General features: G+C 40.5%; 6 protein-coding genes across 6 annotated transcripts; 3 read left to right on the top strand and 3 right to left on the bottom strand.

Annotated features, from left to right (window-relative positions):
- Window positions 1–18,891: 18,891 nt before the first annotated feature.
- styxl1 (serine/threonine/tyrosine interacting-like 1) lies at window positions 18,892–24,210 on the bottom strand (the record flags this gene model as incomplete). Its single annotated transcript, XM_079214475.1, has 8 exons — window positions 18,892–19,023; window positions 20,838–20,950; window positions 21,579–21,676; window positions 21,767–21,912; window positions 23,265–23,398; window positions 23,577–23,676; window positions 23,919–23,980; window positions 24,108–24,210. The coding sequence occupies 8 exons, from the start codon at window positions 24,208–24,210 to the stop codon at window positions 18,892–18,894; spliced, it is 888 nt and encodes a 295-aa protein (XP_079070601.1).
- Window positions 24,211–24,733: 523 nt separating this feature from the next.
- LOC306753237 (hepatic and glial cell adhesion molecule-like) lies at window positions 24,734–32,050 on the top strand (the record flags this gene model as incomplete). Its single annotated transcript, XM_079237103.1, is given in 8 exon segments — window positions 24,734–24,761; window positions 24,764–24,859; window positions 26,601–26,942; window positions 29,837–30,118; window positions 30,647–30,740; window positions 30,876–30,940; window positions 31,023–31,096; window positions 31,901–32,050. Coding segments are annotated over 8 exon segments (1,131 nt in total).
- Window positions 32,051–36,837: 4,787 nt separating this feature from the next.
- Window positions 36,838–44,384, top strand: LOC306733202 (transmembrane protein 120A-A-like; the record flags this gene model as incomplete). The annotated part of the gene is made up of 12 exons (XM_079214408.1): window positions 36,838–36,915; window positions 37,991–38,109; window positions 38,508–38,639; window positions 38,842–38,901; window positions 38,985–39,080; window positions 39,221–39,310; window positions 41,687–41,752; window positions 41,910–41,971; window positions 42,381–42,473; window positions 43,172–43,236; window positions 43,464–43,532; window positions 44,027–44,384. The coding sequence occupies 12 exons, from the start codon at window positions 36,838–36,840 to the stop codon at window positions 44,138–44,140; spliced, it is 1,044 nt and encodes a 347-aa protein (XP_079070534.1). The 3' UTR covers window positions 44,141–44,384.
- Window positions 44,385–67,284: 22,900 nt separating this feature from the next.
- mcama (melanoma cell adhesion molecule a) lies at window positions 67,285–124,125 on the top strand (the record flags this gene model as incomplete). The annotated part of the gene is made up of 16 exons (XM_079237816.1): window positions 67,285–67,348; window positions 102,517–102,650; window positions 104,591–104,819; window positions 104,950–105,020; window positions 105,159–105,246; window positions 105,834–106,013; window positions 107,071–107,198; window positions 108,452–108,599; window positions 108,909–109,024; window positions 109,873–110,014; window positions 112,131–112,261; window positions 112,848–112,989; window positions 113,942–113,977; window positions 116,001–116,130; window positions 116,426–116,543; window positions 124,066–124,125. The coding sequence occupies 16 exons, from the start codon at window positions 67,285–67,287 to the stop codon at window positions 124,123–124,125; spliced, it is 1,917 nt and encodes a 638-aa protein (XP_079093942.1).
- Window positions 124,126–125,964: 1,839 nt separating this feature from the next.
- Window positions 125,965–140,458, bottom strand: LOC306749937 (E3 ubiquitin-protein ligase CBL-like; the record flags this gene model as incomplete). The annotated part of the gene is made up of 15 exons (XM_079233296.1): window positions 125,965–126,341; window positions 126,530–126,715; window positions 127,064–127,167; window positions 128,621–128,782; window positions 129,313–129,602; window positions 129,811–129,927; window positions 130,079–130,285; window positions 132,442–132,573; window positions 132,853–132,940; window positions 133,962–134,099; window positions 134,260–134,381; window positions 137,061–137,217; window positions 137,318–137,464; window positions 138,565–138,812; window positions 140,315–140,458. The coding sequence occupies 15 exons, from the start codon at window positions 140,456–140,458 to the stop codon at window positions 125,965–125,967; spliced, it is 2,619 nt and encodes an 872-aa protein (XP_079089422.1).
- A 1,183-nt stretch (window positions 140,459–141,641) lies between these two features.
- Window positions 141,642–143,032, bottom strand: alkbh4 (alkB homolog 4, lysine demthylase). The gene is made up of 2 exons (XM_079237675.1): window positions 142,878–143,032; window positions 141,642–142,484 (listed from the first exon to the last, which is right to left on the bottom strand). The coding sequence occupies exons 1-2, from the start codon at window positions 142,923–142,925 to the stop codon at window positions 141,963–141,965; spliced, it is 570 nt and encodes a 189-aa protein (XP_079093801.1). The 5' UTR covers window positions 142,926–143,032; the 3' UTR covers window positions 141,642–141,962.
- Window positions 143,033–144,179: the final 1,147 nt, after the last annotated feature.

Raw genomic sequence — 144,179 nt, 5'->3', positions numbered from 1 at the left:
AATTCACGGTCAAGTACAAGAAGTTCATCCTTCGAGCCGGATTTGAACCAGCGACCTAAGGATACCTGCATATTGTCCACAGGGAATATCAACCTACAGTCCTCCGCTCTACCAACTGAGCTATCGAAGGGAGCCAAAAGTCTGTCTTTTTTCAGCACGTACATCAGGGCTGTAACTGATACTGACCCAATGTGTGTTTCCAAAGACTCAACAATGCAAAGAGTCAAACATGGCAAACAGCCAACTGTTCTCTCTCCGTATCTGCTCTTTTAAAATCTAGCAAAGTTACTAAGTTGCCACTTACAACAGAATTCAGTAAAGTCCATTATGCCCGAATGATAGTTGCACAATTCACGGTCAAGTACAAGAAGTTCATCCTTCGAGCCGGATTTGAACCAGCGACCTAAGGATACCTGCATATTGTCCACAGGGAATATGAACCTACAGTCCTCCGCTCTACCAACTGAGCTATCGAAGGGAGCCAAAAGTCTGTCTTTTTTCAGCACGTACATCAGGGCTGAAACTGATACTGACCCAAAGTGTGTTTCCAAAGACTCAACAATGCAAAGAGTCAAACATGGCAAACATGGCAAACAGCCAACTGTTCTCTCTCCGTATCTGCGCTTTTAAAATCTAGCAAAGTTACTAAGTTGCCACTTACAACAAAATTCAGAAAAATGCCTGTTCATTATGCCTTAAATGATAGTTGCACAAATCACGGTCAAGTACAAGAAGTTCATCCTTCGAGCCGGATTTGAACCAGCGACCTAAGGATACCTGCATATTGTCCACAGGGAATATGAACCTACAGTCCTCCGCTCTACCAACTGAGCTATCGAAGGGAGCCAAAAGTCTGTCTTTTTTCAGCACGTACATCAGGGCTGAAACTGATACTGACCCAAAGTGTGTTTCCAAAGACTCAACAATGCAAAGAGTCAAACATGGCAAACAGCCAACTGTTCTCTCTCCGTATCTGCTCTTTTAAAATCTAGCAAAGTTACTAAGTTGCCACTTACAACAAAATTCAGAAAAATGCCTGTTCATTATGCCTTAAATGATAGTTGCACAAATCACGGTCAAGTACAAGAAGTTCATCCTTCGAGCCGGATTTGAACCAGCGATCTAAGGATACCTGCATATTGTCCACAGGGAATATCAACCTACAGTCCTCCGCTCTACCAACTGAGCTATCGAAGGGAGCCGAAATTCAGTCTTTTTTCAGCACGTACATCAGGGCTGAAACTGATACTGACCCAAAGTGTGTTTCCAAAGACTCAACAATGCAAAGAGTCAAACATGGCAAACATGGCAAACAGCCAACTGTTCTCTCTCCGTATCTGCTCTTTTAAAATCTAGCAAAGTTACTAAGTTGCCACTTACAACAAAATTCAGAAAAATGCCTGTTCATTATGCCTTAAATGATAGTTGCACAAATCACGGTCAAGTACAAGAAGTTCATCCTTCGAGCCGGATTTGAACCAGCGACCTAAGGATACCTGCATATTGTCCACAGGGAATATCAACCTACAGTCCTCCGCTCTACCAACTGAGCTATCGAAGGGAGCCGAAATTCTGTCTTTTTTCAGCTCATACATCAGGGCTGAAACTGATACTGACCCAAAGTGTGTTTCCAAAGACTCAACAATGCAAAGAGTCAAACATGGCAAACATGGCAAACAGCCAACTGTTCTCTCTCCGTATCTGCGCTTTTAAAATCTAGCAAAGTTACTAAGTTGCCACTTACAACAAAATTCAGAAAAATGCCTGTTCATTATGCCTTAAATGATAGTTGCACAATTCACGGTCAAGTACAAGAAGTTCATCCTTCGAGCCGGATTTGAACCAGCGACCTAAGGATACCTGCATATTGTCCACAAGGAATATCAACCTACAGTCCTCCGCTCTACCAACTGAGCTATCGAAGGGAGCCGAAATTCAGTCTTTTTTCAGCACGTACATCAGGGCTGAAACTGATACTGACCCAAAGTGTGTTTCCAAAGACTCAACAATGCAAAGAGTCAAACATGGCAAACAGCCAACTGTTCTCTCTCCGTATCTGCTCTTTTAAAATCTAGCAAAGTTACCACTTACAACAGAATTCAGTAAAGTCCATTATGCCCGAATGATAGTTGCACAATTCACGGTCAAGTACAAGAAGTTCATCCTTCGAGCCGGATTTGAACCAGCGACCTAAGGATACCTGCATATTGTCCACAGGGAATATCAACCTACAGTCCTCCGCTCTACCAACTGAGCTATCGAAGGGAGCCAAAAGTCTGTCTTTTTTCAGCACGTACATCAGGGCTGAAACTGATACTGACCCAATGTGTGTTTCCAAAGACTCAACAATGCAAAGAGTCAAACATGGCAAACAGCCAACTGTTCTCTCTCCGTATCTGCTCTTTTAAAATCTAGCAAAGTTACTAAGTTGCCACTTACAACAAAATTCAGAAAAATGCCTGTTCATTATGCCTTAAATGATAGTTGCACAAATCACGGTCAAGTACAAGAAGTTCATCCTTCGAGCCGGATTTGAACCAGCGACCTAAGGATCCCTGCATATTGTCCACAGGGAATATGAACCTACAGTCCTCCGCTCTACCAACTGAGCTATCGAAGGGAGCCAAAAGTCTGTCTTTTTTCAGCACATACATCAGGGCTGAAACTGATACTGACCCAAAGTGTGTTTCCAAAGACTCAACAATGCAAAGAGTCAAACATGGCAAACAGCCAACTGTTCTCTCTCCGTATCTGCTCTTTTAAAATCTAGCAAAGTTACTAAGTTGCCACTTACAACAAAATTCAGAAAAATGCCTGTTCATTATGCCTTAAATGATAGTTGCACAAATCACGGTCAAGTACAAGAAGTTCATCCTTCGAGCCGGATTTGAACCAGCGACCTAAGGATACCTGCATATTGTCCACAGGGAATATCAACTTACAGTCCTCCGCTCTACCCACTGAGCTATCGAAGGGAGCCGAAATTCTGTCTTTTTTCAGCATGTACATCAGGGCTGAAACTGATACTGACCCAAAGTGTGTTTCCAAAGACTCAACAATGCAAAGAGTCAAACATGGCAAACATGGCAAACAGCCAACTGTTCTCTCTCCGTATCTGCGCTTTTAAAATCTAGCAAAGTTACTAAGTTGCCACTTACAACAAAATTCAGAAAAATGCCTGTTCATTATGCCTTAAATGATAGTTGCACAATTCACGGTCAAGTACAAGAAGTTCATCCTTCGAGCCGGATTTGAACCAGCGACCTAAGGATACCTGCATATTGTCCACAGGGAATATCAACCTACAGTCCTCCGCTCTACCAACTGAGCTATCGAAGGGAGCCGAAATTCTGTCTTTTTTCAGCATGTACATCAGGGCTGAAACTGATACTGACCCAAAGTGTGTTTCCAAAGACTCAACAATGCAAAGAGTCAAACATGGCAAACATGGCAAACAGCCAACTGTTCTCTCTCCGTATCTGCGCTTTTAAAATCTAGCAAAGTTACTAAGTTGCCACTTACAACAAAATTCAGAAAAATGCCTGTTCATTATGCCTTAAATGATAGTTGCACAATTCACGGTCAAGTACAAGAAGTTCATCCTTCGAGCCGGATTTGAACCAGCGACCTAAGGATACCTGCATATTGTCCACAGGGAATATCAACCTACAGTCCTCCGCTCTACCAACTGAGCTATCGAAGGGAGCCGAAATTCTGTCTTTTTTCAGCATGTACATCAGGGCTGAAACTGATACTGACCCAAAGTGTGTTTCCAAAGACTCAACAATGCAAAGAGTCAAACATGGCAAACATGGCAAACAGCCAACTGTTCTCTCTCCGTATCTGCGCTTTTAAAATCTAGCAAAGTTACTAAGTTGCCACTTACAACAAAATTCAGAAAAATGCCTGTTCATTATGCCTTAAATGATAGTTGCACAATTCACGGTCAAGTACAAGAAGTTCATCCTTCGAGCCGGATTTGAACCAGCGACCTAAGGATACCTGCATATTGTCCACAGGGAATATCAACCTACAGTCCTCCGCTCTACCAACTGAGCTATCGAAGGGAGCCAAAAGTCTGTCTTTTTTCAGCACGTACATCAGGGCTGTAACTGATACTGACCCAATGTGTGTTTCCAAAGACTCAACAATGCAAAGAGTCAAACATGGCAAACAGCCAACTGTTCTCTCTCCGTATCTGCTCTTTTAAAATCTAGCAAAGTTACTAAGTTGCCACTTACAACAGAATTCAGTAAAGTCCATTATGCCCGAATGATAGTTGCACAATTCACGGTCAAGTACAAGAAGTTCATCCTTCGAGCCGGATTTGAACCAGCGACCTAAGGATACCTGCATATTGTCCACAGGGAATATGAACCTACAGTCCTCCGCTCTACCAACTGAGCTATCGAAGGGAGCCAAAAGTCTGTCTTTTTTCAGCACGTACATCAGGGCTGAAACTGATACTGACCCAAAGTGTGTTTCCAAAGACTCAACAATGCAAAGAGTCAAACATGGCAAACATGGCAAACAGCCAACTGTTCTCTCTCCGTATCTGCGCTTTTAAAATCTAGCAAAGTTACTAAGTTGCCACTTACAACAAAATTCAGAAAAATGCCTGTTCATTATGCCTTAAATGATAGTTGCACAAATCACGGTCAAGTACAAGAAGTTCATCCTTCGAGCCGGATTTGAACCAGCGACCTAAGGATACCTGCATATTGTCCACAGGGAATATGAACCTACAGTCCTCCGCTCTACCAACTGAGCTATCGAAGGGAGCCAAAAGTCTGTCTTTTTTCAGCACGTACATCAGGGCTGAAACTGATACTGACCCAAAGTGTGTTTCCAAAGACTCAACAATGCAAAGAGTCAAACATGGCAAACAGCCAACTGTTCTCTCTCCGTATCTGCTCTTTTAAAATCTAGCAAAGTTACTAAGTTGCCACTTACAACAAAATTCAGAAAAATGCCTGTTCATTATGCCTTAAATGATAGTTGCACAAATCACGGTCAAGTACAAGAAGTTCATCCTTCGAGCCGGATTTGAACCAGCGATCTAAGGATACCTGCATATTGTCCACAGGGAATATCAACCTACAGTCCTCCGCTCTACCAACTGAGCTATCGAAGGGAGCCGAAATTCTGTCTTTTTTCAGCATGTACATCAGGGCTGAAACTGATACTGACCCAAAGTGTGTTTCCAAAGACTCAACAATGCAAAGAGTCAAACATGGCAAACATGGCAAACAGCCAACTGTTCTCTCTCCGTATCTGCTCTTTTAAAATCTAGCAAAGTTACTAAGTTGCCACTTACAACAAAATTCAGAAAAATGCCTGTTCATTATGCCTTAAATGATAGTTGCACAAATCACGGTCAAGTACAAGAAGTTCATCCTTCGAGCCGGATTTGAACCAGCGACCTAAGGATACCTGCATATTGTCCACAGGGAATATCAACCTACAGTCCTCCGCTCTACCAACTGAGCTATCGAAGGGAGCCGAAATTCTGTCTTTTTTCAGCATGTACATCAGGGCTGAAACTGATACTGACCCAAAGTGTGTTTCCAAAGACTCAACAATGCAAAGAGTCAAACATGGCAAACATGGCAAACAGCCAACTGTTCTCTCTCCGTATCTGCGCTTTTAAAATCTAGCAAAGTTACTAAGTTGCCACTTACAACAAAATTCAGAAAAATGCCTGTTCATTATGCCTTAAATGATAGTTGCACAATTCACGGTCAAGTACAAGAAGTTCATCCTTCGAGCCGGATTTGAACCAGCGACCTAAGGATACCTGCATATTGTCCACAGGGAATATCAACCTACAGTCCTCCGCTCTACCAACTGAGCTATCGAAGGGAGCCGAAATTCTGTCTTTTTTCAGCATGTACATCAGGGCTGAAACTGATACTGACCCAAAGTGTGTTTCCAAAGACTCAACAATGCAAAGAGTCAAACATGGCAAACATGGCAAACAGCCAACTGTTCTCTCTCCGTATCTGCGCTTTTAAAATCTAGCAAAGTTACTAAGTTGCCACTTACAACAAAATTCAGAAAAATGCCTGTTCATTATGCCTTAAATGATAGTTGCACAATTCACGGTCAAGTACAAGAAGTTCATCCTTCGAGCCGGATTTGAACCAGCGACCTAAGGATACCTGCATATTGTCCACAGGGAATATCAACCTACAGTCCTCCGCTCTACCAACTGAGCTATCGAAGGGAGCCGAAATTCTGTCTTTTTTCAGCATGTACATCAGGGCTGAAACTGATACTGACCCAAAGTGTGTTTCCAAAGACTCAACAATGCAAAGAGTCAAACATGGCAAACATGGCAAACAGCCAACTGTTCTCTCTCCGTATCTGCGCTTTTAAAATCTAGCAAAGTTACTAAGTTGCCACTTACAACAAAATTCAGAAAAATGCCTGTTCATTATGCCTTAAATGATAGTTGCACAATTCACGGTCAAGTACAAGAAGTTCATCCTTCGAGCCGGATTTGAACCAGCGACCTAAGGATACCTGCATATTGTCCACAGGGAATATCAACCTACAGTCCTCCGCTCTACCAACTGAGCTATCGAAGGGAGCCGAAATTCTGTCTTTTTTCAGCATGTACATCAGGGCTGAAACTGATACTGACCCAAAGTGTGTTTCCAAAGACTCAACAATGCAAAGAGTCAAACATGGCAAACATGGCAAACAGCCAACTGTTCTCTCTCCGTATCTGCGCTTTTAAAATCTAGCAAAGTTACTAAGTTGCCACTTACAACAAAATTCAGAAAAATGCCTGTTCATTATGCCTTAAATGATAGTTGCACAATTCACGGTCAAGTACAAGAAGTTCATCCTTCGAGCCGGATTTGAACCAGCGACCTAAGGATACCTGCATATTGTCCACAGGGAATATCAACCTACAGTCCTCCGCTCTACCAACTGAGCTATCGAAGGGAGCCAAAAGTCTGTCTTTTTTCAGCACATACATCAGGGCTGTAACTGATACTGACCCAATGTGTGTTTCCAAAGACTCAACAATGCAAAGAGTCAAACATGGCAAACAGCCAACTGTTCTCTCTCCGTATCTGCTCTTTTAAAATCTAGCAAAGTTACTAAGTTGCCACTTACAACAGAATTCAGTAAAGTCCATTATGCCCGAATGATAGTTGCACAATTCACGGTCAAGTACAAGAAGTTCATCCTTCGAGCCGGATTTGAACCAGCGACCTAAGGATACCTGCATATTGTCCACAAGGAATATCAACCTACAGTCCTCCGCTCAACTGAGCTATCGAAGGGAGCTGAAATTCAGTCTTTTTTCAGCACGTACATCAGGGCTGAAACTGATACTGACCCAAAGTGTGTTTCCAAAGACTCAACAATGCAAAGAGTCAAACATGGCAAACAGCCAACTGTTCTCTCTCCGTATCTGCTCTTTTAAAATCTAGCAAAGTTACCACTTACAACAGAATTCAGTAAAGTCCATTATGCCCGAATGATAGTTGCACAATTCACGGTCAAGTACAAGAAGTTCATCCTTCGAGCCGGATTTGAACCAGCGACCTAAGGATACCTGCATATTGTCCACAGGGAATATCAACCTACAGTCCTCCGCTCTACCAACTGAGCTATCGAAGGGAGCCAAAAGTCTGTCTTTTTTCAGCACATACATCAGGGCTGAAACTGATACTGACCCAATGTGTGTTTCCAAAGACTCAACAATGCAAAGAGTCAAACATGGCAAACAGCCAACTGTTCTCTCTCCGTATCTGCTCTTTTAAAATCTAGCAAAGTTACTAAGTTGCCACTTACAACAAAATTCAGAAAAATGCCTGTTCATTATGCCTTAAATGATAGTTGCACAAATCACGGTCAAGTACAAGAAGTTCATCCTTCGAGCCGGATTTGAACCAGCGACCTAAGGATCCCTGCATATTGTCCACAGGGAATATGAACCTACAGTCCTCCGCTCTACCAACTGAGCTATCGAAGGGAGCCAAAAGTCTGTCTTTTTTCAGCACATACATCAGGGCTGAAACTGATACTGACCCAAAGTGTGTTTCCAAAGACTCAACAATGCAAAGAGTCAAACATGGCAAACAGCCAACTGTTCTCTCTCCGTATCTGCTCTTTTAAAATCTAGCAAAGTTACTAAGTTGCCACTTACAACAAAATTCAGAAAAATGCCTGTTCATTATGCCTTAAATGATAGTTGCACAAATCACGGTCAAGTACAAGAAGTTCATCCTTCGAGCCGGATTTGAACCAGCGACCTAAGGATACCTGCATATTGTCCACAGGGAATATCAACCTACAGTCCTCCGCTCTACCAACTGAGCTATCGAAGGGAGCCGAAATTCTGTCTTTTTTCAGCATGTACATCAGGGCTGAAACTGATACTGACCCAAAGTGTGTTTCCAAAGACTCAACAATGCAAAGAGTCAAACATGGCAAACATGGCAAACAGCCAACTGTTCTCTCTCCGTATCTGCGCTTTTAAAATCTAGCAAAGTTACTAAGTTGCCACTTACAACAAAATTCAGAAAAATGCCTGTTCATTATGCCTTAAATGATAGTTGCACAATTCACGGTCAAGTACAAGAAGTTCATCCTTCGAGCCGGATTTGAACCAGCGACCTAAGGATACCTGCATATTGTCCACAGGGAATATCAACCTACAGTCCTCCGCTCTACCAACTGAGCTATCGAAGGGAGCCGAAATTCTGTCTTTTTTCAGCATGTACATCAGGGCTGAAACTGATACTGACCCAAAGTGTGTTTCCAAAGACTCAACAATGCAAAGAGTCAAACATGGCAAACATGGCAAACAGCCAACTGTTCTCTCTCCGTATCTGCGCTTTTAAAATCTAGCAAAGTTACTAAGTTGCCACTTACAACAAAATTCAGAAAAATGCCTGTTCATTATGCCTTAAATGATAGTTGAACAATTCACGGTCAAGTACAAGAAGTTCATCCTTCGAGCCGGATTTGAACCAGCGACCTAAGGATACCTGCATATTGTCCACAGGGAATATCAACCTACAGTCCTCCGCTCTACCAACTGAGCTATCGAAGGGAGCCAAAAGTCTGTCTTTTTTCAGCACATACATCAGGGCTGTAACTGATACTGACCCAATGTGTGTTTCCAAAGACTCAACAATGCAAAGAGTCAAACATGGCAAACAGCCAACTGTTCTCTCTCCGTATCTGCTCTTTTAAAATCTAGCAAAGTTACTAAGTTGCCACTTACAACAAAATTCAGAAAAATGCCTGTTCATTATGCCTTAAATGATAGTTGCACAATTCACGGTCAAGTACAAGAAGTTCATCCTTCGAGCCGGATTTGAACCAGCGACCTAAGGATACCTGCATATTGTCCACAGGGAATATCAACCTACAGTCCTCCGCTCTACCAACTGAGCTATCAAAGGGAGCCAAAAGTCTGTCTTTTTTCAGCACGTACATCAGGGCTGAAACTGATACTGACCCAATGTGTGTTTCCAAAGACTCAACAATGCAAAGAGTCAAACATGGCAAACAGCCAACTGTTCTCTCTCCGTATCTGCTCTTTTAAAATCTAGCAAAGTTACTAAGTTGTCACTTACAACAAAATTCAGAAAAATGCCTGTTCATTATGCCTTAAATGATAGTTGCACAAATCACGGTCAAGTACAAGAAGTTCATCCTTCGAGCCGGATTTGAACCAGCGACCTAAGGACACCTGCATATTGTCCACAGGGAATATGAACCTACAGTCCTCCGCTCTACCAACTGAGCTATCGAAGGGAGCCAAAAGTCTGTCTTTTTTCAGCACGTACATCAGGGCTGAAACTGATACTGACCCAAAGTGTGTTTCCAAAGACTCAACAATGCAAAGAGTCAAACATGGCAAACATGGCAAACAGCCAACTGTTCTCTCTCCGTATCTGCACTTTTAAAATCTAGCAAAGTTACTAAGTTGCCACTTACAACAAAATTCAGAAAAATGCCTGTTCATTATGCCTTAAATGATAGTTGCACAATTCACGGTCAAGTACAAGAAGTTCATCCTTCGAGCCGGATTTGAACCAGCGACCTAAGGATACCTGCATATTGTCCACAGGGAATATCAACCTACAGTCCTCCGCTCTACCAACTGAGCTATCGAAGGGAGCCGAAATTCTGTCTTTTTTCAGCACGTACATCAGGGCTGAAACTGATACTGACCCAAAGTGTGTTTCCAAAGACTCAACAATGCAAAGAGTCAAACATGGCAAACATGGTGTAGTGTTATGTGTATAATAAGATAGGAGACCGTTGATTCTTCGGCTAACTTTATTAGCTCAACATTAGCACAACACCGAGACTGTGACTGACAGGTTCGTATGACTCCGACAGCGGACTGAACACCCCCCCCCTCCGATATCACACACCGATCACTCCGCTCTGTATGTCTATTAAATAGTACCATTACATTACATCACCCTTCCTTTGAGTCATTTAAGACATGCTGCAAAAGGGCACAATATCATCGGTCAACAACTTCTGCATGACTAACTGTTCTTTGTAAAACTCAGAACACATGTTATATTAGGTAACAGTTTCATAACAACATACATTTACTTTCAGGATTTAAACTTAACAGTGTTATATATTGTTATTATTAACTAAACAGTTATTCAACATAAACCTGAACTATTGGGACCTGGGTGGACTACCAGTCACCAACATAGCTGCAGTGGATTATTCTGCCACATGATGCAGGCTACGTCCTAACTACTGAACATACTCTCCGTATCGGTCTGGTGGTTTTACAACTCTGCCGCTGGAGGTTGTGCGTGTTGACGTCTGTGTCATAGCAACTGGAGATGTTGCTGGACATGTTTCTGCATATGTTTCTGCATCAGAACCAGATGAGTTCAAGTCTCCATCGTTCTCTATACATCCGTCCCTTCCCTCCTGGAAAGTCTCTGAAGGGCTGTGGAGAGGTCTTAGATGGCGACGGTTCCGGCGCAGTACTCCTTTATCCGTCTGGACTAGGTATGACCTTGGTGTGTCACCTTGCTTTAGGACCGAAGCAGACTTTGTCCAGCCTCTTTCATTATCCAGCTTTACAGCAACACTGGTTCCAGGCTGAAGGTCTGGTAGAGTTCTGACGTTATTCTTGTCGTTGTAGGCCCGTCTGTAGCTCTGTTTCATCCTCTCATCGCTCTGTCTCACTTTGTGGAGGTCTGGCCATCCCGGTTGTAGATTAGCCTCCAGTGTAGGTACTGTGGTACGGATTTGCCTTCCGAGCATCAGCTGAGCTGGGCTCACACCTGTGGCTTGAAGTGGGGTCGCTCTGTAGACCAAAAGAGCTAAGAACGGGTCAGTTTGTTTCAAGATTCGTTTGGCTGTCTGCACAGCTCTTTCTGCCTCACCGTTTGCTTGAGGGTAGTGAGGGCTGGAAGTGATATGTCTGAAATCATAGTCCTTAGAGAACTGCACGAAAGCTCCGCTTGAAAATTGGGGACCATTGTCTGTGACGAGTTCATTTGGGCATCCCCATCTAGCAAAGATGTTCTTCAGCTTAGCTCTCGTGGTTTCACCTGACATGTCATTGAGGTAGGCTATTTCTATATATCGTGAAAAATAGTCTACAACTACCAAGTAGTTCTGTTTATTCAGCTCACATATGTCGGCTGCTACTCTTTCCCATGGACGACTGGGTAGCGGGGTAGTGATCAGGGGTTCTTTCTTCTGGGTCGGCTTGGACTCCTGACAGTCCTTACATGTACTGACAGCATCCTGGATGTGCTTGCCTACTCCAGGCCACCACACACTACACCTAGCCCGCTCCCGGCACTTCACTATGCCTTGATGTCCATCATGTATGCGCTGTAATATCTCAGACCGCATCATTCGTGGCACTACAATTCTATCATTAAACAGCACCAGTCCTTCTGAAACTGTTAAGTGATGTCTGGAAGTGTAGTAGTCTTTTACCTTGTCGGGCACCTTAACAGCATACTTGGGCCATCCCGACGTCACGTAGTGTTGAACCATCTGCAGTTCTGCGTCCTGTAAGGTCTGCTGTTTGACCATGTCGAGCTTGGTGGGTGAAATGGGCCATGACTCGTGGATTGCTTTCTCATATGCTTCTATTTCACTGGTCAGCTCCGCGATTTCCTGTATGACAGCAGCCTGGGGATGTCTAGACAGTGTATCTGCTATGATAAGTTCTTTCCCCGGCACATATACGGCTGTAGGGTTGTAACGCATCATACGTAGTAAAAGTCTCTGACACCTCATAGGAACCGTGTCAAGGTCTTTACAGTTTATCAAGGGAATAAGTGGCTTGTGATCACTCTGTAGAGTAAAGGAATCTAATCCATAGAGGTACCTGGAAAACTTCTCACAGGCCCACACTGCAGCGAGACACTCTTTTTCAATTTGTGCATAGCGCTGCTCGGCATCAGTGAGTGTTCTCGAACAAAACGCTACTGGTTTTAACTGTTGTTGATGTTTCTGAAGTAGGACTCCACCTAAGCCATAGCTACTAGCATCTGCACTGATAATTGTAGGCTTATTCACATCGTAGAATGCTAGGACAGGTGACTCTGTGATGAGTTGTTTTACCTTCTCGAAGGCCTCCTCCTGCACTGCACTCCATGCCCATGTCACATCGTTTTTGAGTAGGTCGTTGAGGGGTTTGGTGACCTCAGACAGGTTTGGCAGGTACCTGCCTAGGTAGTGTATCATACCCAGGAGCCTTCTCAGATCAGTGACATTGTTTGGTGGCTCAAGCTGAGTGATAGCCTTGACCTTAGCCTCATCTGGCCGAATGCCATGCTCATCAATGTAGTGTCCAAGGTATTTGAGTTGTCGCTGACGCAGGACACATTTGTCGTGGTTTAGCTTCAAACCGGCCTTCTCCAGTGTGTCCAGAGTCTTTTGGAGTCTCACTTCATGGACTTCTTCTGAGTCTGCATAAATAAGGATGTCGTCCATGTAAACCGCCAGGCCTTCTTCATCCTTCAAGAGCTCAGTCATTTCACGTTGAAAGATTTCTGGTGCACTTGTGATTCCAAATGGCAGTCTATTAAAGAAATACCTTCCAAAGGGAGTTATGAAGGTAGTGAGTTTGGCACTCTCTTTGTCTAGCGGTATCTGCCAGAAACCACTTGCTGCATCTAAAAGGGAAAACACTTTTGCGCCTGTTAGTTTAGGTAGAATGTCATCTATTGTGGGCAAAATGAACTTCTCCCTCTTCACTGCTTTATTCAGGCGTTTTAGATCCACACAAATCCTTGGCTGCTCTTTGTTCTTCTTAGGTACAGCAACCATTGGAGCACACCACTCTGTGGGCTCCTTGATTGGCTCTATCACACCACTGGCTACCATGTGGTCCAGCTCTTTTTTTACTTTAGAGAGCATAGGCACTGACACACGCCTTGATGTAGTCACACTGTATGGTACAGCGTCCTCCTGCAGTCTGATTTTGATGGGCTTTATCTTCAGTCTGCCTATGTCTGCTGGGCTGGCATCACTTAAATGCTCTGTGCTTTTAATTTCTTCTATTCGCTTGACTAAACCCATGGCGATAGCTACATCACGGCTCAGCAAGTTGCTTCCATGTTGCCCCTTGATCACGTTTATTTTAAACCTAAACGTTTGCTTTTTCCACTCTGTGGTAGCTGTGAAGTAACCCTTGCAGTCCACTCTACCTCCTGGGCTGCCCAATTTGGTTACACCAGTTTTCAGTCGTGGCTTATTTCTCATCAGGTTAAAAGTCTTTTCTGAAATGACAGTTAAATCAGCCCCTGTGTCGATTTTAAATTCCATTTTAATATCTTGCACCGGCAGTTTTACCGTCCATGCCTTGTTTGAGTCGTCCACGTCTGTAATTTCCCCCAGGAAATGAACGTGTCTTCCGTCTCCTCCCTCGTAGGGTGCAGTGACCTCGTTGATCACGCGGGAACGGCATACTGCTGCAAAATGTCCTAGCTTCTTACACTTGTGGCATTCTGCATCACGTGCGGCACATGTATCTTCTTTAGCATGCACTCTGCCACATCTAGAACATTTGTGTCCCTTATTGTTAACACCTGGTTTCTCTCTGGTCCTTTTTGTCTGCCAGTTTCCGTTGATCCGTTTCCCATTATATTGCGCACGCTGCTTGTAAGCTACTTCACTCACTTGAGAACAGTTAGCATTAGCTCCCTGCTGGCTAATATGCCCTTTTACTTGCTCAGACTGCCTCACTAGCTCTACGGCTTTATTGAGCGTCAAGTCTGGCATTAGCTGTAGCTTCGCTGATAGCTCTTTATCTAATATCCCTATGACTAACCTGTCCCGAATATTTTCATCTTTCACGTCTGCAAATGCACAGGTATCAGCTAGCTCATACAGGCTTCTGATGTACTCCTCCGCGGTTTCTCCGTGCTTTTGAGTGCGCTGATGGAAACGTGCTCTTTCATGAATCGTATTCACCTTCGGTACGAAATAACTGTCCAGTTTCGCCATTACAGTCCCATAATCATCTTCATCTTCCTCGAGCTCTTCCATAAACGTAAACGTTTTGAAAACATTTTCGGCTTCCTTCCCCAACGAGTAGAGAAGCGTACAGACCTGTACTTCTCCCGGTTCTTTATTGAGTTTCGTTGCTATCCTGAAGCGATGAAACCTCTGGCGCCACTCCGGCCACTGATCCGGGCGAGAGAAGTCGAAGTTTTCTGGAGGTGGGAATTTTGCCATCTTCTGACACCATGTAGTGTTATGTGTATAATAAAGTTAGCCGAAGATTCAACGGTCTCCTATCTTATTATACACATAACACTACACATGGCAAACAGCCAACTGTTCTCTCTCCGTATCTGCGCTTTTAAAATCTAGCAAAGTTACTAAGTTGCCACTTACAACAAAATTCAGAAAAATGCCTGTTCATTATGCCTTAAATGATAGTTGCACAATTCACGGTCAAGTACAAGAAGTTCATCCTTCGAGCCGGATTTGAACCAGCGACCTAAGGATACCTGCATATTGTCCACAGGGAATATGAACCTACAGTCCTCCGCTCTACCAACTGAGCTATCGAAGGGAGCCAAAAGTCTGTCTTTTTTCAGCACGTACATCAGGGCTGAAACTGATACTGACCCAATGTGTGTTTCCAAAGACTCAACAATGCAAAGAGTCAAACATGGCAAACATGGCAAACAGCCAACTGTTCTCTCTCCGTATCTGCGCTTTTAAAATCTAGCAAAGTTACTAAGTTGCCACTTACAACAAAATTCAGTAAAGTCCATTATGCCCGAATGATAGTTGCACAATTCACGGTCAAGTACAAGAAGTTCATCCTTCGAGCCGGATTTGAACCAGCGACCTAAGGATACCTGCATATTGTCCACAGGGAATATCAACCTACAGTCCTCCGCTCTACCAACTGAGCTATCGAAGGGAGCCAAAAGTCTGTCTTTTTTCAGCACGTACATCAGGGCTGAAACTGATACTGACCCAATGTGTGTTTCCAAAGACTCAACAATGCAAAGAGTCAAACATGGCAAACAGCCAACTGTTCTCTCTCCGTATCTGCTCTTTTAAAATCTAGCAAAGTTACTAAGTTGCCACTTACAACAAAATTCAGAAAAATGCCTGTTCATTATGCCTTAAATGATAGTTGCACAAATCACGGTCAAGTACAAGAAGTTTATCCTTCGAGCCGGATTTGAACCAGCGACCTAAGGATACCTGCATATTGTCCACAGGGAATATCAACCTACAGTCCTCCGCTCTACCAACTGAGCTATCGAAGGGAGCCGAAAGTCTGTCTTTTTTCAGCACGTACATCAGGGCTGAAACTGATACTGACCCAAAGTGTGTTTCCAAAGACTCAACAATGCAAAGAGTCAAACATGGCAAACATGGCAAACAGCCAACTGTTCTCTCTCCGCATCTGCGCTTTTAAAATCTAGCAAAGTTACTAAGTTGCCACTTACAACAAAATTCAGAAAAATGCCTGTTCATTATGCCTTAAATGATAGTTGCACAATTCACGGTCAAGTACAAGAAGTTCATCCTTCGAGCCGGATTTGAACCAGCGACCTAAGGATACCTGCATATTGTCCACAGGGAATATCAACCTACAGTCCTCCGCTCTACCAACTGAGCTATCGAAGGGAGCCAAAAGTCTGTCTTTTTTCAGCACGTACATCAGGGCTGAAACTGATACTGACCCAATGTGTGTTTCCAAAGACTCAACAATGCAAAGAGTCAAACATGGCAAACAGCCAACTGTTCTCTCTCCGTATCTGCTCTTTTAAAATCTAGCAAAGTTACTAAGTTGCCACTTACAACAAAATTCAGAAAAATGCCTGTTCATTATGCCTTAAATGATAGTTGCACAAATCACGGTCAAGTACAAGAAGTTCATCCTTCGAGCCAGATTTGAACCAGCGACCTAAGGATCCCTGCATATTGTCCACAGGGAATATGAACCTACAGTCCTCCGCTCTACCAACTGAGCTATCGAAGGGAGCCAAAAGTCTGTCTTTTTTCAGCACATACATCAGGGCTGAAACTGATACTGACCCAAAGTGTGTTTCCAAAGACTCAACAATGCAAAGAGTCAAACATGGCAAACAGCCAACTGTTCTCTCTCCGTATCTGCTCTTTTAAAATCTAGCAAAGTTACTAAGTTGCCACTTACAACAAGATTCAGAAAAATGCCTGTTCATTATGCCTTAAATGATAGTTGCACAATTCACGGTCAAGTACAAGAAGTTCATCCTTCGAGCTGGATTTGAACCAGCGACCTAAGGATACCTGCATATTGTCCACAGGGAATGTCAACCTACAGTCCTCCACTCTACCAACTGAGCTATCGAAGGGAGGAGAAAGTCTGTCTTCTTTCAGCACATACATCAGGGCTGAAACTGATACTGACCCAAAGTGTGTTTCCAAAGACTCAACAATGCAAAGAGTCAAACATGACAAACATGGCAAACAGCCAACTGTTGTCTCTCCGTATCTGCTCTTTTAAAATCTAGCAAAGTTACTAAGTTGCCACTTATAACAGAATTCAGTAAAGTCCATGATACCCTGAATGATAGTTGCACAAATCACGGTCAAGTACAAGAAGTTCATCCTTCGAGCCAGATTTGAACCAGCGACCCAAAGACACATGCATTATTTCCACAGGGAATATCAACCTACAGTCCTCCGCTCTACCAACTAAGCTATTGTAGGGAGCCGAGAGTCTGTCTTCTTTCAGCATGTACATCAGGACTGACCCAAAGACTCAACAATGCAAAGAGTTAAACATGACAAACAGCCAACAGTTCTCTCTCCGTACCTGCTCTTCAAAACTCTTGCAAAGTTACTAAATTGCCACTTACAACAAAATCCCTATACATTATGCCCTGAATGATTGTAGCACAATTCACAGTCAACTACAACCTTCAAGCCAGATATGAACCAGCAACCTAAGGACACCTGCATATTGTCCACAGGGAATATCAACCTACAGTCCTCCGCTCTACCAACTGAGCTATCAAAGGGATGTGAAAGTGCACATTTTCTCAGCGTGTACATCAGGGCTGAAATTCGTGCTGAACCAAAGTGTTGCAACAAAATTCAGTAAAATCCCTGTTCATTATGCCTTGAATGATCGGACAATTCCCATCTTTACGGTCAAATACAATAAGGTCATCCTTCGATCCGGATTTGAACCAGCGACCTTAGGATACCTGCAATATTTCACGTGATGTGTTGCAGCAAAGTGCTGTTCGATTCATATTTACACCACAGTTCAAGCCCTCAGAGGCGCTCACACACAGCTACTTAGCAGGTGACGTCGGTAAATCCCTGAGGGTTCAGGGTTTGAGGGTTTATCGGGGAGATTGAGATTGGGCCTGTATAACACTCGGGCCCAATCCCAATGTCCACCCTAAACCATCAAACCCTGAACCCTCAAGGACTCACTGATCCACCAGTTAAACAACTGATCCATTGAATTGCCGGTAGAAAATCCACGCCCCACCACTGCAATTGAGGTGAATTAAATTTAGTTTGTGCTGATCGCAGTATTGAAACATTTAACAGCAACATGTATTTCCAAAAACAGGATTCTTTGGCTAATCTACAAGCCTCATTGTCATCATTGGACTAACCTCATACCAAAGTAATTGTCCCAAAGAAGCCACTGTTCTTGAATTTTAAAATGTTGATTGTTGATAATGTGTTCGGCAAAACTGTAATTCCTCGGGCGGGAAATCAAAAATCTCATACAAAGATCTTTAAAAAGACGGAAGTAAAATTGATCCAAACTATTTACATGAATAGATACCAGAGGGTATATGGAAATATGTTTTCTTTGTTATTTATGTGAACCGAAGTCTTTAAATCAATATAACACCTCAGTTGATGTACATTGCTGTAATAGATCTGAGCACGTTATTTTTCTGTCAAGGAAATACTTTGCTTTAGATTAAAGATAAGATAAGATAAGATTGGGTCAACCTCATCACACCACAGACACCACCGTTAAACTCTGCAGTAACGTACGCTGCGTAGTGTTAATAAATGATAATGTCAGTATTTATTGATGGACATAAAGAACATGAACGAAAAAAAGATCATCTTCACCATAAGAGCATTAATTCTCTAGAGTGGGAAGCTCTACCCAAAATTGTAAGCACCTCTAGAGCCATGTGAGAACTGAACTGCAGCTATCCATAGTTATCCATAACTAACTTTGTTTATGAATACAAAACAAGAAAAGACGTTTACAAAAGTTAAGTACAAAATAACCCCACTAGGTGTCACTGTCCAATCTTCTGTCTTTTATTTTGAGTTGATATTACCTTCTATCATAATGTTTTATTCATGGATTATCTGTACCAAATACACAACCTCTACCTATTACATCATCTTTTGTTAAAAATGAGGTCCAGAGATGTCTGTCACTTTCGTTCCCATGGTGTGAAGCTCCCAGTCAGACAGCTGCTGTAGAAACCCTGTGTTTGGTCTCACGTTGGGTTTACATTTGAGCACGTACTTCCAGGCCTCCTGAAAAAAAGTCATACCAATAATATGACAGACTGCAAATACATACGTTCTATTTAATATTTCATACGCACATGCTCCCTTTCTGTAATCAATAGCAGTCTCATCCCTGTGTGTTCAAAGAGTCTGTCCTTCTGAGAAGATTTATACTGATCTCTCTTCTGTCTGCTAAATTGGAGCCAGTAAAATCACAAGTCGTTGCTTTCACTTTATTTTTTGCATTGATTAAATAGACAAGCATGCTAAATAGTGACCACCGGAGGTGCTGGAAGGCAGCTTTTACTCTCTTGGACTGTGTCCCCCTATTTCCAGTCTTCATGCCATGCTAAGTGGCTGCTGGCTCCATCTTCAAATGTACTGTACAGACATGAGATTGGTATCAATAAATACATTTCCCAAAAATGTTTTACTATTTCTGTAAGCATTCTGCTTCTTATTCTGCTTTGGAACAAAAGCCCCCAAATGGATTTGAAGACACTCTTTGCAGAGTATAATAGCGTAGGTACTTGCTACCATCTCAGTATAACAGTGGAACCAGGGCCCTATTTCTCATATGTGGTTCAACAAAGTCGATCAAATGTCCTATTATACAGCTGAAATTAGCGAGATGATTGACATCAGGCTAACTCGGTATCTCCACGCCTAATCCGTGCTGAAACGGTCTCGTTAATTCTAACCAGATGTCAGTCATCTGGATAATTGCGCATGCCCGTTCCTCTTGAAAAGGGGAATAGTCGAATATAGATTCGATGATCTTCAAACGCTACAATAGCAAATAAGATCAGAGAAAGAGCGTCTTATTTCTCCGTGGAGGAGCAGGAGATTTAAAACCATAATCATGGCAAAGTCTAATGGTGCGTTCACATCCAAAGCGTAGCGAATATTCGCAACACTTCATGTTGTGCACACAGCTTAACGCCGCCTCCGCTGGCCGGGCTAGAGTCACATAAGCATTGCGAAATATCAAGTTAAATTGCGCAAGTGTTGGGAAAATGTATCGACTAATTTTAAGCGCCTCATCACCCAAATCAATCAGATTAGATTTATTTAAATGTGCCTGCTGGCAGTAGTATACAGATTAATATATACTTGTGAGGATATATGTACTGTATGCACGTATGTGCGTATGTATCATATATATGTATATATATGTATGGTGTACTAATAACACTGTCATATAATTATGAGTGCTTTAACACATACGTTTCTTAAGCGCTAAATAAACGTTACGAACAGCACGACATGCAGCGGATTTCCCGATGTTCTCCACATCGCCAACACTGTACAAACATGTACTAATTGCAAAAAAGCTCAAAACTGATCTAGTCTGTGAGACACTGTGATCCAGTCTGCATTACAGTATGTGAGACGGTCGATGCTCTGCTGCGCCTGTGGTATTCAATGTACGACTCGAGGAGATCTCGGCAGAATCGATAGCGCCGCGTACAGGAAGTCATCATAATGCGAGAACGGATCTTGACGATCTGGAAGAACTCTCTCCCTATAAAACTAATATAACTAATATCACTCCTTCATCAATGAGGAAGGGAGCTGCATTTTTTGTCCGGTGGGAGTGGCTAGCTTATCCAGTGAATTTCAGTTAGCCTGCGCAGTTCACATTTTTGGATGTGTTGCTATGGTGATTTTTCTAAACTTGCTTCGAGTAACCGAAAAGCCTGACCTACGTCATCTTATCCTGAAAATTATCCAGCTAACTCAGTAAGCCAGGTACGAAGAATAGGGCCCTGGACTAAAAGTTGCACAGCACTTTCTGCAATCTGCACACACTAATACCAAACTGAATGAACCCCACTTGCCTCCAGTGTGTATTTGAGGTGGAGCATGAGAAAGGCAATGGCGACAGCACTGCAGCGGCTTCTGCCGTGCTTAGAAACTATCAGGACCCGAGAACCCACGTTGATGTGCAAACCTGAAATCAAGAGGACAGATGGCTATTTATGGAAGCAAAAACCTTTGCAGTATCAAGCCAATCCATGTACAGTAATAACAACTGAATTATGACCAATCTAGCAAATAAATATTAGTTATTTAGTTATTTCCCTGCTCTGATTAAGTTGTGTTCATAAAGCACTTCAGAATGTTTAAATTGAGGTGCCACAATGCATTTTATTTTAAGTTCTTAGCACCCATACATTGTAGTCTGTTGTTTTTTAATCCTTGGGTCTGAGAGCAACATAATTCATTATATTGAGCTGTATTTGTTACGGTTGAAATGACAAACAAACTTAAGCTTGAACAATCTCATTTAATGTGGATATTAAATGGCTAAATCTAAAATAAGTTCCTCTTCCTAAATCCCTGAATCCCCCCACTTGATTAAAACAAATTTGCATTTCCAATAACAATTTGAGAAAGTGGGAATATAAAATACATGCAAGAGTTTAACCTGAACTGAAACCCCCTGCTGCATTTCACCTTCATGTTTGAATTCTTCGTCATTGCAGTTTATAGTAAGTAAACCTTGATTCAGATGTCCTGCTTTTATGGACAAGACCCTAAATCCTTGAAAGAATATATTTAAGTAAAGCACAACCTACCAATGAGGCTGCAAATCCTTTCAAGACTTGAAAATAAATCAGCCACCACTGAGTCAGCCACAGGGACGTGAGTGATGGTCTGGTTTCCCTGAATGGATCTAGTCCAAAAGGAAATTCAGAACAAATTTAACAGCCATGATATTCTGAGTTTTCTCTAATGATACTTCAAACATCCGATCCTGTCTTACTTTAGAGTGTCACTTTCCGAGATGTTCACGACAGCAATGACTTTCAGGTCTTTGAGGATGCTGGAGTCCATGCCGTGTTTCTCATCACCCATATACAGCAGTGTTGCTAGGATCTCCACTGGATAGGTCTTCAGGTTTTCCAGTTCCTGAGACCCGCCAGAAATATATTAAATTGTATCAAAATCAAACTGAATCAACTGCCTTATTGGAGAGAAAAAACAACTATTTCATATCGTATGGTATGCAAGCACGGCTGGATTACTAACAAAGCAATGCGCCCCAAATCACAGGTTATCTTTGTGTCTTTGGTAATTTTATTAATTGAAAATTTGCAGTTGGGAATTTTCCCCACTGAAGTTCAATATCAACAATCCTGAATTAGTGAAGAAAAAAATAGGGAGTGCTGCAAGAAACTGTGTTAGTTGAAGTAAAAAAGCAGGTGCTCTTTAATGCAAGTAAGTACAAATTACTGGACAGTAAAATAATTACTGTCCATCTGAAGAAAGTCCTTAGTACGAGTCAGCAGTCTGAGACATATCTAAGGCACTCGGATTTTAAGTTTAAAATCTTTTATAAATGCATGGAAGTATTCATCTCGGTATAAAATGTAATGATGACAGGTGTTCAGATTTAAAAACTCCTCAAGAGGTCATGTCATATGAGAGTACTGCCCATTTAAACACTAAAATCAAAATTAATGCAAACGTGTACTGTAGATGACTCGCACATACATAGCTAAAAGACAAGAAAAGATATTAAATCACAAATGAAGTTAAAAAACAGTGAAAATAACCGTGTAAAATGACAAAATATGTGTCAACATGAGCTGTAAAACTCACATAAAGGCCTACTTAACCAAAAGACTCAGCTGTCTTTGTGAGGTTCACAATGTTGTTGAGCTGATTGTCCACTTAAGTTAATTTCACAGGTTGCAGTTTTTGATGGTCTTGATATTCATTCGTTTATTTCTATTTTATTTTACTCAACTTCACCTGCTAACCCCTGCTCCCTACCCTCCCCTATAAGAGTCATTCCGTTGCAGCTTCTCCAGTTTTCTTTTTATCAACATTTTTCTGTTTGTTTGTTTTGTTTGCTCCATTGTCTTTCTATTTTTTGTTTTGTTCTGTTTGTCTCTGTCCTATGTAAAGCGTCTTTGAGCATTTTGAAAAGCGCTATATTTAATTAAATTATTATTAATATTATTATTATTATTTTATAGAAGTGTATGATATTATTGTATGGTATGCATCTAAACCATTAAGCCACCAGGATTCAACTTTTCATACTGTTGTGAGGTGTTAAAGCAACATTACTTTTTACTTCCCTGTGGGGTAAAAAAATAGCCTCTATATGGTATGTTAATCAAAGACAGAAAGAAAATCATCCAGATGTTAAATATACCACACATGACATCTAACCCCAAACTAGAATATGTAACAGTGTGAGGCCGTGTGAGAAAAGTTTCCTATTCTGTATATAGTCCACCATAAAATCTTACCATGATGGTGTAGATGATTTTCTCAGTCCTTAAAAAAGGGTACAGAGCCGAGAACCTCTGAAAGCCTCCTGTCACTATGTGAACTGAACAAAGGCTAGCTTTGGACAGTTCCTGGGCACATTTAATCGCTTTCTCTGCAATCACATGTCAGAAAGCAAACTGATGAACATCCATTTACACATGTGTGGCTGAAATGCACATTGGAAGCCCTGCCTGAAGATAACTACTAGCTTTCTTATGCCAGAGCAGTTTAGGGGGTTTACAGACGCCCCGGTGCTACTTTGAAGAAAAATGTCCTGTATAACCAGTTACCTTGTTCCTGTAAAACGCTTGTCTTGCTGTCATATACCACCACATGCTGCATACTGTCAACCTCCACAGCCTCTGGCAGGAAAAACTTATTATTTGAATCCTGGAAAGAGCCATACAAAAGGTTTTGATATATTTTACCCAAAATGAGAAGAAATTAAGCTGCTTTTAATTCAAATAGTGACATGGACAATGCTTGTTTGAACCATTTGTGAAGCAAAGATTTCTTTCAACATTTTACAGCAACCAACCTTCTGCCCAATTACGCCTATTTGTACCAATCAGACCCAGACTGTTTGAACAAAGGCATGAATCACAAAACTGTGGATACAATGACATACCTACCATTTTGGCATTTTTAGCTGTAATGATGTGACTCATTCTGTAGTCATAGGTTTCTCGAGCATCTAAAAAGGAGACATACAATACAATACAAGTACAAAACACCTAAGGGTAAATTGAATTAAAGCAGAGCAATCAAGCACAATCCAACTCATATCAAGTCTTCATACCGAGCTACAGTCCATTTCTCACCAATCAAACAGAGGTAGTTGATCTCTGCCAGCTTTGACACATGGCTGCACTGGTTGAGGAGATTGAAGAGCTCAAATGGCTCACACATTCTGATTTCAGCCATCGCAGGAAGGAACAATTATCCGAAAACAAATATCAATAATTAACATGAGTTAACATCTTTTATTTGAGAACATTAAGTTGTTTTCAAAGAGCATGGCTGCTGTGTTTGGGCTCGGTTGCTAAGCACCGAGTCTCTTCCCTCATTGGTGGCTGGTGATGATGTAGACTTCTTAAAGTCACAAGTACTCATTTCTCGACAATGTAAATAACTAATACATTTTTCAACCAAACATGTAGATAAACAAGTCCAGCTTCACCACTGGTGAGGCTGAAAGAAGAGCAAAATCAAGTGTGCTTCAATGGCAATGATACACTCATATAGAAAAGGTGATGAACACTGACTATTGTTCTGTTCATTACATATCAGTCATCGTTGCATTAATACATTAAGCAAACGAAACGGACATCCAGACACACACACTTTTGTCCTGCATCTACATTGGCGTTTGAGAACAACATGTACTCAGTCCCAGAAGAGCGTGAATGAATGACTGTGTTCTCTGTCCTGCTCAGAGTCGCAGATCATGCTGGTTGTCAGGGAGGAAAACAGAGCTTGAGACCCAAGATGAAGGCAGAGAAGGAGGCTCCTTCAAATGCTCAAATAATTTCACAGATTGTAATGCTCATGTGTCTCGGTTCCTTCAATTCAGGTATGTCACATTTTCTACTTTAGGATTTGCTTAAGGCTTGCCTAGCAATGATCACTTGCATTTTGGAAAGTTTGTCATAGTTTGCGTTGTAGCAAATAAGAAACAGCTGAATACTGAAGTCTGCTTTTTTATTGTAGTTTTTTAGTTTTTTTTTGTTGGTGTAAAAAATGTCAAATATAAGCAGATATAATTTTAGTAATGCAGTGTGAATCAACACCAACTTGCTGGATGAAACGATCAGAGGGTCCTTCTTATGCAATTTAACATTCAAATTATGTATTACTACTGTTCTTTCACAATATCAGGTGGATTCCTGAAGAAAATACCAAAAACAGGAGCAAACTGGATTTGGTTTTTAAAGTTTCATATTTATTATGAATATAAATGAAACATGTAGAGGGTTTGACGTAATATGTTTTGACCAGAGGTTTGTGGTTATTTTTGCAGTGCAATGCATAATATTGTATCATCTTAAATGTCAGTTAAATTGACGACTTTCTGAAACTGAAAACTGATCATTGTGGACATCACAAAGGTAGTATTTGTTGTTTGGGCTATTGGGTTGCATTAAACTGTGTGGGTGTTTTTACATTCTTGAGCCCACCCTTTGTAAGTAATACAGCAATTGTGCCTTCAGGCTGAACCAGTGTTTTCAGACATTCAGTAACTTTCAGCTGTGGCTGTGTCTCATCACTGCCCTGCTATTGTTGTGACTAGCAGCAGAGTCACTGAGTTGTTCTGTTTCTGCAAAGCTAGCATGGCATCTGGACTATTCCCAGTGTTCTTTTCATGAACTGCCAAGAAGGAAATTTGAACAAACAATCCCCACTTTTGTTGGCTCATGCGGGCCCATCCCAACAACTGACAGCTGTTCCCATGGTAATGTAGATCCGCCATTTAAACTGGATTCAGTATACAGCAGAGATGGGGCGTGATGCCCACACGAGCGTTCGGCTAACCACTGTATCGCTCACTGTAGTTGAAAAATACATCAACAATAAAACCGACATGTAGAGTGATAGATTGTTTCCATCTTGCTTGTGTGCAAGAACTGTTGAATGTTCATAAAGCTATTGCTTTCCAATAGATTCCCTAAAAATTACATTCAAATTCGATGATTGCACTGTACACAATGTACTTAGGTCCATCTAACATTCAGTGTCAATGCAGGAAGATGTGGACCCTTTATGTAGCAAGGCAGAATGCAAGAGGTCTAGGTGCTGGGCGGGTGTGTAACTCATCTGAACTTATAGCAGGAGATCAAACTTGCATCACACTGAGGACCGACAATTTATGTTTTGTTCTTTTTTACCATGTGCAGATATTACATAAATTAATTATTTTTTTAACGTAAAAAATGCAGAGGTTTGTTTACCTCATGTGTTTGAGAAACTAAACTTTGGCAATGAAATTACTTGAGGTTGAATATTGTATAACTGAACAGGCCACATAGTTTCTGCAGATGTATGATTCTCAGCAACATGATCTAAAGTTGACTATGTCAAATTGTAAATAGTTGTTGATATAACAGCTGTACACATCTCAGACAACTGTGGTTGGTAAATTACACTTGATGTCACTTCGTCTATTGTGAAATAACAATAAAATGACTATAAATAATGATTTATATACATATTAATAGGACTTGGACACATAAACACCTAGAAAATATAAATATATTAATTTCCTTTAAGCTGGACTGTAAATAATCAATTATTGACCTCTCTTTGTTTGTCTGCAGGTGGGGCACTGGCAGTGAATATGACCATCCCCAACACTCTCATTAGAGGTACCGTAGGGGGGGAGGCCCTGCTGTCTGTCAGCTATAGTAGCGTCAGCCTTGACCTGCCGGTCATCAAGTGGCAGCTCAAGAGAGAAAAGTCTGTCACTGTTGTCCAGTCGATTGGAACTGACATCATTGGGACCCTGAGGCCTGAGTATCGTGACCGCATCCTGGTATTTGAAAATGGGACTCTGCTTCTCCACAACCTCAGACTATCTGACGACGGAACTTATGACGTGGAGATCTCCATCACAGATGACACCTTTACAGGAGAGGGCAGCATCACGCTCACTGTGGATGGTTAGAAAACAAGCTCTATTGTGTGATTTGTGAAATTAATGTAACGGTAAAATCACACCAATTTCTTTTTAGTGAGAACCAGAAAACATACTTCTGTCTTTGACGAAGACTCAAGTCCAATTTAAGTCCCAGTTGAGTCAAGTATGGATGATGGCAGCTTCCAGAGATGCGTGCCTCTTAAAGTTCTGCCGTCCCGCGGGCGTCTTTTCCTGTACATTCTAGTGTACACTGTACCCCCTATTTATAGTTTGGTACGAGTATGTTTCTGGAAACCTACGATTCTTGTGATTCCAGCTGTGTAACCCGTTTCAAGATCAGACCACCACATCAGCTACAAACGAGACTTTTGTCAGACAACAACAAACAAACAAACGATAGCAAAATCCAGGCAACTCACCGATGACGCCTCATATTGATCCATAAATCCATAACATTTCAACAAAAACGGCGTTGTTACGTCGTAAAGGTCCAATAAAAATAAATCCCATAAAAGATTTAGTCCAAAACACGTGATTACATCCATAAATATCCACCAACTGGCGTTGCATCATTTCATATCAGCTGGAAGATATGAAAGAAAAACGGAAAAAAGCACGTTTGCATGAGAGCACAGCTACAAACTCGGCACCACTTGAACCACTAGGAGCTTCATGTCCTGACTGACAGGCTACATTACCCAACCAGAAGCCACGTTGAAGTTCAGGCTCAGCCTCTATTTTCTTACATGGCTCAAGCCTGTCACGTCGTACAGCTCAGATGACAGGCGTTTCGTACAGCCAATGAAATTGCCTAAAAAACGGGACTAAACAAGAGGGGGTGGAGATGATCCCAACAGGCTTCAGCTTCACCAGAACAGACTCCTGCTCATAGATCCATAAATTAGCATAAACATTTTCTCTGTGTCAGCAATAATGGTAGTACATATGAATAGTACCTCTATAAGTTTGCAAGACTATAAGCCTTTTTAATAGGTATATAGTGTATATATCAGGAATATTTTCAGTCTCAAAATGAAAAAACGCCTAGACATTTCATTAGAAAAACATGTGTAAAATATTCATTTTCTGTCTGCTTTTTACTTAGACTAGATAAGGCTTCAGGCTATTGTTCCATTGTGTTTTCCAGTCCATAAGTCCCATTTATAGTCATCTACAGGCATCTATTTACAAAGAAATGTTCAGGCGGAAATAAAAACCTTATACTTTAGTGTGTTCAAACTCATATAACTCAGTGTGAGCAGCACTTAAAGTGATTCTGACTATTGAGGGAAAAAGCTTCAGATTGTTACCTTTCAAAATAGACCAAGACCAAACTCCACATAGTTCAAGTACAGCTTCCAATTTACTTTGGGTATACCTGGATAGGCGTTTTTCGTCAAATTTTACAGGAATGTTAAGAGGTTAATGCCTTTCTCCTGAAAGTAAGACCCCAGATTACCTGGATGGATACTAAGTACTACATAATCACCATTTCGCCTTTGCTGAGTGTGAGTAAAGAGGGTAAGGACAAGTTTAGCTAAGACAGGATGCAGGGGAAAGCTGCAAAGTCAACATTGACTTTGTTTCAAATGGGACAATCTTGTGTTTATTTTGGAGCGCATCCATTAACAACAATAAAAGGTTCTAGGCAACAATAGCCGTTATGTGAGCAGCAGCACTAGCTGGCAGTACAGTAAGACTGAGGTGACCACAGTGATTTTGTGGAGGAGTGCAGACCTATCCTAACCAATAAGACTAGAGGGCCAGGGGAACTCAGACATTTTTAAATTTTGTATGAGTAAACTGATTAGAGGTTTTTTTACCGTGTGTACTGTCAGTAGTTATGGTAGAAAATGTAGTGCTGGTCCATTAACCTCCCTAAAGACACCTTATATCCTAATCCCCCCTTGTATTAGCTCATGCTCACCTCTAACCTCTCCAACTGCATTGTATGGTAGAAGAGAGGCATCCGTCCTGCTCACATAGAGGCCTGTGTGAAGGTCACCTGTATACTGAAGAAGAGTAGGAGGAAGTAACAATGTTGCACAAGAGACAATCGGTGTCAGGGAGAACTATTTCCTCCTACTCGACTGCTGAAAAAATGCAATCCTCAAGATTCCATGGCTCTTAAGAGCCATCTACAATACACTAATGTGCAATGTTTCTATAAGTCAACATTTTGAAAATGATATTACCCTTAAAGGAACAGTATGTAGCATTTAGATTGGCATACATGTTCACCTGAAAGGAAGAACTGTTGTGTTTTCAGGGCAATGAGGACAGATGTTCAAGCTAAACCTCATCAAGCGGTCATGTGTCATGGCATGTTAACAAAGAGGCTACTTACAAGAAATAAATAGTGAAAATGAGTGCAAACTTATACTGTAACAAACTCAGACACATACTCACAAATATTGATATTAAATCATTAAATAATGGTGAAAGGTAAAAAAATATGTTACCTAACATATACTGTAAAAACGCACACAGAGACATTGAATCAAAAATGAAAATACTTAAGTGCAATGTGATAATAATATGCAATGCTGTAAATAAACAATGTGATAATATTCATAATGGATCACCCTGAAAAGTACTTCTTTAAAGACAACAACTATAATAGATACTATGAGAAAGGTATAATGTTGGTATAAAAAGCCATAGTATAGTATAAATATCCCGACATAGAAACTAAATGTAGAAACAAGTTGACAAGTTATTGAAAGGGGGGGGGAGGGTCAATTTCCTTGTAAGGCCCGGAATAAAAGTTGGCCTGAGGGTGCTAAGCCAAAAAGTTTCCCATTTTAAGAGACGCTTGAGTCTATCAGCACACCTTGCATTTGACAGCATGTTTCCTGTTCTTTTGTGTCTATTTACATATTGAAAACTATTCAATCTACTGTTGCATTTATCCAGAGTCGATTTCCAGGCCCTATATCCACATGGAAGCTTCATCAGTACTGGAGCGCAGCGAAAACGTCATCCTCAACTGCTCCCATGAAAATGGAACCAGGACTGCATACAGGTGGTTCAAAGGTGGGAAGCCACTGACCAACGTGACGAGGTTCATCTTGTCACCTGACCAGAAGCTCTTGACCATTACACGGGTGTTGATGGTAGATGATGACATCTACAGCTGCACAGTGGAGAATCCTGTGGGCAATATGACAAGCCTGCCAATCAGACTGACTGTCTACAGTAAGTGATACTAGACAACAAGTGTTAAACACATCATGCTTGACACAGTGGAAAGCATGAAGCAAACATTTTGAAGTGTTACTGGAAGCCAATGTATCCAACAGTTAATTGTATTTCATGTTTGCATATTTTATCAACAATGTTATGCTGTCTGAAAGTCAAAATGATGGTTATCATTACATAAACAGAGAGGAAAAGTCATTGTATCCCCAAAGTCTGGGGACCATGAATCAAATAGATGTTGACATATTTAACAGGAGGGGATCACCAAAGGGATTCAGTCTATAGGCACCCTGGATATCTGTGCAAGATTTCATGAAAATATTTCCAAAGGTTGTATAGATATTTTAATCTGGACGAAAGTGGTGGACCGGCCATCCCTGGATCTATGCCACTAGCATGTTTAAAAGTAGCTTAATTCTCTGATTTTGTCAATATATAGTCAACAATAATATTCTGTAAAATATTTTTTGTATGTTTCCGTATTCTGTTTGTTTTCTGAAACTGTAATTTTGCATATCCTACCAGGAAGAAGTTCCCTCTATATCATCCTTTCCACTGGGGGCATATTCCTCCTCATCACTTTGGTGACAGTATGTGCATGCTGGACGCCTTCCAAAAAGTAGGAATTGCTAACAAGCTTTTAAATCAACCCTAAATTGCACAAGACAAATTTTAAGAAAGACAAGTCTGGAGTGCAAATAAACAAACATTATCACATAACATTAAAGCATTGAAACCCTTTTGTCTTTGTTAGGCGAAGACATCCAGCGCTTTCAAGCGCTTATGACCACTTTGATCGCTCACCAATCAATCAAACAGGTAGAGTATAGTTATACTGAATAGATTCTGAAATTAGGCGATGTGTGTAAATGACAGTCCAATGTTTTATGCTTTGCCACAGCTGATGTGCTTCCAAAAAGGACAGAGCATAATGGAGTACATGCTGTAACTTCACTTTACATCCTGCAGCAAAAGGTATCTCTCTTATAATCACTATGATCGTATCACATTCTGTGACTCAAAGACTGCAAGACACAACACTACACTCAACACTATTGAAAAAAAGACTGTAATATACTGAATTTAACTTATAACGTAAATTAGATTACAATCGCCTGATTTTGGAGTATACGGTTGACTGGACCAAGGAGTTCTAGCTGCTGTGTACATTAAAACGCAAGGATTCAAGAGCCATTTGAGCATTTATTGGGTGAGGGATGGAGGTGGAATGGATGTGTTTTTCTTTTTCTTGAACAATAAACAGACATAAATCAGTATATTGCCTTTCATACCATAACAGAATTGTACTTTTCTTGATTCTTGTTGTTCTGAGTTTGTACTCATGGTGGAATTGCACTTATTGTAAATCGCTTTGGATAAAAGCGTCAGCTAAATGAAATGTAAATAAGGACGGAAAGTACATAAATTAGCTTGCCCCATTAATGCATCATCTTTAGGAATAATTTCTTCATCAGGGTTTATAACAAACACCACTAAATACTGGATCTTAAAAAATACAAACCTCAAAATATGTTTACCTGGTTTACTGGATTCAAATGTATCTGAAAGGAAGGTATTCACACCAAAACCATAAATCATGATATATAAGGAAGTCAGATACACATATGAAATAAGGGTGTGGAGCATAGACATCACTCAAATATAAGTAAAACAAATTTCCAGGACTATACCCAATTGACTGTTGCTGATGAGGGATTATTAAAACTGGATAATTGTTTGCAGAGAATGGATTGGGGCTGAAGTTGTCCTGTTTTGCAGGATCCCTCAACGGATGACTCATCCAGCAACAGTATTGGATCTCCTTCTGAACTTGACAACCCTCCGTGCTACACCAGTTGCCCCAACTACACCGAATCTCTGTCCCAGTCTAATGGGTCCCCTGCCCGCTCGTCCCACAGGTATACCTGAAAGCCCATCAGCCTAAACACTCTACACGCAGGTGGGAGGTCAGTCCTACTGTATGCTGCTCATGACACTGGGTGGCAACATTCTGCACATCGGCCCGGAGTTCGGGAATGATTGCTTTCAGGACCTGAGGTTTTACAATAACGTAATTACTGCCTGTTGATATGATTTAATTAAAGTAAACTGTAATTTAAATATAGGTTGCTTTTAAAGTTAGAAGAACAGCCTTTAGAGTACTATAAAGGCAGTGGGACATCAGACAAATTGAAGTCTCTTTGGGATTACCACTAACCACCATTGTTGTTGTTGTTGGCAGAGGTGTCAAGTAACGAAGTACAAATGCTTCATTACCTTACTTAAGTAGAAATTTTGGGTATCTATACTTTACTGGAGTATTTATTTTTTAGACGACTTTTTACTTCTACGCCTTACATTTTCACGCAAATATCTGTACTTTCTACTCCCTACATTTTAAAAATAGCCTCGTTACTATTTCATTTTGGTTTGTTTTCATTCCGGCTTGTCATCGTTCAAAAACACACACAAAACCTCTCCGCCCCGTTACCCACAGATACGTGCGCGCGCACACAGGTGAGCGCTGAGCACACAGCAGCGGACAGAGAGCGTCGAAAAATATGTCGCGTGAAAAGCAGACCGCTATATCTGCGTTTTAAACGCTACCAGGGTGAAGATGCAACAGCAGCTCTCCTGTGAGGAGCAACCGGAGTTCTCCTCGCACCGGAGCAGCTCTCCTGCTCCAGGTGAAACGAGACAAAGTTCTCGTGTCTTCTACCAACAATGAGCTGCTGGCTTCACATATTACAAAAGTACAAAGTACACGGATATAAAACTAAGTCATTAATAATTACATGGACAAATGCCTGTACTTTCGGGTAAATGGTTACGGTACGTCGTTAACAGGTTACGCTTGCACATGCGCGATTTGACGCGACGCAGTGAGCTCCGTGAGCTCGTCTTTTCCTGCTGTTGCGTTTCTCAAAATAAAAAAACAGATCTAATCTCAATATTGAGCATGAATTGAGAGAGGCCGTATCAAATCTACAACTCCGTTTATAACATATGTGTAGAGGAAAGCAGGTGACTGCAGCCACTAATACTGATACAACGTGATGGCTCACATATCTGCACTCATTCTGTTTTGTTTGGCAAACATTTTTTATAGCTTATTGTTTTCCACAATGAGCTATTCAGTAGTAACTAAATATGAGTAATTTTTTGCACAGATAGAACTTACATAAAACATTGTCTGATGGGGCAATCTGATTTACTTGAAAGTGATTGCAATTTTCTTTATTCTGTTATTTATAAAAGCACAGATGAGTCACACAATTATGTTATTTACAGAAAAAGTTTGAGAACCACAGCTTTAAGTGTTTGTGTCGGAGTCGCCGTCGCCGCCTATTTTGCACTATTACAATACTTATAGGCAACTAGTTATCATGTCTTCCGCTCCATGAAACGCATGTTAATGCTCAGTAGTACACATATGGTACTTTAATGTATTTGCATTGTTATACAATGTGATCATTTTAAATGAGCATACATGCAGCTGAAACGGGTAGCGTAGTGCATCCCACATTTTTCAACAGAACATTTTAAAACATTATAGTCATTATGGCCTTTATAAAAATGATTGTTTTGGGGGGAGGTGGGGTAGTGCACTATAGGCCCCTGAAACGCAGCTTAAGAGCTTGTCCTTAATGGAAAAAAAACATTCCCCTTACATTTCTTTTACTTTTATACTTTTAAGTAGTTTTTAAACCAGTACTTTTACACTTTTTCTTAAGTAAAAAGCTTGAGTTGATACTTCAACTTTTACAGAAGTATTTTTAAACCCTAGTATCTATACTTCTACTTGAGTAATAAATATGAATACTTTTGACACCTCTGGTTGTTGGTTACTGGAACTACAAAATCAAACATTTTGGAACGGGCGCGGAGTCTGCATGAAGCTGAGGTGGGGTAAGAATGATGCAACTATACATTGATAATGATACTGGTCTTATGCTCAATTCAAAATCATTACCAAACAACATGGGGTTTGTTTTTTAGGATTAAGAAATTACAGATTAGGGGGTTTTAAGGAAGGAAATCATCCTCAGAAATGTTACTTTATTACTCTTTTACAGTGTTATGTGTGATATTGTCTCTTGTGTTGATGGAATAAAATTAAGCTGTTACCTTGTGACATTTTGTGAAATAATGTAAATTACAATTGTAGTTGTATTTGATGATTTAATATCATTTTTAGAGGGCAGACAGAGAAAAGCCCAGTTGATGGAGGGTATTTCAATTTTATACTTAAATAAAATGTGAAACATTTATTAGGTGTCTTGTAATATTTCCTCTGTGCTCTTTGAGTCTTTATGTAACGTTTTTCAAACCCCCGGACATGCAACTAGTCAGCATTTTGTTTCTTTACACCATGAACATAAATGTAAAAACAATAATTTGTGTTTCATGTGGAGTTATGTGTTGTAACTGTGAAACATTTATGAGAAACAGCATGTTTAATAAGAAGGCTTTAGAGGTGTGTGAACGGAGCCAGGCTCTCTCTTTCCGCTTGCTTCCAGTGTCTAAATTCAGCTTGGCTAATTATGTCTTGACTCCAGCTCCATACTTACAGAAATAGTGAAAACATTTGGGAAATGAGTTTATTGATACCAATCTCATGTATGTACAGTAAATGTGTTGATGGAGCCAGCAACCACTTAGCATTGCATGAAGACTGGAAATAGGGGGACACAGTCCAAGAGAGTAAAATCTGCCTTCCAGCACCTCCGGTGGTCACTATTTAGCATGCTTGTCTATTTAATCCATGCAAAAAATAAAGTGAAAGCAACGACTGTTTTACTGCTGGCTCCAGTTTAGCAGACAGATGTGAGAAGTGATAGCAGTATAAATCTTCTCAAAAGGATAAACTCTTTGCTATTGATCTCACAAAGGAAATAGAATGTATGTATTTGCACTATATCATTTTTTCTGGAGGCCTGGAAGTACGTGCTTAAATGTAAACCCAACGTGAGACCAAACACAGGGTTTCTACAGCAGCTGTCTGACTAGGAGCTTCACACCATGGGAACAAAAGTGGCAGACATCTCTGGACCAACAAAAGATGATGTAAAAGGTAGAGGCTGTGTATTTGGTACAGATAATCTATAAATAAACCCTTATGATGTAAGGTAATATTAGCTCAAAATAAAAGACAGAAGATTAGACAGTGATACCTAGTGTGTGTTTTTTTTCTTAACTTTTGTAAACGACTTTTCTTGTTTTGTGTTCATAAACAATGCTATTTATGGTTAAATCTATGGATAGCTGCAGTTAAGTCCTTGCATGGCTCTGCTAGAAGTGCTTAAAATATTGGGTAAAGGTTCCCCCTCTAGAGTTACACAACATCAGCTCTAAAAATACTGCCCACATGTCAATAAAAGAGAAATATATTGCGCTGAAATTAACCTTGCAAGGGAGAGAGAACCGATTATACAACCCATGTCACTGAAATGGCTTGTTTCCATAATGGAGTGCTGCAATCAGGGTCCGAGTTCGGAGTTACATGACTAAACTCTGCAAATAAAACGGGGTTTCCCATATAAGAGAAAATATTTCTGCATTCAAGGCAGCATGTTTTGAAATCACACAAGCCGGTGTTCAAAGGTCTTGGCAGTGATTGGCTGGAATGAGGAACCAAAATCTTAGAGCTCACCAACGTGCCATCTTATTGGACCAACAAGTTGCAAATATGCACGTACACGTGCACGCTGCATGCAGGAATGGCTGTGGAGTTTTGGAAAGGGTGTTATCGTTAGCCATGACAAAACCGGACATTTTTACGTGGCCTTAAAAAATAAAAGCACAAAAATGATATTTAAAATGTTTTTTGTAGAGTAAACCTGTTATATATATATATATATATATATATATATATATATATATATATATATATATATATATATATATATATTTAATCCTTCTCATATATATATGAGAAGGATTTAAAGCATTCTTTACGCTTAATTTATATACTGCTGTGTGGTTTATTAATCCAGTCATTCCCAAAGACTGGGTTGGGACCCACAAGTCGGTCAAAGGATATTTTATTCGGGTGGCCAAAAATATTTGCAGAATTTCTACAATAGTCTTTTATTCAACATTTACATCTGCAGTACACGTTTTGAGCCATACGAGGGACCCTGTGTGTACATTTTGTTCTGTTAATGGCAACCTACCTAATACATTGGGTTGCAATGGTTGGTCTTGTTTTGTTTAAAGGTTTCCCAGACAAAGAAATTGGATCATGATGTACTTGTTGATAGTATTTCGTATAAATAATCTGAATTTCTAAAGTAACTAATAACACATTGTTTAAAGTAAATCTAGTGGAGTTAAAAGCACAATATTACCCTCTAAATTGTAGTGGAGTAGAGAAGTAGCAGAACATAAAATAACTTGATTAAAGTACAAGTACTTAAATGTAAATGTTACCTTCCACTGCTGCCAACAACAACTTTCACGCGTTTAAAACACAAGTAAGCTAAAAGAACAGTCTCCTAAAATAGTAACATACATATTTCCCAGGAAACATAATGAAGAAGTACAGTAATCAAAAGTGCTCCAACTGTGGACACATCTCAGGCTTTTATCGTGAAGTGCACCACCGGAACCACACTTCTTCGTTGGTTTTGACACTGACAGCAGCACAACTGTCGCACAGCGGAGGTTGAACGTAACCCATAAACAAGAGGGTTTTTCTAGCGACAGAGTGGAAGATGTTGTTCAGTCCAACGGGTTACACTGAATGCTTACGCGAATGGGAGGATTTAGAGAAGAACTACCAACAGATTCAGGTGGGTCAAACAGCGGCGACACTTGCCTCGGCTACACTCACGGGAGGGCGCCCTGCCGCGGGGAGGCAAACAGTGGCGGTGGGGTCGGTGGGTGGCGATCAGCTGAGCGGATTACAAAAAAAAAAAAGGCAGTTTCAATTAAAGTAGGCTTAGATTACTATGTGGTGAACTGCTTCCGATGGTACATTGTTGTTCCGCTAGTAAGCCACCAAAGAACATTTAAAGTACATAATGCTACTGGTATACTTATACAACTCCACCAACGTTACATTTCAGAGGGCGATAATGTACTTTTTGTACTCCACCTGTAACGTTCACTGGCCTTTATTCGGGTCCAGCCCTCCACATGATCACTATGACCATACAGCTAAATGTGCAACAGCTGTCATTGAAAGTCACATGCTTAGTGGAAAAACAATGAGCCTTTTCCTTCTTCTTTTTTTAATCACATTGTAGATATGCATTCAAATTCAACAAGTTACATTATATTATGATATAATTACATAAATTGTTGGATTTAGCTTAAAGCCCTTGACCAGGATACAGAAGTGTTTTCTTTAGCACCATGTATTCTAGCTGATGTTCACAACAATAAGCCTTTTTCTATGAATATAACAAAAACAGTCCTACCATTTATAATTAACACACCCTGATAGGATTACATCAGTGGGGAGATTTAATTAGTGTTGTCACTATCATGAAAAATATCAATAGAATTAAAGACAAACAATAACAACAAAAGATGATCAAGCTGCATCCTTATCATGGTGCATTGATCATATTCACTCATGTGGGGCTGTTATAAGAACAGGAATGAGAAAGTAATTAAGTTTTGTTGATTTCCAAAAGGCTTTTTATTGGATTAAAATTAAATAAATAAATTAAAAACATTCTGGTATTTTGCACGTTACCCCGATAACAATTCTGACTTCTTTATGTGACAACCCGTTTCAAAACAGTATTTTAAATATAAATGTACTGTCATCAACGGCCTCTCTATTTTGCAGATCTTTTAAATAAATACAAAAATTGAAACAATACACAACTTTGTATTTCTGTTTTTTCCACCTCCCAGGACACCCATCGTTTATACAAACAGAAACTCGAGGAAGTGACGAAACTGCAGGACAGCTGCTCTGGTGCCATAGCACGTCAGAGGAAGAAACTGAAAGAGCTCACTGCCTCACTAGAAGAGTTGGTATTGATCAGCGATTCATTAAAAGTGGATGAATTTCAATTTCCGGGTCCATCGCATTATGATGCCATGGGGCCCAGAAAGACTTTTCCATTGACTTACATTGTCTGTAACTCAGCGGATTATTGTTTTGTGGTGAATCAACTTGCCAGTAAGAAAATGTAATTAAAGTGGTGTTAATTTGTGCAGATTGTTTTGCTGAACATAACTTGTGAGTACCATAAATCGTGTGTTTGCCACAGAGTTTATTTTCGGCAATTGTTTTTTCTTTTCCGATTACTCTGGTACACTGCCCACTGTATCAAGTGCAAACCAAAATGTAACAATGGATCGTGATTTTGTATGCAAGTCTGTGCTGTGTTACAACCATGTCATAATGTTTTTCTTCCACTTTTAGATGCAAAGCAATTCATCCAACAGCCAAATTGAATACAGAGGACATGGAAGCCATCGCTGAAATGGCAAACTCCATCAAAGATAGAACAGATGCTTTCTCTGAAATGGAAGGTTTTCTGCCAAAGAAGAACGGGTATGATTTTTGTCATGTGATTTACTGCGTTTACTTGAATGACAGGACATTCATGTTACTTGTCAGTATTTTTTTCTCTCCGGCAGAATCATTCATAGTAGTGGTAGTTAGTAGCAGCTAATGAAGAAACATTGAATTGGAATATATTCAAAATATTTAGGACGTCTTGCACTGTGATTGACTGGCATCTATTCCTGTTTAGGTTATACCTCAATCTTGTTTTAGGAAACGTCAATGTAACACTCCTCAACAAACAGTCAAAGTAAGTCCTGCTCACGTTCGTCTTCTTACAACCCTAAAAAATATGTTATGTCATGTCATCACATTATCATCTCATCATTTCAGATTTGCCTACAAAGAGGAATACGAGAAATTTAAACTGGTCTTTACGGTCCTCCTCTTCGTGTTCTCCTTCACGTGCCGCGTTTTGTTTAGCTCCAGGTAAGATTTCTATTTGCAGAACATTACAGCAGGACAGTTTGTGAGTTAAGTCTTCACAAATGGATGAATGAGTTTGTTAAATGACTTCCTGTTATGTGTGGCTTTGGTTATTTAACTTCTTTATGTGCCTTTTGTTTCAGAACCCTAGATGCCCTGTTTAACTTCCTGTTGGTGTGGTACTACTGCACACTCACCATCCGGGAGAGCGTCCTCATCAGCAATGGCTCAAGGTCTGCGACAAATTTACTCTTCCCAGTTTTAATTATAATAACTAGAAAAGTGTCAGCAACACCCACGGCTGTAATGTTGAATAAATAGAAACTACAATTGTCACCTTGTCCCGACCGCAAAAGGTATGTGTTACAATCCGGCTCAGACTGTAACATGGATGGGAAACCAGACGAGTTAAAAGTGATAAATGGACATTTAAAAAAACACCACAACTTAAAACAAATAAGCTGCAGTGTCGAACAGAGAGCAGTCAGCCAGGCAAAGGGAGAAAACCCTCCATCTTCAGGTGTTTTTATAGCAGCCCCTTGCTCAGGTGTGGCTCATCAGCTGATTAACTTTTGCCTGAAAGACAACACAAAGGAAACAGGACCCCCAGCGGAAATGAAGGGGTCGTCACACCCCCTCCATAGAAACAGTGTTCCCACCAAGAATACTGACTTCAATGCGAACTACATAGATTTCATATTTACAGATTTTTTTAGTGCATCTTCCAGTCCGCCAATCATTTTCCACACTGCCACCCAGCAACTCCAACATGTGGAGAACCATCTAATAGTGAGCGCTGAGAAGGAAGGTCAGAGAGATTACACTGCAATATGAAATGGCACAGAATTGAACATCGAGGTTTCTCAGGAGCGCCAGTTCATGCATCGAGATACAGGAACGAGTGGTGAACAATCAGAACTGGAATTTCCATAATTACCAGCCAATAGACAGAACTACCATAAGCGCCAATCCGAAGTAGCATCCAGAAGGTTCCTTTGACATAACGGCTCCCTAGCCAACCAAGTCGTCCACAGACGCACAGCACAAAGAGGCAGCCCAACTACAACACAGCTCACACCAACCAAGCCATGAACTGTAGCGTTTATGGTCACAGTAACAGTTCACCACATCCCTTCTTTAACTACCAACTTGCGTACCATGTGAACCATTGCATACTGTGCAACAGGAGTCTTCCGGTTCTCAAGGTTAACACCTGCAAGGTAACTCGGTCCAACAATCTGGTTTTAACATCCCAGCTCATTTGCCTCATTGGTTCAAATCTACGGCATGCGATTGGCTAAAAGTCCCACAGGGGCGGAGTCTCTCTTTGGCGCAGGTTTGGAAAATGGCTCCATAACATTCATGTTTTCCGGTACCTGAAGTCCTCACTCCGCCCTCCTGTGTTTACTAACAAAATATTTGACCTAGAAGGAATTGTTATTCAGTTCTATATGTTACAACTGATGAGAATCTTACTACAGCTTACAGTCATCCTCCCACAGACCCTCTTCACCTTTGCTGGCTGAAAATGCAAATCGAATCCCCCCACTGTGCCTGATAAGAACAGTAGGGAGATTCCCCAGACCACAGGTGGTCCAGTTCCCTTTGTTCTTAAAACCAAATGTTCCTTTGTAAAACCCTCAACCACTGTCTGTGTGTAAATGACCTCTGCACTCTCCAGTACAGAGTCCATGTGACCCTCAGCTAACCAGTGACTCTGTGACCTGATAAACAATAATTCATCTTAACCCTTTAAGACCTAGCCCTAACCCTAATAACCCTAACCCTAACCCCTAATCCTATTTATTGTTTGAGGTGTGTTTAGAGGTTGTACATCGGGATTATATATTATTGTAGCCCTGATTTTTATGTTTAATTTGATACCTAACATGTTTGTTTTTTTGGGGGGGAGGGATTTATACCATGATTTCTTTCTTGATTTTCTTGATATAAAAGGGTCCCCCAATTGGGGGACGCTAGGGCTTAACAGGCGACGCATTGCAATGTACACATGGACATCATTACACAGTAATAAAAATGACCTTAATATGCATACAATTACAAATCCTTCACAATAATATCCCTTATTAATTATCATATTTCATGCATTGTAATTTACACATAAACAATTCATTTTACATAGATGTGCAAGTCCAAATGTGACAAACTAAGCTTAAAAAACACTACAGTCTTTATAGCAGCCACCAGCTCAGGTGTGGCTCATTAATGAACAGCCTGAAAGACAAAACACAAAGCAAACAGGACCCCTAGTGGAAGGGAGGGGTTGTCACAATCGGTCATGTGTTTCACCCACGTAACAGATGCTCACTGTGTAACACTTGTGGACTGTTTAATGCTTCTTCTGATCACAAACCGTCAGCCCTGCTGTGTGTTTACTTCCTTTTCACCAAATAATCTTATAACAGCTAGCTCTCCTCCGAAAAGCATAAGGAGACGCCATCCATGAATGAGCACAAATTATGTCGGCTCATGGGTCCAGCGGTATGCAAGACTAGCCGTTGACAGACACTACTTGAAGCATAACATCCTGCTGGTCTGGCAGTTCTACGTACAGTCCTGTTCAGTTTCAGTCCTCCATGTTGTTTCAGGATCAAAGGTTGGTGGGTTTTCCATCACTACGTGTCAACCTTCCAGTCAGGAGTCATGCTAACCTGGTGAGTTATGTTTTTTGAGGACGGGCTTTACGATCTCAGCATACCTGCATGAAATTATATAATATAATGATATATTGACTTTTATGACTTTCAACCTAATAAAGGTCATAAAGGTTTGGGTTTGTGCTCCATCCTAACCAATTGTGTTTGTTGGCAGGCCTGACGGCGCTCTCTACCAGATGTTTAGGAATCAGTTCCTAACATACTGTCTATACCAAAGTAAGAGAATTAAACTGTGTCATTTTTTTATTTATTTTTTCAAACCCTTGATACAAAATAACCTCTTTGTATAAAGAGGGCATTTTATCCCCTAAAAGCCTGAAAGACCATTCAGAATGATAGAGTCGTCCTCCCAGACATCTGACGTTTGAACAGTGTAAGTGCACAAGGCACCAAAGGACAAGAAAGCTACGACCAGTTTAAAAAGGAAAGCAGATGTTCTCTGAATATTCTTCCTTATATTGAAACATTCCCAGTGTCTGGTCAAGTTTGTGGTATCAAGTGTGGACAGTCCTCCACATGAATCTGTCTGTTTCTCTGAGACAAATTACACACAGTATTCTGTATTTATAAGTGATATATTGGCCGACAACTTCCTTTTTTGTTCTCCGTTCTGTTTGCAATGTAGGCTTTGTCCAGTTCCTCCAGTACTACTACCAGAGTGGCTGTTTGTACAGACTCAGAGCTCTGGGAGAAAAACATAACATGGATATTACAGTCGGTGAGTGCACTCTAAACCGCTGTCGGACATTAGTTTGTTGAATGGCTGAAATAATTCAAGGAGAAGAGGCCCACAGGTTCCAGCTCTGAAATGTGACACAGACATCCTCAGATGATGAATCCTAACGACCTTGGTGATTCCCTGACTTTTCATCAAGCGTCACCAACAGGTTCACATTTGTGGTTTTAAGTGAAATATCACCCAAAATGTGTTTCAGATGTCCCCCTCAGGATGAATTGAAATAACTTTGTGATATACTGACTTTTCATTTATTACCATCATCGGGTCAAGATTTTAATTAGTCCAATACTTTGGTTTATTCACCAAATACCTGAAAAAATAACTTGTGATTAGCGCTAATCTAAGATGGTTAACATGGTAAACTGTGTGCCAAGTATAGCCTCGCGGAGCCGGCAGCATGGCCGTAGACGCTTGTTCAACTGTACAATGTTTCGCTCACTCCACATGTTCGTCACCATTGTTTTTATTTATTTCAAAGGGATCCCCGTCAAAAAATTGAATTATGTGTATATGTAATATCGTAAGTTTATTGGATGTCAATGATCTTAATGATAATAATGATTTAAATTCTCAAGTATCTACTTCACATATGGGTCATGATCACCCTCTATTGATAATGATAGATATGATTCATATTAGGTCAGTGACTCTCTCCTCTCCTCTGCTGGTGTTTTCAGAGGGTTTCCAGTCCTGGATGTGGAGAGGATTGACCTTCCTACTTCCTTTCTTGTTCTTTGGTCATGTGAGTAGCTTCTCTCTTAGTAGTGCTAATTACACATAGGGCTCATTAATCAGCATTTTATAATCAAAACATAAGTAGATATTAATCATTGCTTGTTCTGAAGATTGCAAAAAAATATGTGGGAAAATCTCAGTTTAGAAATGCCAAACTAGAAACTATGGACTTTTCTTACTCCAATGTTGGCTTTTGAAAGTGTTCATGACTGTTGACTGTTCCTCCTCCTCCAGTTCTTGCAGCTCTACAACAGCATAACACTGTTCCAGATGTTTCAGCTCCCGGAGTGTAAAGAGTGGCAGGTTTGTACACCGGAGAGCTTTGACGTTCTCTCGTTTATTTACTTGCAAAACTGTCATACCAGTTCTTCATATATCATATCATATCATATATATATATCATATATATAGTTCAGTCATATATCTCATTTGTGTCAGTAGTGGAAGAATCGCTCCCCCAGCTCCTTTTTTAATCACATGCACTTATGACCAACTTAACAAAAACACACAACCTGCATTTAAAAGTAAAAAATAATTCTGGCTTGTATTTTCTGCCTACCGTTTCTTATATTTCCACTATTCCTTAACATCAGGACCAGTAACAAGCACCTAGCTTTTATTTAGACTCAGTGGAGACTGAACAACTTCTGGTATAAATCCCGTATACAGATATGAATACAGATATTTTGGTGAAATAAACAAATACAGATAGTTGCTTTTATAACACCATATATTTTTTAAATAAAAAAAAAATGGTCTGCCTCTGAGTTTCTCTTTTTTTTATTGCTGTGGTGTAGGTTGTGATGTGCGGCTGCTCTTACATGGTGCTCTTCATGGGAAACGTCTTCACCACACTGGAAGTGGTTTACCAGAAGTACATGAACAACCAGGACAAGTCCAAGAGCTTTTAAGGAAGAGAACAACCAAAATAAAATCCGGTTTGTGGAACGTGCAAAGTTGCCATTGTCTCAAATATTCTCTTTAGAGCTCTTAATCGATGGTGTGATTGTTGTCCTTGTGGTCCATTTACATGTACTGCTACTTTTAGCAATATCCTTTTTAATTAATTTTTGTGTGAATGAGCAATCTGTTTTACGAGTAGGTCATAGACATTATCCTATTGACCTGTCAATAAAATACACCGTAAGGATGTTTCAGCAGGATTCTCTGTTTTAGAATTATACACCTCCGATGAAGAAATGTTACTGAATATGCAAATAACTAAGTTATCCTGATCACTTGGGGAAATCTATAGTTTGTTTCTCAGCAGCTGCACCGTATTTTAGCCTTTCAGAAAGTGCCAATAAAACACTCTAAACCCCAATGTGTTTTTGTTTTTACTGCCACTATTTAAGGTTACAAGATCTTCTAATCCACATTTGTAATAATATAATGTGCCTTTAGTATAGCCTCATCCTAACTCACTGAGGTTAGACCATAGCTATATCGTGCGACTCACGGTACGAATCCAACGTGTTTTACTCTAACTTATTAAATGCGGCCCCCGAATTACTTTCATCAAGAATGTTTTAATTTTTTCACCATGGAGGCCTGTGAGAAAAACTATATTGTCTTTACGGATTCAAGGAAACACCAAGGGATTAGTGTAGTATTCCCTAAAGCCTGGCCTAAAACAAAAGTCTGGTGTTTTTATCAACGTTTACACAGGTTTACACAGGCTACTTGTTGCATTAAGTGATCGTGGACAAAATCTACAATCCTTGTTCCATCAAAAAAAAAATTGGAAAACTGTATTATTTATATTATTTAAACTGTTTATTATTGCATTACATCAAAATGACCACAAGGTGGAGACATTGAATCTCATTAGCTGACAGTGAACACAAACCGGGTTCTGCTGTTAATGTAAACACACACTAAGTACACAGTCTTTATTTTTGGACAAACATCACACTTTTCTTTATCTAAGGTCACGTTTTTAAGTATTCAGTGACAGAATCTCCTGAGGGTGATCACAGTCCGCCATCTGGTGCTGCGGGAAGATGCTCTGAGGAAGATGAGGAGGTGTTGAACGGTAGTACTTATTGTTCGCATGCCAACACGATCAATCATCAATTTCACTAAGTGAATATTACTAATCAGTGAGTGGTTCTGCTGTTGTTTGGACAAAGCAATTAGAAGGCCTCAGTGGGAAGGCTGGACTTACGGCTGAAGGGCCGTATCTAGAGTCAGTACCCCCCCTCTTTAATGTCAATCTGGCCTCTTTTCTTACTACTCGTAAACATGTTTATAGTTCGTAAGAAGGTTTGTGGTCCCACTGTGGTGGCAGAACCCCTTGGGGTTTCTGTGGTTGAGAGGGATTATGAAACATGAGTGACTAATTGTAACGTTTAGTGGCCTGACATTACCAGCTGCGACAGCGATGCTGGTTATGTTTTTACCTTTTAATAAGTCAGAGTGTGTGTGTGTCATCATGACAGAATGTGGTCCTGGAAAAGACTACTGTTTATAAGTCTAGCCCTGGACAGATTGTGTCACCATGATAACACCTTTACAGTAGAGATCAAAATGAAGGTCGATGTCGAAGATGGGTGTGTCCGGGAGAAGGCGTCGGCAGTAGCGTGGTGTGGAAGTGGGGAAGGGGCCATTGGCCCTCCTGCACTTTACAGCCCTGATCCAAATTGCCGTAACGGCTGGTGTGATCCAATCGCTAGATGGTCTCTATTGTCCCATGTCTCGAGTCATTGTGGCCAATACGCTTGTTATTTCATTCGTCTTCTTTGCTTTTTGTGATTGGGATCTATGTGGGTTTTTTGCATGTTTGCTTTTAAAATATTTGGTAAGTCAAAAGCACAGGAATCTATGAATATAAAACCCAATTCTAATAATATATTAAAGTTTCTGTTATGTAAATTTACATTCGAGAGAGAGGAGGGGGGCGTAGGAAGAGAGAAGGGGAGTACATGCAACAAAGGTTCCCAGCTATAACATAGCCAGGTATTTTGAAGTAATATTGGATATGAACCTTTCTGCCAACAGTCGCCCTGGTGTGTATTAGTTTAATGAAAAATTGTAAAATAATAAAACAGGAACCTCTGTTTTTGTCTAATACAGCACATGAAATATCTGATAAATCAAAGCACCTCATCACATTGGCACAACAATCCTATATTACAAAGATATGACCATAAATCAGTCCTGCTTGAATATTTGCAGAAGTGTAGAGGCATTTAAGGGATTGAAACTACCGTATAGTATAAGACAACATTTATTGCAAATGTATATCGTCTCACAGTATCATCATACTGCCCATCGTCACATGTATCGTCACCCTGATGATGTGTGGCGTGTCATCACAGTTCACACATGTGCTCACACCCTCACCTTTAATTTTTATTCTGCATGAAGAATATTAGAAGAATTGGTCACAAGAAATAAGGCGGAGGGAATCTTTTTACATATCTTCATGCATAAAGTAGTTAACCACCTTTTTTATCCTGTCATCGAGCTTCACGGCATTAAATCTAGAATATACTGTAATTAACGTAGTTGTCACCAATAAAACAGCCAAGAAATACAAAAAAAAATTGCTTCTAAGTTTTAATGTATTGCTTTGTCTCAAAAGCCTGGAATAAAGGGATAGGTGATCAATTAAATGAATCACATGTGGTGATATATACACATGACACAATAATAAAATTGATACTGTTATCGATGTAGCTTATAAGAAAATGAAACATGAAAAAAGCTTGTTCTTTATGATGCTTTATGATTTAAATATCTACAGTAGAAGACAAAGAAATGGAAAGAAATTTGTGCATAGGATTAGAGTGAATAATACCTGAAAAATGTGAAAAGGAAACCACCCTCACTCCCAGTTTATCACGGTAGAACTTCCCCCACCCGGCAAAAAGTCTTGGATGAGTTAGTGCTGGAGGGCCAGGGAGAGTGAGGCAGGGCTGAACAAACGGGACGAAGAGCAAAGTGAATGGGGTGGTAGAGGAGGAGGAGGAGGAGAGCTGGGTATTCTCCCAGCCTGCACCTCTTTCATCTTTCTCATTAAAGCATGGAGCAGTGGGGGCTGTCAAGAATGAGCCCAAGGACATGGGGATCGGGGACTGAGTCTGAGCCTCGCATCAGGAGGTGGAGAAGGGAAGGAGGGAACAGCCACAGCACGCAGCCCGGGCCGCTATTGTCAAACCTTCACCTTAAACTTAACCCACCTTCCCTCTGGGACCCAGATAAAGACCTCTTATCTGTACTCACCTTCTCTCTCTGCCTGGGAAAGACTCTGAGCGGCAGTAGGGAGGGCGAAGGGGGGGTTTCTTTGCTTGAGTAGGGCCGAAATACACAAGCTTTGTCTCAGAAAGCATGCATGAAAGAGAAAAGGCAGCTTCCATCTGGGACAGACTGATTAAAAGAGAGGCGAGGAGAGGAAGTATCTCGTGATAGAAGAGATGTGATTCTGACGAAATAGGCTGATCCAGGAGTGGAAAACTTTGTTGATGTTTGGATTTATGTGGTCATTATTTTGTGGTGTTTTTGCTCTAACATTCAGGTGTATTGTTCAAGATCATCAAAGCTTGCTTTATTGCACATTGTTTAGGTTTCAGTACAGTTTTCTCAAAAAATGGAGAAATTGTTTAGGGTTGAATTTGGCTTTCGCCACAACATGCGGAAACCACTTGTAGCTTTTCACTTGACACATGAACAAAGTAGATGGACATTTTAGGAAACAGTTGTATTCATTGTCTTACTGAGGATTGCAAGAGAAGATCAATACCACTCTAATGTCTGAACAATAAATATGAAGCTACAGATCGCAGTCAGTTAGATTGGTTTAGCTCAAAGACAGCAAAAACAGCAAAAACATTATTTGGTTGTATGTGGGGTTATAAGGCTGAGAAACTGGTTCTGGTCAAGAAACAGACTGTAATTTAACCCATAAAGCTGATAATGTGTCAATGTTGTGTTTACATTTTGTTTCTACTGCCCCCAAGTGGCAAACAAACCTGTTAATGCAGGTGTAAAATAAATGAGAAAACTGGACGTTAAATTCAGTAGATCTCAGTTGAAGCAAATAATATACCATATTTGGTTGTTTATGGTCAGCTGACATATATTAGTTGTTTGGGTAGTTTTTTTTAGCTTATTCTATGATTTCTGCCGTCAGGTGCCTGTTCCAGGTATAATACAAGTTTGCCCTATGCTTTAAAATAAGTCACATGCATGTACTGACAGAGAAGTCAGTCAGTGGACACATCAGTCGCTTGTCATCCTGAAACACGGAGATCCTGTTTGCACAGGACATCAAAGTTTATTTTAGTGACAGATGTTCAAATGAGTTTATTCTTCACCAAGGCACAGTTCAATATTTAAACATAGACCATACTGCTGCTATTTCGGTGTGTGCTGGACCTTGAATGACAGAGTCCTCATCTGCCCAAATGATGAAAACTTAAGGCGTACATCCTGAGAGGTTTGGATGGATCCAAGCAAGTCTGGACAGGTCTTAAGCTCGATGAGGGCATCGTGTAACAGAAATCTGGCCCATCAACCTTTACATATCCTGCAGTCTCTCTATAGTGGAGAGTGAGAGCCGGAATCCAGACCGACAGCAGCCAACAGTGTATCTCGCCAATCAGCACAGAGGAAGCAAAATAAATGCATGCAATTGAAGTAAATGATTCAACAAAATAAGAGTCAAAAAGAAAACATAGCTCTGTGCTCTCACTGCTGTGATGTTGAGATCTTTCCCCTCCTCATTAGCAAAGTGAGTCCCACGACAGCCACTCCTTCACCTCTTTGGAAATATGAACCGAGTGGCAAATTAAATATGCATATTTAATAAGAGGGGAACGTGATTACATCCACTTGTTAAATGAGAGCATGTGGAATGAGGGAATCTGAGAGAGAGAGAGAGAAAGAGATCTTCATGGCCTGCAGAGTTTGAAAGAAAAAAGGGAATTCATCTTTATTTTAACACAGCTCTTTGGGAGTACCGCTAGCAGGACTTCCCCCCACTATGTAGAGCTGATTACACACATTCTGGCTTTCTGGGGGTTTGGACTACGGGTTCCTATAGCAACCACAAAAAGCAGACTGTAAGGAATAGACTTGCTTGCCATGCGCCTCAACAGTTTTACCTTCTTCTTCAACCATCAAACAGCATTTTGGAACAGTCTATGCACTGCCATGTGTCTTCTTCTGCTCCTCAAAGTATTTCTTTGTCAGATTCAAGTCAAACCATGAAATCCAACCAGTGCAGTGCTGATGAAAAGAGGACAGCGTATAGAGATACAGTTCTCCTTTTATGAATGCATGATCTTTTATTCTGTGTAATAAATAACTCTCTGATCTTTATTTTTATATTATAACATTTAAAGAAGTATTTGATGATGGTGATACAAAGCTGGAGGAAAACCTGCAATGCATCTCTTTACACGAAAATGATGAAATAGGATGACAACCCATGTGTTGTGCATATGTATCAATTCAAAGCATGTCCAATTTTTTATAGACTGGGCAGTATAAAGCCATGCTAGCAGCTTTGCGAGGCTGTAATTATAGGCACAGCCGTGATTTGAGCTGAACGCTGATGTCAGCATGCTCACAATGACAATGCTAACATGCTGATGTTTTTAGCATGATAACATTTGCTAATTAGCAATAAACACAAATTAAATGTTATGCTACTATTAATACAACTAATACCTTAATGGTGATAGCACTTTCTAGAAAAAAGGTTACAATTTGCCAAAGAGTAAAAGTAAGAATGCTTTAAAGCATTGACTAAACAATAACACAGTATATGTTTGAACAGTGAAACTGACTTTTAAAGGTTGGCTCACCCACATTACCAACGGCCAGACAACCCTATTTTCTCACTTCCCCTTATTGGCATCCAGTTAGTTTTATTCGTCCAGAATGTAAGATTTCTGCCTCTGCAAGCATTTAGTGTGTGGTTTGCATTTGTGCTTAATTTGCTCAAAGCATTGAAGAATTACATTTAAATATTCAGAGGCAACATATTTTTCCAGAAACAGTGTCTTACTCTGCATAATCCACAGAGCACATTCAAAACTGTTTTCATTGGAACCTTTTTTTAAATATTATTTTTACTGAAATATGGCCCCTATGCTGAGGACTCACTGTGGAGTATCCAGAGTAACAGACTCTGAGAAGTATGAATCCCAAAGCTTCGGGACCCTTAAAGTAAACAGCTGATGCCCGCAGGTAGACTCTGTACCTGTGACCAGCAAGAACAGACTGTCCTGAGGCCACATTTATGTTCACAAGGAAATAGAAGATCTATCAGTTGTGTTTTGGACAAGCTGGTAGAAGTTGTGTCTGATTTACGCAGGAAGAAATAAAGCTGCAGTTTTCTACTACAACATTTTCAGTTCTGCACTGTCTTTTAAAAACACAGACCAACAGCTAATTCCTTAATATAGCCCTTCTGGGCAACTTCTCCGGCTACAGTTACGACCGATGAGAGCAGGTTTTGGTTTTGGTCTCTGGACAAGCACGATGGTGTCAAACCTGGCATTTATGTACAGATGAAATAAACAATATACAACATGTTAATTAGTGAGCTTCAAAGGGGTTGATTGACTGTCTGTGTCCCCTGCTTCTAGAGTCAACAAGTGCCGACTCCAGCTCTCCAGCTCTTTTCTTTATATATGTTTTAGAAGTGCATGTTGGACAATGGGGTTATGAGTGGATTTGGGGTTACGAAGGGTTTGCAAAAATGCCAAAACTCGTGAAAGAAGTTGCGTGAACATTTTAGATTTAAGGTAATACAAAGATCATTGAACACTTTTTATGTCCTCTTCGGCGTGACCACAAGCTGTCCAAATCATATTGCATTTTTGAGATCAAAGTGGACTAATTTATTTCAGGCAGGCAACAAAGAAAAATATATATCCCACAGCAACAATTAAAAACATTGCAGTCCCATATATCCATATATGCACATCTACATTTACATACACAACCATAAACAACTGCATCCTACAGAGTCCTTGACCCACATATAGGTAATGTGTCTCCCTGAGGAGCCAAACCATGAACAATGAAGTGGGTCAGTAGGCCCACTCCCACACACACTGTGTGCTCTTGTAAGCCAGATGGCCAATTTAGCCTGAGCCAAGAGAAAATTAATCACAACACATTTTGTCCTCCATCTGATTGAATACAATCACCCTGGGCCGTGCAGAATAAACACCCTGCAGCCTCCTGCAGAGCACAGGCAGCATGTCAGGTGCAGCATTGAACACGAACATACATGGTGGTCCATAGTAGATCACAGGAGGAAACTGTCAAGTGTTGTAATTTATTTTTTTACAGCACTTCAGTGTGTACAAAATGTCCATAAACATGGCACATATGTGACTTTATTTCCTTTTTAAAGGCAGCTTATGCCAAAATTTGTTGTGACAATCAACATTTTACATGAAAAGCAGTAGCACTGGAGGAGCACCAGGCTGGCTATGAGGCAATGTCTGGCCCAAAAAAGACATCCAATATGAAATAATTGGATGTAAAACTGAAAACTTTATCTTTTAATTAACCCAATTTGCCCTACCATGAGCCTCCAGTACAGCTTCAGTGCTCTTTGGCAAAGATTCCTAATCTGCATTTATTCATTTAACTGTTCAATTATGTTTTCTGTAAATGTTATTTCCCTCATGAAGGTCTAAATTATTGTTCAAAGTCGCCTCTACACCATTAGGAATATAAATGTGGAGGAGAGACACTTTATCCAACTATATTTGAATCTAATAGCCTTAAGACAGCAAAATCTGATGATATGTAGGCTAAAAGAAATCAGGGGGGTATATCATGTAACCCCCAACTTCCCAGAAACAACACAGAGGACATGACATTAAGGGGTTACAGTGGGAACCAGTACATCATACATCTGTAATGAGGATGGATTGGTAGTTTTTCAATGCGCTGAAGCTGAGAAGCTTATACGTTGGTCATGCACTTGCTCTAGAAACTACATTTGAGCAGGTACTTACAATACCGAGGACTCTAAGAGAACAAGCAGCTGCAGGGCATTGCACATATAGTTCATGCACAAGCCCCCCACTGTTAAAATATCACATCCCTGCTTGTGTTGCCTTGAGGAAAAGCCTTTCTTCCCAACATCCTGTTTATTGCCTTTGTTTCCATCTTCTCAGCACAAAACAAAAAAAGTTAAAAAAAAAGGCTTCTTGCGCCTCCATTTGCCCATGCTGTCATTGTTACTTTCACTGCAGCATTGTTGGTGAATGATGGTCACTGCTATTTTCAGTTTACCTTGGTTGCCATTTCCCTTTTAAATGATCATGTGCCCCCACACTGAGGTGAGTCATAAACAAGCACGCAAAACAAAGCTGCAGTGAGTACACACAGATGACGGTTCATGTTCTAATCCTACTTTACAGAGCTTCTACCTGAGTTCACTCGGGAGATGAGGTGGAAACAGGGGTTGTTGAATCTCAATTAACTGCCAACATAATCAAGAGAGTTGTTTAGTTAGTACACAGCAGATCAGCTGTCAAGTTGTATAGTCAAGCAAATAATTCAACATACAGTATATGAAGAATGACCTTTCACTTCATAAATATATTAATTCATATTCACTACAGTTTAGATGTAAATGTTCTGAAAAATAAATAAAAAATTGGACTAATTTGCGCCAAATTAAATCTTTCTTGGAAACATCCTTGGAAATGTTTAGAAAATGTAATGGCAACCTACACGTTACATTAAGAGATAACTTGCATGCACAGTTGACCTTTTGACCTAAGGATGTGATCACAGGAAAGAGTGTCCAAATTGGAAACAATGGAGGGGTGTGGGGGGACATACATTTGTGCCAGTTACTCTCATGGCAATATGCCCATTAGAAGCAAGTTAATATTTATTGTACAAGTGGATTCTTACAGGTCACAAACGGCCAGCAGGTCACCAGAAACATCAGGATTTATCCTCTCGGGAAGATATATGATCACCACAGCAAATTTAAAGACAGTGTTATCAGTATTTGCTTAGTTGTCTTGCTCTGGATTAAGGTATGAACAGACAGCAAGTTTATTTTAGGACAAGAACATCAGTATTGGACAATTCTGCAAAAACCCTACATCACATGAGACAACTTTTCTCTCTGTCAAGGGCCAATCTTTTTCAAAATTCTCACATTCTTCAACATCTGCTCGTGAAGACTACAGTATTATTTAGGTAAGGGAAAGACTATTGTTACAATACGGTTTAGTTAAGGTCAGGCAACTCAAACACTTGGTTAAGGTTCAGGAAAGGTTGTGGCGGTCAATAAAAAGGCAAACTGCAGGTTTTGCGATGCAAAACAAACTCTGTTTGAAAGTCAGACGACCTCCACACCTTTTTGCCTCGCTGCATAAAGGATACACGACTTCTCGCATTGGCACTTAACGTTGATTCTGGTCGTAAATCGTGAGGTGCAGGGATGCGATTCCCAGGGATTTGTCTGCCACTATGTTTTAAGGTCAACTGCCAGCAAAATATTAGGAAATCTAACATATCATAATATTAAATGACACAATGCCGCTAAAGCATCGCTCACTCCCCATAACTTAAACACGTAACGCAACAAAACTGTGGAGAAAAAAAGAGAAAGCTGGCAGCTGCAAGATGTGGTGCACTATAAAAACCACAATGGACAATGCACCCATAGGGCCACTGCGGTGTCCCGGCTGTCTGTGGGGCACAGGAGGGGTAACAAAAAAGTGCTGCAACACTGAACCGATAGTTTAACAGTTGAACAATAAAACATCACAAAACAATGGTTTCACTTGTAATAAAAGTCAAGAATAAAAGCTTATTTCAGCGAACTCAATAAGAGGCTAAATAAATAGTTTTCTTGATGCAGGAATATACAGAATAGCGTGGTGGAATGTGTTTAATACAGTTTTGTTGTGCTATTTGAGAGGAACCCTGTTATACCCTGACATTGACCCCCTCCTCCCCTTTAAAAGGCTGCAAGTGTGTACACAGCAAATAGTTAGCACCATTGGGAATACCTCACACTTGACTTTTTTATGTGATTGGATGATTGACTGTGTTAAGGTTAATAGTGTTAGCCACTGCACTTGGAGTTGTCAGTCAAGTTACAGGGGGCCAGTTTCAAGGGGCCAATCTCGACCCTCTATGACATACCTTCCAATGCATAACCAAGAAACAGTATCTCACATTAGTATGTAGGAAGTTAAAAGGTCTGTCACCAGGCCTGTTGATGACGTTGCTAACATTTTGTAAACTCTAATTTTAAGTGTCATTATGTGGCTGAGGAGGGGGAGTTTAAAGCTGCCTTATCAGAGCTGCCTGAAGGCTCTGTCTTTTTTCGGAATCAAATTTCAGCGGGATTACTGAACACACGTAAACATTCAAGAGCCACATCAGTAAAGTGCTCTGTTTATTGTTAGAGAGAAATGGTCAGGAATATTTGAATTATAACTGATGTTTATGTATGTACTTTTGAAACCTGTGTTAAATAAAATGTGTTACACCTTCACAAAGTTATATCTTTGATAACGATATTTAAACAAATGACAGCTGTAGTGCTAAACCCACTGAGAATTAACGTCCAACTCTGTTGCTAATGCTGTTTCTAGCCTCACCCATGAAGGTACAAACATATGTAAAACAATGTAAATCCCTTCCCACTGGTCTGTCGCACTATCTTGAGGTTACACTTTAGGACCCCATTTCCACCGGGATAATAACATGTGATCTGTATCTATGTTATCTGAAAGGCCTTTGCATTTACACTCTGTATTAAGAAGCTTTTTCGTGTTATCTTAATTCTACCAGCTTTGTTGTTGTATCTCAGTATGCAAATGTAGATAGGTGGAGGTAGCTAAGGGGTGGAGTAATTCTTTGCGGCTTCTCGAGCTATCATGTGGGTTACCAGATGCAGGATATGTCTCAGGCTTGATGGTACCAAAACTGTAACGCTTGCTGTGATGAAAATACTTCAGGATACACAGTCACTGCACCTGGCAGCCAATAAATAGTTCCCATAAAAAACACAAATTCTCATTTATACAGATTAAATTAATTGATGAATAGAAAGTTAATGGGCTCTAATGATGTTGAAAGGCATTTTCTTTTTACTTTTAACAGAACCAAGCTAGCTGCTTAACTCTGCTTTCAGACTTTATGCTAAGCTAGGCTAACCACAACCTAAGACAAGAGAGCGGTATTGATCCTTTCATCTTACTCTCAGAAAGAAAGCAAACAAGCTTATTTCCCAAAATGTTTAACTATTTTCTTAATTGTTGGATATAAGATCTCTTAAAAGTCAAGGAAGATTTCCACATACCGCAGCGCAGAACACACAAAGGTGGTTTACAGTCTCTCCATTAAGCGAGTAGAAAATAGATAGCACAGTCCTAGACATCTTGTTAATGTAATCAGAGAGGAATGGATGTGAAGTGTGCTGTCTGCTGGTGATTAAGAGCCACCCTGACCAAATTTGGATTCACTACGTTTGGGAACAATTGGCCACCTGGGTCCCTTCGACTGCTTTAAACCAAACCCTGCTTTGTGTCTATATGGAGCCCTGACCCCGCCCTGTCCCTCCCTCCTTCTCTGCCCTCAACGAGACACTGATGTGTCTGAGTCGAGGTGTGCCAGAGTGATTCATTAGTTCATTAATGCGTCTTGTAGCCATAGCAACAATCTTTCCAAAGGGTCAATGGTAACATGACAGTCCCCTTCAGGGCAAACCCTGTCACCGGATCTGAGCGATGGCAGGAGGTTCAATCAGTTACCCCTCCCCCAAAACATCGAGAGGTCCCATAACCCATTTACGCCCTCTGCCTTACAAAAACACACACAGTTGTACACACAAACACAAACAAACACACACACACACACACGCACACACACACACACACAACCCACAATGCACCTATAAACTATAATCTAATCAGAAAATTCTGGGTAGTATATCTAATGATTCTTGTTCCAGTAAGCCTCCAGCTCAGCAAATTTCACCTCTGCTAACGAGAGGTGAAGGCACATGGTTTCTTTTTTTGTATTCAGCAGGATCAATTCTGACTCTATGCTCAATGGATTCAGCATCTGCTGCTTAAACTGCTCGGTGCAGTATAAGAGTTCATTCAGTTATGTTAGTTTAAGTGAAAAAGCAATGCCAGCCTTAAAAAAAAAATGTTTTCTTTGAATAATGAACATTAGTTGGTTTTACCAAAACAAACAAATCATACATTTCATATTCAAGTTGTTGCATTATTAAGGCAGTTGCAAATTCTCATTTTATATTGACTTTTTTTGCTCAATTCTGTTAATGCAACCACCCAATGTCAACAAAATAATACAAATACAGAGCCTGAGAGGTGTTACGGTTGAGTTATTTATCATGATATCTAACAAGGTAATAATTTCTACCTTGCATTTCTTAACTTGTGCATTCAAATTGTGCTTCCATTGGTTGTTGTGGCAGAATTCCTAACGTAAAAAAATGGATATTGTTAAATTAGTTAATTGATTCTTCCTTTTGTGTTCTCGCTGTGCGGCTAATAAACTGTGAAAAAGAAAAGAAATGCTCGTCCCATTACAAGCTTTTCTGAAGGGGATTACTCTTTGCATGCGGCCACTGTTAAATAATGCACAACTTCAGTGGGGTTCGTCTTAAAGTTTAATTGGATTTTCCATCTAGAGTCATGGCCAATTTTCAGCAATAAAAATATAATTTAACAGTGTGGTAATACAACAGTGATGAGACCATCACATCACAGGGTCTTTTTACTTTGCCATAATCACTGCAGCAGTAAATGGGATGGTAATATACTGTATAATCAAAGGCCCAGTCAGGCAGCTCTGTGCTGCAACAAGATGAGCTTTGCTTGCACGATTTGGAAATGTGGCATCAGCAAAACATTGTCAACCTGATAAGGGAGAGTTTAATTTAAAGGTTTCAATTGAGCTGTTCGTGCTGTGGTAAAAGGCATATGGCTGCAGTGAGTACACCTTTTGACTCATATGACTGCAATAAAGTTTATAAATATTACGCTGACCGAATCACTGCATCTTAAAATGCACTTATATTGCCACTGTCCTGTCAACAGTGTTACAGAAGGCATAACTCAGGGTTCTTTGATCTCAGGGTTCTATGCTCTGACCTCAGTGTTCTCTGATCTCAGGGTTCTATGCTCTGACCTCAGTGTTCTCTGATCTCAGGGTTCTATGCTCTGACCTCAGGGTTCTCTGACCTCAGGGTTCTATGCTCTGATCTCAGGGTTCTGTGCTCTGATCTCAAGGTTCTATGTTTTAACCTCAGGGTTCTATGCTCTGACCTCAGCGTTCTATCAGGGTTCTATGCTCTGATCTCAGGGTTCTATGCTCTGACCTCAGTGTTCTCTGATCTCAGGGTTCTATGCTCTGACCTCAGGGTTCTCTGACCTCAGGGTTCTATGCTCTGACCTCAGGGTTCTCTGATCTCAGGGATCTATGCTCTGATTTCAGGGTCCTATGCTCTGACCTCAGGGTGCTATGCTCTGACCTCAGGGTTCTCTGACCTCAGGGTTCTATGCTCTGATCTCAGGGTTCTGTGCTCTGATCTCAAGGTTCTATGTTTTAACCTCAGGGTTCTATGCTCTGACCTCAGCGTTCTATCAGGGTTCTATGCTCTGACCTCAGGGTACTCTGATCTCAGGGTTATCTGCTCTGACTTCAAGGTTCTATGCTCTGACCTCAGGGTTCTATGGCCTCAGGGTTCTCTGATCTCAAGGTTCTATCCTCTGACCTCAGGGTTTTATGCTCTGATCTCAGGGTTCTATGCTCTGACCTCAGGGTTCTATGCTCTGACCTCAGGGTTCTATGCTCTGATCTCAAGGTTCTATGTTCTGACCTCAGGGTTCTATGCTCTGATCTCAAGGTTCTATGTTTTGACATCAGGGTTCTCTGATCTCAGGGTTCTATGCTCTGATCTTAGGTCTCCAGCTCTCCTCAGACCTCCTTGAAACTCATGGAGCTACAACTAAAATTGGACCACTGCAACTTCCGGCTTTTTCCTTTTTGTCCAATGCTAATTTCAATCTGAATAACCATTCTAGCAGTAAATGCACACACAATAATCTATCAAATGAGTGAGTTTCTGGCAGATAAATCCTCCTGTTTACATTTAGAGGCGTGTTAGTGTGATCGTTGTAATTTTGTGAAATCTTTTTGTCTTGATCAGAATAAACAAGTTATTCAAATTCAGAGCATACCTCTTTAAAGCCCCTGGTATTTTAAATTTGTTTTTGTAAATGGCGTCCCTTCTTACATTCCCACCCCGTCCTCTGACAGAGTCTGCTCAAACCATTGGTCCTTGACTTTGTCTGGCATCCCTGTGGTGAAACACTCTGCCCCCAATCTGTGTGAGCAGAGCAGCCGGTGTGGGCTCATGTCAGGCTACAAAGACATGGATGATGATGATGATGATGATGATGATGATAAAGATAAAGATGACGAGCTTAAGTACAATGTCCTACAACTATACTTCAAAGATGTCTTTATATTATGATGGATGATCATCCCAATGTCGGCCAACACGAGGGCAAAGTTTTCGTTCCTTTTTCTTCTTTGAACTGCACAAATCTCTGCTACAATGACAGATGTGTAGAATGTATGTTCACGATGCCCCTCATATATATGAAATCCTGTCCTCAGGAGTGTCTTACAAAAGGCTCATGTTTGATTTTCACCTTTGCAGTGGTCTAAAGTAAGAACAAATGTTTTGAAATGATAGAAGTGAGGTTAACAGAAGCCCTCGATTTGACACATATAGGTCAGGCATGGAGGGTCTATCATGGGAAATGTATCGTCTCATTTATTTATTTTGTGCCTGCTCTTCTCCTCCTGTGACCCTGAAATCAAACTCAGTGCGAGGAGGCTTGCTGGAGGAGCTATAGGCGAGGAATGCAATCGTGGTTCCTTTAAGAAAGTCTTTTTACTACCTGTGATATATAAAAGATGCGCGACACATTGTTGTTGTTGTTGGTTATGCTCATCTGTCAGTTATAGTTAAATGCAGCCATAAAAAAATGCACAGATGATGCAGCCATATTTGCACACGCCATATTTAATTAACGCTGCTTTAAAATGACAGCTTCCGAGCACGGATGTCTCATTTAGTTAAATGCCTCTTGACGCCACTCTCTGCGAGTCTCTTCCTTCTTGCCCCCATTGCTTACATCTCAGGTGGGAAGGCGTGAAGAAAGGAGACGAAGAAAGGAAATAAGGATGCACAAACTGAGAAATGAAAAGAGCCCAGTGTCTCCAGACACTTTTTACTTCCCCTCAGGGCCTCTGCATTGTTGTTCTCCATCCATCCACCAGATGCCCTCAGACTTTGTCCTCCGATCTCATTCACCTGCTCACCTGTTTCCACTTTCCCTAATCAGCTGCCAGATTGTCAAAGCTGCTTCCAGCCTTCCGTTCTAGACCTGTACCTCCTGCAATAATGAATCTAATCCAGTCTGTGTACCTGCCTGACAGATCTAGTGCTTCTGGAGTGTGATCCAGGTCTAAAAGTCAGGATGTCTCTGCTGCATCAATTTGCCTACTCTTTCTTTTCTGTTTGAATTGTCTCCAGCAATAAGAAACTCTTGGAATAGCCCCTTTAGGATTACATGTAGTCCTACTTATTTTCTCTTTCGTCCTTCAGTTACAGGGAGAAATGATGAAAGACTTGTACGATAAAGGACAGACACTTCCTGTCTCATAAGTATCAAGATTCAAAGTGTTATAATCCTTACAAATTCAATCCAAGTGTCACCTAGGGTTACTAGTGGTAACCAGAAGTATGGCTTAATAATACATTTCCCACAATTATTGGAGAGGCAATGATTCCTTGAGCAGCAACTTTGTCAGAAATTCAACAGAAGAGCAACTCGAGGAAACCTTTTTTTCTTCTTTTTTTTGATAGTGCAGCAAAACAAACCCACATTATTTTTTAATGAAATAAGTAATTTTTTCCGTAATGCCACACAGAGCGCAGTAAAATGAGTTTGTTTTCTTGCTGTTTGAAGTATGGAGGTGTGCATCGTCGGCAGCGCGTCATCTAAACTTTTTGTTCCATTTCTCCCTGCAATATTTAAATCTGATCTGCTGTCAAACAATTGGCAGCAGTGAGCATGTCCTGCTTCGTAGATGCGTTGTTAATGAGGGATTGCTGTCAGGGATGAACAAATACATTACGTTTCCAAGGAATCATATTTAAACTGGGGATAGATTTCATGAACATTTTGAGGATTTAAACTTTAAGTCAAGATTACAAATTAGATTGCATCATTAGATTCTTAGCTGTTATATACAAGCTGAAAACTAAATAAATGATTATAAGCACCGTTAGGCATCTTGGTATAACAACAAAGCTTTGTCTCCTAACAGGTTAATCTGTGCATGGCAGAAAGTCACATTAAGTAAAGAAATATATATATATATATATATATATATATATATATATATATATATATATATATATATAAAAACTGTGTATACAACAATTTCATTTTGTTTGTGGAAATGTTACTTTATTAAATTGACAGGATAGTAAGTATCATCTCTACTGACACCTGTCTTCTGTCAGGTCTGATCACATTTCACAACATGCATGCTTTTGGATTGAGTCTGACCATTACATCTTCAGTTATTTCTCTCAACCATCTCTCTCTCTTGTTTGCTTTCAAGCAGCACAAAAGCACGAGAAATGGCTGGAATGAGGAGAAATAAAATGCAATAAAAAGAAAGTGAGGGATGGGATTTAACAAAGAGGCACAGCTGATATAGAAATACAGTTGAATAAAGATTTGGCAGAAGGGAATTATCTTTTTTCCCCTGACTCTCCTCTCCATTACAGGGTAAAAGAGAGATTTCAGATGGGGTCTGGGATTTCTGCCCACTTCAAAGACTTTTTTTCACCCAAGCTTCTTAGGTTCTTTCCACTCACATAAGACAGACTTCATTTCCAAAAGCCTGAGATATTTTTGTGGCCCAATTTTCACATCTCTGAGCCAAGAATTATATAGTTTATAATATTCTAATTTTCAACATAGGTGCATTCATTTGTCTGTACCTGCAATAATAATATTGATAATAATGATACTAATACTGATACTTATGCTACTAGGACCAATGGTGCAAAGTAAGTAAGTAGGTTAAATTTGCTCAAATACTGTACTTACATTGAGCCTTTTTATTATACTTCACACACTATATTTCAAATGCAAGTATTGTACTTTTTTCTCCCCTATATTTATGACAGCTTCAGTTGCGTGTTACTCTGCAAATTTAGATTAATACAAAAGATAAATAAACTAATCAGTTGTGTGATAGATGAAGCTGCCATTACTATATACCGTAATTTAAAGTAACCCCACCTTTACCATGGATGTACACATTATTAAATCATATTTTTACCTTTGGTACTTTATGTTGTCGTGCATTTACTTTTGTGCTTTTCCTGACGTACGATTGGGAATATAAAACTTTTACTTGTATTTTATGTACTTGCTGTTTATTTAAGTTAATGTCTGAATATTTACACCACTAACTCTGACTGTATGACTAATAATAATGATTTTGGTTGGACGATGGTATAATATATGTTAGAAAAGTGAAAAAAGATAATATGAAACATTAGCTCAATAAATAAAAAGATGTACTAAATTGTTTCAAAGCAATTTAAGAAATAGATCAGAGATAGTTTTTTTTAGAGGAAATAGGGTTGATTTTCTGGTTCCAAAGTTTAAGTGCTCTGACTGAAGAAGTCCAGTCAAGGTTGAGTTATGTCAGGGCGCCTGCACAGATGGGGGGGGTCGTGAGATTTGGGGGGGGCGTAGCATACATTTCCGGCATGTTATGTCGTCCTGGTGAAGCCCCTCTCCTACTGCATGTGGCAGGTGAAGAGTAGAAGAGTCTGGTCGTACCATCTGTCATGGACGTAGCACATGCCTGTCCACACCCTCCCCAGGACAGCAGTAGAGTTGGCAGGGAAATAACTGTGTTGAGGGGGGAAACTGTGTTTTTAGAGCTATCCACTCTGGATTCTTTAGTAACGGGGTAACTAAAGCCTTCTTCAGGCTGAGGTGGAAGGCAAGGCAAGTTTATTTGTATAGCACATTTCAACAACAAGGTGATTTAAAGTGCTTCACATAAAACCATTAAAAGCATCAAAACATAATGCAGAGAAAACAGGATTTTAAACAGTTAAGAAAACGTTAAAACAGTCAAAAAGCTAAATAAAAAATAAAAATTGAATAAAGGTTGCAGTGCAGTTTAAGAAATAAAATGCACTAGTGAGATGCAGCAATTGAATCTGAATCAATTAAAGGCAACAGCAAACAGAAAAGTCTTCAATCTGGACTTAAAGGAGCTGAGGATCTCAGCAGACCTGCAACTTTCAGGAACCTTGTTCCAGATATGTGGAGCAGAAAAGCTGAACGCTGCTTCTCCATGTTTAGTTCTGACTCTTGGAACAGAAACTAGACTCGTCCCAGACGACCTGAGGGGCCGGGATGGTTCTAAGGTAGCAGCAGATCACAAACATACTTAGGCCCTAAACCATTCAGTGCTTTATAAACCAGCAGCAGGACTTTAAAGTAAATTCTTTGTTTGACAGGAAGCCAGTGCAAAGACCTCAGAACTGGAGTGATGTGATCCACTTTCCTGGTCTTAGTGAGGACTCGAGCTGCAGCGTTCTGAATCAGCTGCAGCTTTCTGATTGACTTTTTACAGAGGCCTGTGAACACACCATTACAGTAGTCAAGTCTACTGAAGATAAATGCATGGACAAGTTTCACCAAATCCTGTTGAGACATAAGTCCTCAAACCCTTGATAATTGTCTTCATATGGCTGTTCAGGTTGAGGTCTGAATCCATAAAACTACACCTAGATTTCTGACTGTGGCTTGTAGGAGAAGCCTGGTTAGAATCACGTCTAATGACTAAGAGGTAGATAGATTTCACGTGAGAGATGGTTTCCTCTTGAGTGGAGAGAGAATTTGGCTCAAATCCAAACCAAATATTCCCAGATATGAGGTGCAAGATACACTTTTACACATGTGTGCAGCTGTTGCTGTAGTCCTTTCAGCATTAAGCTCTTATTAGGTTTATTTTGAGTTGACAAAGGCAGATTGTTTCATTTTCATTCAGGTGTATTCAATCAAGAAACATGGGTCAGATTGGATGTTTAGTGCTCAGTCACAAAATGATGTGCCTTTCTTTTTATGTTTCTTTAATCTTTGTCTTTTTTGTTTTGAAATACTGGATCCTTTAACCTCTTCAATCCTCAAAAAAATCCTTCACCCAAGTACAGATTTTGAATTTAGAGTGTCACACTTTAGAGTGGCCACAAAGGTTATATATATTACATGTCTGTCCATCCAGCGAGAGGCATCCCTCATCAGTTACTTTTTCTGAGGTTTCTTCTATTTTCCACCATTAGTTTTTTTAGGGAGTTTTTACTGATCCGAATTGATCCAAGGACAGAGGTTAAATCCCATTAGAGAGATTTGTGATTCGGGTCATGTAAATAAAATGTACTTGACATGAGAGGTTTGGAAGCACAGGGTTAATGAATGGCCTATTTCAGATATAATTATTGAATCCTTCATGTGTTCATCACTTTAATGTTGCAGCTGGTGAAGGTGAATTTCATTATTTGTGGTAGCTTAATGTATAATAACGCATAATTATTTATTAGTTAATTTATATTCTGTATTCAAAATCTGTATTTGTAACTATTATCATTAAATAAATGAGGTGGAGGTAAAAGTAAATAATTTCCTTCTGAAATAGAGGTATACTTAACCAAATACTTAAGTAAACTACAAGTATCTCAAGGTTGTTCTTAAGTGCAGCACTTGAGTAAACATATTTTCTGTACCAGATTTTCAATTAAAATCCTATTCAAGATGGTTTTCAATCACAGCTCTCCTCGATATAATGTAATGTCCAATAAACATGTTTATCTCTTTTATGATTCCAATAAATTAATTTAGTATTGATTCAAGGCGTTGTTGCTTTACCTTGAGTAATGATAATGTGTAAAGTGATCGTACAAGATATTATAGTTTGTTGCAGCATCTAACGTATCTAGTTTTGTTTCGGAAAATGAATACAGTCTATCAGAGTGTCACAATATACGCTATGTTTGAAAGCGCTCTCTGATAAAATTATAGTAGGCTCTAAGTGTTGTGAAAGCACAAGACGTCCATCTCCATGTCTAATACCTGTGCTGTGTCCACAGCTGTAGGCTCGTGTATGATGGGGCTGGACAGCTGGGTGACCGACTGCAGGAAGCTTTTCTGCTGCAGCTGTTAGCCAAGGTGACTCCACAGTCGGAGACGAAAACACGAGGAGCCGGCTCCCTTTACTGAAGGAAGTCCAGTGTATGTAACCTTTGCTCAACCCTCACTCTGAACACTCTGTGTGTGCATCATGACACTTTATTTTGTATCTTATTTATGCCTGTGTTGAAAGATATGCTAATAATAATACTATCCTGGTTGCTGCGTGAGAATAAGAATATTCATTAGACCATATTTTTCAAGGAGAACATGTGTGGGCAAGCTAGAAACATCTGGAAGTATTACGCATTAAAACCCCATTTAGATGGTTCCTATAAGGTGTTTATCACTGGTAGATGATCCAATGTGGTGGCTTGCTGATTTATAACTTATACCGTATGAGTTCTCAGATAACTTGTATATAGTTTGTGGTAGAGCTAAATCAAAACATTTAATGAAAGAGTGACACATAAAATAAAAAATAAAAAATAAATAAAAAAAGCATGTCCGCAAGGTCCACAGATCTATAGTCCAAAGGGTTAGAGCTCCAGACGTGTAGAAGACAACTGCTGATGCAAGTCTGCAGTAGTTGCAATGCACTGTTGGGATTTTTAGGAATACATTTATATGATTATCATAATCATACTTTTATTCTGATCATAAATTTGGAAGTAAATCTTAATCTGCATGTAACGATAGATGTAAAACAATGTCGATAACAAAAAAAAGTGATATGTTTGGGGGGGACTTATTTCCTTATCTGGCACGAGCTCAACAACATGAGAAGATTGATATTACACATTTTTGCAGGATTATGATGCCACAGGTAGTTATAGCACAAAGAGGGGGACGCACCAATCTGGCTCTGTCTGAAAGTAACACAATCTGCCAGCAGCACCTCCAAATCCCCGTTAATTAACAAGTTATACTTCCTATTTCATGATTTTTGTCTTTCATTATGCAGAGCCAGGCTAGCCATTTACCCCGGTTCCCAGTCTTTATGCTAAGCTACATTGGTGAAACATCACTCAGTCAATTTAGTCAAGTACTGTCCTTAAAGTCACAGTACACCCCAAAATCAAAACTACACATTTTTCTATCGTATCTGTTCGTATCTGCTATTCATTAATCTAGATTATTTTTGTGTAAATTGCCTAGTTTTGGAGATATCGGACATAGAGATGTCTGACTTCTCTCCAATATAATGGGACTGTGTGGCACTTGGCTTGTGGTGCTCAAAGCACCTGCAACCAAATCCAATTTTTGCTCTTCTAGGGACCGAGAATTTGGGTGCGTGAAATATTGATCCATCCAAGTTGTTCTTCTCATGGAAAACCCTGTTCAATCTCCACTCACAATCAAGAGCAACATAGCGTCCCAGCGCTTGATGGAGTGTCTCCTACTTCTCTAAAATCTAGTGTTCATATACCTCTCTAACTATTCCTATTTGGACGTCCTGCGTTAGCTCACCAAGAGGCATGAAGCAGATCAGGTGACATGATCACCTTTGCAAACACAAATAAGCCACTTGACCTCGACATCAACCCCAGTTCTCATAACTTCTTGCCTTAGGTCAGCCCCTTAGGATGACCTCGGTCATGAACCAATGTGCTGCTGATTTGTTGAATGGGTTGCTGATCTATTAATCCAAACAACTAAATTAATTCAGCCACCTGCTTCCGCTTGGTCTTCTCGGTACTTTCCATTCATTCCATTTCTTATCCTGGTTCTGTTTTCTCAGGGCCTTTTATCAAGACTATTGTTTGACCTTCTCTTACAGGAGCGCCAAGGCCCTCAAAATCTATAGCATCAACGTTTGTGTAATCTGGGCTGTTTAACAGTTGTTAGCAAGCTGTCTGCAACTTTTTACTTTTGCTTCGCTACATATATCTGACAACCACTGTGAAGGTGCCACTTTTGGCACTGGGTAATTGTGATGACATGTCTTACTATTTTTTTTTTCAAACCAAACAATTAATTAATTAATTGAGAAAATAATAAACAGATTAATCCATAATGAAAATAATCACAATGAGCTTCACCTCAACCATCGAAAACAGTAAAATCCTGTGTTTACATGTATGCATGTGTAATAATCTAATGACGCAATATGATAGTATAACAGTCACATAAGGGCATTTTTTCTGCTTTTAATTCTTAATGTATATTTTCCTGATTATTTTTAATTTGTTGTTATTTGTGTGGTACTAAAGTGCATTGTAAGCGCATTTCCCCAAAATGTAGTGCATTACTTTGCAATTGAATTGTAAATGGATTTATCACTTACTTACAACCACTGTGGAAATGCAAATAACGTGTCCCAGTTGAGCTGAATTCAGCCGTGTGATTTAGGCTAAAAGGTGTGCAGGAGTGATAAGGTATGCTTGTTATTGTGACCTTGAGGACTTTCTAACCCAAGAAAAAGAAAAGAAAAAAACGTCTGTGTGAATTAGGAGTTAGAAGTAGCAGAAGAAAACACCGATAAGCTGCTTCCTCCACACACACACACACACACACACACACACACACACACACACACACACACACACACACACACGCACACACACGCACACACACGCACACGCACACGACGCCTCCACAATAGGAGGACCCCGCCAGACTGAGACTTTAATTGAGCTCCCTCCCCTCCCCTCCTCCTCCTCTTCCCCCTCAGTCTCCTCTCTCCCGGGCTGCTGCTGGCTTCAACTTCTCGTCGACACACCACTTCAGATTATTTCGGGCTGGATACGACAAGCAGCTTTTACAAGAACATGGCTCTCCTGCGCAGAACATTCCCAACCTTGTTTCTTCACTTCTGCCTCCTCAACTGGAGTGGTGAGTTAAAACACTGAAATTAAACACGACATTTTTCTTCTTTTTTTAAAGCGGACAAGTTTTGAGTGAAGGTGGACAGCCGTCGAGTTTGAATGAAACCACAGCGTGTGCCTTTTTCTTGGATGATCCTATCAAATGTTTCTGACATTTTTAAAATATTTTAAGTTGAATAACTAACCTAGAGCACCGTTTTCTCTATTTAAAAGTGTTTTTTTTACTGTGGTTAATTAGCCGTTCTCCTATTAGTGGGTCCTTGCTTCGTCGGTCTTAATCACACACAACGTTAGTGGAATAAGCACATGTTCAATTTGTGTGGGTTTCCACTTAATTTGAGACTTTGCCCCACATCTTAGTCCTCATTTTCGGTTGTTTTCCGTCGAAAGTCTAATAAAGTAGATAAAGGTGTAATTAATTACTGCGTAATTAACGGACCAATTAACCCACCAACACGTAGTTGCGCTGTACGTTTGAGCATACGTGCTCAAACGTGACGGGTGTTTTCTTTATTTTAAACGTTTGTGTCATAAACTATTATGCGACAGAGACTGTGTAAGTTATTAAAGGTTTAACAAGACTGCTGTAAAAACATCTGAAGAACCACAGACCGCAAGACCAAACTTAGTTCTCTCTGCAGGACACGGTTAGGGTTGAGTCTTTGTTGTTCATCAGCCAGTAATGGCAATGTGATGTGAGGAGATAGGTTTTTAGACACAGGACAGAGCAGTGGGATAATAAGAACCAGTCTGAGTTAATTTTAAGATTGTAAATGTGTGTTTCCCCTCAAAGACTTTTTAGGGTCAGGAGACCCTAGTTTCTTAAATCATTTGAAGACGCTTGCTTGATTTAAAGGGCCAGTGTGAAGCCATTAACTTTTCATCAGTGAATAATAAGAATATTTTTGTCATGGTGCACAGACATGGTTCTGCAGCAGCCCAGAACAGACAAAACCAAACAATGGTTCTAGCGAGCGCCTTCTGTGTTTTCACAGTACCTGAAGGACACCGTAGTTGTCCGATACGCTTGTGAAGCTGAGGTAACGTGAACCACAGAGTGGAACACTGTGGGTATCATCAGCCGCCACCTGCCCTCTGTTGCACCTAAAGTGAGCGAGACGAATGGCTTTCCCAACATTTTGCATTTGGCGGCAGAGCAGAGCAGAGCGGTGTTCAGTTGGTTGCAATCTGCAACCACCCCACTAGATGCCACCAAATCCTACACACTGTCTCTTTAACAGTGACAACTGTGAGAGCCCAAGGTCACATCCTCAAATGACTTGTTTTGTCAGACATACACTCGCAAAATTCAAACAAATACAAATTACAAAGATGTAAAGCAGAGAAAGCGGTAAGTCTTCACAGTTGAGTAGCTGGAACCGTGCTGATTGATTGAACTGATTAATCAACTAATTGTGTTTAGGCTATTACGTATTACTGAAAGCTAATTGGAACTGAAACAATTAGTCAAACAACAGATTAGTGGGTTAACAGGAAATGAATTGGACATACAAAAATAGAATCTTTTTTATCAATTTTGAGAATAATAAAATTTAAAAATTCTTCTGTGAATCTGTTTCTGCCCCACTGCTACTCTTAAAGGCGGACATCATGTTCACCGATAGATTACCTACATGTAGCATCTCGCAACAGGACAACACTCACTGTGTCCCGACCTTAAACCTCTTTTTCTCCTAAATCCCTGTTTTTGTACTCTATCAGCCTTGTCTTAATTGGGTTACCGCTATTTAATCCTCATCTCCCCTGGACCTCCTCTGGAGACGGAGTAAAGCTGTCTGTTTTTGGATTAGGTCGTTGGTTAGTGATAGAGACCCCAGCCCTCTAAAGACCTTCCAAACTAGGCTCTGTCAAAACTGACCTCGCTAATGGACCTTGAAGGGCACTTACTCAAATACAATTTGTGGCTAAAAGCATCTCTCCTGCATGGAAATGAACCCCTCTTGCGTATGACATAAACCATAACATGTCCCATAGCTGATGCATTGTACACCCACCTCCTTATTGATCTCGCAGACCAGTGTTCATCAGTATGATGGGCATGTTGTGTTACAGGAATGGGCAAGTGATCCGGGCATTGTGGTTCTGCAGTAAATCAGAGCAGGGGCAGAGCTTTTACGAGGTCATTCACAGAACAGAAAGTAGATTCACGCTTGCTTGCTTAGTTTATTCCCCTTTGGAATACACAAGGTGTTATCCTTCAGTGCATTTCAAAGCTCTGAGGGATCCTTGAACAGTTTGTTGTGTAAAATATCCTTTTATGCGTTCCCAAAATGGTCCGATAAAAGTGAAACTTCTGGATCTATCTCATACTTTTTAATAAATATGTAGACACATGATTCTCAATCCGATGCACGAATGATGCAGATATTGTTTGTGAGATGTTATTTTCAAATTGCCCTCCTTATTGTCAGTAAATCCCATTAAAAGCCCAAAATCAGCTTTGAATTGGCTCTATTAACAAGTGTTGTCTATGTAAAGCCTGATCTAAGCCCTTTGTGCCATAGAGCTCCATCTAACTATCAAAAACACATCACTAAGCCACACTGTTGCACTGGGGGACATGTTCCTTAATTACCATGAACTAGTGGTAACTAATTATCACGAGACCAGAAAAAGTTGTTGATTCTAATATCGGTGAAATTACATGATTCTCAATACCCAATTTGATACCAAGGTTAAGAACAAAATCAAAACGATATACACTAGTATTAGTGCTAGTGTTGCAGGTTACAGGCCTTATATCTATTTCATATTGCAAACGTCTCCTTTAAACAACTTTTACAAATGTTACAGCATTACTTTCGTACACATCATGATACCATTTATAGTTCACCTTCGCCTAATACTAATCTTTACCGAATAGAGCTTGAAAGTCAATGAAAACTCTCTACAATGACTACAATGAGGTAGCCAGGGATATTGCTAGGGATCTTCCTATGGGGAATTGGACGTGCCTGCTCTGGTTGTCAGTTAGGAATGCGCCTTGAAAACCCGTTGTGTGGTGTAATCTTTGAGACGGCCAGAGGGAACTGTGTTGAAGAGTCAAGGTTGCAGTCCTCAGTTCCAAAGTCAAACTGTATTGTAATAGATGGATCTAATAATTTCTAAAATTCACAACATGCTTTTATCTGAGGAGATATTCTGATTCAACCTATAATTGTTGCCGTTTAGCCTTCCAAAAACTGCATTTTCATTGCAGTTAAAAAACAATTTACTTTTCCACATGTACCTGTATTAACGGGGTAACTTAGCAATACCATATATAGTATTCATACAAGCGAAATAAAAACATTTTTCATATAATGTAACTTAACATCATAGAATTTGATGACATTTAAAGGTGCTTTCAAAAACGTATTTCTTCGTGTGTTGGCTTCTCACCATTACAAGCTAATTCCACTGTAATACTTTACCAGTCTTTATTTCCTTTGTCTATGCAATATGTATTTTGTAAGTCAAACCAGCCGAGGGGAAAAAAACCTGTACTGCGAAACGCAAGAGGATTTGAATTCGGTTTGGAAAGACTTTTGGCATCAACTTGGTACCGACGTATTTATTTTTGTAACATCCCTACTGTGACCACACACTGTAGATAATTATGGATTATCAACTGCTGAAAATATCCCCGAACAAATGCACTATTTACTCCAGTTTAAGTAACGTTTGCTGCCCAGCTGTTTTAGGAAATGACTTAACTTATAGTACCTTTCTCAAATGAATTTAGCCAGCTACCTCAGGCACTGACTAATTGTGAGATAAAATCAGGACAGATTGACATTTTAACGGCGTTTGGACTGACACCTTTTAACGCAGCTTTGGCATCAGTCATAAACAAAAGCATTGTGTGTCTTATGTGAAGACATTTCAACAGCTTTCCTTAATGGATGACCACATGTTTTTTTTCTTGGAGCCAAGGGATCTGGTGGCTTACCACTATTGTTCAGTGAAGCCTCCAAGAGACAACTCACTTCCTTCTTGATGGAGAGCTCTCTGATTCTAACTGAAGTTGTGTTTAGGTTTTTCTTGCCAAGTCTGTGGAGTTCTTCACTGTGGAACTTGTGGAAAAATATGTGACCTTGTTAATTACTGATTTACAAAACATGAATCCTCAACAATTGTGATAATAACGCAAAAAAGCAAAATCTATATCTTGTTTCAGATGTTAGAATTTGGTGCTTTTATTATTCATTTCATCATATATCATCTGTTAAATATCTTATGTTCGTCAAATATACCAACCAATTTTACATGGTTTTGACATTTGATTAATTTGAAATAATGGTCAAATTAGCATGGCAAACATTTTGGTCCTTCTTAAGCAATTAGTCAACCACGCGTCCCACCAATCTGCTGTTGATGCTCAGACCTGCCATCACTTTGCATGATACAGGAACTCTTAGATCAAATTAATAAACCATGAGAATAAACACTAAAATGAAATATTTTAGCTTTACAAAATATGCTATGGGAGCAAGTCATTTAATTATTGGGATTTACTTAGGCCTATTGATATTCTTGAATTATATGCTGAATAATACATTTAATTAAATGAATACCCTCAAACTACCACTCTTATAATTGAGATATATAAATTGTTTTTGACCACAAGGTCGGACTGCATGAAGACCAAACTACACTTCAATATGCAAATACATTTGGAAACTAAGTTTGCATAGTCAATCTATGACAATTTGGTCAAATTATTTTGCCTCCTTCACTCATTCTATAATCAGATTATTTATTCATGCATTATATTAAGGAAGACTCCCTGCTGGGCTGTGAGTGTTAAGACCTCATCAATCATTCAATATTACCCAGATAAGGAATGTGTTTTTGTATTAAGTAAAGTAGTGAAGTAACCAAACATGAGTCATACGGTATCCCAGGGAGCCGATCTCCTCGTGTAAATAATGGCTGGTCTCCTTGACCTCTTCTTCATCCTTCTCTGAGCGCCTAAGAATACCTTCACTCTGTTGCGGGGCTCGTCTGGATGTAAGCAGGAAGTGTGCAGCTGTTGGCTGCAGTTGTTCATGTGGGATTAGTGCATTTGCCTGAGTGATAGCCAGGCATGACAGCCATATAATCTAATGTATTGGCTCATTGTTTTCATTAAAGAGAGTGTGCTGTTTGATCCTTGTGGCATTATATTGGTGCCTTGCTGTAGAATCAGGCATATGTAAGCTAATTCAACTAACATGTATGTCAGCACGGTGAACAATCAAATAGCGTGCATCCTATTGAGTTGACTCTTTTCAGTACTTTCGCTGATTATTCAAGCTATTGATCTTGAATAATCAGTGAAAGTAGAAGTAGTTTCCCTATTTTGTTGATAACACATTTAAATTGATCTGCATTCTATTTTTTGCCAAACAATGCATCAAATAAGCACATCTGTTGTTCATCAATATGATTTTTAAGAGACTGGGTACGTTGAGGTGTGCACAACAGGTTTAATTTAGTCATAAAACTGCGACAGGATTCAAAGCAGACATTGATATTATCTGAATAAGAGTTGTTAGTCATTCTTTGATACAAAACCTGTGCATGTTCTGAAGATCCAAGACATGTTGTCGAAAATGTAGCTGTAGCTGTTTAGCTGGCAGGAGCAGAGCTGACATCCTCCCTCAAGCCCGAATTGAAGGGTTTTTAGGAGCCTTGTCTTGCATGTGTAGTGTAACTCTGAAGTGAGTAGATGGTTGATGTTTGAGAGGGATTTTATATCCAACAGCTGCCTCTGTAGTCTGATCCTTGGCCTTCTGGGAGGGGATTTCTCCCTTATCGAGTACCTCTCTGGTACTGAAGAACTGCCCAAGACATCCATGACTGCTGTGCTATTCAAAGCACATCATTCAACTGAGTGAAAAATCTATACAGTGAACAGTCCGCCTTAGAGAAGATGGGACATGTCTCAAGAGCTGGAGACGGTTGTTTTAGGCATACTCAATCAAGAAGAGGCATGTAGGAAATTACTCATGTTAGGGAGATACATCCATGTGTATTCGGTAGTGCCAGAGCGCTGAACTTTTATCTGCAGCTGGAACAATGTATCCAGAACCAAACATACCTTTTTTTTCTTTTGTATTTATTTTTAAAAAGCGTTGAAGGTGCTGCAGGCTTTCACATCAGAGTATTTTCTCGTTGCGCTGGGAGAGTGCTGAGAGGGTTGTTTCTTAAAAGCCTCTTTAAATCCCAAATATTGGATTTGGCTGCACAGCTTGCACTGGATTGATTATTTGTATTCAGCATTGTAAAAGCAGTAAGATGAATGTAGAGACATGTTTTTGCTCTGGTTGAAAAGCCCACAATGTATCATTGGGCCATAATATCTATACTGGACAACCAGCCTGTCTAGGTTGCCTAAATTGTTCCTAAAATGTAATATTGATGTAGAAATGGGTCTGCATTTTTTGGAAGTAAAAAGTATACATTAACATACAATTGAAATCCTAAATGAATGTGGAAGTACCTCATAATTTCTCTTCAGTAAATGTAATTAGTAACTTTAGTAACCACGGACACCAGGCAGGCATCTGGGGGTTTTGCACCATAAAAAGCCTCACACCTAGTTGCAATTTGAATGAATAATATCCACACTAAAAGCATGCAACTGATTAACTGCCATCAGGCAACTGTATGATGTCACTCAGTCATTGCCACCTCAGCTACATCAAATAGATCCTGAGATGTTTCACCTCTGCTCTTCTTCTCAAGGTTTTTAGACAACAATACATTTCTTGGTGTGTAAAAAAAACTATAAAAGATAATAAGTACACAGTGTTTCCCCTAGATTTACAGCATCAGGGGTGTGGGGGGCAAGGACGGACAGACAGACAGACAGACAGACAGACAGACAGACAGACAGACAGACAGACAGACAGACAGACGGACGGACAGACAGACGGACAGACGAACACACTACACCGTGGTACCTCAGTATTACAAAGTAATACCTCACAGTACTACTAGTGACTCCATCTGTGCTTTTATAAATAATAGAATAAAGAACATTGCAATCACTTTAAAGTAAACCAGATCGCTCCATCAGACAAAAAATAAATAAAAGTGCTATCACTGTGTTAGAAAAATGAAAATAATGTTCTATCCGTGCAAAAAAATAACTAATATTGAGTTACTACTAAATATCTCATTGTGGAAAACAATTAGCTATTTTTTGCAAAACAAAACAGAATGAGTGCAGATATGTGAGCATCACGTTGTACCAGTATTAGTGGCTGCAGTGAGCTGCTTTCCTCTACACATCTTTTTAAAACGGGGTTGTAGATTTGATACAGCCATTCTCAATTCATGCTTAATGATGAGCTTAGATCTGGATTCTGATGAGAGACGTAACAGCAGAAAAAACGACCTCACAGAGATCTCATAAATCGGCTTTTGGCAAAATGCCAAGAATCTGCAAATCGCGCATGCGCAACCTATTGACGGCATACGGTGAACATTTAAAGCCAGCATTTTGCTCTTGTGCCCCACCTGTAATAAAAACGCCCCAGTTTGATAAATCCTGACTTAAAGGAAACATGGTGTTAATTTATTTTAATGACAATCACAAAGTGTGCAGGCTTTGTCACTGCAGTGTATTTTTCGGGCTTTTGGAAGAATATTTCCAGAGCCTCTCGATATGCGAAGTCAGAAACGTCCATTTAATCGAGCTCTCTGTCTGCTGTGTCTCACCTGTGTGCAGCGCATCAGGGCGAAACTCCGCCGTGCACAATACAGAGAGCAAAGAAGAGTTGTAACGCGACCATGAGACAGAAATGATATGCTGTCGTGTAGATACGATCAATAACATACGGCCGTTTAGTTTGTTTAATAAAAGAACAAGGTGTAGACCTGTTCTATAGGAAAGAGAACCTTAAATAATTTCTGTGATCTGGCGCTATAGGAAAGATTACAGGGGGCGGCGTTTTTTTTCAGGGGGGCGCCCTAATATAACGGTAGGGGAAACACTGAGTACATAACAGGATTGAGTAAAAACATATAAACAGAGAAGCAATCTGGTGGCTAAATTATTATTTATAAGATGAGTGTTGTTATATTTAGTTTGTTTCTGCTGTAGCAATAGCGCCACCAAGTGAGCCTCTTTTGTGGCTCATTCCTCTTTTGTTGCTCATTATGAGGCTTAATATACTCAATTTAAATGCACACATGCAGTATGTTAAACAATGCACATATTTATGAACAAGACCGTCCTGCTTTATTTGTCGTAAAATAAGACATTCATTGGTACTATTTCAGTCTTGAGCAGTTTTGGCCATTTGTCCCTAAACTCTTCTCAAGCGAAATTGGCCATCTGTACATGACAACCCTTCATTTTCAGAAGGCCCATCTGTGGGACACATGGCACTCTCCTGGGCCACAATCCAAGTCTTGGCAGCAGTCTCATCAGTGCCAGAGGGAGAGACAAAAAAAAACTCCAGTATTGAGAAGCCTTTCCTTCCTTCTTTTCCCATTTGTCTGCCTCTTTGGCCTGCAAACAGAGCTTAACCAGCAGCTGCACACACCTGACGCCCAATCCATCGGACATTCTTCTGTGGGGGCAACAAGCAGGGGCTCACGTTACAGAGAAATCGTACACCACAATGGTCTTTGCGTCCTTCCCGCCTTTTCTGAGCCGTGCCCCCCCCCCCCCCCCCCCCCCCCGTCCATCCTGTGTCTCCTCTCACACCTCTCTCATGCCCTTTATTGTTTTTTTCTATTTGAGTGCAGTGGACGGAGCCTGGGAATATTTACTTTGCTCTTGTTGGTGTCAACAGTTCTGAGTGAGAGAGCAGGAGCAAAAAGGAAAGAGATGCACTTAAATAAACAGTTGGAGCGTCAGATCACCATCCTAAATCTGTTTATTTTTCAAACACTGTAATCTTTTTGAGTATTGGTGAGATTCTTTGCGTAAAAATTAAGTTAATATCTTCTCAGCTTTCTGTAAGTTAATAAAGCGTGGCATAAGACTTGAATTAGTCTTCCACTTCCATGCTGAGCAGCAGAACCCAGGTCATCGCTGTGAGCTACACATTTGTAATTTTCATTAGTTTCAACCGTATTTTTCATAAAATGTACAGTTTGAAATAGCGATAAATATTAGGATAATGGCTTTTGGAGGCTGCTACTTGATATTTATATGTGTTTTTAACATGGTGGTCTATGGGGATTGACTTTGGGGGACAGCCTCAAGTGGCCATCTGGGGATCTGCAGTTTTTGGCTCTTCGAATTTGGCTTCATTTTTGCCGCTGGTTATTTTAGCTTTCACTTTAAAGTTAGTTTAGAGGATATTCCCAAAATATTGAACTAGAATTGTAAAGAAAATATGTAGTGAGTCGACATTTGACATTCAAAAGTAACTGAATCTACTGTGGCTGAAGTCTAATTGACTTAGAACACATACTTCTTATTTCTACTGCAGTTTCTTGTAGCCTGTCAGGTGAAATATAAGCAATTACTCATTGCTTATGCGTAATTGCTGCAAATAATATAGCTGCTGCCAATAATATCTTTCCGTCCAATTTATTTCGATTTATCTTCTAATTTTGACAAGCATGGTCCAAATGGGGCTGGAATAGACAGAAATAAAAATAACTTTTAGGAAATGTATTTATAAAAAGGGTTTCAACAAAACATCATTAGCAGAATATTTCAGCGTGGAGTCGGTAAAGTTACCCATTAATCAGGGAGGCTGTTGAGTTATATTTTGGTGTCAAAGGATCCATAGTGCGTGGAAAGCACAGATTCCCCTTTTAAATCCTAAGGGGTTTAGGCGTGTGTGAAATGTGACCACAGCACTATGTCACTGGTTAGAGATTTCCCTTGTATCTCTCAGTCTGTTCACTTGAAATAGATACGAGATATGTTTCTTTCTGGAACAATGCAGAAGCCACAAACTTGTCAGTATTTGCTCAAGGCTTCCCCTAAAACCCAGTCATTGTCCTGAGGAATTCCAAGTCTTCTGATTTCTTTTGCTCTTAAGGTTTTATGTCAAACTGCCAAACCGATGTGTCAGTGTCACCTCGAGAATGCCTGAAGAGCCTGCAAAAATCTAATTAGCGTCGCAACCAGCTCGTCACCAGGATTAAGTTCTAAAATTATATCATGAGTGTATATATGACGGAGTAACACAACGGGGACACGCAACAGCTAATGTTTGTCAATATCCTGACATTCAAGTAGCAAATAGCACAAAGGCATGTTAACACTTGATGCTAAAAGTGATTTATTATGACAGCTACCAAAAACATATTGACCAACCAAACACAACTTGAGACTGGATTAGCTCATACAACCACACTTTAAGATTCAAGCATCTGGGAACTTTGAATATCTGCAGAGTGGTGGACCAACATATAGTATCCTCCTTGGAGCCAAACTGCAAGCATGGCAACTGAAAATTAACTTTTTATTTCATGGAATGCATTTACTATCACATCACATTACTATAGACAATATCTCAAGATGTCTGGCCAGTCAGTTTCCTGTCAAATGAGCTTGCATTCACATCTGTCCTCAAATTAAAATGAAGTCTGTTTAAATCCAGACCGACTTTGATGGTGAAAAGACATCTCGGTACATGTGCATATGAATATTCATGACAACCTCGGGTCTAACCAGAGCGGCTTTCATGGTGTTTGCCTCTTGTGCTAATGGGGTGTACCATGGCGTGGATATGGCATGCATCTGGCACTGTTTTTTTCTTTCTGATTAGTCTGTTCATTACTATAAACTAATCAAGTAGCTATAGGTTTTAATTAGCTGTCTTCAGTCTCAAATAGGCTGGTTGTAAATTAAACTTTTCACATTTTCAGGTTTTCTTAGTGAATTTTAGCATAAAATCTGTACAGCGAAAAATTCTCAATACCCAGTTCCTTTAGTTTAAACGCTCAACCAAATGTGCTTTTTAAATAATCTTTGTATGAAGGTAATGGAGGGCATGTCTGTGTATGATATCATGCACAGAGCAGGATTAGAGAGTCTTGTGTCAGTGCTGTCTGTAAATGTTATTCCAACCCCTGAGGCTTAACCATCAGTTCTATGGTAGAGGGCCAGATTTTACTCAGATTTCATGCTTTGTGTGGGACTCCCCTTCTCAGCTGATTCATAGTGCAGGCCTAATTATTTTTTGTCTTTTACTGTTGTTCAGTTAGTGGTTGCGGGGCATTTGTTTGGCAGTTTCCCCAGAGCTCGTCTCTTTGTTTAAGTGTCCCAGGAGAAGCAAGAGAGGCAGAAAATAAGCTGGTGTAGCAAAACCAGCAGCAACTGTTGATCGGACAGTGGAATTTGTCTAGAATATCTGCAGTTTGTTCTCTTAGTTCTCTCCGGCGCATCCAGCTCGAATGATGCAACTATGCAGACTGTAATACAAGCAGTTCAGTTTGTCAGGTGCAACATTTATGAAAGTGTTGGTCAGTTTGTCCCATTTTCTGCAATAAAAATGATTGAAGTGAGAAGAACAGACTGAAAGCTTTATCTTTCAGTCCTTCATTTGGGGACAATTTGCGGTTGAAAAAAGGTACTAAATCGCAATATATCACAATACTCAATATATCGCAATACTCAATGTATCGCCGTATCGTGATAATATCGCAATATCATGATAATATCGCAGTATCATGATAATATCGTATCGGGACTTAAGTATTGTGATAATATCGTATCGTGGTACCTCTGGTGATTCCCACCCCTAGCAGATTATGATATAATAAACTGAAATATGTTGCTTGCTCCATAGATCAGTCTACAGGATGTTAGAAAATGGTGTTAAATAACAATTTTACAGTGCCCAAGGTAACAAAACCCAAAGATATTTTAGTTCATTATCATAACGGACAAAAAAACACCAAATATACAATTGTAAAGATGGAACCAGCGAATTTGGGTGTTTCTTCTTAAAAACGACTTGAAAGATCAATCTTATTGTCTAAATTGTTTACAATTAATAATAATAATAATAGTAGTAATAATGCATTTAATTTATATAGCGCTTTTCATGGTACTCAAAGACACTTTACACAACATTACAATGTCCTAAAAATTAAGTAAAAAAACAAGTATAATAATAAAACAGATACACAATAAATAAATAAAAACAATAAGAGCACACAGTCATACATTAAAAGCAGTTCTGAAGAGGTGGGTTTTGATTTGTGTTTTGAATGTGGAGAGGACAGTGCAGTGCAGTCAAATTAAGTTTGTCAATCAACTGATTGATTAATTGACTAATTTTGTTCAGCCCTTAACGCAAGTATAAAAGATCTAAATCTGTAGTGTGTGATATGGTTATTAAAAGGGCTGGATTTCATTTTTTTTAACAAATACCAAAATAATACATGTAATTTGACATATACGTAAATAATACAAAATACTTACTTAACCCTTACCCTAAACACAAGCAGCATACAATAACTGTCTTTTGCCAACTACAATATTTTATAACTGCCAAAATCTTAATTTAAATCTCAATCTATGAAATCAAAGAATACATAAACAAGATAACTGATCTGTCCAGATACAGCTGTCACCAAGTGCTGACAGATCGAAAAGGATCTTTTAAACAAGAATAAGGAACTTGTATTTTTAGAATCTGTATGCATTTTGTCTCACTCACCCAGCTAGCCGACGTGCGGAAGATATTTTAGCCTGGCAGTCTGAAGTGGGATGAGCTGAATTTGAATTAAGTTAAGATCAAACAAATGAGTTCCTTTCGAACTGTGAAAGTCTTTAATATGGATTGCACAGTATGCAGATGGAATAAAAAGAGATTTTCTTTCAATAGCTGTTTGGTGATAGAGTTTGCATGGTGAATTGTTTGCCCTGAGTTTAGAAATGTCACAGATCTTGATGTGGGATGTGATAACAGGCTTTGTTCACAGATAAGAATCAGACACTGAAGAGTGATGTCCAAGTCACAGACAGGATTTATTAAAAAGCCATGGTGCCGAGTTGACTTTTGGGGCAATTTAGTGGCTGCCAGACACTGCCTGTGTCTGTTGAAGAAGTGTCTGATGAAAGCTGTAATGTGATCTACCTCTGCAGCTCAGCTTTAAGGTCCGGAATCTGCCCTGTGGGGCTTCTTCTACAACTGAAATGTCAGAATAAAGACGTGTCAAGGCTCCAAACTAACTCTAACTCATACACTTAAAACAGCTGGGTTGAACACTCAACCCTCGCTCATTGTTTAAGTGTATTTCCAGCATGTAAGCTGTTTTTTTGTGGTCTATAGATCTTTACAAACACAAAACATATAGTATCAAACTTCCCCGGAAGTTCTCTGCTGACAATTTAAAAACCATAATGTGATAAAGCTGGACCAAAACCTTGTTTGTTAGGAATTGGCCTATTTTGTTGCTGGAAAACACTCAATAAAAAACTTGAAACGCAACCAGATGAAGATATCGTGCTCACCGCAATGGATTATCTAGCTATGTGGCAGCCAGCATTATGCTCCAAACCAATTATAATTATTGTGTGTGTGTGTGTGTGTGTGTGTGTGTGTGTGTGTGTGTGTGTGTGTGTGTGTGTGTGTGTGTGTGTGTGTGTGTGACATTTAGATTTTATTAAGAGCTGCAACAATTCATGACTAATGTTTAAGTCGAACTATTTTGTTAATCGATTAATTGTTACTATAACCGTTTGTCCGTCCGTTTTTCTGTCCATTTTTCTGTCCATTTTTCTGTCCATGCTTATGCAAATATGTGATGATTAATAATTGTTTGACTACGACTGAATGATTAATTAAAATCAAAACTATGATGCAATGGAAAAGAAGGCAAATCGTAAAAGATACGATTAAAGAAACAGTTTTTCCAGAGGGTCGGAAACACCCGTCACTGTGTGCATCACGTGCACACACTCTGTGCTATGTCTCGCTAATGGCCAGATAGCCCTGAAGTGTGCCGTGTATATTTAAGGATAGCCGTTTTTCATTTTGGATACCAAGCTTTTCATGTCACCTTAAAGCATATCATAAAGCAGTGAGCATGACTTGCATGGGGCTGTTGTTCTGCTGAACTATTGCATGAATTATGCTTCAAACGCACACTTAGTAACTGCCAAAGTGAGAAATCTCTGCAGGTTAGCTAGAGTGACTTTAACCTCAACAAAAATGTGGAGTTTTTGGATGTGGATGTTAAAGGAGCAACCTGTTTGTGCTTTCTGAACATGTTTTGCACTGTGAATTTGCACTGTCACTTCTGTTTTTGAACAAAGGGTTGGACATTAATGTTTTTTTGCTTTTTTATCCGATTCATCAATTAATCGAAAAAATAATCAACCGATTAATCGATTATTAAAATAATCGTTAGTTGCAGCCCTAGAGTAAACCATAATAGTTTTTGTGTCTCGGTAAGTGATTTATGACTGTCCTAAATGCACCTCTCAGCTGTGACAGCAGCAAAACCTCCCAGCATCCCTCAAGGCGAAGACGAGAACACAAATCTTATCTTAGACAAAGTCTCGCTGTAGTTCTTCTGACATCATCAGTGGGTGACAGAAGCAGACCCCGGTGTCAGATTGGATTCGTTCAAGGTGGTTTGGCATCTGGCATGGAAACCACCCATGTAGAGACTGGATGGAGAAACAGACGTCTGGGTTGCTCTGCATGCCCTGTTGTGAAAGTGACTGGTCTAGCTAAATGACTAACAACGTTGTGTATTTACAGTGCTACACTGTCAATATATTGAATGGGAAATTGGTCTGTAGTGTGTTTTAACCAAATTACTTTATTGCAGTAAGTCTACATTTCATGCTTATTACACCACGCTGTAGTACAAAATAACAATTTCAATACCATAATGTTGCCTTTTTATGTTATAGGTTTTAGTGGAAGCACAAAATACCTCTTAAAGTTAAATTGGCTCTATTATGAATTAGCAGTAATTGCTGTATTCATTTCTCTCTTGTTTACTCTTTCTGGACGTATGCATGAGATGTCTCAAAGATCGCAGTAACTGCTACATGAAGTGTGTTTGTACACCTTTAATCAAAGGAATACTTTACCCCCTAAATCAGGGGTCTCAAACTCAATTTGGCTTGGGGCCACCGCTGGTATTGTGATCTCATCGGAGGGCCACACAGAAAGCGCAATTTTTTTTTTTACATTCATAACATTTTCGTCATAACAAAGGCAACCAGCAGTTTCTATACATTTTTATAATAGTTTTTAACAGTGCAAATATTTATATATTTTTAAATAACTTATTGAAACTGCACCGAATCAACAAATGCATTACATTTGTACTTTATTCTATTTCTTGCCAGACACCTGGCAGCGCTTCTGCTCACACAACTGAGCCACATTGACCCTGATCCAGGTCACAGTGGAAACTCTGATCCAGGTCACAGTGAAACCCTGATCCAGGTCACAGTGGAAACTCTGATCCAGGTCACAGTGAAACCCTGATCCAGGTCACAGTATAAAAACCCTGATCCAAGTCACAGTGAAACCCTGATCCAGGTCACAGTGAAACCCTGATCCAGGTCACAGTATAGAAACCCTGATCCAAGTCACAGTGAAACCCTGAGTACAGCTTCACGATGGGCATCACTACTTGTACTTGCATTTATTAAAGTTCATAGTGGAGAACGGTTTCTCACAGATGTGCTTCCAAAAAGGTACATTACCCGATTGATCACTTTTGTCAGCTCAGGGAAGGATGGAGGCAATTCTCTCATAAATGGTCCAGTCATGTCTGGTTTTCCTTGTGCCTTTAGCTTTTAGATCACTGCTGCAAGTCAATAAGTTCCATTTGCAACAGACTCTGGACTGAGAAATGACTTCATACTACAGATCAAGCTTCATGGGGTGTGTGCACATGAAACATTAATATTACAACAGTTTTTCTTTTCAAACAAAATATTTACTATATATTTGAGTCAAAATATGTTCTATACTATATACTATATACAAACTATTTACAATGTTTACATAATGTGCATGTTTCAGTTTCGTTTTTTCAAGAACAGTTTTCAGAACAAGAACAACATATGTACTCTGTATGTATGTGTGTGTGTACTGTGTACTCTTTACCAACGCATGGTCGTGTGTCGAGTAGCGCAGAGTAAAACAGCTGAGCAGAGCAGAGCTGCCGTCTCTCTGTGGCCAGTGTTGATTTTTTACTACACTGCAAGGTTGTTTTTTTCTCAGGTGGTAGTGTGTTGTCTGTCTGAATAAAAACCAGTGCATCTTTGCAGCGTATGTGGGTGGGTGGGTCCTTAAGGATTTCCAGAGTGTTCATTGGGTAGTTTCACACAAAATGTCGACTGACACCTGAATCAACAAATCAGGTGAAAGGTGGAGCTCGACACAGACGCCTCAGGCTGTGTGCTCCTATGAGAGGCAAGTATGATCACACAGAGAAGTGGGGCGGAACCTCCAGACTTTGGTGCATCTAGCAGCGTCTGAATCTTTTTTCTACTCCGTTTTTTCACGGAGCTATTAATAGAAACGTCCAGTAAACGTTATCTTACGGGGTTAGAATCTCAGAACGGCCCTCAGAAAAACGCGCGGGCCCCACTAACACTAAACTTTGATGTCAAGTAGGTGGCCACAAAATATCGGCTAGCGGGCCGCAATTGGCCCGCGGGCCGCTAGTCTGAGACCCCTGCCCTAAATGATCATTTGTAAATCAGTCACTTACCCAGTGCTACCTTGATTGAACAGCAAAACCATGTCAAAACATCCGTTCTCACAACTCGTTCAGCATAATCTAATCTATCAAGATTTTCCTCCATTTTTGTATTCTTTGTTGACCGTGGATGCAGGCTAGATAATTATTATATTAACACTGCGTGACTAACCGATATACAAATGATAATTTTGGAGGTGAAGTATTCCTTTAAGACTGCGGCGGAGGAGGGATTAGCCTGTTGTTTAAATTTCACTATATGTCCTACTTATCTAATATGCACTCCTATTGATACAACAGACCCCACCCGGAGTACCATTTAATAAGTGATGGCTCCTGTGGTGCTGCATAGGCATCATCTGTTTGACTGTGTCTGTTACTGTATACCTGTTAGCTACATACATTAAGTCAAAAAAAGCTATGTAAATAAAATTTTATTTAGATTTTTTGGAGACTACGTCCAGAAATACCCAAGTGTGGTTGTCGGGCAACAAACCTGGGGAATAGATCTGTGATACTGCAAAGCCCCCCGTGGGGTGGAGGAGTCACGTCGCCATGGGCTTCCTCCACCTCCAGCCAGGTTGGCATCTGCTGCCCAGCAGATGCCAGGAACAGTGATATTAACAGGCCTGGAAAAAAAACACGCTTGTGCTTGTTAAAGGAGCATAACACAAAGCAAGTAATAGTGGAGGAGCAAGAAATACAGTAATGTTATGTAGAGTATAAGTCTGATCACCAGTTCTTTATATCTCGCCCCCTACTGGGATTGTCATTTAGATCAGTGATTCTTAATGACTTGGACACATGCAAGCAGCACTTGTTACCCAGCGGCAAAGATATTGTGACAACAGCATTCATCTCCTACACCACCTCGCTGCCCTCTTCTGCTAGCACTTTGTACATGATGTATATTGTGAGTTTGTTTCTGACAGATTTTGAGTGCTACATTGGAAAGATAATTCTAACCCGGAGCTGGAGAAGAGTGAGAGAGATTAGCTGTCAGCTAACAGAACAAAATCACGTTTCAAATTGCACTATGTTGCCTCTTACATTAAAGCAGTAATTCAACCCAAAACATTGAATATCGTGATCAGTTCCCTAGGCTCTCGATGGAAGGAAAAATATCACTGTAAACAGACTTTGATGGAAGCAGAACAAAAACAAAAGCAAAAATGGTTATAAAACGCCTGAAAACATTTCATAAAATTCCTTCACGGGAGGATAATCCGAAATAGCAAAAATAAAATAAAGTAGTTGTTATGGGATATCCATTAGCCCACAAATAGATAAAAGACTTATTTGTACTGATGTGCTTACTTTTTTCGGGCGCTCTGCTCCCTTCAATGACCATAGAGAGCCCAGTGAGGTGAGTACAATAAACAATTCATATTGTTTTTGGGTGGTACAACAGTAACATGTCTCAAGACTTGTGGGCTCTAAGGTGTTTTTGTTATCTGTAAATCTCATGAAAAGACTTAACTATCCTATTCCAACTTCTCAACCCTGAAGTAAAACAAGAGTAAATAGTGCAGAGAATATCTTCAGCTGTGGATAAATGCAAAATGAACACTAGTGAGTATTTTCTGCTGTATGTGAAATTGCTGGAGGCATTATGTTGTTGGGTTGTAATTCCCATTTTTTGCAATATCTCATCATGATGTGGATGTAAACTAAACTTGACTGGTTGGCGGATACAACCGGGTGTTTTATTATTTTAATTTATTTTGTAATACATTTTATAATACGGGTAGATCAAATCAAGCATTCTGATTGGTTGAGTGAGTCACGAGGTGTAGTTTATTCAGCCATAAAGTACTGTACAGCCTGTTTACATTTGGAGCGTTTCATATCAGTGCACACTTAAAAACAACAGGTAGATTTAAATTGCGCGACCGTTAGTTGTCATTTCAAGCTTGACAGTTACCAAACATGTTCGTGTAAACTTTGATATTGTAACGTCCGCAGTAACGACCTGCAGACGTTGGTTTCCATTGCTTGAGTGTTCACAGTATTGCAACGGGGCTCTTCGCTAACAGTAGCGTTAGCTCAAACGGAACAGCTAACAAGCTCACTTAGCATCCCCCACACTAGCATAACAACCGACAACACAACGTCACTTCCTCCCTAAAATGAGATGAGGAATGAAAAGGGTTTGACCACAAAATCGTGATAATTTCTAGGGAGAGATAATTACGTCGGTCATTTCCCGACGCGAGGCAAGTTCTCTAAACATCATGGAGGAGAAAAATGACGGAGAAAAGACGGACAGAAGCAGCGAGAGCACTTCTTTACATCGGTGGCTGCGTGTCATCCTCCACCTGCTTCCAACCGGCCGTTTTATAGTCCCGTATGTGCGTCCCGTACGTGTATGCCGGTTGCATAGCAACCGCCATACACGTACGGGACTATTTTCTCTGTTGCTGAAATGTGATACACAAGGTTTGGTGGCTACAACTATTTTGTGCTGAAAGGGAGCTTACTATTACTATTTATAAAGTCGCAGGTACCCGTATTATAAAAGCAATAAGGTACTCGAGGCAGTACTGTGTCTACAATAATGTACAGTTCAAGGGTTTGCCGGCCCTCCGCTGCGCGTCGGGCCTAACAACTCCCTTGAACAGTACATTATTGCATGACACAGTACTGCCTCTCGTACCTTATTGCTTAATTATGAACACGTGGGGATTAGGACTGGGTAATTACAACACAATCAGTGAAATCAAAAGAAAACTAAGCAAAAAGAAAGGCACAGGTGCTGTGTAGTTCACAATGCACATAAAAGGGTTCAAACTAAAATAAAATAAATTAGTCTTTTTGAAGTTGAAGAGTGAGTAATTTTCTCTATTGAGCGAATAGAGTTGATTATGTTAGCCATTAGAGAGTGAATTCCTTTGAAGCCGACATTTAACATTATTTTTTTATTACTTTTCATAGTTTTTAGGCCTCTATGAGACAGAAGAATGAGCCATATTAGGATTTAATGACATATAAAATAGGATCACCAGGATCTTCATCGTTGGGTTTAGTCTTTTAATGACAATGATTGGAAAGTAAGAAAAGTACTAATATTTGTCTGTCTTTTACCTCTATATTTAACCATATTAAATTGGGTTCCAGTGAAGTTAGGGGACCTGCAAGAGACTGATTTCAAAAGGTATGGTAAGAATCGAAGCAGGAGAGGACGAAATATCCTGACTTATAAACCCTGGAACTCCCCATGATGCCCCCCAGACTGATCTTTAAACATGGTCTCTAAACTCAAGCTGAGAACCACAAAAGACATTGTACAACTGCTTCCACAGGCTGAGTAGTTCTCTCCACAGTGAGAAAACTGATCCTCATGTGTAAAATTAGAAGAGTGCCCCTTTAATGAGAGGCAGTCATGCTGTCAAAGGTGCTGACGTGTTCGTAGTGACGATGAAGACCCCCAAAAAATTTGCTCATACTTTGAAACTTAACTTTAAACTACTTCACAACTGTTTAAACTTCAGTGAATAAACTTAATTTTTCAACTTTATTCAGCTCTGATATTTTTAGGCTCATATTGCCTCCATGTTCTCTGGTCTATCCCCTTGTGTGTTCCTATATATGCAATCCACATCCTTCAGTGGACTCAATCTGCCATAAGCATTTCCTGTAAGCTTTTGATCACCATATCATCTAAATGTTAACTGATGGGTCCTGTAGTGTCTCACTGAGCTAAATCAATTCTCAATCTTGTGGGAGGGAAGCAGTCTTATCTTGTGCTTGAAGCTCCATAAGTAGTTTGGTATCAAAAGTATTCATAGCTGTAAAATAACACAAAATAAATGAAATGAAGATTTCTAAACAATTATAACGCACTATAATGTTGTGGTATGGACCATTAAAAACATTTAAAAGTTTTAATTAATGTTGAGTATTTATCAACAATGAAGAGCTATTTTACAATATTACAACTTTGTTTTACTATATCATCAGGCATGCAAAGGCAAATAACGGAATTGCTAAAACAGTCTGGTAAATTTAGAAAAGGACATCACTTTATTGTAATCCAGCCTTTAAAACTCAGATGGTATCCAGTCTTATCATGATCATTGATATTTAATCAATATATTGTGGAGTCATACCTCAACCTGTGTAGTTTGATAAATTAAGAAAACCCTCATATCCAGGGCTCCAGACTAACTTTTTTTACTAGGAGCACAGTGGCCCCTAACTTAAAATTTTAGGGGCGCAAGCTGAAAATTTAGGGGCGCACACTATAAATCGACTTGCAAAGTTTTCTTATAATTTTCACTGTATTACTGATAAATACTTTGACAATAAATGCATAAACTACAATCTTATAAACTTGTGCAATAGTTTTAATAACATACACCAGTTATACACCTTAAAAATACAAAATTAATATTTATGCTCTACTGACAACAACAGAACAAGTTGTAGACATAACTTGTGCATTAACACTACAAAAGATCGCCCCTTGGTGGGGGAAAAGATGCCTGTGTTGGACAGCCCTTGCAATTAGCTACTGGGAGTGGAGCTGCACTTTCATTGACAGGTCGCGGCACATTTTATGTTTCTGACTGGCGTTGTGTTTGATCAGCGTGTCGTGTTTTAATTGTGTAGTGCCAGTCTTATCAGCAAATTTCGTGTTCCCCGCATGTTGTAGGTATCGACAGCAGAATTTGCAGTTCATTTAATTCGTCTCCCTGAAACACCTCAGCCAGGTGAACTCGCGCAGCCACTCATCGCGAAAGCTGAATTTCTTGCCTTTTTTCGCCACGACCATTTCCTCACAATCTGAGTCAGACTCAATCTCGGGATTTGTCTTCTCTAGATCATTATGTTTAGGAAGAAAGTATGAACTGATAGTCCGCTTCACCATTGTTTACAGGAGACACCGCTATGTGAAATCTGTGGATTCGCGGGATAACCCCCAAGACCCGCCTCTTTCCACACATTAGCCTATCACAGTGGTCATTCGCTCTCACACATTGGCCAGCCTTCTTCTTCTTCTTCTGTTTTCGTCTCCTTTCTTCTTCTTCTGGAGTTAATGTTGGTTGGCAAACAAGTCAGTCAGGCATTACCGCTAACTATAGTGGGCTGAAGTGTAGAACAAGTTTGTCAGCAACAAAAATATTTAAAAAGAAAAGGTAATTTACTGGTCGCGCATGCGCGAGTAGATGAAACATTTAGTCGCACTGTGTCTAATTTTAGGCACAAAATGCGACCATTTGGTCGCAGTCTGGAGCCCTGATATCGGCTTACAACTACAGTAAAGGTGAAACATATAATAATGGCACTCATCTATGTTTGGCTTATTAGTGTTATTTTCGGTGCATTGCCATGTTTGGCTCCTGTTCAGTGGGACATCAGGCTCTGTTTGGCTCTAAATTAATTGGCAGTGTGTCATTCACTGACACTGGCACGCTACTCAGAATCGTGGAGCAGCACTTCCCTTCATTATAGACATCAAAACCTTTTCATATTTGTCTGTAAAAATCTGACAAATGGAAACGACTAAACACACTGCGGTGGTATGAGAGACTGCTTGGGAAAGTGTCCTAATTTAATAAATTCAATTCAATCTGAAAGAGCTCAAACACACAATGAGCATTTTATTAAAGTGAAAACACCGCTCCATTAAGCAGGTCTGACCGGAGCACGAGGAACACACATCAAAAGCCTGTTTACAGATTTTAATATAATCACGTTTAATAACACTCCATGTGTACCATCCTGGGACTCGTCGGAAAGCTGTAGTTGTCTCTGCCGTGTGACGGCGTTTAGCAGTTGCCGGGTAATTCTCTGGGTCGTCTTAGCTCACAGATCAAGGCCGCTGGTCTGGATCTTTGAACTTGACATTTCAAAAGGGAGAGGATAAAGAGATGCTTAAATATCAAATCCTCCCCCACTCCCTCAGCCCTGATATTGGCTGCTGTTAAAAGATCAACCGTCTAATCAAAGAGGAGTCTTCTGAGCAGAGGATTTTCCCGGTGTGCCTGTCTGTGGAAGTTAATTTATACATGTTTCAGCATAAAACTGGGTTATCTTCACTTCTGTCTCATGAGCGCTTGTTTGTACAGATTCTTGTTATATATCAAACTGTTTTCTCCGCCACAAGTGTTGACTAATACTGTGCCTTTTTAGTCTGTGTGGTAGATGTTTAGTGAGGATATCGTTAAAATCACTCCACCAGGGACACCGTGGTCCCTCTACTGTACTCAACAAGTTCCTTCCTAAATTCTGGGAACACTGCGACATACCCAGAAAGAAGTCAGATTGCTTTGTTTACAAACTCTCATGTTTTTTGTCCCTTCTGACTTTTTTTTGTCCTCAGATCTCACAATATTATCATAACCGATAAAAATGATGATATTGCTATGACATATGTACTTTTTTTTTTAAACGATGGAAAAACTGCAAAAAAAAAAGGGCGATATACTTTTTTTCCAATTGCCAATAGATGCGTATGCGTTTCTTTTTTTCTTTTCTTTTTCTCTGTCACAGCCGACGTGAGCCGTCTGTGCAGTCTGGTTGGAAGCACAAGTTTTTTATACTGAAACAATATACTACTTCTCTGGCAGCATTTAAGCATGGCATGAGTTGGAGATAATGTTTTTTTTATATTTTTTATAGATGCACAGGTGTGTTTGGAGGGAAATCCACAGTCATTTAATTGTGTGTGGTCCCGAGATAATACTCTTTTAAGTTACCCCTCCACACCCACCCACCCCTATGGGGTTTCTCTCTGCTTCTACACTTCAACCCATTTGTCAAGTGATTTGTGGGAAGCTCACAGGTGTTGATGAAGCACTCCCCTCCCCAGCTGCCCCTGTCCTCCCCAGCATGGGTATAGGGGGGCGAGTTACTATTGTCCACAGCTGCTTATGGCAACGTGAACCCCACCTCCTCCGTCCTCCCCAGCCCAGCAGGACACAGTGCCACCCGACGACTGGGAATCCAGTCATAACCACAACCCTGGCTCAAGGTCTTGGCACGTTGTGGCCGAGCGAATAAAACAAGTGGCGGATATTGTCTGCTGAGCCCTGAGAACTGGAGTCTCCCAGTCTAGAGATCAAGATAAAGTAGTTGAGCTGCTCGCTACTCTCATATCAAACAATGTAGCTGATTATGAGCTCTGACTACAAATATATCATTGTGTTTGACATTGTGTCTGACCAACGGCAGGCATGTGACTCCCATTGGAGTAAAAGGAGAAAGTGTTTATTACTTCCTTGGGGAGAGCACTGTGTTTTGACGTGAAATACAGACCAAGTTTGTTGTGAAAATACACGCGTTTTAGATCTGAGAGACGTGTCAATAATGCTGCTGTGAAGGTGAACATGTTTTGAACCTTTAACTCTCACAGACTGTGTTTACATGCACACAACAACCCTAGGTTATTGGGCGTGAACACAATCTGAAGTGCTGAAAATATTGTTTAAGAATAGCTATGTAATAAGTGGAGATGAAATAATGTATTGATTGATTTGTGCTGCAACACAATACAAAATCATCCGCTGATGCACCATGTTGGCGACTCAAAAACGAGCGCTGTGTAATTGCTGTTTACCTGCCGATCATAGAGACGGAGAATCAAATGATGCCATGATAACTTCCCAGACTTGTAAAATCCTGTCAAGCTAAAGCCCACACGTGCTTTGTTCGCTCCCCCATCCCTCCTCCACTAGTTTCCCTCCCCCACCCGGCAATGCCTTCCACTCTCTGGGCCGCACTCTCCTTAACCTGCGTGTAGTTGCCCTTCAGCCAGCCTCAAAACATCTTCAAAGAAAACAAATAATTGACTCATCAAGTAGACAAAACATTGACTTGCAAAAGTCTAATCTGATCCTAAAATCTCCTCCTGTGTTTCCTGTGTATTTGCTGCAGAGTGATTTTGCCGATAAAAATCCAGTACAGGATTACATTCAGTGACCCACACACACATATCAGTGCTTTTCATCTTCCTACCAGAACAGCTGTGTGCACGCACACTCAAACACAGCTTCAAACATGAGTTTGTCCTCGCAAGTGAAAACGCCTTTTTAGCAAGAATTTTGCATTGATGGTAGCGGGATCAAAGCATAGTGACACCATATTGTTAGTGCATTGTGTATCTTGGCATACAACTGAATGCATTCAACTGTATTCAAGTAACCAAATTACCGACTTCTTAAATCTCATGTGAAACAGAAACGCTGTGTAAGATTCATGGGGAAATGGAATATGATATTAATAAGTGTGTGTGTTTTTTTTAAAGTGTATAATCACTGGAATTGAGCAGCTTGTATCTGTATGCGGAGCTCCAAAAGTCCCTAAATCTAGCGAGAAAGTCTGCAACCCTGACAGTCTACAGTGTTGCATCAAGGTTCTCAGAGGCCTCCCTCCAAAGCCAATCCCCCAAAACTGTTCATTATGAACGTAAACAACGAACGAACATGGCTTTTTTTGTGTCCTCGCAGCTGTCAAGCTAGCAGCTTGTAGAGGACTCTGGGTGAGTGGGCGCAGGCAGGTAGTATTCGGGCAACATTAAATGATTGAATGGGCTTATTACAGTCCTGCAACAGCAACAGATAGCATTTTCTTTGCTTCGCTTTTTTTTCCTAGGATGGAAAGATAATTTCAACAAATATTACAAAAAAAGTTTGGTGGGGTTTAGAGTTCAAACGTAAGTCGATCAACAGTAAGCGGATTTGACACCAATGATGATCGATTACTCAAGTTTTCAAGCAAATCGTCTCAAATTTACTGGTTTTATTCTTCCAAATGTGTGCTTTTGTGGCCTTTCTCTGTCTAATGTAATACTACATGGAATATCTTTGACCTGTTTGTTAGACAAGATTCCACCGTGGGTTTCCAAGATCTTGTGAAAGAATTTTAGGATTAACGATAAATCATGAAACTAATCGGCAGGTTGATTGTCGGTTGAAATTATCGTTAGTTGTAGCCTTAGACAGGATCACAGTCTAATTCCAAGTTGCTGTACTCGGGGTTGATTATTCTCCCTGAATATTTTTCACGTCCAGCTGGATCTGATCCAGATTTCTGTCACACCGTCTCTCATCACTGTCAACACGGTTGGGATCATATGGGTCTGTTATAGAAACAGGAATGTGGAGACAACAGTTTGTGAGGTGATTGGAGCTCTGCCCATTTTCACACCTGGCTAGTCGCTGTGGAAAGCAGGTGTGGTTATTGGACTGTGGGTTTCAGATGGGTTTTGATGAGGGGAGTCTGCCATTAGAATTGACATTATTATTCAATAATATACAACACTGCTTTAGAATCATGTAGTTTGTGTGTGCTTGGGAGGGTTAGTAGGACTGGCCTGTGCACAGGGAGTAGCCTCTCCTCCTCATTAACACAGCAGTGCACCTGTGATCACTCCGATATTCTCTTTGAGAGCATTAAGGTTCTCAGCAGGGGATTTGGGGAGGGGGCTGGGGTTCGCCATTTCGATCCCGGTGAATTAGGTGTGGCATGTTCGCCTCATGTCTGGTAGATGGGATAAAAGGAGAGGGAGTGCACAAATAGGCCTTTGTTGTGGGACAGGCGCAGCTCAAATGCTAATACGTTCACATACAGAAAGACACAGACCCACAAAACAAATGTGAATGCACACGTTTAAAACAATGGAGGCATTTGATTTGTGTGTGTGTGTGTGTGTGTGTATGTGTGTGTCTGTGTGTGTGAGAGTGTGAGTGAGTGAGAGAGAGAGAGAGAGAGAGAGGCTCACCATTAAAGCTAATCGTGTATATTATTTTTATGTAAAAACCCAGCCAGCTCATTAAGCACAATGTGAGGCTGTATCAGAGAACATTCTCAATAAATAGATTAAGCTTTTTTGCATAAATAATTGTGGTTGTGTTCGAAGACCAGAGGAATAAATCATCCATCTTATTGTTTTTGTAGACTTTCTTGCTTGCTTTCTGATACAGTTTCAGTGATGCATCCCTTTGACATTTTTAACCAATTCATTTTTTTACTGAATTTTAAACTTTTTTTTATTGTGTTTGTTAACAAAGAGTTTGGCCATTAGACTCCATTGACGTGAAGTATATTCATTAAGTTTAGGCCCATATAAAGATAAGGGATTGGACTGGATCCCCCAGAATGACTAAAGCCTGCAGCTAGAAGATGCAAACTCTCAGTTAAATGTCCTGGAGCATCCTAAATGTAATGGTGGTGATGACAGAATCGCAATGATCCAAGGACTGATTGGCTCAAGGTATGCCGGCATGACGATGATTGGTCAGATATAGTGATGTCAGAGTTGTGAATGTAAGAACGTTGATGCCAGAGCGTCATTACATTCAACAAGAGTAGATCAGTGCGACTTTCTTGAAATAACTTAAACACCTGAAAATGAATGAATGAATGAATATATACTTTATTAATCCCCAAGGGGAAATTTGGTGTTGAGTAGCAATTTATAGACAGAAATTTAAAGACAGAAAATAAGATATTAAAACAGCAGGAATGAAAGATATATACAATAATAATATTAATAATAATACAAGAAAAGAAAAGAAAAATATATGGGATGAAAGAAAAGCACAGTATTAATTTAGGAATTAAATTAAACTTAAACAGTAGAAGTGCAAGTATGTATGTATGTGTATATTAAGTGTGTGAGGTGTAATAAACAGTCAATAACAAACAATAGGAGCGTGCAAAAATGCAGTTATGTATGTAATATGTGAAGTGTGGATAAACATATACAGTGATTAATCAGTCAGAGGATCTGGCAAGCGGTGACTTATTATAAAGCCGTATTGCCGTAGGCAGGAATGTTCTCCTGTAGCTGTCCTTGTTGCAGCGCAGCGTGATGAATCTCTTGGAGAAAGTGCTCCGCTGGCCCTGCAGCAGGTGGTGGAGAGGGTGGTCCAGGTTGTCCAATATGGACAAAAGTTTCTTCAGCGTCCTCCTCTCCACCACCTGCTCCAGAAACTCCTGCTTGCAGCCGATGATGGAGCCGGCCTTCTTAACTAGCTTGTTAAGTCTGTTGGTATCACCGGCTCCAATGCTGCTCCCCCAGCAGACAATGGCGAAGTACAGGGCGCTGGCCACAACCGACTGGTAGAATATCTCCACCATGTCCACGTCCTCTCCAAGAACACTCAGAGGACTCGGAGCCGTCGCCTTCCTCCCGAAGTCCACCATCATCTCTCTGGTCTTGGCATGTTGCACTTTTTCACAAGGCAAGATGAAATAAACCCTCGGTGAGAGATTGTGTCAAGTTACAGAAGCGAGTGGAACAGCATCTTACCCAGATGTGATGTCAGGAGTTTAGCTGTCTATAAATCATGAACATTTTCATGTATCAGCCAGATACAGTAATTGTTGCCCTGCGTCCTATAGGTCATGATTAGTCAGTTACAGGCCAATCAGTTTCCTATAGTAGTGAGTGAATAGTTTCAAGACTGCTGTAGGTCTGTCAGGAGCACTATGTAGCTTTATATGCATTATGTACATTTGATTATTTTGCATGGAACAAAATACGGGCAAATACAGTTCATTAATGTGGTTTGGTGGTTATTAGAAAAATGGAACCAATTTAATGGACTAGACCTTTAAGACGCATATCGTATAACATAGTTTGATTCTGGCCAGCTATCTTTGTTTCATGTCACAACCTTCACTCTCTGTTTTCTACAACACATTCTCACTCCCAACTCGTCAAATAGCGTCGCTCGGATAGTTGCATTTTGTTTTTTAAGAAATATACTTCTGTCTTCACAAGAAGTTAGGTTTAGGCAACAAAATTACCATGACTAACGATACTGATGAGTCCAAGTCCAAGACCAACGACTCAAGTTACAAAATGTAAATGTTAGCTTTGAATTTCACATGAACAGCCGTTTCCTGGACAAAAGTGCTGTGTTTGTTGGACCCATCCACTCGCCCTAAGCAGACTATTGTGGATTTACGCTGAGTCAGTTGCTCTGTGCTTCTAATAATGACATGGCTGGGTTTACATTGGGGTTAGCTGAAACCCCGGTGCGTCACGTACAGATACTTAAGGGTACATTGGGTATCGGACGCCAAGAGGCACTGAGCAAACTGCCGTATTTGATGAGTTGGGAGTGAGAACGGGTTAGTATCTACACTGTCAACTATTCAATAAAGGTAAAAGTGCCAAAAAAATAGTACTGAATATGTCTGATGCTCTTCTAGCTTTTTTTTTTAAAACTTAAAGTGAGCAGAGCTTGAGGCGTCTGGAGATTGAAATGGAAGTGATTATCTCAGGCCAGCCCTTTCTGCTGGATGGTTGAAGGTAAGCTGATTTTGTTGGCACCTAGTTTGTAGCGCTCAAGGATTTTCACCACTGTGATGATGACCACAGGGGCTGGGATAAGAAGGCCTTTGTTGGAGTACAGCAGCAAGTCAGCGTGCTGTCGTCAGAGGTTTGATTGGAAAGAAAGTCTCCTATTTACAGTGTTAAAATAACAGCAGAGGCCTCATACCTGGCCCCTCTTACCATAATGTCTCGTCTTTCACACACTTTAATATGAGACGAAGAAGGAATCAATGTTGTTTCCAGATTCTGTCTCCCTCGAAATGTCATTTTGTGACGTGGGATCACTCGACATATTGTTGAATGTTATATTTTTCAGTGGTTCCAAAGCTGCATATGGTTATGATGCCTGCATTTGATAGGTCAGGACATGCTCCATACTTGTGGTTAGTATTTTGTCCAAACATACCAATCCATTCAGGAAATTGAAAGGAAATCCAATCATGTACACTTGATTGAATTGATATTTATGTTTGAAATGGAAACCAAACAGAATTATACTTGAGCGTTTCGCCCAGAACTGCAGCGTTGTGGTCAGGGGTATTTCTGAAATGTTGTTCCCAGTTCCAGCATTAGTTTGTGATTGTTGCTGTATTCAGGCGCTATCCAGGGACTACATGCGGAGTAGTCCACAGTTGTTATAGTAGAATGACTAGCAGAATGACTAGACAATCAATTCATTTAGTCTTCCATGATTTTAGTTTAGTTTTGAGTTTTTAGCCACTAGTTAGGCACGCCTGCTTAATGTGTTTTTAGGAGAATGTGTTAACATAGGCTCACTCCTTAAGTTTGTTTTTGTTTTGCTGATAGCTAAAGGAAACCCCCCTTGATGTCAACATAGTGTTTAGCCTACTGACCTTTAATTAGCCATCCTGTGGCTGCGGAGCAACCTGCATGCCTGAGCCCAGCAGCTCCTGGAGGGGGTCTATTGATGGGGAGTGGATACAGAGGAACAAGCCACACTCACTGCTGAACATCAGATACAAGCATAAATAAAACATTCATGTTGCTCCTTTAATGAAGTCTCACCCATCGGGTGTGAGGATAAAAAATTAATGCTGCTGCTGAGGAAGTTGCTAACCAGCGGGGATGATTAGCAATTCTTTAAAAAGCCAGTGTTGGTGGACTGCTTTTTGGAGATTGGAAGAACCCTTAAAACCATTAGAGAAACATTTCCAGCATGATAACATGTTTTTGAGTGTATGCAGTCAGTTATTTTTCTGCATAGTCTCAACAGATTTCTTAAAATGAGCATGAACTCACAAAAACACAGATTCCATTTTGTTGACACATTCAATTTAAAGATGTTGATTTTAGACAACAGTATAAAAACAGAAGAGAACAGAAAGAGGGCAGAGGTGTCTGCAAAACCATAACTACGTTTTGAGTAGAGTGAAACAAAACGTGAAACAAAACGTATGTTTTTGGCAGCATTAAAAGTTGCCAAAAAGTGCTTTACAAACTGATCTGATCGAAACAATTCTAATTCTGTAAGTTGGCCTCTAGCTAGGCCTGGGTGATAATTAATTCAATATGATAATCGCATGCACTAAAATTATATTTCCTCTCAACTATTAAACTAAAACAGCACTTTTGCACTTGCATTGGCATTAAGAGGTGGTCTGTGCAGGCAGAAAACCCCATTACAATCATGCCAAATTAGTACCCACCTTGCTGCTTGTTGGATTGTTTGGACTCTGGAAATTACAAAACAGGTGCAAAATTGAAGTTTGCAAAAAGTCAGCCTCAGCCTTGTATGTTTCTAATAGTATCGAATGAGCGAGAGACCTAAGTGAGTCAACCTCAACAGTGATCATGGAGGGCTACGTGCAAGGTGCTGACCTGGAGCTCTGATATGCTCTGCTGCATGAAAGAGGGGGGCATTGGTGCATAAAGGGGTGCCTTTGAGGAGATTTGCAGCACTTCCTTATCTCTATATGTGGAAGAATAAATCCTGGACCCTTAACTGCGACTGACTGTCACCCAGGGAACAGGCTGCTGGGAGATTTGTGCCAGATGCTGCCTCTGAAAGCACAGACAAGGACAAGGAGCTCTCATCTCCACTGTAGGCCTGTGTGCTTTCACTGTGTGGCTGTACTCTTTGATGTTGGGCAGTACACAGTGTCCCCCAGGTGTTCGACACTACACCGGGGTTGCGTAGTGAGAAATCCTCCTGCCTGTCGTCCACATTTTCATGCTAGCTTTTTACACCCTCTACTCTCTGAGGGACTCTGTGTCCACTCACAACTTTTATTCAGAGAAAGTCTGAAACACTGATCTGCTCTCACATTTTCTCATAGTAGCTTGAAAAAATATTTTCTTTCCTTGAAAGTATATGTTAAATGTACAGACGTATGCAGAATGGGGTGTATCTGCTTATATGATACTCCTATTTTAATATTCATACCCCTGACCAGGTCAGGGCCGGTCCCGTTACACCATAGTCACCATGTTATTTTTTCTTGAGGCCTCAGCATTACATCAAATGAAAAATATTCCAGACTTTTCTACTATTTTCTGCTCATCTCTCCAAAAAATCAGCCTGACATGTTTCGTGGCCATAAGGGTTTATAGATAACTTATTACTAGACGTTTTAATGTCCTCAGAAGCATTCAGTCTCATTTCATGGCCCACCAGGCATGTGGGGGATTAGGGTGAGTAAATGAGGCTGGTTTCTTGTGTCAGAGGTGATTTGGACTCCTTATCAGTGGTGGAGCGGCAGATCTACTGAGACTTAAGCTGACAGCCTTAATCGAATGGGAAAGCCAATGGTGACCACTGTAGTTAGCGTCTGAGGCTATTGTCTCTGTGTAAGGCAGATAATGAGTGACTGTATTCAGAGGCTGTCCTGGAAGTATCCCCCTTTTTTATGTCTGTTGTCTGATTTGCATTGTTTGAGTCTGTCTCCATTTGCCTTGAATGGAAAGAAAAGAAAACTAATTTGTCTTTATTCTCTCAATTCTCTCTGTATTCCTTCATACATACTCCATCTCCTCTATAAACATTTTAGAGGGGTTACAAGTATAAGACTGTTAAGACTACACAGTAATCGCTCTAAACAAATTAGATCCTTCCCAATAATTAATGTTTGGCAGCAGGCGAGATCTGTCATTCAATCAACTGAATTACTTTATAACATGAAGGGAGATTGTTTTATTACATAGAAAAAGTAGAAGTATTGGAAACATCCTCTTTGCTTTGCATTGGTATTTATAGAAAATGCAATCCTAATTTTAAGAAATATTGTGTCTTTTCTCTTTCTCTTTTTTTTTCTCATCGTCTTAGAACCAGGAATGTCTGAACACAATTTTGTGCCAATCCAACCAGTAGACCAATAGTTATTTTACAGGATAAAAGACAACTTTGACCTTATGATGGCGCAAGAGAAAAAGTCAGGGGCTCACGAAAATCAGCATGCTTCATCATCTGGGGAACATGAATGCCTGTATAGAAATTCATGGCAATCCTCCAATGTGTTTTGTGAAATATCGGTCTGGACCAAAATGGTGGACCGACTGACATGTGACATCCATAAGAGCCACGCTGTTAGCATGGCTAAAGGTAACAAGTACTGAAAGCTGACCTTGAATTTCTTCTTACTTAGTCTTCAATCATGATTTTGCCAGGTCCAGTGATCCAGTTATGCCAGGCCGACTGCAGACATCAACATTTAACATTGGATGAGTTTGGCTTTAAATGACCACATTAGGTTAGAAAACATATCTGTATTCCTCAAAACAAGTTGGTATTGGCATCAAAACCTATTACGTTGACGACTAGCAAGAGGGAAGCACTAAAATCCGTTTTTGGATCACAAAAGAGAGAAGGATGGAGGCAAATAATTTGAAATGAAAGGAGAGCATTCAAACATTAGCATCAACTGTGATTAAATAAAACCATGCTGGAGATAGCTTTCATGATATGGTTAAACTGTTTAAAGTTTAACCATATGATTGAGTAATGGATGATGTTGCAGCAGAGTTTTGTGAACGACTGGTGGAGTAGTTAATCTTCCATTTGAAATGTCATTGTGTTGTGAAGCTGGTAAAGTCTGTGCCCCCTTCTGTCGTTCATCCCTCCAACAGACCAGTCATTTGGGGTCTTGTTGTCCAGTCACATGGCTGATCCTGTCAACACATCCAAATATTCTGGAGTGGTGTGTCTTTTTTCCTGAATTAATTAGCTCTGTATCATTCAGACGCAGACTGCAGACAGCCACAAATGTATGCACACACACGCACGCACGCGCTCTCACACACACACACACACACACACACACACACACTCACACACACACACACACACACACACACACACACACACACACACACCCAAAGGCAGCCGTTTTGGTCCATAGATCATGGGTCATGTGTACTTGTGGTTTAGTCCATGCAGCATAAAGTCACAACAGGAACAGATAAAACTGGTCCCAGGTTGGCTTTGGAAGCCAAATCCCCAGCAACCCCCCAGTGCTAATCGGATTAGCTGAAAAGTTAGCAGCACGGCCCCAAAGAGACACAACATTTTTTACACTGACTTTTGTGACATGCTTTTCTCTCCAGACCCCATAATCTGCTTCTTGTCTCAAAGCCGTCTCACATCATCTTCGTCGCAGTAAATATCAATTTCAGTACGTGATGAACTGTTTTTAACCTTTGGTTTAGGGATGTAAACATATCTTTTGGCTGACTTGTGGGAGGGGTATATGTATTTGTGTATGAGGGGGATCTGGTCCACCCAGGTGGGGGAACAATGGCATGCCCGTTGTCTTAAAAGGAATGGTTGGCTGAGCATAGGCGGTGGAGGGAGGGATAGGGGAAAAAAAGAGTTGTGAAAATGATTGGTGCTGAGGTGGGGGGAGGAGACAGGGGGGTGATGGGGAAGCAGCCGGCTGAATGGGGGCAGCAGGGTGGCAACTGGACTCGTATAGCTCTTTTCATGTGTGGTCTCTTTCAACTAACGCTGAGGACACTTAAGTCTAGCCCTTGCTAATTGTTTTTCATTTATTTTTGAAAACGTAAAAAAAACATTAAAAAGTGGGATGTCGTAGTAGTTTTTTCTTTTCCCCTAAGTATCTGGTTACACCAAATGTACAGCATGTTTTCTCCGTAATACAGTGCACCTTAACCTTGATCCACAGTAATCAGTTAAGACAATGCAGTAGCAAAACAATTATATAAATAGCCTTGCCTGAAGACAATGAAGCTTGTTCCACGGTTTTCTGTGGAATTCCATGGTACAATTTGTTTCACTGTAAGTTCAAGTACTGTACTTCAAAGAGTGCTGCACCTGAAAATAAAAACAGAAAATGGGAAAACTTAGAAAAATCTAAATCGATGCAGCACAACTGAGATAAAGTATATTTTTATTCCACATATTAATAGTCTTTGTCCAAACCTGGCACCTACGTTACCCACAATGCAACCCTAACTGCCGACAGTTCGACAGAGATTCCCTAATGGAGCTAGCCTCAAGCAGAGATGAGCAGTGGGCTACAGGGGTCTGGAGAGATTGCCTCTTTTTTTACATCACACCTCTAAATCTTTGTATTTCCAAACTTGTAGTCTTCCCTAGACCCATTTCCCATTTTGGTCCATGACTACACATGATGGAGTAAATCCACTGAACTTCACAGTGTAAGACCTGATGGTGTAAGAGGGAGGGAAGGGCGGTATCGTTTACCATCTTGCATGACAACTCCAAATTAAACTGAGAAAATAGTCTTGTTGTGCCATCTTGTTCTTCTTTGTCACTGTTGTGAACTGGCCCCCTCTAACAGCAGCCAAGTCCAAAATGGCTGAAAAAACACTTGGCTCTTTGAGTCAACAGCCCAGTGTCAAACTGGCTGGCCTTCTCATGCCTGCATTCCCCCAACGATGCCTAGGGAACTGGTTTTCTGGCCAAGATGTGGTTTTGTGGTTACAGTCAGCCAGGCAGAAGGGAGATGAAAATTATGCCATGTGGACAAGAGGCCTTTTCTTCTTTGTTCTGCTAACATGGCTGAGTGGCTATAGGTTGGCCTGGAGAATGAAGACATTCAGTCATCTGCCAAAGACAATGCAGTTTAGAATTACATTAGGCTTGAGGATCAAAATTAGAATAAGAAAACAGACACGGTGAAATGCCATTTTTATGTTGAGTTTAATTAATACTGTTTTATGGCATGAATACAATAGGACCATGGCACAGCACCTGCAGAAAGCATGACGTTGATTTATGTGCATGTCTGTGTATTTTTCAGCGTGGGCCAAGGTGGAGCTGACTATGCATAAGGATGTTGAGGTGTACCTGGGTGAGTCGGCTCAGATCCCCTGCCAGTACAACTTCACTGATGCCGACAACGAGCCCAGCTTTGTCATGATCCAGTGGTTTGTGGTGAGTACTGCTGGACCCATTGCAAAAACTGACACTGCCTGTCTGTAACTATCCAACTGTGCATGGATGGAGGAGGGCAGCCCTCTTAAAGTCAATAATTTGATTCATGGTCAGGGAACATCTGAAAAAGAATTATAGATAAGAATTGGCGACACAAGGCGACATAAGGAAAAAATATGCTTACTTTTTTTGGAGAAAGAAATCCTTTGTTGAAATTCTGATTAAAATGCGTTTCAACAGCGACACCTGCAGGGCAGGCCAGAGAGTGGTGGATGGGGCAGAGGAGGACTGTTGTCCTCCCTCAGGACGGGACCTCATATGTTAATTTATTGTATTTCATTTGTTTTATTCATGCTAATCAGTGATTGATGAGGTGGGTGTACTATTAGGTAGATGGGTAGGTTAGTGAGGAGGAAGTGGGTATAGTCTCTTATATATTCCAGTGGCTTTTGGGCTGCTGGGTATCCCTGCATATGCCCCCAAACCACAGCACTGGTGCTAATCCTGTATTAACCAAAACATGTGAAATGGCGCTCCAAGGGAGTCAATCAGCAACCAAACAACAACCAGAATACAAAGTTGACACCTTTTGTAAACTACTTTTAAATACATTACTAACACATTACATTTAGTTTAGTACCTATCAGTTCAAATTAATTTTTGTTTTAGATTTTATTATTGAGCAGTGCTGCTGCCTTCTGCTCATCCATTGTTAGACTGACAGGCTTCTAGTGACACATAAGTACACAGGACGTTCATTCGCATCCAGAGCCTGCAGTAATTGCTTTTAAGAAGTCTTGTAAGCCATTGTTTTACTGCTTTTTTTTTGCGTTGAACTTAAGAAAATATAAATAGTAGCCAACTACTGTAGTATAGCATGACCCCATGGGTTGAGTCACCAGCCACCACTGGTTTACTGGTACCACAAGGCAAAAAACATGAGCAGGTGCATGGGTGGATGTGGGGTCAGGTAAGGGGACTGGTGGAAATACAGTGAGGGCTGTACATAACCGTTTACATAACACCAACAAGTTCAGGCTGGTTTTTGGAAAGGTTATGAGTCAGGTGAGTGTGCAACTAGGGATGTGCGGTAAACCGGTTCAACCAGTTCAACCAGTATACCGGTTTCAAACTTTCATATGGTATGAATTTTTCACATACCGTCATACCGGTGCCACATAGCCGTAAAGACTGTTGTCACTCTTTGGCAGGCAGCTTCTTGTCCTGTCATGTAAGTAGCTCCGCCCGCTGTGCCCCTGCTGTATTCTGTGAAAATGAAATGTTGCTGCCTGCCGAGGAGCGACAACACAGTTATGACGTGTATGAACAATTTATACCTACATTCCCCTGGGTCCCAAGAATCAGAATCAGAATCAAAATCAGAAACCGTTTAGTTGCCAAGAATGTTTTCACAAACAAGGATTTTTTCTAGGCGGAAGGTGCATACAATACATACATTGGACATGAGACGTTAGACGAGACAAACAACAATCAACAACAGTGCAATGGGTATTAAATTAAGTATAAGATAAAGTGCTCAGATAAACAGATAACGTTAATGTAAGTGTATGTTAAAGTGACATGTGTGTTTAAGTTAAAGTGTATGTTAAGTGACATGAGTGTGACATGAAGCTAACAAGCCCCTCCATGTTAGCTTCCCAACACACTCTTGTGTACCAACGTGCGTGTTGGCCAGCGAGCGGTGAACAACTACGGTGGCTGTCCTTTTCGTCGTCAATGAATGAATGTGTTTACTTGAGAAAAAAATACCGTGATATACCGTGAAACCGCCAGAATCTTACTAAATACCGTGATATGACTTTTTGGTCATACCGCCCAGCTCTATGTGCAACCCACTCTTAGAGGACCGTTATCGCCGTGACAAAAACATGAAAACTACACTGATAACAGCACTAAGCGTGTACTGTGTCCTCCCGCAGAAAGCCGCAGGTAACAGTGCACGGAAGCGGATATTCTACGGCGATGTCAGTCAGCAGATAGTGGACAATAACACAGACTACAGTGGTCGCATTGAGGTGACTTCAGACCAGCAGGAAGCTCAACTCACCATCCGAGATGTCCAGCTCAATGATGAGAGGGAATTCTTCTGCCAGGTTAACGGGCTGGCTGCCGGGAACGCTGAGGGCAAGACCCACCTCAGAGTGTTTGGTAAGATGGGCTCACAGCACACACTCTCTGTGTCAAACAAAACCTTGTTTAAAGGAAGATACACAGTCATAATATTGTTTCATGGGGTATTTATTTAGAACTAACTGAAGTTAATATTTTCCTGATTCAGCTCCTCCAGAGACTCCAGTGATTGAGGGTGTCCTACCTGGAATATCCATCACCAATGAGGTTCCTTCTAAGGTGGGTCCCTTTTAATTGTAGACACTGAGATCAACCAAAACATTTATAATTATAATAATAATGTATACAGTATTTGTAGATTGCTGAAATGACCAACTTCAAGATAATGAATATTTGTCAATGTGATTCTCCATCAAGGTTGCTTCATGTGAGGCTCGCAATGGCTTCCCTAAACCCAACATCACATGGTACAGGAACGGCTTGCCACTGGTGTCTGCTCCAGGATGTAAGTGCAAACAGTAGATGGCCCATTATGTCGGTGTCAGAAGGTCTGCAATATAACACCAGAGAGTTCCCTTTGGTTCAAGTCCTTTTTTCTTTCAAATCACAGCATATTCATGAGAATCTTCAATACATTTTGATTAGCAAACAGTAAAATCCCAAAGTTTCTCAGAAACAGGACCAAGGAATTTCCCTGTCTACAGTAAACAATCTCCAGGGATGCCAATATCAGTTGGTCAGTAATTTGTGCGACTGACAAGCAAAAATGGACAAAAAAAATATGCTATTACACTGATAATGATACAAACATAAACATAATGTATACATTACTTGCTCAGCATGGTTTTGCATCTTTTAGTCATTATTTTACATTTCAGGCACTTAAGATGTTCTAATTAAGCAGCCACCACTGGAACTTTATTCTACAAATAGTATGATACTAATATTAATGTAGACGGATTTCTAACTGTGCAGAAATATTGAATGAATAGCTATGCAATATATATATTTGAATATTGATTTTTAATACATTTTATCTGCTATCTGTCAAGGCTGTGGTTAATTTTTACATATCTATATTGTCTTCTCCAGATGTAAACGTGTTGATCCTGGTAACCCAGCAGTCCAGTGACTTCTACTCAGTCCAGAGCACACTGGAGTACAAGGTGGTTAAGGAGGACAAGGATGCCCATTTCTCTTGTGAGGTCAGCTTCTTTGTCCCAGGAGCCATCAGGACAGTAGAGTCCCACAGCATCAACATCACTGTTCACTGTGAGTTAATGCTGATCCTCTTTATGCGTATTTATATGTCATGTTTGTATCACATCAGTTGTTGACAGTCATTGTTTCAGAATCTAACAGTAAAATTGAATAATGCTGCAAAAATCTTCCATCTTTGGGACCTCAACATTTCCTCTGCTGTGAGAGCCAGTGGACCAAATACAGTTACAGCCTTCTCATTTTTTGTTTTTAATAAAATGTTAAAGGAAAATAATAAGAATATAAATTGTATTTAGTGCCCACCTCCCAAGGTCCCAAGAAAGATTTTGTATAACCCCACAAAATCTACATTTTTGTTTACATTTTTGCTCGGCCTCCATCAAAGTCTGTTTGCACTGATACATTTACATTTTTCAGCCCCCCCGCTCTCCTTAACACTATTCGATAGAAAGCTTTTTCTGGGATCATATATGTGATCTGTATAGTGTGGGTTGAATTATACCTTTAAGGTTTTAGAGGCATTATTTTTTCCTGTTTTCTTGTAGTAGTGGATAAAAGTCGGCACTGCCAGGTTCATGTCCTTGTCAACAGTATTTGATGATATGCGACTCCCTTTCTAACTACAGCTGGTCCTTTTAAAGGGCCCTGCGTAGTATCGAAGCGTTAGGATTCGCCAGGCGTCCATGCTCGCCGAGGTACTGGTAACCTGGTTTGTTCAGGTCCTATGCCCTGACCAACGGGCTATGCTGAACTGCTCAAGGTCAATGCCTAATCCTAACCAATCATCTCTGCCTCAACCAGCTACGCAGGGCAGGTCTCGCCAAGAAATGCACTGGGATTAATAATTACGCACATTTTACCATTATCTTAATAATCTGTCTTGATATATTCACTGAAATATCCCTTTAATTCTTGTTATTGTCAATAATGCATTTTAACAGTCGTTGTTTGTCTGTTGGTTAATTGCTTGTAACAGTTTATGAGTGATACTGTGGCAGGCACAGAGCCCCAGTCTGTGCTGTCAGCATTATGGAAATGGCCTTGTCGAGAGACTACAGCAGCCCGCTGAATAAGCCTTCTTAATTTGATTGTGTGTATGTGTGTCCAGACCCCACCACCATGGTGGAGCTGTGGAAGGAGTCGCCCCAGGGCTTGGTCAAAGAGGGAGATACTGTGGCGCTGCGTTGCCAGGGTGATGGCAACCCCCTGCCGTCCTTCATTTTCAACAGAGAACAAGTAAGAATAGGAGGCATTTTCTCCCCCTTAAAGTCCCCAAGAGAGAATGGGTGACACGCAGGAGACATGTAGGGAATGTTTTTGATATGCAGAGCTCACAGGGCCCCCATGTAGACATGAGTGTGCAAGGTCTGTGAAGGCCCTGTCAGCTCTGACCCTGCAGATGCAGGCCAGGGTCTGAGACCGGAGGCCACACTGACAGGGCTCATGAGTAGTACTCATTCCCATGTCAGACACTCGTTCATTGTATGTGTGGACAACACAAAAACTCAGCTGACTGTCTTTTTAATGTTTTCTAACTAGGCAGTCATGGGCATTTGGTTAGAGGTTGTTATGAACATGGGATTTAAATGGTATTTAAGACACTAAAGGAAAATTGTTTACTTTTTTCCATCATTCTATGTCACAATATTAACTAACTTACTGCTGAAGCAACATGAAAATCAAGGAAAACATTTTAAAATGATTACTCAAAGTATAAATTGTCCATAAGTTTCAGCAGAGACCAAATATACTCACTATAGTTGTCCACTCTCACACAGTTTTGCAATGCAAGGAACAATATAACAGACATTTTTGTTTGCTTTCATTTTTACTTTCAAGTAAGTGGGTTTGGATATTACGGTTAAACATTTAGGATTTGTTTGATTTGTCGCCACTTGTGTTTCTCGACCTAATGGAATCCAATGTAAATTGTGGCTGCCTTGTGTAGCTGGTGTCCTCAAATCTCTTGAGGGAAAGTACTCAGTAAAAATGTTACCACGATGGCTGAAACGACAAAAATAATATTTTATATTCTGTAAGCTACATCAACCTCTGACAATAGGCTGTCAAATGTCATCAGCCTTTCATGAACAAAGATAAAAGTGATGTATCCATGTATGTTTGGGAAAACTGTCAATTTAAACTGGCAACCAAAGCAGGATTTTGAGCTTGCCTTTGATCTTTCACTAAGAAGACTCGGCACCAGTTGGCAGGTCTGATTTATCACCTGTTTACCATTTACTCTCTTTCCTTCAAATACAACTGAAAGAAATCAGTCATATTTTCAATGTAATGCTTAAGTCTGCAACTGTCCCCCATAGGAATAAACTCTGTGACGAATCAGATGCTAATTTCCATTTATATTGGAAATACAGTATGTCTTTGCCCTAAAAGCACATCTGTTACATAAAAGCATGCCTTAGCTTCTGTCATGACATTCACATCATCACAACATGGGTTTTGGTTACAAATGAGAGTATCTGTTGCAGGAGCTGGATGTGGACTTGGAGAGCAACAATGCTGAGGTGTTGATGCTGTCACCTGTGTCACGGAAAGACAGTGGCATCTATCAGTGTCGCCCTTTGGACAACAACGACTATGCCGAAGTCAAAGGAGAAATGCAGCTCACTGTGCACTGTAAGGAACCATCACACGTACATACAAGAATACATAATCAATACATATATTTGAAACAGGCTTGCAGACAGAAACGCGAATGTTTTCGCTTTGAACGGACCACGCTGTCTCCCCCTGCCTCCAGTCTTTATGCTAAACTAAACACAATCTGACTCCAGCTCTGTGCTTAATGCACAGGCATACACTTTATATAATCTCATCTCAATCTCATAAAGAAAACGAATAAACACATATGAACGATTCCTTTAATTGAACTCATTCCTCCCAACCTTGTGTTTCCCGTGTTTTGACCATGTTCGTTGTGTTCAGATTTGGACCCAGCTGTGGTGGTACCTAAAGACTCGGAGTTCATGCTCAAAGGAGAAGATCTGACTGCAACCTGCAACGCTCTGTCATCCCTGGACACAGACACTGTCTGGTATAAGGTACGTACACATTAGTACAGATATGTCTCGATTGAAAATATTGCAGACACTAATAAAATAAAATATGTAGACTAGCTGAATGCTTGTGAGTTGTTGCATCGTTTATCATATAACCAGTACAGTATATAATCACTACGATGACTTTATTTGGTATGCAGCATTTGGTAGTCTGTTTTCAATGTAGATCACAGTTCAATACACTTCATATGTAATTCAGAACTAAAACGGGGCTTTAAACCCTAATTTGAATATATTCCAGTTAATGATGCTGTCAAACTGTAAAAAGCATTACAGTTGAAGTTTGAGGAGGTAACACTTGAACAACAGAAGCAGTCTCATCGTCAGCTGCAGACCTTGCAAACTTAATTTGAAACATCTATGTGAGGCTATTTTTGGCGTTAAATGTTAACAATAGCATGCTAATATGCTCTCAATGCTATAATATTAATAATACAATACTAACATGCAGATTTTTAGCAGTTGTAATGTTTACCACGTTTTAGTGTGGCATATTAGCACGCTAACGGTTACTAATTAGCAGTATACACAAAGTACAGCTGAGGCTAATGGGATGTCATTAGTATAAGAGATTACAATCTTTACCTGATGAAAAATCACCAAATGTCAGTGGAATATTTAATGAAAATCCATCCTATAGTTGATGAGATATTGTAGTCTGAACCAAAGTGGAACACTGGTTGACATTGCAATCTTGGAGCCACATAACGGACTGATAACTGATCATTATTAATATCCATCATCACCTGTCTTCATTCACTAATTTGAGTGTGTGTGTGTATGTGTGTGTGTGTGTCTGCGTGTGTGTGTGCGCATGTGTGCGTGAGTAGAATGGAAAGCAGGTGGGTAAGGGGAACACATTGCACCTGAAGGACGCCACCTATGAGACAACAGGAGAGTACATATGTGAGGTGACCGTTCCCTCTCTGCCCGCCCTGCACACCAGCGGCTCCGTCAACATCATCGTCCAAGGTCAGTTCTCTCAAACACCTCTCTTACCAACCGAAAACAAATCTCTATACAGGGCTCCAGACTGCGACCAAATGGTCGCATTTTGCGCCTAAAATTAGACACAGTGCGACTAAACGTTTCATCAACTCGACTTCATCTAAATTAGCTTTTTTTTTTTTAAATGTATTAAATATTTTTGTTGCTGACAAACTTGTTCTATACTTCAGCCCACTATAGTTAGCGGTAATGCCTGAATGACTGGTTTGCCAACCAACATTAACTCCAGAAGAAGAAGAAAGGAGACGAAAACAGAAGAAGAAGAAGGCTGGCCAATGTGTGAGAGCGAATGACCACTGTGATAGGCTAATGTGTGGAAAGAGGCGGGTCTTGGGGGTTATCCCGCGAATCCACAGATTTCACATAGCGGTGTCTCCTGTAAACAATGGTGAAGCGGACTATCAGTTCGTACTTTCTTCCTAAACATAATGATCTAGAGAAGACAAATCCCGAGATTGAGTCTGACTCAGATTGTGAGGAAACGGTCGTGGCGAAAAAAGGCAGGAAATTCAGCTTTCGCGATGAGTGGCTGCGCGAGTTCACCTGGCTGAGGTGTTTCAGGGAGACGAATTAAATGAACTGCAAATTCTGCTGTCGATACCTACAACTTGCGGGGAACACGAAATTTGCTGATAAGACTGGCACTACACAATTAAAACACGACACGCTGATCAAACACAACGCCAGTCAGAAACATAAAATGTGCCGCGACCTGTCAATGAAAGTGCAGCTCCACTCCCAGTAGCTAATTACAAGGGCTGTCCAACACAGGCACCTTATCCCCCACCAAGGGGCGATCTTTTGTAGGAAGTGTTAATGCACAAGTTATGTCTACAACTTGTTCTGTTGTTGTCAGTAGAGCATAAATATTAATTTTGTATGTTTAAGCTGTATAACTGGTGTATGTTATTAAAACTATTGCACAAGTTTATAAGATTGTAGTTTATTGTCAAAGTATTTATCAGTAATACAGTGAAAATGATAGGAAAACTTTGCAAGTCGATTTATAATGTGCGCCCCTACATTTTCAGCTTGCGCCCCTAAAATTTTAAGTTAGGGGCCACTGTGCTCCTAGTAAAAAAAGTTAGTCTGGAGCCCTGCTATATATATATTTTTACTCTGTTTGTTCTTGCTGGATTTATACGATATGTGGCCATGGTTTTTGTTGTAGGTCTTTTTTGGTTATGAATGACCCAGGGCTCTCAAGTGTCACGCATTGAGCGTGACTGTCACGCATTTCAGTCTTAAGTCACGCCCTCCCGCCACACATCGTATTTCTCACGCTGAAAAAAAACTCTAGGCTATTTAATGTGCCGCAGCGCGCAAACATGACCTGGTCGCGCTGCCCTCACCATGGAGGAATCAAGCACGTCTCCCCCGAATCCCTTGCCAATCAATAAAAAGAAATGGGCTACACGAATAGCCAATCAGAAAAACATCCGGGGGGGACAGAGAGAGAGAGAGAGAGAGAGAGAGAGAGAGAGAGAGAGATGTCACTCTTACCTGTCTTAAAAACTTGAGAGCCCTGATGACCTCTGTAGTGAGCTCAGACTTGAAACACATGCCTCTGTTACTAAAAGGGTCAGTCAGGTGAATCTTGGATTTGTCGAGCTTTATAGCTTGAAATAAAGAATTGCATTATGAGCTTTTTTTTATTCAAACCCGTACCAGGAAAGAGGATGATTGTTTCCCTATAAAGCCACTGGAGTTTTTTTTTATTATATGAAGCATCTGTGGAGGCAGTGTCAAGTTCAATTTAACAGTAGCTTAACATTGAATGAAAAGCGACTGGAATGTATTAGTGAATAAAAAAACAGTAGTTCTGCCAAAAAAGAGCAGTAGCAGAGTGGTGAATATGACTCCCAATATTGTACTGTACTGATAGATTAGTGCTGTGGAAATGTATTTTATCCTGAATATATCGAGAGAACAGGTAAACATGGAGGAAATGTTGCAATTGTATTAAGAGCAAGCAAAACAGGCTTGTAATTAAATATGATGGACTATACTTATAAAGTGTGTGTGTGTGTGTGTGTGTGTGTGTGTGTGTGTGTGTGTGTGTGTGTGTGTGTGTGTGTAGGTGGTCCTCAGTTGGTGGGAGTGGAGCAGGAGGTGCAGATGGAGGAGGCAACAGGCAGGATGGTGAACCTGAGCTGTGAAGCTCAAGGCCATCCGGTGCCCATTATCTCCTGGAACATCATCGGCAGCCAGGTACTTAGTCTGACTTGCAGCACTAATTGATCATTCAATTCAAACACTAATGTGATCATAATGTGTAAGGTTCCTTTCAAAACAAAGTTTGAAAGTGCTAAACATTAAAAACAAATCATGAAAATAGATTAAACCCAAAAAAGGTTTTCAATATCTTTTTTATTTAGCACAAGGAAAATATACAAAACAAGTTAGGGAATTAATATACAAAGACGAAGGATAGAAGTCAGTCAACAATCGTGAAAATGAAGCTACAATGCAATCAGTCACAAACAAATGTAGAACGGTTATACTGAAAATCACTAGAAAAAACTGATTATTTTATAAAAACAACTAGCAACAAAAGATAGAGGCAGATTAACGACAGCAAGGTTTTGCAAGTTGACGAGTGAGGTGCCACCGCAGTGATGGAAAGCTTGTTTACCTTCACATACCACATCTGAGATTATAGTCTTTATATATTTGCTTGTTGTGAGAGTGAGCAGTATTTAGGGATCGTGCTTAATTTTGCAAACACTTTATGCTCACTGATGTAGAGATATAATGTGCATCAACAAAGTGCGTTTGTTTGTGTGTGTCTCCACAGAACTGGAACGAGGTGGTGAGCAAGGCAAACGAGCACATGACTCACAGCGTGGTGTCAGTCAAAGTCACCTCGGACATCAGCGCTTCATGCAACGCTTCCAATGACATGGGGACGGAAGTCAAGGCTTTCAGCATCAGAGCCAGTAAGAACCTCTCTCTCTCGCTTGCAATGGAAAGTCTGTATGAGTGCAATGGATGTAAGGGGCAGAGACGGAACCACATTCAGCCTTTGAAACAGTCACAAACCATGACCTTTTTAATCTTCTGAAATATGCACTAACATTTGCATTTAAACAGTGCTAGTTTGGAGGACCATGTTAAAGGACCATTCTTCATTTTTTTAGCACATTTAATCCCAATCTGTATTCCAACATGACAGCCCTGTTGGCACATTATGTGTCTTCTGGTTTCTTCAGGGGGCTGCAGTAAGTTTTAAAGTGATAACATGAAGTATGGAGTTTAAAACTAATTTTGCTTTTGAAGCTTTATGACCATCATGAGCACGGGGGTTGCCTATTTTATAATGTCAGACCGTGTACAAGCATAGAATGAAAAGCTAAATTGTGTATATTTATTCCAATTTGCTCACAAGCCGTATTTAAAGTGTTTTGCTTAATGTTCATACAGTAACCACAGTTCACTACATACATTAAGGTATCAAGCTTGTGCATCCCTAGTCTCAGGAACAAGTTGAGGGAATATCTTCACAAAGACTCAAGGATGAACTGAGTTAGAATTTGGTGGTCAAAGGTCACTGTGACATCACAAACCATACTTGGCCATAACTCAATAATTGACTGGCTTATTATGACAATTCCACACAAATGTCTAATAGGATAATATGATTAAAAAAACTGCAGCTTGACTGGTTAATAGAGGCAAATAACCACAAGGCGGTCAATCAAATCTTATCTAAAATCAAATATTTTGTATTCCTTTAACTATCTTGTGAACCGATGTTTTAGCAGGCAGTATTTTGTTTTTGTGTGTGTGTGTGTGTGTGTGTGTGTGTGTGTGTGTGTGTGTGTGTGTGTGTGTGTGTGTGTGTGTGTGTGTTGGTGGGCCCACTCTAAGTGTTGTTCTGCTTGTTCACAGTTCCCAGAGTCACTTCAGCTGCTCCCTTCTCTCCTGGTAAGATTGTTGCTCTGTGGTCTCTTCTTGTTTTGCTTTTGCTCAGTTTCTTCTTGAGACTTAAGTTCTGTCCGTAACAATAAATGGGTTGGATGACTCCATGCATTATTTATGATTTTCATACAGGGACTCTATACCAGGACTTTCTAGTTTGCTGGCAGATCTTTGGGATGGCCTGTGGGCATATTAAACATTCTGTTTGATACAGAGAGAAAAATCATAACACCAGCAAATTCAAGCACGCCAACACCCCTAATGATATGTGGACCAAGCGTTCAGCAGTGGCAAAAAACATTATTTGTAAATCCCTAAATTTGTTAAACAAACATAAATAAGTTACGTGTCTCTCTTTTACCTACTTTTTTCCAGACAGTCTTGTGTTCTATGGTTGTTTTTTTACACACCAGGTGAAACTTAAGTAAATATGTACAGTGGTATTATTAAGAGGCAATTTTCTGAGTTTATCTCAGCAGTCGCTTCATGCCATTAAAACTTTCACTTGCCTGTGGGGAATACAATGGGGAATAAACAACATTTCAGAGAGCCACCTCCCTCACCCACAACCATTAAAAACAACAGTGTCAAAATATATAGAGAGTAGGGTGCTGTGTTGCTCCCAGGATATTTATATTTGGTCGCTCGCTCCTCTAATTGTTTGAGTTTAATTGGGGCCCGATTCCTGCGCAGATATAGAAGCTTTCTACACACCCACTAAACAAGGAGTGGAATATCTCATTAAAGAATTAATTACATCACTGTTTTATGACACTGAGAAAAAGAAGAAAAAAAACACTAAAAAGTATGACGCCGTCTTACTCTATTTTGTGGATACAGCATATTCAAAAGGCCGATCTGGATAATGAAATGCATCAAAAGTGAATACAATTCAGAAAATATATCACATGACTGGAATTGATTTAATGTGTTTGATGATTTGATTGTCAGGAAATGGTACACTGCTAAACTGTTGACAAAATGAACTGGAATTAAATCTAACAGAATTCACCACTGCACAGATACGACTGTGGCAATTAGATATGATGCATTTAATAAGATAAACCTGGATGTTATCTATATATTAGTGCCGTCCAGAATCCGTACAGAGACTCCTTCCATTTCCCAACCTGCAAAATCTAAAGTGTGTACCCTCTTTGTATTTTTAAAATAAAAAGAGGCAGCAAATCATTCTGGATGGATAAAATAATCTAAATAAAGCTTATTAAAGAATGGGTCACAGATGTTGCGCATAATAAATGTAATTTTTCTGCAGTCCTGCCACTTTAATAACACAGAAAAAGTAATTTCACACACAGCTAATTGTTTCTTAAAAGGAAACAGACTTTGTTAAATATGCCACTTGAGAAATAAAATAGTTTAAATAACGCAATGTGTTGGTATAGAACAGTTGTTTCATTATTCTCAATTTTAAAATGATACTCCAGTCGTTTAGCCCTGCTCTTCCATAAAGTCGGGGACTCACAAGAGACAGATTAAAAAAAAAAACAGAGGCTGAGACATTCTGACTATAAGTCTCTAGTAAGCTCCAACAACACAGTATTGTACTTTTCCCACAATGCAACCTACAGCATATTTTGTCTTTCTATCTTCACACCAGTTTCACCCCAGTTTATAACACAAGCCTACTTGTCATAGTTATGTTTCCTTTTGACTTTGGGCATTTTCCAAGGCTTGACAAAGCTCCTCCATAGATGTTTTCACAGGCTAAAACATTCTCCAAAAGGCTAGAGAACTTACATGCATGTGTAAAATTGGCAAAGTGCCCCTTTAAGTGCAACTGAGAGTTTTGTTCAGAAGCTGTATGCTCAGGCAAAAGCTAATTGTTTTGTGTGGACACTGATGTAAACAGAAACTATATTGGTGTGCAATGAAGTCCAGCAGATACATAGTATTGCTTTCCTCGATGGACAGACACTAACATGTGAGTGGTCTCTCTCTCTCTCTCTCTCTCTGTTGTGTGTGCGTGTGTGTGTGTGTGTGTGTGTGTGTGTGTGTGTGTGTGTAGCTGAGGGCAGTGGGGTGATCATAGTGGTGATTATTCTGTGTCTGCTGCTTCTCGCCATCCTCGGCAGCGTTCTCTACTTTCTGCATAAGAAGGGGAAGATCCCCTGTGGACGCTCAGGGAAACAGGAGATGTGAGTACCGTCTTCTCTAAATCGGATGATGATGTCTTCAAGTATTATCTGTGTATGCAACGCCTAAAACATCTTCTGTCTCTCTGACATAGAGCTCCGTTGTTGTCCAAAAACTATTAAAAACACATCAATGAGCTTGTTCCTTCTTTACTGCGATACAATACTTGATGTAGTTTATTTTTGACACCGTCCTGCTGCTGTACATTGAACACCAAATGTGTATAAATCCGCAGCTGGAAATAGTTCCCTGTTTTTGTCAAATTCCACATGAGCCAACCGTCCTATCTGTCAGCAGCACCAAAGAGAAGACCACCAAAGATGACATTGTTGTGGAGATGAAGACCAACACAAAGAATGAAGAAGCTGTCCTCCTAAAGGCTGTAAACGGAGACAAAAAGGGCCCTAATGACCAGGTAACTATTGTGCGTGGATGAATGTGATGACATTGTGACAAAATGTAAAAAAAAAAAAGCCTAAAGTTTATTCTGCTTGACCTTATTCGTTGTGGAGCTCAAATGTAAAAGTTGTCTTGAGGTGAGGTGGTAGAGAAAAGCTCATGGGGAGTGAAAAACAGCGTCATCACGGATGCGAGTCAGGAAATACAGAGTTGGACATCCTGTTCTCAGTAACTTCACAGAAGCTGGTTTTATATTTGGATATGTGAGGCGCGTGTGTCGTAGTAGCACTGGCTTTGGCATCATTTATTTAACAGATAGAAATTACCCGGCACCAGCTACTGGCATGAAGTAAACAAATTCTGATGATACCGAGGATGTCTGGATGTGATACAGATACAATTGTTTGTTGTGTTTTTAGGGATTTTTTAAAAAATGATCTCTAGTGCTGTAATACGTTTTGCTGGGCTCCTAAATGTGACTAATATGGCTGTTATTTGTAGCTAGTTAGCAGCTTTAATATGTGAATGTTTATGTTGAAACTACCTTTCGCAGAAGCATGAAAGTAGCCATTGTTTGGATGTTGTGCATCATAACAATACATGTAGTCTGTCATGTTGCTTCTGTAAAAACAGAGAGCATGACATTCTATGTGATTTTATCTTTTTTCTGATGGCATAATGTGTTGGTTACACCTGGAAAGCGTTCTCCACGCCTCCATGACTTGTCGAATAAATTAATCTAAATCCTTGCTTTTTGGCATCAGAAAAAAAAATCCCTGTCCGCCCCCAAAACTCTGCTAACAGTATTGTGACTCTTAATAGGAAACATAACAACATTTTACCAATCCTGGCTTCTTTACACTGGCTACCTGTTGCTGTTAGAATTTATTTTAAGATATTATTAATTGCTGACAAAGCCCTGAGAGGCTTTGCCTCTTATGTCCCTGAGATCCCCGGATGCGTCGTTCCTGGTTTCAATATCTAGATTAAAGTCTGGAAAGTTGTTTAAGCTTATGCAATCAGGAATCAGGACAATTTAACACACTTTTTTCCCCCAAATACCGTGTCTGTTTGCTAAATATGAAGCTACAGTCAGCTAACAGCTGCCTTGCTCTGTCAAAATGAAGCAAAATACACCTACGTGCATCTCGACAGATACGTGTTACGCAACATAACACAAGCTTTAGAGATTATGTTACCTTTTTAATAAACAGGCCTTTCCCTGTACCTGCCGAGCACAACTCATGAGTAGTATGTGTGTGTGTAACACTGATGTTCTCCTCTGTCCCTCCAGTAAAGTACCCGACGGTTCAGCAGTGATGTTGTGCAGCAGAAGGCAGCACACATGAAGCCAGCAGTGTGTGTGTGTGTGTGTGTGTGTGTGTGTGTGTGTGTGTGTGTGTGTGTGTGTGTGTGTGTGTGTGTGTGTGTGTGTGTGTGTGTGTGTGTGTGTGTGTGTGTGTGTGTGTGAGACGCACCCACTGATCTGGGACCTGCAGGGTAACGCCACCTCACAGTCCGGACATATCCCCCCCCCATCATGCTTTTGTTCTCAACAGTATTCAGTAGATTTACACACACACACACACACACACACACACACACACACACACACACACACACACACACACACACACACACACACACACACACACACACATACACACATACAGATGTGTATTTCCTTTTGAATGAATGCTTGCTGGCATTCATTTGTTTTGTACTATTTCCTCAAACTGTGTTCAAGTCTTTGCTGTTGTTCAGCGTGTTTGTTCGATGGTGTCTCATGTGCATCATCAACCTTTTTTTTATGAAAGTGTATATATTATATATATTTTGTTATTTAAGATATTTTGGCACTCAGATTTTCATTTCATGTCAGCGTCTGGGTCTTGGTGCCTGTTGATCCGTGTTCATGGAGTCCAGGTGAGTTTTAGGACGGTACATGATGTCAGAGACCAAACGCCAGCTGCTCCGCTGAGGCAGCTCTTTGCTGATGGTTCAAAGTTTCACTGAGGGAAGGTTCGCCAGTGTGTTTGCTTCACGTTGTTTTTTGATTGGCATCAATATTTCTAGAAATAAAGGTTGAAATGTACCAACACATGATGAATACTGAGGCGTTTCTGCCAGGGTCACTTGAAACGCAGGATACTCATCATCATATCTATAAAAACAGTCCACCAGACACACTGGCAGCCTTGTTGCTGTCAAGCACTTGTACTGTTTGTAAATACATGGTAGTGTACAGACCTGCTAGTGGTGGACTGGGGCTGTAACTGATGGTGAAAAGGTCAAAGGTTAGAGATCTGCTGTGCCTGTTTTTGAGAATGCATCATACACTGAGTTTGTTGTGTTTTTTGGTTTGCTCTGTGTGTTTTCTTTGTGTTTCCACTGAGCTTGTTGGGCCTGAAAAAGTGTGACAGTGTTTGTGCGTGTTTCATATGTTTACTACGGATGACACATACAGGACAGGCTGCACGTTTTTCGATCTTTAACCTTCCAGGTAGCCGCACCTTTCAGTTTTGCTTTTATTTACACTTGGAACTTGCTTTGCTTTGATATAACTTCACAAGGAACATTTAGTTTTATTCCATCAATGGTTAAATTTGCTCTGCATAATTCATGAAACTATCATGAATCTTTAACAACAGTAAAAGTAGACGTGGCTGTTCCTCCCTGTGACGGGTACTGAACTCATTCAGCAAGTTTCAAGGGTTTTTTTTAAATACGTGAACTGAATGTAAAGCTGTGGAAGGTAGAAATATATCTCTCCCCAGTTTGTCATGTTTTATCACGACATTCAAGGTTTTTGTTTGTAAAGAGAAGTCTTTTATTATCGCTTATTGTTATTTAGAAGGTGTTTCCAGATTTCTTAGGGACTCTTTGAAACATCAAGATCACCAAAATATTTAATGACTTTTTTTTTCATCTTCTGTAATTTGCAACAAGTCCCGTACTGTAGTAACTACTCCTCCTGGGGTCCACACAAAAACGACTCTTTTTTTCTCTTTTTTCTTACAAAGTACAAATTAAGCATCACTATATGTAATTTTCGAAGAAAAGAATTGGGGGAAAAGGGTTGCATCTTGGAAAAAATGGTTAAAAACACTGTCTATTATGTCCAGACGGTCTGTTTTAGCCAGAAGGGGGAAAGAGTCTTTGAAAATTCTTGAAATACTTTTTGAGCAGCAGTAAGTGTTTTTAAAGATTTATTATTCAGCCAAATTGTTATCTGAATGTCATGATAACAGATGAGAGACACAAACTGGAGGTAGTATGCAGTAAAAGGATCCGTCTGCCAGGTTTATAGTAAATCCGCTGAAACATGCAACAACACTGCTATGCGTCTTCAGTGTCCCGTGTTGTAAATATGATGTACTGATTGCTCACTGTGTAGGTTTTTGTGAAAAGAAACATTTTGTTGCATTGTGCTACATTTTGCCCAGACGACTTGCAACGTTAACATAGTAATGATGTTTTCTGTTTTCTTTTTTCTCCACGGAGTTGAGGTGTTTAAGTTGTAGAAATTTCTGGGTTCAGGAAGTCCTCAGGCAAGAAGTGTGTTCCTCATGTACAGTGCGACGCAGTCATCATGGTTTAGAGAAGCTGCACAAAGCCGTGCAGCCAAACATTTGTGATCCGTCAATCTGCACCTCGTCTTTCCAGTTTAACTCAACTTTAAATACATTTTTGGGTTATTTTTCAGAGGGAAAACACATTTGAAACTGAACATTGCGATTATGTACTTCTTTTTCCCTAAATGTGTGTAAATTAAGTACCGTACATGTGATTCTTTGATGCTTGCGTTTGTTTTTATATTTTTTGAAAGAAAATAATGCCAAATAAAAAGGTTTCATTTAAAGAGAAACTGTGTTTTGTATCATTGCTTTTCCAGAGGAATAAAAGAGTACTTTTCCTTTTTTGGGAACCACAACAATGGTGAGTTCAGTGCGCTCCGTGTTGGCGCTGCACAGTCCCTAGAGTGAGGAGGCGGGAAGGAGCGCCGCCTCCAAACCACTGACACTGTCAGCACGAGCTGGAAATGACTCCAACAGTAGCTCAGATTTCCAGCTGCAGTCTGGAGGGAGGCCAGAAAACCGCTCACATCTGCAACGAATTCAAGCACCTCAGATCTGCAAAACCAATCGGCTCGTCTCTCTTCATTTAGTGTCAAGCGTAGAACTTTCAAACAATAATAATACGGCCAAAGTGATAAAACGCTTCTCGCTGCGTTTCTTTTTACTTTATCCACTTTTTAAGCACTTTATATTTTCGCTCACACACTTCGCATGGGGATCGAACCGCCAACCCTGCAATTAGTGGCCAACCTGCTTTACCTCGACTGTTTGGACAGCTTCTATGTTTCATAGCCTGACAAGTAACTCAACGAGGGAACTTGTTGAGTTAAATGACCGCTGTCAGCTTAAGTGATTAGCTGGAGTTACGCGGGAATCCTGTTTTCCATGTTCACCACTTTTAATTCAGTCTTAGCACGCTAACATTTTGCTTTTTGGCACTAGCAAAGTGCAGCTGACGCTAGTTTAAACCAAAGTATTGGACAAATCAGAATTTTGACCTGAATGTTGGCGTTGCATGGAAAAGCTAGCGGCTCCCAAACGTATTATAATCCATCTACTTATTTTACTCTTAAAAATTAAGCTAATTAATTAATAAACCTTTACAAGCTAGAAACTGAGAAAACTACTTTAAGTGTCCAAGACATTTCTGTAATAATATTTAAATATAGATCATTTGAGACTTTGACAGACAAACAGTTATATATACATTTATTATGAGACAAATAACAGCAGTTTACCTCTCAATTATTTTTTTTTTAAGGAATTTGTGCAGTGAGTTCCACTGAGACACACAATGGTATGTAGTGACTGCGGACAAACCACACACATCAGATGTTAAAGAAAATACTGTTTAATTAAAAATCTTAATGGCTTAGGCATGAAAACATGGCAACACAACAAATGCTGAGGATATTAAAAAGACAATAAATAAAATCATATTTACAAAAGGCAACAATCAAACAATGAAGACAACTTTTTAGTTCTTGTTGAAAATGTTAGTTACCACGATGACGCCGCACATCATTCATCAGTGGATCTGACCCAACACACCAGCTGAGTAGACCAGTGACTCTGAGGGGAATTGTGTGTGTGAGACAGCGAGGCCTCTGGTAGCCATTCAACGTCAGTGTATCCTCACGCAGCGGCACTTTCATGGTCAAACGCCAAGATCGAGGGAACGCAAAGCTGTAAGATGGGTTTGGTTTGGGGCAAATTAAAGCTGCACAATTTCCGTGGAATCGGCGAGATTTCACCAAACTTCACCCCATCAGCGGGGAGGGGGTCAATTTCTAATTTGTACTGCTTTTCCTCATTGTTTTACATGGACCGCATGTTTCCTCAATACTTTGATCACACTAAGCATACTTCTGTTTTCAAGGGCCTGAGGAAAGCTCTTACTGGATTCTAAAGCCGTGCTGAGATATTTCAAACCTATTTTGAGAAGATAAAGGTATAACAATTTAAATGTGGAGCCTGTCAAATATGCCAGTATCAACTAAAAGCTGGAAGATCCCACAATATCTGGGTTTGAGCCGATGACCTATAGCGATACTTATTATTGTTAAAAGCAGGTAATGTACTAACACGTAAGAACAATGTCATGATTTATTAGGTATATGTTTTTAATATTCTCTATTAGTGACTTAATAACATGCATGTTTAAACGAAAGACCAGTTTTAAATAAAAACTGATGTGAATTATGTCTAAAAAAGTAATCGCTGCGCGCATGCACACAACAGCAGCAGAGGTGCAAATATCGCGGCACTAAGAGAAGTGTTCAAGTGACCAGAATGGGGTCGAAATTAAGGATATATTTTTTTTTTTAGTATCGTTACTTAAAACAAGCCTTTGTATCGGTCCTTTGGGGTTCCAGCTGCCGGCCCTCAGTATCAACTTCCACGTCTGCAGTACAGAAACTGCAAAGTACGGTTGCACATTGCATTCAATAAGTACATTTAAAAAATGCTGGTTTGTTATTATGACATAGTATATATTAGAATTAGTAAATAGTACCTCATAATTTCAAGAAAACTAAGTCATACAAACAAGATATGGGCTTCATTTTTTTTTTTTTACTTTGATGAATGCAGCGTACGACCGTTTTGCCATTACATAATTTGTCCACCAGGGAACATTCAAAGTTTATTTTTCTGCTGTAAAATTTTCATCTCAGTAGATATCTTGGATCCATGTCCATAACAATTGTATTTATGAAGTCTCAGATATACATTTCTGTATTGATAGAGTTTAAATGATCCATTTTGGATAAAGCGACGTAGATTTCACTGAAGCAGTAAGCGTGAGGAACTGTTCTTGTTTTGGTTTGTCTGCTGCTGGCATGTGCAGGTTGTGACTGACGGAAGGCACATTAAGCATGTTACTGCAGAAATCAAAAGTGATTACTGAAGATCTATTTTTGGAAAGGGGAAGGAAAAAAAAAGGACATATTGTCTGTTTGAAAAATGTGAAAGTGGACTCTTGTCTTGTTTCTGGCAGTGAAAAGCTGCTCATTATTGGTCCACTGGAAAGAAAAACCTGAGTGAACTCCACAACTTTACAGCGTACTATTTCAATACTCTGTGAGGATTTGGAGATTTAGTTGGTTCGACTGATGACTTAAAAATCGAGGACTTGAAGCGTGACTCGGCCTGAGTCCTGATCCAAAACAGGCCTTCTGCTGATTGCGGCTCCAAATCTGACACGACAGTCATTCTGTTCCTCCAGTTATTTATGGGTAGAGCCTCCAGACATGCACACAATGACTACGCTGATACTTGATAGTGTTAATGTACAGCATGGTGAATTACAACCATCAATTAATCTGCTGATAATTTCCATGATTAATCTTTTCGGTCAAAATAAATGGCAGAAATTTGTGAAAAATGTCCATTAAAAGCCAAAATTGGTGTCTTCAGATTGCTAGTTTTGTCCAATCAACACTTCAAAACCCCCGAAATCATCAAGTCACTATCACATCAGACAAACTAAAACCACAAAATCCTTACAATTGAGACGCTGGAACTTTGAGGTTTTTCACAGTAATTAAAATAATTGCAGATACACAATCCACTAATCTAATATCTTTGCATTATGCCAGCGCAAAAGTGATTTTAAGATCTAATGCAGGTACGGCAACAATAAGCAGGGAAATCCAATCATTGGAATGTTTCTGTAATAATGTGTCCCATCCCTGCCAACATTATGTAATGTTTGCTTTAGGATCTGTGCGTTCATTACATTCAACCCTGGCCAACATGACCGCCTTCTGGTTTTTTGCTTGAGGGCTCCATGTGTATCCCTTCATCAACTGATTCCTCAGCTGTCTGGGTCCATAATGTGAGCTTAATCACATCAACATGCGAGAGGAAATCTAACAGGACATGTTAAAGGGCTAGTTCATATTTTGTTGAAGTGGGGTTGTATGAGGTACTTATCCGTGGTCATCGTATTACTTACAGTCGATGGCGGATGGCACACCCCCCAGTACGGAGGAGCCAATAGGAGAACCAGCCCAGTAAAGCAATGCACCGCTGTGGATGTATGTAGAATATGTTCACCGCTTTGCCTTTTGACAACAGCTCTTTCTCACAGGGAACTGAATTTGTTACGGCCGATCTAGGGTGCGTGCCTAGGAGTACACAGGGTGTAACATACATTAGCAATGCTTTCTTTAAAGCCAGTAGACTCCTTTGACAAAAAGAGTACCTCTCAGAACATGGGAGTTTCTGATCTACCGCTGCCTCGATCGGTTGGTTAGTTTGTGTTACTGTGTGACTTTGGTGTTTTAAAGGGTCGGTTTGGATTTACAAAAGTCACACAACAACACAAACTAACTATCCAAATGAGGCCTTGGCAGACCAGCAACTCCTGTGTTTTGCAAGATAAAATGACAACGGAGTCTCGTAGCTCTGACGTGAGCCTCAATAACATAAAGTTAAAGCAGTGAACACATTCTAAATAACTTACAGATTTTAGCCACCTAAAAAGAATCTCTTTTGCTGCTATCTTCAGTGGTACATTACTTTGCTCCTGTGTTTGTTTCTCCCAACTGGAGGCATAGTGATCGCCATCTACTGTAAGTAATAAACCGATTATGGATAAGTACCTCATACAGCCCCACTTCAAACAATCTGAACTATCCCTTTAAAGTCCTTTTGCTTATTGGTAAGAAACCATAAGAGTATACAGAAGCGTTATAGTAAATGAACCAGCCTCCAGTGTCAGACCACCTGGGACGGTGGCAGGCAATCATGGAATTAAATGACGAACTAAACTTCTGAAAATCAAGCCGTTAGTACTACACTCAGCACAACAATTTATGAGAGTACTTAAACATTAAATCTTGTTATTTCATTATAGAACCATCATTGAACCGGGAGCCGAGAGATACCATCGAAAAGAAACAGAGCGAGGCCACAGTGACGCGTACGAAACGAAGCCCTGCAATACTGCACTGCGACTGAACATTCACATTCATCAGCATTGAACGCACGCACACACACACACACACACACACACACACACACACACACACACACACACACACACACACACACACACACACACACACACACACACGCGCACAGAGTTAATCTCTAATTTTTCCGACAGAACTAGCGTCGCTACATATTCGTATGCCACAAATTTGCACGTCACAAATTTGCCAAAAAGCCCGTAAAAAGCACCAAACTGAACGGGGAACCGCATCAGAAACGACTATCTGCAGGGTCCTTCTACTGATCACTGTAGCTTCCACACTTAGCTTAATGGGAGAAAGTACTCTGGACTGAGGGGCAACAACGCCACAGCGCGAGTGGACCTTAGCAAAGCACAACAGGGTCAGAACTTGGCTACAGGGCGCTCACATTAAAAGCTTCCATTCTCCGAGTACGCTGTGTTCATGTCATATCGGACTCGTCTGCCTCCACTGAGCTGCTCCTTAAACCAAACTAGACGCTCCAACGGATGCTTCTGTTCACAGGAGCTAAAAAACCTCAATCATCAATTGGCGATTACGAGTAAACAAGAGATTTTGAGGCTTCGATGTCAAACAATTGGCATAACAGTAGTCCAAGATAATAAAAAATAATATATTTTAACACAAAACTCTACTTAGAAAAGCATGTAATACCTGCTGCAGTTAGTTCACCATTTGGGTGTTTCAAAGACTAGAACTTGCAGATAAAGTCATCTCATTCGTCTGCATTCTTCCGATATGACGTGAACGCAGCTACTTTACTGAACTCTTCAGAAGACAGTGCTTTTGGCCCTGCAGGAAAGTGCTTGGTAAATGCTATCCATGATAATGGCACAGAGTGAGACAGACGAGACAGAGAGGGTGGGCGTGCCTGCAGCAACTATGTGGCGATGGACACAAACTCCCGCAGGATGTTCTTGGCCGTCTCCAGGTTGTTCTGGGCGATCATCAGGGCTTTCTGGATGTCCTGAATGGAGTAGCCCTGGGACACCAAGCATTCAATCTCCCCGTTTAAGGTCTGGCTTCCAGGAGCAGGAGCAGGAGCAGGAGCAGGAGCTGGAGCTGGAGCTGGAGCTGGAGCTGGAGCTGGAGCTGGAGGCAGAGGAGGAGGAGTGGGGGAGGAGGAGGTGGGACCGGGGAAGTCTGGCATTGGAGCAGGAAATTCACGGTTTGCCGGCCGAGGCCGTCGGTCAGAGTTGGCTCGCCGTGGGAGAGGTTTGGGGGGACGTTCAGGTTCGGCACCTGCTGCAAATAAACCTGCAAACATAGTCGGTCAGTAAGAGTGGGGAAATTGTTGGATTCAAGTACCTTAAGGAATACAGGGGGTTTGGATTTTTTGGTGGTGGTGAGAGAAGTGATACCAGATTGGTAATACTAGCCAGTTCACAAGCATTCTACCTTTAAAACAACAGATAAAAAGCAAAATAATTTGTAGAAATACATACTGGCTTCTACTGCACTGTCGATGCTGAGAGCGCTGAAGGCCGCTGAGGGACCGCCCATATCAGACAGGGTTCTCCTGGTGGGGGCCGGAGGGATGACCGGTCTGGGACAGTCATACTCGTAAATATCCTCCTCAATGCTCTCCTCCTTCTTGTCCTGGGGAACCACAGCTGAATGTTGCGGTTGGTCTGAAAAACAAATGCCTGGAGTCAATATACAACACACGGCTCAGACGAAAGAAAATAAATGTAAGACAACAGCAGTGAAATAGACACTACCGTACATGACATTCTTTGTTTACGTTGAGCCTGCATCTGTATTTAATCACCATTATCCTAAAAGTACAGGGGGCTTGCATCACCTGCTTGATGTGAGCATGTGTGACTGGGACACAACTTTCATTTCAAGTATTAGAGTGCGCCTTTAAGAAATGTATTAAATCATTATTAACTTCAGTGTATGCAAGAAAAGGTTTAGGAGTAAAACAGCAACATGTTCTTTTTATTTCCCCTTTGGTAATTGGGTGTGAATGTTACCCGGTTCAGGGGCCTGTGCCGCCTCAGAGGAACCAGTCTGGGCCTGGATGTTACACATGGACTCGTAGACGATGGGCTCCTCAGAGTCGCTGTCAACCACCTCGCTGCTGACACAAGGGGAGAGAGAATCAAATAATTATTTGGAGTCCTTCTTTATGTACAGTCTTTACACAAAATGGAGTCCTCTTAAATAAAAAATAAAAAAAGTAACAATAAGTCTATGAAACAACAAACCAGTAGTAATTAAAAATCAATCGTCACAGGTCTGAACACATATGATTAGGGATGTATTTTAGTGGCTCTAAAAACAGATCATATTTAGTGTATTGAATGAATGCCTTTTCTGCATACAAATACAATAAAAGCAACACTACTTCACATCTTCTGATGACAAGAATTTTTTTATCTTTCCAACTCTGCCTCACAAATATCACTAATGATACTAAGATAGTAATGATACTTAATTTCAAGCTGCATCAATTTTGCATGCACCCAGTGCTGCCACTGCTTCTCCCACCAATTTTAGCCTCACACCATAACACACTGCTGCTCACTGGGTCCATCATTTCAGAACCGTTTCTATTCAATCTACCTAAAGTCCTGTATTTTATGACTCTTTCATCACTTCATCAATGCAACAAGCGGCGTTACATCGCTGCGACTTGTCACACATTGCATTTGCGTCATCTCCTTTAAAACTATGTAAACAAGGAGGTGAAACACAGCAAATAAGTGAGATGAGGTGTTTGTGGGTTGAGGAGTGGGACCTCCATGGACAAACTAAACTAAGGCTCCAGAGCCCTCTGGTGGACCAAAAGAAAAAAACTGCGCCTGATACACATTTAAAGCATTTATGCCAGTATTACCGTTTGCTGCTAAACCTGCAAAAAAAAGAGGAAATGGGTACTACATAGAGCACTCACAAAAGGGGAAATGCACACCAAACTGCACCGGCGAGGAAATTGCGTGTCTGTGCTCTTGTGCCATTTGCAAATATTTAAATGAGGTGATATGCAGACATTCGACCCCTTTCTATACAAATGAGCATCATCTCAAAAACAGTACAATTCACAAAGATCGCCAATATAATAAAATATAGCATGTGTATAAAATAGCCACATGCAGTTGCAGTGAAATCATTAGCGTCTTCACAGAGTTGGTGGGAACTGAAGCACATTAATACTGACAGTCTGTGTTATTAAATCCAAAATATGATTTGTCTCTGTCATGTTTAAATTCCTTTGAAGTTTTGAGGAATGCGTCTGCACCTCGAGGAATGCGTCTGCACCTCATAGTTCAGGATGGATAATTGATAATTACAATCAGACCAAAAAAAGCCAAACTGCACTGAGCTGCAAACCTTTACAGCCGTGTTAGTGCTGTTATATCATTAGCGGGATATCTTTAGTGAATCGGACCTTAAGATGTGGCAGATAGCTGTTCAAGGTGCCGTCAAGGGACGCAAACCATTCTTCGGGAGTGCGCCAGTCAGACACATGATAAATACTTCATGATGATTTTCAGGACAATGAATGGACCCGGGGAGCCTTTGTTTACCTGATGTCATTGTGGTGGTTTGCCTGGACCGGAGGCGGGGGCACCAAGGAGCCCGTTATGACCCAGGGGGCCCCAGCAGCTGGGAGAGAGGTGGGACTCATGTACTCATTCTCCTCACAGTCGGACGACGTCTTCTCCCCACTCGACGCCGCTGGCACAGATCTGATCACATTCAAGACAACACAAAGCACAAGGACGTTTTCAGAACACATACCTTAAAAATGACCAACAAACTGAAACATGCACCTTTTCAACGTGAACCGTTTCAACATTTTGTCCGTGAAAAGATATTTCATATTGATTCTGTACTTTTTCAGGTAATAACTTTTGCAATACTGGATATATTTTTGATAAAAAATTAAGATGAAAAAGAGACGTTGGCCATATTTGTGGATAATACATGCATAGTTCCTTTATTTTTCTTTAAGTCCAAACATGGTGAATTTGCTTGCAAGCATCATGCTTAATATTTAAGAGGATCTGACTCATTTAACTTCCTCACATATTTTTCCAACGCTATGCCACTGGGCAAGACTCAAAATGGAAACCAGCATATTTAGAGGCTGACATTCGTCTGTCCAGGACCATGAGGTCACACCACGACTTAAGTGTGAACCCTTGTCAGCATTGCTTGAACCCAATAAGACAAGAACTGCATATCCATTGCATCTCACAACAGCAGAGCTCAGTACCTTGCAGCCAGGCAGTAGACAATGTTGGTAGCTGCCTGGGGTTTGCTTCCCTCTCCACTGGTTCCGTTGTTCTGAGGGGTAGAAGACAAGGCTGACAGGGCCTTGGTTGCTGGACGCGGGACCATGTAGTTGGAGGCCCAAGCGGCCTGGTCAGGGGTGGAGGGCAGCGGCCTCCTCTGGAGTCTGGAGTCCTGGCCGACCAGGGAGGGGCGCTCCGGAGGGGGAGGAGGAGGCAGCTCTCTCAGGGCTGGAGGCAGAGGTAGAGGCTTGTCTCTGTGAGTGACTGCTATCTGTGGTGGAGGTAGGGGGGTTGATGGTGGTGTTATCAACTGGCAGTAGATTAGATGGTAGGTATGTGAGCTTGAACAATCAATCTCTTTGTTAAAACTCTGTTCCTCTTACAGTGTGTGTAACACGTGCACGTGCACACACACACACACACACACACACACACACACACACACACACACACACACACACACACACACACACACACACCTTGGATGTGGCTCCCTGAGTCTGTGCGCTGTGAGAGCTGGAGGGTCTCTGCTGCAGGAGGTCCAGTCTGGGGGGCACTGGAGGCAACTGAGACACTGGAGAGGGAGGGCGCTCTACCTGCACACACAAATACATAAAGAGATTAGAGACTACAATTACAATAAAGACAGTTCTATAAACAGCTAAATTACATTTGATTCCTAAGACTAAATCGGGTGAGCGTCTGTTGAGTCTGTGTGCTCAAAACAGTAGTATTTAATCCTCTTACCTTGGTGCAGGCCAGCCTGCTCATGACAAGGTGGTCCTCCAGCCGATCATCCTCTTCCTCGTCATTGCAGGCAGCTTCTGCTCTGCTGGAACCCTGAAAACCAGCAAAGGAGGCCCCGCTGGCCTTCGGGTGGAACGGATCCACCACGATGGGCTCCGTACCTTTGATCTCACAGCGGCAAAACGGGCAGCCTTGACCCTCCGACTCCTGATACAAGCACACAGGAAGCACCGTTTAACATTTGAGGGAGCAGAGTGAGACCTTTGTCAGAGACCTAGTGGCACCTTAAATTACATTTTTCAAGTGTTTAAGGGTGTGAGACCCTGAAAAATAAAATACAGACATTGGAAGCTTCATTTGAAAACCTCAGCAGATGGTTGAGAGTAAAATAAAGCCCTAGTTGTCAGTGAACTTCTTAATGTTGTTAAATAGATTATAGTGGTGCTGCAATTATAACTAGGCTTTAAGATTTCTTACAATATTACACTGAAAATTAACATGGTAAACGCATGGTAACTTATTCCTTCATCACAGCAACAATCATGTCATATTAATACTCACATTTTACAGTTAAATATTTCCTATCACTTATTACTTAGTTATGTGAAGCAATTGTTAAAAAAAAAACTCCACACCTCTAGATGTTTCAAATGTAAATGGTTTTGCCCCTTTGAGCAGCTGGAAGGCTTTTAGTGTGAAACATGTGTGCAGGAAGTGGTGAGTTTCATTGATGGGAGCTTAACAGCGATAGAAACAAATAGCAATGAGGAAGCTAGATTAGCGTTTTTCTTGAAGATAGCTTGTACTGATGGAATTAGTGTTGTGGAAATGCACATTATGCTGAATTAAGACAACAAACAAGGAAGTTGAAAATCAAACAACTTCAACAACAAATGTAAATAAGGAATCGGATCAGGAAACATGCAAGCTTCTTCGTGAAATATGAGGAAATATAAGTCAGGAAATTTGTTTGGGGGATTTTGAAGTGGGTATACGGTACTTATCCACAGTTGGTGTATTACCTAGAGAAATTGTTACTGCACGGAAGTTACACAATGTACAGCTGTGTTTTAGCCAGCTTAAAAAAAAGGGTTTGATGTGATATTGGGTCACTGAAAATAAAAATAAAAGTTTAAATATTGTTTTAACTCGAATGTGCATCACATCCTATGATGATGCTGTCAAGCAACTTTCCCTGCAAGTGGCTAATCGTGATTTGCAGAGCACAGACCTCTGTAAACTATCAACGGATAAAAGAAAATAAAAAAATAAGTCTCGGAGAAAAATAGAGTTTAATTCTGCATGGACGTATTAATTTGCTTTCACTGCCAACGATGCTGGCTGACCTGTATGCGGCGAGAAATTAGCAAACAAAAAACATTTAATGTTGAAAGATACTTCCAGAACAAGCACACATCATTTGCTGAAAAGTATCAAGCTGCAGATGAGGGAAGACGAGCGATTTCTCAACTGCTGCAGCAAACTGAGAAAAGTAAATATATTTTCACGAGGTGGATCATATCTCCAAACTCCACTACTGCTGCTAGTTGTGTGTCAGCTCATGAGACAGTGAGGCATCAGTTAGCAAAAACGGATCCGTCCTCCTCCGTTTGCGGTGCTCTAAAAGTCGGCGTAGTGAGGACGCTCAGAGTAAACGTAGCAAAAGATACGAGTTTAAAAATGGAAACCTCACGTGAAGAGGACAGGGATCGAACCTGCTACCTTGTGGTTACAGGACAAACACTCTACCACATATATAGATAGGACGCAAGATCTGCATAGTAGACACATTTTTTGGGGTGGAAGAAAATGGCTCTTTGGATAGGAAAGGTTGCTGGCCCCTGATATAAGTGTACCATATAGTTAGAAGATCGAGTTGGTACTGGTTCCCTTGTAGTAAACTGGCAAAAATATTTGAAATATAGCGTACACTTACAATGATTTGTATTTTTCCAGGTGTCTAAAATACCTTTTGCTGCCGTCTGTCGAGAGCAGTACATTGCTTTGCTCTTGTGCATTAACTCTTATCTGCTTCTCAAAACTGGGGGTGTGTCATTTACTGGAGGTAATACAGGGATTTATGGATAAGTGACTTGTAAAACCTCACTTCAAAACACCAGAACTATCCCTTTGAGCCTGCTCCTCCCTGCAGTTTAGGGTAATAAGTGCCACAGAATTTACAGTAATCAAAAAGGGCAGATATTTCCCTGCCAAGCAATATTTGGAGCAAGACCGAATCAAACACAGAGCTTGGTTTTAAATAAATGTTCAGAGCCGTTAGAAAGACAGACTTTCCTCCTCAGACTGGACTTACAGAGCTGCTAGAAAACAAATACAATGTTCCAATGCAATGGATGCCTCACCTGCCATGCAGTCAGACAGGAGGTACACATCAGGTGCCTGCAGGGCTCAATCTTCACATCCTTGTCGTTCTCTGCACAGATCTTGCAGAGCTGGAAAGTGGAGCCCATCTCACAGTACAGCTCGTACTGCTCCTGCAGGGATGGAGGAGTAAGACACACTGTTTGTTTATTTTGAAGATCGTAGTTGTTCACACTTAATAGTCCAACCATTCTCAACCTAGAGCGTTTCATTAATTCATTGTTACTGGGCGAAATATTGCAGCATAACACGGAGACACTGATTTTGCCTAGAGCGTTTTTTGCAGTGCGACTACTGCACTTGTGCACTTTGTACAAGAAAAAAAAAGCTTCCTGAGGCGCAACAGTAAGGTTGACTGGTGTACAGATGAGAAACAAACGAGAGTAACGAACCTGAGTAACTTTGATGTGGTCCTGTGGAGAAGGTTCACACAGACCTGTTAGGTCTGGGTTCTGTGTACGACCATCTGGGAACAGGTAGCTGGAGAACCACACACACGCACACACACACACAATAATAATTGGTAATAATTCTCTGTGCATTCGTCACTATGTAAGGAGCCCGTTCCCCTTTTTTTCTTATCATTTTAAAACATTGATGAGCTCTAAAATCAAGAATCCCTGTCTCAGCTGAATGCTGATGTATATTGAAACTGCAGTTCCTCTCACATACACTAGATGTTTGATTCCAAACACTCAGTAATATATTTGTAAATAAATGATTGTTGGCAACATATTGAAGATATGGCTCAAAAGCAAAGAGAAGGACTGTGCTGCATGAGGTGTTTGAAATATTTCTATGAACATTTTTGATATTTAAGCTAAGTTAACTGCAGCTGCTGCTCCACCGAGGAGCAAGCTAGCTGCAGTACAAACGCTTTCTTCCAGCCGCCTTTCAGGGCCACAGTGGAGGAAAGTTTAGATACTGTATTTTTCATGGAGCATTCCTTGCATACTGTAATAAATGACTAAAAGTTATTTTGCTCATTGTTAAGGCTCCATGTGCTGACTTTTCTTTATTAAACATTGTTTTTAAAATATTACTTCTGCCTTTTAAGCTTCAGACCTTTCAGCATCTTCTGTTGTGATCTTTGGCCTTGTGGATAGTACAGTGAAGTGAAATCGTAGTGCTGCACTGGGAGTGATGTCTAGTTGGTAACTTTACAACCTTATTGTGTAAAGTGCAGCAGACTCAACCCAAACTCTGACCTTCTGTCACGGTTGTGCAACATTTTTCAAAGAGCTTTAATAATCTCTAGTCTTGATGACACATTTTCTTATTTGGGTTGCATTCACCAATGCGAAGAAGTATTTGTTTTAAACAGTTATTAAATAATAGAAGACTTTAACGTGCCTTCAATACGCAGACTAAAAGAGATATACTGGGGTCATTAGGGGCAATCTCTGATCTTTTCTCTAATCCCTGGAGGCATATAAACTACAACAATGTACCCTAAAAGTTATAAATTGGTGCATTGATACTGTGTTGTAGCGGGACTCACAATCCCTCTCTGTATCCATCAATGAGGGCTTGAAAGAGTGGTTTGTTATGGGGGATGGTCTGCAGGATGTTCCCATCAGCTGTCACGTAGCCAATAGCCCACTGGCCCAGCCGAGTGCAGCTCAGCCTGAAGATGTAGCTGAGAGAGAGAGAGAAGACGAGAATCTCAGACAAACAATGCATACTGGCAGTGTTCAATGCCGTGACCCGTACTTGACTCTTGATCTCATCCAAATCTTTTTTTAATTGAGGAAGCACGATTCATGTTATTCTAAACTAAAGGTTTGTCTGCGTCTCACCTGCCGGGTTTGTGGATGAACCTGTGCAGTCGAGCCTTGACCTCGTCGTAGGTTAGGAAGGCCATGTAACCCGGGTGTGTGACTGCCAGACTGTTCCAGTTCCTTAAAAGAGACGACCATGGCTACACAACACACACACACACACACACACACACACACACACACACACACACACACACACACACACACAAACACAAACAATTCATGAGTTCATACAGATTTTAGACTCTTAAGTAAATATTTGTATTTCATTTTCTAAATGATTCCCCCCCTTTTTTATTCACCAATTTGTGCATAAACATGGACACCATTTGGACATTCTAACAATTACAGAGGCAACAGATTGGTTTCAAAAATATAACAAGGACAGAAATAAGGTCAGGTGATGACGTGAGGGAAAAAAAGAAATTAAAACAAGCCAGCTAACGTAAAAATAAAGGAAGAGAAGGCGAGAACATAAAAGAGGGATGGAAGAAAAATGCAAAGGGGGTGATTGGTTTAAGTTTTGAGCATTTCAGGCGAGCTTTGTAGGACTTTAATATTAATCCTATTAAGTATAATTTTGAGCATGTAAGTGTATATTTGACTTGATTCAAACAGAATATGGCTCAATCTGGTTGAGTGTATTCACATAAAAGGGGTCCTTGCAGCATATGACCAAAGTCTACCGACAGCAGAGCGTCAGCTTTTGAACATAATTCAAAGTGGTTAAAAGGCTTACTTTCATATCCTATAATTAGCCATAGCATAGAAGTACCCATAGCAAAGTTAGCTAGACAAGGCATAGTCTGCGTGACTCTAAGCGCATGACCACGACCCGCTGCACAGCGACACGCGGCTCAAGAAGCTTGGTTGTTGAAAACAATGTAAGTTCATAACTCAAACAAATATACAATATTATGTCTCTGGATTTTAGACATTTTATTGCAGAAAAGTTACACATTAAAGCTTTTTATCCTGTGGAGTTTTTTGACCATTAGTTGAGCTACCAAGCAATTATGAGTTCCATTATGTAAATGATCACATTATTAATAATTGTGTGAGGCAATAAAAATCCATACTTGGTTTCACATGATTCCACATGCCAAGAAATGTAGCAATGTGCCAGCCAACGCAGTGAACAAGAAGATTACCTCAAAAAAAAAAAGATTACCTCAAAAAAAAAGCTGCTTAAAATTTTTTTCGTTCGACCTCAACAATACACACAGTGGATTTGGTGAATAACACTAAATGCAGATATATTTTGAGTTTAGTTTTTTTCTTCAATACAGTTACACAGGCATCCTTTTTATTTATTAATCCCTAAAAATCCACTAATGCAATTGCCACTATCGGAAAATCCACTAGATCAGGGATTCCCAAAGTGTGGTGCGCGCACCCCTGCCTCTAGGGGGTGCGCAAGAGGAAAAATGTAATGGTGGTCTAATGGTGTAATAATTAATATTAAACATAATTTTAAAAAAATAAGTAGGATTTTTTAATTATAAAAATTCCCTTTGTAAGATTTACATTTAATTGCAATTAAAAACGTACAATTTAATAAATAGATGCACTTCCAGTCCGGCCGCCAGACTGTCTTTTACGTACACACTAGCTAGCTTGTGCACCTAACGTCATTTCATTCAATCAGCAACATCCATGAAAATATGTTAAACTGGCTGAAATCGGGGAAGTTGTCAGGTGGGACATCTGAAGCTATCAGTAATAAAAGAGGAGAGGGACAGAGAGAGAGGGAGGAACCGGAGGGAGAGAAACGGAGAGGTGCGTTGGGGAGAGACCGGGAGAAGAAATCAACCGGGAGTCGGAGAAAGAGGAGACGGAGCGGGAGCACAGAGAACCATCGCGGAGTCAAGGTGAAAAAAGAGGAAACGAGAGTGAGCATCAGACTGGGAAAAAAAAGAGGAAATATGATGACAATTATCTGGGTCTGGGCTTCACTTGGATTGGCGATGCAGATTGCCCGAAGCCACAGTGCGTGTTGTGCAGTGAGGTTCTGGCTAACAGCTGTCTGAAGCCTCTTATTTGCGCCGCCACCTGAACACCAAGCATGCCAGTGCAAGTCAGAAGCCCCTTACATTTTTTAGATCAAAATTGGAAGAGTTACAAAACAGCCAAAAACAATTGCAGTCTCATTCATGTGTTGGGTCTACATCAGGGATTCCCAAAGTGTGGTGCGCGCACCCCTGGAGCCTCCTTTTTTTATTTATATCTGTTTCTGAGCCTATGCATGTGCCACTCTTTGTTCTTTCCGTGGCTTACTGTGTTTAAGTAAATACATGTGAAATGCAATCTGCCTCTGAGCCTGTGCGTGTGTCCTCGCCATCCTTATTGCTTTTAAAAGTGACGCCTTGTGTAACTGAAATTTATACAGTGGACTAAATCTTGTAACAAACGCCACGCGCGAGCAAACAGTTCTCGCATTGGTCCGATTTTATGCGGCTATAAATAGGCTCTGTTGCGTTTTTTTTTTAAGGTGTGGGGGGTTGGGGGTGCGTGAACCCGGTCGGGATGTAGAAGGGGGTGCGTGGCCTAAAAAGTTTGGGAACTGCTGCACTAGATCAATAATCTAAGGCCACTACTGAGCTCTTAGATCAGACTCGCAGGAGACATGTATTCCTTATTGTTATTGTATTCTTGATCGATAAGATAATCAATGAGGGACCACATTTCTACAGTAGAGCAGCCTCTCAGTGTTAATGTTTTTAACCAAAATGTGACTCATAATTCAGACAATGCAGTTCGTTGAATAACTACATGGATACCATGAAATCCCCAGAACGCTCTGTTGTCATGAGTCTTACCTGGAAGAGCCGGGTGAAGATGTCAAACTCGAAGACTGAGATGTAGTCGTTGCATGTGAGGTCGATGGTGGACTTCAGAGCCATGGCCTCCAAGCCCGAGCTGATTGGGTGAAACTCGTGGAGAGCCTGACGGAAAGTCCTCCATGGCACTATGGTCCTACAATAGATGGGAGGGAGGGGCCAGAGCGTTCAAGGGTTTTTAGGAACCTAACCAGTTATCATAGTTTTGTTAAATACAACCTAAAGTAAAAACTCACTTGTCCCCAAACGACCTTCTCCAAAATTCGGCAGCATCAGCTTTGGTGATCCTGAAGTTGTCTCCCTGAAATAAGCCATTAGGGAAGATGGCTTTTAGCTCTGCAAGCATGTGGCTGAAGATCAGAGACAACTTGGTAAGGTTGCGCCTGAGAAAGAGGGAAAGAGAGAACCAAAAAAAGCCAATACAAGTTAGTCAGAGAGATTATCGGACTAAATTCTAATATTTGCCCAAATTCATAACACAAGACAGAAGGGTTACAGCCATTTACCAAACATATATGAATGTGCTTATCCGTTACTAAACGAGGCAAATCACACACATATCTATAGTGTTTGTAAAACAAACTTCACAATTCTTTACAGTTTTTAATATCTGTTTAAGGAATGAGCCACTATTTTTCAGCTAAAGGAAGCCCACTCTTTTTCTAAAATTAATTCACAAGGATGGAGAAGTGTGAGCGATTACACTACTGAGGATGTAAGTTAAAACGGCAAAAAGTACATTTGTCAACCTTCACAATAACTGTTGATGCAGAGCATTTATGAGGAAATGCTTAATCAAACAAATCTGAGGAAGGATGAACCTTCGCTTAGTAATGACTTTCTGAGAAAACAGGAAGTGGCTCTGATTGCGATTGCGGGTTAAATCGGGCCTTCATACTAAATTTGGGGGATTTTACTTCAGTTCACATAGCTGATCTGCCAAATGACATAAGTTGGATTTCGACACAGTGATGGGAAGTCTAAAAATATGAGTGTGGAGAAACATACATAAAAACTTACATGATCATGTCAACCGAAAAGATTAATAGCTGTTCGAAAAATGACGCCACTGCAAAATAAATTAATTACTTTCATATGTTTCTAAATTCTGTTTATGGTCTTGTGGGAACAACACTGTAACGGAGACAGGACTCACTTTGTTTAGTTTTGTTTTTGGCAAAGATAACTTTTGCTTCTTTCTTGAAATAAATACTGCAGACAAAAGCATTAGCATTTACATGAAATGGCCAATACCAACTGCAATTTTGTACTAGAGCCATGTAATACATAATGAATTAACTTTTTAGATTAGATAAAGGTGGCATCAGTATGCAGCAGTACTGCTAGTTAGGCTCTTTTTCACCATCATGATCTTTAGGACTCATTTCATGGATACGGAGCAATTTAAAACAATGATAAGCCTGAACTTTACCACAACTGTCAATTACGCCCCTCCCCCCCTCTCATCAGGATATAAGCCAACCTGGGCTGGGAGTTCTCCTCAAACATCCTTTCCTTGGCCTCCTTAAAAAGGCTCATGGTCTGCTTCGTCTTGTTGGTCAAGTTCTCCATGACCACGCGAAAATACTCGTTCTCCCCGAGAATCTCCATTTTGCCCTCGTATCGGGACAGAACAGTGCGTAGGTGCTGGTAGGTGTCCGGCAGCAGGTCCAGGATGTAGGGCGGGCTGTTCTTCAACGCCACCTTGGGGTTCTGGCACAAACGCACCACCTGGATAGCACAGACAGTGATGGTGACGGAGGACAGGCTCACAATATTTCTAGTCTGTCCTGATGGAATCATGTCTGCTGTCCACAGAGGCTATATCACGAGATCCTGTCCTTATATGTCCAAATATCTGAAGTTATCTAAGTAAAAGTTTTGCAAACATCAGGGGCTTTCACGCTTTAACATGTTTAGTTCTGTTGAATGAATACTGACTTAATTCTCAATCTAGCAGATCTTGTTCAAAGATTTTTTTACTTTTTGCTTGGGCAGTAAAGAGGAAAGAAGACACAGCAATGTATTGTATGTGTTAATAAATAAACCGCGAGAGAGAGAACAGGAAAGCTGTGTGTGTGTGTGTGTGTGTGTGTGTGTGTGTGTGTGTGTGTGTGTGTGTGTGTGTGTGTGTGTGTGTGTGTGTGTGTGTGTTTGTGTTTTAATGTTTGCTTTGCAACATGACAATTTGTGAACAAATATATTGTTTACTTCAGAGCCTGAGGGATCAAAGTTGGGAAATGTGGTTGAAAAAGCAAGATGATAAGAATAATTCAGAAATCGATATGCAATTATTCAGAAACTGAATGTAAAAATCATAAAGTTATCCAACTTATGTTCACTACATTTTATAGACTTTAGACCAGACCAATTTTTACACTACCACAATACAATTGCACTGCAAGGCAATAAACACGACTGCAATACTGTATTATCCCCAAGTCCTAAGTGGAAGCATATGACTGGAAGTTTTAGAAAAACCTTCAACAGCAAAACGGATCAGCCAGTGCCATGTGACACAAAAACAAATCGTACTGTAAACGAGGCGGCACAGTACAGTGCACAACAGGCATGCAAAAGTATGTATTGTACTCTTATCTGATATCTGTCTCTCTTCTTGCCCCCCACCCTAAATTAAACTCTTGTGAACTCTTTTCTCTTCATCCCTTTCCACTTTCTTCTCTCCTGACTAGCTTCGTTAGGATTGTGGAAAAGATGAGCAGGAGTGACAGTCGGCGATACAAAACCTTTTTATCAATACAACACACACCTCCTTTCATTCTAACAGCAAACATGCAGTGTCCTCCCACAGAGACCCAGGAAGTGTGTCCACAAAGTCATCAACAGATTATCATCACTGCAACCTCATTCACTATGACTTAACCCACTTAAATAATGCACCAGGGACACCTATTAGCCTCCAATTTTGAGGGTTTAATATTCTCATATAGACCATCATATAGACAGAACAACAAATAAATGCTCAAAATACTTTCCTGTGTGGATCTCTAATGATCCCTCTCATGGTGTGGTTATTGAATATACAATAGGTTTTTGGAGATGTGTCTGTTTATTACTAGTTAACATACACGTCAAAAAGAAGACCATAAAGAGGGACGCTTGATGGAGGGCTCATTAACGTTGCGGATAACAGACAACAAGTCAAGTGACTCGTTTCCACTTCCCTCTTTAGTGTTTTATTTTTTTGTATGTAGCCACAACAGTGTCAATACCTTATCCATGAGTTTCCAGCATTTCTCCACCATTTTCTTATCGACCACTGCAGGTTGGTGAGGCTGGAGAGGCTGCTGGTGGGGCTGAAAGGCGTCCTTCATCAAGCCGATGAGACCGGCGCCCCTCCTCGGATTTCCGGCCATTAATTCGTTCGGCGACCGGGGGTTAGCCCCGGGGGGGCTGAGGATAGCCACCCGGCGATTATTCTCGACACGTTGACACGCTGTTTTTTTTTTTTAGCGACCTATCTACACTTCACACTTGTGATCGTTCGTCATGCAGAGGAACAAAAACGATGTGTATACACTGTCCGCGACGCAGCTAGCTAACATGCTACATTTGAGAAGAAAAAAAGAAGAAGCCTATTCTCAGTTTAATTCAGCCGCCGAGTAAAAGCGTACTCGTTGTGTTGTCGTGTCTGCTTGTCGGGCTCGCTAAAGTGTCTCTTCTCGGCGACAAGCAACTTGAATCCCCCCCCCGCCCCCCTGAGAAACCAACCCGGCTTATAATAAACTCGGGGTGTTAATAAGCCACATAAGCGATCAACAAACAGGTTGTGCAGCAGTTCCAGCCAACGGCAGGGCAGCAGAGAGTAAACACGGATGTCCGGCTGCGGCCTTCAAAATAAAAGAGGCCCATGACCATGCAAGAACTGCGATGGAAAATGCAGCAATACTACTATGTCAGACTACTGCAATGCAATAAAGTACTGCATCAAGTCAGCTGTACATTTTTCGAGGTAATTGCACTTTACCTTTTTATGTTTCTTAGTACTTCTTCTCCACAATAATGCAGGGGAGAAACTGTTTTGCATTTTTACAGCTTCAGTTACTTGATACTTTACAGATTCAGATAATTAATAAAAAATATAATTCAACACATGCATTATAATATGCCATTATATATTACATTGCGGGCAGTAGAGCAGAACTTGCAATATAATGTGATGTAGACAGTATACAACACTAATATGCAATCCAATTAAATAAAAAATACTCAAATACTCAAAAAACACTGGTGTGATACTTTTGAGAAGATGCGAGCGGCAATATGTGAGCGGCAGCAGAGATGAAGACCGTCACATCTAAATCTTCACATTCTTTACGGCGCTTCTGTACTGCAGAGCACCTCACGTTACAGCTGAACAACACATCTGAGGCACAGCTGGTGTATGTTGGGAAGAAATCGGTCACAACCCAGTTCCAGTCACCACTGCAGGAAATGTAAGTACACACTCTACATACAAAAAGCAAGGTGAGGCAGAGTGTGTAAGGAAGAAAGTGTCTTTTTATTAAAGAGAGTTAAAAAGGATGAGGTCTGCAGAAAATATGGTTTCTAAAGACAGCTGGTATTGAGCCCATTTAAAAAACAACCTGTTTAAAAGAACAATTGCTATAGAGGATTGTTTTACCTCAGATTGTTTGATTCGCTTTTTTTGGCTTTGATTGGTTTTGTTTTAATTCAATTTTCAATAACTGCATTTGTGATGCAGTTATTGCTGCATTTTATACTCTGGGTAAAAAAAAACATCATGTAGTAATTACATCTATACAATTATATTTGATAGAAATGTATTTCTGACTTGAAATGTATCAAGTCACCCAAGGAGTTTGGACCCTCACCACTGTTCTGTATCATCAGATGAGCCTATACTGGAGTTCCTTCAAAGCTCAAAGAAATGTTCAACAGCTGAGCTCCCAGCTCTGCCTGCTGCCCGCCAGGTAGGAACTCTGCAGACAGCTCTCTGTAGGTGCTGCAAACTCTGCGCTCCTGAACATCGTCCCTATGAATGGCATGTTTCCATCTGTGCCGTGCCTCGCCGTATAACACGACTAAAGACCTGCGAGGAAGACAAACGGCTACGTGGACCTCCTCCGCTAGTCCCAACTCTGGCAGACCCTGTTCAAGGGACATGGTGAGTGTCGTGTTTGATAACATGTTGATGGTGACGAGCCGTTCCCCCCACAGCCAGGAGTCGTCGTGGTGGGGATCGATGGCGGAGCCTCGCTGAGGATGGTAATCCAGATTGCACTGCTCCACTGGCTGAAAGCCAGCTAGATTTGGCTCTTGTTGCATTCGGAGCACTAGTTTTTGGCTCAGAGCAGGAAGTCCACTGAAGCCACCGAAACGCACTTTCCTTTTCTTGAAGTTGACTTTTGGACCAAAGTCCTGCAACAATATGAGAAAAGATGTTTGTTTACTTCATCAGAATATAACAGCAATAATAATTATCATGTATTAAAATGTGGGAAATGTATAAAGATTTGTGGATCGTTTCATCTCCGCTAACTGTTTAAATTCTATAGTTTTATTTGGCTATGAGGGTATGTATAAAAACTAGTCCACAACCTGTTTGTTTTGATGCACCTTTCAGGGCGGGACAAATTACACATGTGAAACTACCGGTATATGAGTTATGCCCTCAAGCCCTTGTTCTCTTGTAATTGGGAAGCATGACCCTGGAAAACCTTTTGCAAAGTCAACAAACAGACATTATTTGGCCACGGTTATGTTGTGTATGTGTGCAGATGCCATTCAGAAATTACATGTGTTCAACATCACCTGTTTCCTTCGACCAGACTGAGACTCATTCCACAAATCCTGGTCCATCGTGCTCGTCAGCTTTTTCTCCTCCTCTTCTGATATGAAGTTCTCCCGCAGGAAGACACCAGGAAAGGGGAAGGACGTGGCCTCTGCCCCTTTGCAAATTGCAAGCCTCGTCTCAGGATCGTAGAGGAAATTATGTACAATCTTGAGAGAAAAAAACAAAATAATAATAACATGCAATATGACCATATGAAATGTGCATGACAGTCAAGCAGAGATAAGTGAGGTGGTGAAGAAGTACTCAGATCCTTTACTTAAGGAAGTAAGTAAATGTCCTGCATTCAAAATCTTGCTTAAGTAGGTACTAGCATCAAAATGTACTTAAAGTACCAAAAGTAGTGTTCATTATGCAAAAAGGCCCATTTCAGAGTTATATATATTATTGCATCATAATTATTTATGCTTTAATGTTGCATTTGGTAAAAGGTGGAGCTAATTTAGTTACTTTATATAATAAAAGCAATAACTTAAGTGCTTTACAATAAAAGATAAGGCTAAGAAATTGATATAACATTAAATATTATATAGTGTATATATGAATACATAAAGACTAATAATAGATCATAATAAATACATTGATTTATATTTTGTATTAATAATAACCCGTTAATAAAGTTATGATATAAACGTCATAATGCATCTTGTTGTAAACTTGGAACGCTGGTATTAACAATACGTTATTATATCGCAGTAACGACAAAATACATGTGCAAAGCATCCTGTCATACCGAGAACAGATAAAGTATGTACTGTGAGGGCATCCGTAGCTGGTGTTTTTGAGTGGCGCGAGCAAACAGCTGCGTCCGTTTCCTGCTGATAAAATGTGTACAATACCGTTTTCAGTCAAATATGTTTACCTTTGGTTCATTTGCCTCCACCTGTCCCTTTCCCGTTAAAGTGTCACACTGGAGACACCGCCGGATGCCTTTACACGCACAAGAAGTAACGCCGCTATCTGTAGCCATCGTCCCATCCTGCGTCACGTGCTGCTTCTGCTTCTTCTTCTTCTTCTTCTTCTTCTTCTTCTGTCGCTGTGAAGGTGACGAACCTGTTAAAATCAGTAAACATCGCCACCTAACGAAACGCGTTGTCTATGTTTCTCACCTTAGCAATAGATATACACATACACACTATATACATTGCCTATGCACACACACACACACACACACACACACACACACACACACACACACACACACACACACACACACACACACACACACACACACACATATGTGTGGCTGTTATGTTTTCTGT

Source organism: Taurulus bubalis (genome assembly GCF_910589615.1).
Source record: "Taurulus bubalis genome assembly, chromosome: 2".
Lineage (NCBI taxonomy): Eukaryota > Metazoa > Chordata > Actinopteri > Perciformes > Cottidae > Taurulus > Taurulus bubalis.
Note: the sequence above shows the minus strand (reverse complement) of the source record. Positions and strands in the feature narration are given on the sequence as shown.

Coding starts and splice junctions, on each gene's coding strand:
- alkbh4 (XM_079237675.1), bottom strand. CDS start 142,925: ATGGACCAGGATTTGTGGAATGAGTCTCAGTCTGGTCGAAGGAAACAG. Junction 142,485..142,877: donor AGTCTGGTCGAAGGAAACAG/GTGATGTTGAAC, acceptor ATATTGTTGCAG/GACTTTGGTCCAAAAGTCAA.